Source organism: Neoarius graeffei, chromosome 15, assembly GCF_027579695.1.
Source record: "Neoarius graeffei isolate fNeoGra1 chromosome 15, fNeoGra1.pri, whole genome shotgun sequence".
In the NCBI taxonomy this organism is placed as follows: Eukaryota; Metazoa; Chordata; class Actinopteri; order Siluriformes; family Ariidae; genus Neoarius; species Neoarius graeffei.
The window spans coordinates 22,373,002-22,517,180 of NC_083583.1; the positions used below are offsets into that span (position 1 = coordinate 22,373,002).

Consider the following 144,179-nt stretch of genomic DNA (forward strand, 5'->3'; position numbering starts at 1 on the left):
GAGAATGAATGAATGAATGAATGAATGAATGGTGATTTGCTACTGTCAGTAATAATTACTGATATCAATGCAAGCCTCATTTGGCAAATTATGTGAAATAATAATAATAATAATAATAATAATAATAATAATAATAATAATAAAACTGCAAGGTGGTGTATTGGTTAGCACTGTCACCTCACAGCAAACAGGTTCCAGGTCCAAACCTGACGGTCAACACGGAGCCTTTGTGTGTGAAGTTTGTATGTTCTCCCTGTGCCTGTGTGGGTTTTCTCCTGGTGCTCCGATTTCCTCCCACAGTCCAAAAACATGTGGATTAGGTCAACTGGCTACTCTAAGGCCCTGTCCACACGGCAACAGATTCAGGTGAATCCGATAAAAATTTTTATCGTTTCGGCCTGGCGTCCACACGGCACCGGCGTTTTGGGTGCCCCAAAACGATATTTTTTGAGAACGGTTTCCAGAGTGGAAAAATCTGGCAACGGCACTGTTGCGAAGTCGTCTGGATGAGTAGAACAGATTTGTTTACGATGACATCACAACCACATGACTAGAACAAGCAGCACTCACTCATTCACGCCGGGTAGAAGAAGGGGTTTATGCGCATGCGTCCTACTTCTTCGATTGTTCTGGTGTCTCCAGTGGGACCGTCTTACAGCGCACGCAGAGGTGTGGCATGTGTATTGCATCGTTTTCAGCAAGCGTTGCGTTGCCATATGTACCTGATATTTTACTGATCCATTGCCCATATTTTTCTTACCCGCTAAAAAAAAAATCTCGTTGCCGTTGTCGTGTGGATGTAGCCTAAATTGCCCATAGATGTGAACGTGAGTGTGAATGGCTGTCTGTCTCTCTGTGTTAACCCTGTAATAGATGGCGACCTGTCCAGGGTGTACCCCATGTCTCAGTCATAGTCAGCTGGGATTGGCTCCAGCTCACTGAATATGGATAAGAATGAATGAATGAATTAATGAATTAATTAATTGTATTGGTAATAAATACAATATATTTGTTTTCTCAACTGACATGACAATCTGTGTCAAACCCTTGTAATATCAGGCAACACATGAATACCCGGCATAAAATACCTCTGTGGATTAGATAACAGAAAATGTTCTTCAGGCCAGTTTCAGCCCTGATACCATCAATTTTATCACAACATCCAGAGTAAGGGTGGAGTTTGTTAGTAACAATGTTAACTGTAATAAAAACAATGATTGCGACATGATTGATATTCTCATATCGCCCTGCCCAAAGTCATGAACTGAAAAAAGGGCCACATACTGACACAGAAACATATTTGACCTCACGCGCACACACCAGATACGCTTGCAGCTCCCCTGCTGTGAGGTTCTAAAGAGCTCTTTGTTGAGCTGCAGAGGTTCCTTTAGAGGAAATAAGATCAGGATTGCAGGCTAAAAGTGTACATGGTGTGTTGAGACCTCTCCACACACCATGCATTCCGATGCTCGTCAGCATTTAGGTGAATGGAGCATGAAGGGGCAGCTGTAGTCGAGGTGACTGGGAATGTGGTAGAATAGGAAGAAAAATAAAGGTTTGGCGACTAATGGAGTGAATGCAGGCAGACAGCCAGGAGTGCAAAAGACACAGTGAGAGAATGAGCAGAAAGATGTCAGATGACCACACACACCCTCCCTCACTTGTTTGCCACGGATGGTAACGAGCCACTCAGACAGTGGGTACTGCTCCCCCAACTCATCGCCTGCCACCAGACGAAACCCCCCATGAGAGCAATCATCTGGATGCAACAGGGGGCACAGAGGGGCACAGGGTGGCAGAGGGGGGCACAGGGCAGGAAAACAGTGTGTACATCTTTAAAAGAAAAAAAAGAAAAAAGAAAGCAAGAGAGAGAGACACACACACATCACATGGTTGTTATTCTCTGAAATCTGCTGCTCAGGTCACTTTGACAGCCCTCTCGTTCACCCTCCCTTTCTTTTTCCCTCCCTTGCTCGCTCTCACACACTGTCTCACCCTACACACAATCTCTCTCTCTTTCTCGCTCTCTTACTCTCTCTGTCTTACTCTCTCCTCCCACCTGCATTGCTATCAGCGCACTAATAAGCGTGAGGGTACAGTCAAGGCAGCAGGATCATTGCAACTCTCTGCTCCTTTCCTTCTCTTTCTTTTTCCCCCCTTTTCTTTCTCTGCTTTCATTCCTTTGTGCTCTTGTTCTTTTTTTAACCTTTCCCTCCCTCCACGTTCTTACACACTCTCACACTCTCCCTCTCTCCTCTGTGTATATGTGTATGTGTGGACCTTTGGAAAAACAGACGCCCATGTGAGTAGCAGCAGCAGAAACAGAGCGGAGTGAAGGAGAAGAAGGAGAAGAAGCAGAAAAGGAGAAGAAGCCAAGTGACTCGTCACAGCGTTCCACCATCAGCTCGGAGCAGCAGCGTCAGGAACGGGCATGTGAGAAGATGTCCGTGGGCGGCTGCGCGTGTCCGGGTAAGAACCCTCTGCTGTCGCCGTGACTACCACCCGGGAGATAGAGTGTGTTGTCAAGTGCGTCAGTGTGGCAAGAGGACGTGGCCGGAGGGCTTTGTTGCAATGACAGGGGAAGGCACAGGAGGCACAAACGTTTGGGGAAAACATGGCTGCCCCCTGTTGTACTCTGTGGAGCTCTGTGCGTGTGTGTGTGTGTGTGTGTGTGTGTGTGTGCTAGAGTTTTGTTTCAGGTCATACTCAAAAGCAGATTGAGCAAGTGAGATTGGAACAGTTTGGTGCTGTTCCCCCCCCCCAGACAGATGTTTTGCATTGGTGACTGTCGTGAAGAGCTTCATGGCCCAGGCTCGGGTTGCCTTGTTGTGGCTCTTGTTGTTGTTGATCATTTTGAAGCCTTAATTCTGAACAGGCTGTGGAATGGGAAACGAGTATTTTTAACTAGGCAGTTTTATGTCGGAAACCAGATGTGCAGAAAGTTTGTAGAGGTAAAATTGGTAAGAGGCCAAAGGTCAAGTCGATGTTGTCATGGCACTCACCTTCTCCTTTGAGATCATGGCACATGTGAGCACTTTTTCTTGACATTAGAATTGTATCACTGTATTAATTTGTAAGTCTCCCTCTTTTGTGACATGCCCATGTGCTTGTATCCCTGTGTTTGATGCTGCCTGTCAGAGATGGAGTGGCCCAGCAGAGTGTGTTTCTGTGATTAGCCATTTTGAGCTGACTTTTATGCGCCCACACACTGGCATCAGCAGGATTATTATGGGATTTCTGTCTGCACACATCAACAAATGTCTGTGATGGCTGTATCCTACAACCCTTCTTTGATTTTTTTTTTTTGTTCAGTTACTTAAAGCAAAACTCCAACAGTTTCAATCAGCATCTGTAACACATACATGATTACCACAGACGAAAAATAAAAATAAAAAATAAAAATCCCAGTGCTGAGAAATGACTTGAAATTCACTTCCAGGTGTATACCCCAAGTCTACGAGCAGTTGTTAAAATGTGAATAAAGGTTTAAAAACATGTGACTACATTCAAAATTACAACTGTTACACTCTAACAATGCATTTTAGTGGAAGAGACGTGAAATGACGTTTTACCAAAGTTGTTGTCATGTACTTTCAAACCCATGAGCAATCTGGGAATCCCAGGTTCTTAGTCTTTCCTGAATGTTTTGTGGTATCCTTCAGGCTTAGCTCTACAGTCGTTAAGTTGGTTAGTATAACCAGAAATTCTACTCTCTGACAAAGTACGAACTTCTCTGAAAGGACAAATTATACAAATGTAAAGCTTATGGAAAGTTTATTTTACAAAAACATTTGACTGAATAACTCATTAAAGGGTTCTTCAAAAGTATGTTTTGCATAAATGTTTATTAGCTGCCCCAACAACTGCCCTTAAGCCTGTATTCAAAGTGGCTCTTGAGTAAACAGAATTTCTATTCTTTTCTCAGCATGGTGAAATGTGTTGAAATTCTTTCCCGACGTAATTGCACATATGCTACAGATGCATTTGACAGAAATTAGGCTGAAAAACACTGGTCTTTATTTCACGTCAGTCGTGGACCTGTTTGTGTTCCAAAGCTGGAACTGGTCTGTGCTTGTTTTCTTGTTTGTTTGTGGTTAGAAGGTTTGCTATCTCTGCAGCTTGGCATAATGAAGGTATTAGCTTCTGCGGATTTAGCCCAAAGCAGCACGGTTTATTTAAATGAAGCGAAATATTGGTTTGTACTTTAATACAGATAAGAGATGCTGAAAGATCACTGCGTGTTCTCTCCCCGTGGGACAAAAGCTCAGACTTCATGAACAGATTTGAATAAAACATGGGCACATAAAGCTGCAGATGGTCTGTATGTGTTAGGTGAACTTCAGGATAAAACTAACCCTCTGACTGGGTGTATTGCTGTTGATAGGGTTCTCTCTCTCTCTCTCTCTCTCTCTCTCTCTCTGTCATTTCCTGTTCCTCTGCAGCGTTAATGTAACAGGCTGATATCTTTGCTCTGTTGCTCAGAGAGTCATTGGCTGGAGTGACAATCGGCCAAGCGAAGACCCATCAAACACCCCCTGACCTTCTCCTCTCATCCTTTACTCATGAGAAAGGAAGAAAGGGACAGAGAAAATCAGAGGCCAGTGTGAATGAGTGACTTTTTATCAAATGATCAAACTGACGTTTTCGGTATAGACAGGTGTAAAGAGAAGCAGAAATTGAGACGAAGGCTCAGGAGAGAGAGTAAACAGTGCCTCGATTATGACTGCGCTGCCAAACAGACATCTGTTTGATTTCCGTTATTGTAGAGTTCACCCAGGCGATGCCATCTCGGGCGCCCTGAGCAACAGGCACTCAAGCACGTCTGCGACATTTGTGCCCTGAAGCAAGCACTGATAACATTTCCTACTCTGTAAGACATCTCTCTGTTATTGCTACAGCATCAGCTTTTTCTCCCGCTGCTCGGAATTCTTCTTTTCCTCCTTTATTCTGAGATAGCTCAAAGAATGATTAAAATTTAATAAACCACAGATATCCACTGTTTAGTTCTAACCAGAAATATTTTTGTTGTTGTTGTTTTATGGCAATGTCCCAATAGGTTTACAAGATGGCCTTCTCATCATTTTTTTAGGCTGGTCATAAAGTGCAGCACGCCTGCTTGTTTCTCAAGAGCATCTGTTCACTCTCTCTGTTGCAATATCATATCAATAAAGTTTTATGAACCATTAAATAAGTTCATATGAATTATTTGTTTAGCGGCTGCGTGCATAGAACCCGATGAGTGTTTGGATCATTCAGAGCAAGATGTCTCATTGACTGTCCATCAAAAAGGAACCTTAATATGACTTATACTCATGTGGCTGTGAATTTACATTTTTACAAGCATAAATGATAACAGGCCAGTTTTATTAATGGATTTTGGAAAGGTGAGTGACTCATAGATTGTTTTCTGGACTTGGTTCTGCAAAGTGCACTCTATGTGTGTGTGTGTGTGTGTGTGTGTGTGTGTGTGTGTGTGTGTGTGTGTGTGTGTGTGTGTGTGAATTTGTGTGAATTTGTGTGAATTTGTGTAAAGGCACTGTGGCTGGTTAATGGCTTGTGGCTGCAGCCCTATTATGTGATCAGTGGTTATAATGGTGCATTTTTGGTGAGTATTGGTTTCACTGGTTGTGTATTTGGTCTGAGAATGAGCATCGTTCATGGCTTGTGGTCAGAAAGAACAGTTTGTGTTTAGTGTAGACTAAAGCGAGAGAGTGAGTGAGTTAGTATTGAGCAAGTAGGAGCTAGAGTGAAAGGAGGAGAGAGAGAGAGAGAGAGAGAGAGAGAGAGAGAGTTGGCTAGCTCAGTATAAACTCAGTTTGTTTACATTCCTCGGTGATGCTGAGCAGTGGGATACACCCCCTTCTTGTGTGGTCTAGGTTCGAGATACGTGTGTGTTTGTGAGAGCATGTACATGTATGTGCATGTGTGAGTATGTACTGTTCAATGAAGTCGTCTACTGTATGTCTCGACATGTAGATGATTCACATGTTTCTTGCTTAGACGGAATTCAGAGCCATTTAGAGACATTTTCCAAGTCAGCTGTAGTGTTTGTGTGATCACCACAGACAAGAATTACTACTGGTACATTTCCCAGTGCTGAGAAAAGAACGGAAAACCTGTTTGTTTAAACCTCATGTTTAATGGAAGACAATGGAAGTCATTGGGGCAGGCATTAGCTTTTTTTTTTTTCCAGAGCACTTTCAACTATTTCTATTATGTAATTTGGCTCAGTTTTGTGGTCTTTGGTATGCTACTTCAAAATAAAATTTTAAATTACTCTAGATTTTTTTAAATAATCACTTAATTTTTTATGTTAATGATTAGACTTTAATTGTCAGAGATCCATCATCCATCCATCATCGGAGACTTTTTGTTCATTGTTCATTTCTCAGTTCATACATTATATTCAACATTTATCTGCTGTAGACTTTCGAAATGTAGCCATGTGTGTTTTTCACAACATCTTAGTGTGTGTCTTTGTGGTGTTTTTTTTTTTTTTTTGGTCCTGAGGATCTTAGCTTGAATTGTTTCAGCCTTTGCTAGTTAACTGATAAATGTAGCCAAAACTGTTTATTTGTTGTTGTTGTTGTTTGGGTTTTTTTTTAGTTCTCAGATGCCCTACTGAACTGTTTTAGCTGTTTGTGTATGTTCTCTGGTGTGGTTATGCATTACCAATGTAGTCGACATAGGTCAAAGTAAAAATGGAAATGCCTCAGTCTCTGAGTGACTGGACATGGATACCACAAAACCTTCAGGAAAGTGGAGCTAGAAATACCTTCTACTGTATTGTTCCAGTGCTTGAAAGTTGGACTAAACAACAACTTTATTTATCATACGTACACTTAAGCACAGTGAAATTCCTCTCTGCATTTAGTCCATCTGAAGCAGTGAATACACACATGAGCAATGAGGACACACACACATACCCAGAGCAGTGGGCAGCCATGCTACAGTGCCCAGGGAGCAGTTGGGGGTTAGGTGCCTTGCTCAAGGGCACTTCAGTCCAAGGCCGCCTCTAACCACAGATCTTTGGGGGAAACCAGAGCACCCGGAGGAAACCCATGCAGACACGAGGAGAACATGCAAACTCCACACAGAAAGGCCCCCATCGGCCACTGGGCTCGAACCCAGAACCTTCTTGCTATGAGGCGACAGTGTTAACCACTGTACCACCGTGCTGCCCAAACTTTATAACACTAGTTTAGGTGAGATATTTTCTCATGTCTGCCTCAGCCAAGACTTTTATTATTAAAGTGTAATGACTGTAGCTTTTAATTCAGATTATATAGGTGCATATTTTCAATGTTTATTGGAGGAATTCAACAAGTCCAGAAATCAAAAAGACTGTAAATATACAATAAGTGAATTTTGATTAAATCGGTTTTCCATTCTTATCTCAGTACAGAAAAAAAATATGTGACAAAGTCATAGTCTGTAGTAATCAGATGTACGCTACATAAACAGATCATTGGGGTTAGGTTAAACAATTAAAACATAGGCGTGTTTCTTTAACAAATAAACATTTGCAGAATATTATCACCTTCAGCATCGACAGGTCACAAGCTCCTCCTTACCTGTCTTCTCCTTCCTTTCCCAACTTCAATTTGCCCCCTCTCTTTTTCTATCCTTTTCTTCCCTCATGTCCCCAACCCTGTCTGTGGCAACAAGAAGAAAGAGAGGTTGGTGCTCTCTCATGCATAGAGTCACATGGTATACTTGATTAGAGGAAAATCACTTAAATCGCAGCAGCGCTAAAATGGCAACCACACGCATGGTACTTGCAGTTACACAAGAGCAGACTGTAGAGGAGGACATATCTCTGAGATGGAGGGAGTGGAAAAAAAACAAGGAGCACAGTATGAGGGTGTTTGTGTCAGAGAAAAAGAGAGCAAGACTGTTGTTAAAGAGGGAGAGTGAGACAGAGAAGGAGAGGGAGGCCGAGGGAGCATTAAGAGCAAGAATGGGAGGGTGAGAGAGAGAGAGAGAGAGAGAGAGCACTCACTTAGCTGGTGTGTGACTGCGCGTTTGGCTGGTACACTGATCTGTCATTGGCCAGGCTGTCTCCAACACATCAGACCCGTCTCCCAGCAGCCACAGATCTGGAACAAAATGGCTTCCTGCACCGAGAACGCAGCAACATCAGGGCAATGTCACTTACCCATCAGCCCCCAGGCAGCACGAGTGCAGAGAGAGAGAGAGAGAGTACTGTATGAACCCATTAAAGATTATAGAGCTCTGTTACTGAATAACATGAGATTATGAGAGAATATTGTACATCAATAGAAGAGGATTGAGGATGTAGCTAGGGGGTTCTCTTGTGTTACTTCAAGATAAAGCCACATGTAAAAGTTTGCATACCCTCAAATAAAGTGATTACAAGCAATGAGACTTTCAATGTCCATTAAATTTCTGAATATATAAATGTGGACTTGTATTCCAATTCTTTTGCAGTTATTTTTCTTCCATTTCCTCTGTTTTTGGTGTTCACTGTTGGTAATGGTATCACTCACTTTGATATTTATTATCCTCTTCTCTAGCACCGTGAAGGGTTAGGGTTAGCCATTTTTTGTTTTAAGTCTTATAACAGCCGCCACTCTGATTCCCACTGACTTTTAACTTGAGTGCTCACAGAAACCTGTTTGAGAGCCTGCTTGAGCTTTTCCTGCTTTAAAGATGGAATATGCAATTCTGGAGAAAGATTACACACCTCCCTTTGGTGCTCCTTCAGAAGCTCCGCCACCAAATTCATGGATGCGCATTGCCAAGGCAACAACACTAATAACAGGGCTTGCTGACCAAAAGAGAAATATGGTGGAATTTAGTCTGCAGATTGTGAGGTTAAAGCAATCACAAGAAGAGGAATCAAAAGCCAAATATCGAATTCTGGACAAGACTGAGGGCCAGTGCTTGACACGGGCGATGGAGATGGTTTAGACGTTCCAGCCTTATATGGCGTGGAAGTGGCTGTCTTTCTCATAGCTGAAGCAAAACAAATATCTCATCTCATCTCATCTCATTATCTCTAGCCGCTTTATCCTTCTACAGGGTCGCAGGCAAGCTGGAGCCTATCCCAGCTGACTACGGGCGAGAGGCGGGGTACACCCTGGACAAGTTGCCAGGTCATCACAGGGCTGACACATAGACACAGACAACCATTCATACCTACGGTCAATTTAGAGTCACCAGTTAACCTAACCTGCATGTCTTTGGACTGTGGGGGAAACCGGAGCACCTGGAGGAAACCCACGCGGACACGGGGAGAACATGCAAACTCCACACAGAAAGGCCCTCGCCGGCCACGGGGCTCGAACCCGGACCTTCTTGCTGTGAGGCGACAGCGCTAACCACTACACCACCGTGCCGCCCCAAAACAAATATTATAATATAAAATGTCATCAAACGAATGATATGCAAGCACACAAACACCATCCACAGCATAATGGAGTAAAAATTAGCAAGAGTTTGTTGTTTAGATTGTTTTTACAAACCTACAGTGACCGAAGAGAGGAGCGTAGATTTATAGCTAAGCTAACAAGTAAGGTAACATTACCTAGGATAGCATTCAAACTATTTATCAATTCAGATAATCCCACTGTGCTAGCAAATTTGTGTTTTAGGTATTTGTGGTTATAAAATCCTTCACAAACGTTGTACGACCAAATACCATGATACAGAGCAAACAATGACACAACAAGTATTATAACTAACTTTAGCTAAGTTGTGGGTTAGCAAACTTGCTATACAGTAGTTGCTGCTGTGAAACAAACATGTACGGTAGAGAGGATAAGACATGACATTACATTACATTAATGCCATTTAGCAGACGCGCTTATCCAGAGCGACGTACATCGTACCCAGAGCAGTCCGGGGAGCAGTTGGGGGTTAGGTGCCTTGCTCAAGGACAATTCAGCCATTTCTGTTGGTCCAGGGAATCAAACCAGTGACAGTTTCCTAGAGCCAGCACACCAACTCCTGACAGCCATACTCACAATTCTCCTGCGACTACTATAAGCTAACATCATAACAACAGCGTGTGTATCTTGGCAAACTAGAATGTAAACTGAATGTGTGTAGGCAAGTAATCTAACGTCAGTTTGATTACTTGCTTGCTAGGTAACCAGTTGGGATGATCACAAACATTAGCAAACCAGACAAAACAATACTGACCTATTGGGTCTATGGAACATAGCAACAAACAGAGCAAACTCTGCATCCATCTTCATGCCTTTCAACTCTCTGAGGTCTCTCCACTGTTGGAAGGTCTCACCAATATTAACCCCTTGCCTGACTATAGCACTTCTTTTTCAATTTTTGTTCTTCTGATCTTCTCATCTCCTTAACAATGCATGTTGTGGAGTTCAGCGCATTAGCAAGCACAAGATTAACTGTCCCTCTCACTCCCACTGCCCCTTTCTCTCATCTATTGTAACTGTTTTTTAATAGAAAAGCACCAATAAATGAACATTGTACTGTATTTTGTTTTGTGGACATACAGTACTGTGCAAAAGTCTTAGACACCCTGTTTTTTCATACAAACTTTGTTACAGATTTCTACATTATCGAGTCAGTACAAAAACATTTTAGAGTTCCAAACGTTCGTTTTCCAGCACAAAATTAAACGTTACAGAAAAAAAAAGTTTGTATTTGAGCAGCATATGACATAAGAGAGCACTTTTCAGATTAAAAAAGAAAACATAATGGAGGCTACTGGGTTTTGGTGCAAAATTAAGAAGCGAGTGTGGCAGTCAAAGTGTCCAGAAAAACTGTGGCTCATTCTGCAAGATGTTCAGTAAAACCTACAGCTCATTTCCTTATAAAACTGCACTCATTGTACCTCATCTCATCTCATTATCTCTAGCCGCTTTATCCTGTTCTACAGGGTCGCAGGCAAGCTGGAGCCTATCCCAGCTGACTACGGGCGAAAGGCGGGGTACACCCTGGACAAGTCGCCAGGTCATCACAGGGCTGACACATAGACACAGACAACCATTCACACTCACATTCACACCTACGGTCAATTTAGAGTCACCAGTTAACCTAACCTGCATGTCTTTGGACTGTGGGGGAAACCGGAGCACCCGGAGGAAACCCACGCGGATACAGGGAGAACATGCAAACTCCGCACAGAAAGGCCCTCGCCGGCCACGGGGCTCAAACCCGGACCTTCTTGCTGTGAGGAGACAGCCGCCCCTCAATGTACCTGAGACTGCTTTTTTTTTAAGCAAAGGGTCGTCTCACACCAAATATTGACTTTGTTTCATTTATTATGACTTACTGCTGTTTATAGTATTTTTAATGTTGAAACATTTCATTTCAAGGGCGGCACGGTGGTGTAGTGGTTAGCGCTGTCGCCTCACAGCAAGAAGGTCCAGATTCAAGCCCTGTGGCCGACGAGGGCCTTTCTGTGCGGAGTTTGCATGTTCTCCCCGTGTCCGCGTGGGTTTCCTCCAGGTGCTTCAGTTTCCCCCACAGTCTAAAGACATGCAGGTTAGGTTAACTGGTGACTCTAAATTGACCGTAGGTGTGAATGTGAGTGTGAATGGTTGTCTGTGTCTATGTGTCAGCCCTGTGATGACCTGGCGACTTGTCCAGGGTGTACCCCGCCTTTCGCCCGTAGTCAGCTGGGATAGGCTCCAGCTTGCCTGCGACCCTGTAGAACAGGATAAAGCGGCTAGAGATAATGAGATGAGATGAGATTTACAAATTACCTTTAGTACAGTGTATGTTTCCAACCCTAGTCCTGGCGTACCCCCTGTCCTGCACATTTTACTGTTTTTCCTGGGTAGTTTTCACATTTTTAATAAGTCACTGTATTGAAGGAACTCCTTCAGCCCCACAAGGACGCTCAATGTTCTACCTACAGCCCTGAAGAGAAGTATACTTTGTTAAGTTGTACGTTGTGAAGCCATTGATAATTTCAGACCACAAGAGGGCGCCTGGTTAACAGTGTCTCTCACCGTCTGCTCCAATCTCCCATCACAATAGCAGATGTGATCACTGAGGATGAAATACGAGCAGCTTTGCTCTTCTGTATCCTTGCTAGCTCAGAGGATCCCATTCCAAACTCCATGATCAAAACATTATTGATTTGAGGCTTAGCATTACAGAAACACTCCAACCCCAGAGGAGACCTGTCAATCACTCACATAACTCTCATGCTCTTTGTGTCAGTCAGAGGATTAATGCAGCATGACTGGATTTTTTTCTGGCTTGGCTTGTTTTTGTCTGTTTTATTCATTATCATCTCATTATCTCTAGCCGCTTTATCCTGTTCTACAGGGTCACAGGCAAGCTGGAGCCTATCCCAGCTGACTATGGGCGAAAGGCGGGGTACATCCTGGACAAGTCGCCAGGTCATCACAGGGCTGACACATAGACACAGACAACCATTCACACTCACATTCACACCTACGGTCAATTTAGAGTCACCAGTTAACCTAACCTGCATGTCTTTGGACTGTGGGGGAAACCGGAGCACCCGGAGGAAACCCACGCAGACACGGGGAGAACATGCAAACTCCGCACAGAAAGGCCCTCGTCGGCCACGGGGCTCGAACCCGGACCTTCTTGCTGTGAGGCGACAGCGCTAACCACTACATCACCGTGCCGCCCTGTCTGTTTTATTGTTTTAAATAATTTTCTCATGCTTCATCCGTGCAGGAAATGGAGTGGTTCACTTAATCCGACAGTATTCAGTCAGCCAAGACATGTGTGGTGTCTTTAGTTTTGCACTGGAACTAAAATGTGAATGTAATACAGCTTAGAAGTAATAGAAGTGTTTTCCCTTCTTTCCCACACAGAGGTTATACTTAGAGCTCCCAAAGTATTTTAAAAATGTTATGACCGTTGCAAAATTTGGGGTCAAGGGAGGAAGCAGAGAAGAGCAGCGATAAACCAACAGAAACCAAAGAGGAGGAAGAACAATGTGACAGACCCGATAAATTATTTTCATCCTGATAACTGTTTGACGTTAATTTTACAAGAAGTTTGAAGGGGTTTCAGCTAATACTAGATTTTATTCAAAATACCACACAAAATGCATCTCCACTATTCCCTAAGTCCTTCCTACAGGCTTACTTCAGACCTGTGAGGAAACACTAGACTTAATTCCTTTTCCTTAAACAATATCCAGCTTTTCAGTAATCACACAGACTTCCTGACGTGATTCCTTCCACTGTGATTTATTGTACAAAACCTCACCATGTAGATAACACTGTAACATTATCAGGCAACCAAACTGGACAATCATTATCACTTTTTTCCTAAAGTAATTTGTTCCCATTCAGCACAAGACAACAAAAGCCATCCTGAAGTCTGAAGGTGGAATTTTACTGGAAGGTGGGATGTTATGAAGAGGATTACATAGTCCAACTTAAAATGCATAAAATTTTGTAAATATTATAATTCGTAAATTATTCGAAACTCTTCCTGCTATTTAACAAAATCATCTATATTGAAAGAAATCACAGGAATGAGCTCAACAAGGTTGCTTAATGCCGCTCTGTGTTTATGGAAATGAATTTGGGTGAGATAGACTTCCATTACTTGTTAGCGAAATCCTCCTTGTAGTTCAAGTACAAAACAAAAGAAGCAAACAGCAGACACTGACCACATATTGGCTTACTGACTATTATTTGAGGGGTGTTTTTTAAACTAGAAAGAACACCTAACAGTCTTCGTAGTGATCTTGCAACTGAAGTGATGAAATCATGTAGTAAAAATGCACTGTCACGGTTTTTGCTGTACTAATTTGTCAGTTTAACATATCTTCAAACGGGCACTAAGGAGAAGATGGACAGCTAGAAGAGCAGGGGCGCACTGTTGGTGGAACAGGGCAGTTCAATCTGTTATCAGGCGGGTGGCAGATGTGTGCCTCAGGACTTCCTGTTGACTAGTGAACAGAAGGTGGGTAAGAGAGTCCTCAACCCCCTCCATCACTTAATGACACCCCTTCACCCTGCAGCCTGGGCACCAGAGATATCCAGCAGAGAGAGAGAGAGAGAGAGAGAGAGAGAGAGAGAGAGAGAAAGATAAAAAAGTGAGAACAAGCCATATAGCCACCTCATACACTTGTAGTCTTGGGAGCGTGAATCTTCACTAGAGAACAGTGAAACTTTTCATCATGACTGATCAAGTGGAAACACCTGGTAAGAAAGCACCATTCTATGCCGTTCATGTTTTCTGTTCTTACTGACCTTAGACTCTGAACAAGTTTCAGTCTTAAACAGGCTTATTTATTCTTTCCTCAGAAGCTTTGAGTGACTCGCAAATGAGGCAAAATCTACACCAGTCATAGAGTTGAGCACTTGACAGTTTGCTCCGTGGCTGTCTGAGATTTGAACTTACAGCCTTCTGGTTACTAACACAGTAACACTTGAGCTTGTATACTTATTTTTAAAGCGATATACAGATATTGTTCAACCTACTCTCCATCTACTACATTTGTAGTGTATGTGTAATTACCATGAACAACAATTTCAACAGGTACCAAAAAAAAAAGTCTTCAAAATTAAAGCAGGTTTCAGAGCAGGTGTTGAATTAAGGTGCTAAACATCGTTTAAAATGCAAACTACATCATGTGAATTCAAACCTAAAAATGTTAACAATAAAGGTCTTATGATGAGACAGACATGAGTCTTATCAAAGGTTATGTTCTTATAAAGCTTGATCAAACTGGAGGAAAACAATCATTCTGGTTACACGAATGACTTTGTGTGTCCAAATACGATCTCACCAAAACCAAGGCACTTTGATGTTTACTTTTAGCAATATTCACTGTTTTTCTTTCATATTTTTGTCTCCATTTACAATTTTCAGCTTAATTTACAAATAATTTTGTGAAATTCATGAAAAAGTTGTGTAAATATATGTTTCATATTCACATTTATGTACAGAATAGGTGCCTCTCGTCAGTAGGTTTTCAGTTCCTTTCTCAGTACAAGTTAACGATTAGAAATGCTTGTCCATGGTAATTACACATACATTACAAATGGGGTAGACGGTGTTTAGACTGCAAAACACTGATTTCCCTTTAACAATATAAGGAAATGGCTCAATATCCTTTCTTTGATTATTATTATTATTCTGTGATAGCACTAAGGCTTGCACATTGACGCCAGTGTGTTAGCTTTGGATCAGCTGCCCCTCTGTTACTCTCAAGACTTTGCCACCATAACTGATCCCAAGTAAAGGCACTACTGAGTGTACTTCTACAGTGTAGCATATACAGTCCTGTGCAAAAGTCTTAGGCACCCTATTTTTTTTAAATACAAATTTTGTTATAGATTTCTATTTTATTACTTCTACATTACTGAGTCAGTACAAAAACATTTTAGAGTTCCAAACGTTTGTTTTGCAGCACAAAATTAAATGTTACAGGGGAAAAAATGTTTATATCTGAGCAGCATATTACATAAGAGACCACTTTACAGATTAAAAAAGAAAACGTAATGAAGTTGGTGCAAAATTAAGCAGCAAGTGTGACAAAATGTCCAGAAGAACTGTGACTGGTTCTGCAAGATGCTCAATAAAACCTACAGCTCATTTCCTTATAAAACTGCACTCATTGTACCTGAGACTACTTTTTTTTTAAAGCAAAGTGTTGTCCCATGACAAATATTGACTTTGTTTCATTTATTATGGCTTACTGCTGTTTATACTATTTTTTTTAATGTTGAAACATTTCATTTCATTATTTTTAAGCCATTTTTGGTCGACAACATTTCTTTACGTGTACCTAAGACTTTTGCACACTACTGTAGGTAAAGGGCTTCAGGATGTCACACTGTCCCATTGTCTAAGAGTGTACCCCACATGAAGACACACATGGTGGGATATGCTGTATGCCCATGGACGATTTAATGATGAGACTGTCAGGTTGTGTTTACATTAGTGAAAGTAATGACGGAGCAACCTGTAGTGACCTGAGTACTACAAATTGGTAGGAAAAAAACAAAACAACACATGCATTTTCCTAAACAGATTAGCACGATAAAGGTTATTTTAAAATTAATTTATTGATAATGCTCAAATCCTCTAACTGATTGAACCAATAACTAAGAATTGCCTTTAGGTATTATTCTAATGAATGTTTAATACTTATCCCAACTGCTTATTTATACAGCAAATCAGTTTATAGTTCTAAAAAAAAAAAATTCCCCGCATAAACAGTTGGAATGAGTGTAATAACATAAGTTCAGTAAATAAGGAGTAAAACACAACTGGGTGTTTTGTTACTGGAAAAAAATCAGTGATGTAGTAGTGTGACCATAAGTTGCTTATTTTTCTATAACAGCATGCCCCGAGGTATTTTATTCCTATTATGCTACAACAATTTGCCAACACTAACAGTATTTTACTTTATTAAAGAACATCATACTTTTTATCTGTTTATAGTTACATTTAATGTTACAACGTGCTAACATTGGAGACTCCTTCCAAAAATGCTAAATAAATGTCTCCTCACAGAAAACATCACCACATCAACAATAACACTTTTCTACAACTCTTTTTTTTTTTTTGGAAGGTTCAGCATGCAAGTCTGTGTGTAAGTTAATTACAATAGCCATGATGATCTATTAGAACGAGCACATTAATATAAACCTATGACTTGCCTTGTACCCGGATCTACTGTCAGAGCTAGAAAACTAGCTCTAGTTTTAGTAGAAAACTAATCAACACCCTCTGACCAATCAGAATACAGAATTCAGCAGTATGGTGGTATAAATAATTATAATTGCCTTAACATTCAGGATATACAAAATAAATTTGCACAAGTTTAAATTGTGCAAACTGGAAAGCTGTCAGTTATGGAGTTTACTTTTGGTCTGTCAGTTGTTCACTGTTGATTTGTAAGCCAGTTGTTAATACAGAGCTGTTAAAGGAGTAATAAAAGTGCTGCAAGGTTCCACTAATTAACCAGAAACAAGTGCAAGATAGCTGTCGGACAAACAGATGGTGAAACATGAGGCTCAGAGTAAGTTCTAGTGCTATAAATACTAATCACAAGCAGCCAGTCAAATTGTAAATAATACAATATAAAAGAGTCAAAGGCTAATTTGTAAGAACAACAGTAATACACAGTAATAATAAAGTTGCTAAATTGCATGGTTTGGTGTGCATTTTGGTAGGAAGGTAGTGATCTGGTTTGTTAATGTGGAAAAAAGCCAAGGATTGACATATTAAAATGTCTTTATGTTTCGGAAGACTATTATTGATGGAGATATTGCCAGTATTTTTTTTTTTTACTTCGGACCACACGGAATGTCCTGAAACCACATTATTGATTTTGTGCCATGACATGAAGTGGCCAGCTATTGACCTCAGTGGGAACTGATCATTTTAAATCCCCAGAGCCGTGTTGTCTTTATCGGTCACCTGGCAGTCAAAGGACCCCAGCTATGAAGTGGCCTAATGCAGATGAGCTGTTTGTATGCGTAATTACAGCATTGATTTGATTAGACAAATTGATGACTATAATCTGCTGTAATGGGGTTACATTAAGCCCTTGCTAGCAAAATAAATGACTTTTAGATTCACCATTATTTTTATTGGATTTTTATCAATAATCTAAAGGCCTTATTTATTTACTTATCTATCTATCTATCTATCTATCTATCTATCTATCTATCTATCTATCTATCTATCTATCTATCTATCTATCTATCTATCTATCTATCTATCTATCTATCTATTACCCCCCCTTTTTTAAATAGTGGTGTAGCTCATGCAGTGGTGTAGATGGTGCAGTGGTCTAGAGCATCCTCTTTTGCTAATTGTTATAGTTGGTATAAATATAATTGACTGGTCATCATTGACTGATTTAATGGACTTAATCTAAACTTAAGTAACTTAAAAACAGATCTAAATAGCATCAACTTGAATTGAATGGAAATTTTAATAAAAAAATAAATTGAAGTTCCAAATTGCACTTCACCGCTCCAAGGTCGCTGGTTCACATAAGATATGATAACATTTATTACTCTCCAGGTAAAGAAATTTGGCTGCGAACAGCAGCAGAAAGACAGGTGAATAAATATAGATAAGATAAGATAAGATAAGATAAGATAAGATAAGATAAGATAAGCCTTTATTGTCATTGTAAGATGTACAATGAAACTTTAGGTGCTCCTATTGATAAGAACCAGAAATACAATACAATAAATATAATATCCTACATTGTATAATATAGTCATTAATATGCATAAGATAAGATGATAAGGGCAGCACGGTGATGATGGTGATACAATGCGATACAGTATGCTGGTACAGTATGCAATACAGTATACGATACAGTATGCAATACAGCAATACAGATGATGATGATGATGATGATGATGATACGATACAGCATGGTGATAAGATGATAAGTGGTTAGCAATGTCGTCTCACAGCAAGAAAATTCCGGGTTCTAACCTCATGGCCAATGGGGGCCTTTCCGTGTGGAGTTTGCATGTTCTGCATGGGCAGGTTCTGCATGTGTCTGCATGGGTTTCCTCTGGGTGTCCCAGTTTCCCCCACAGTTCAAAGACATGCAGATTAGGTAAAATACCCAGCCACTGGCGTTGTACAAGACAGTGCATACTTAGTGCCAGTCCTAAGCCCGGATAGACTGGGTAGGGTTGCGCCAGGAAGGGCGTCTGGTGTAAAACCTATGCCAAATCAAATATGCAGAATAGATCTGTTGTGGCGACCCCTAACGAGAGCAGCCAAAAGAAGAAGATCTTAAATTAAATGATAAGTTAAATGAGCAATAAAAGACGTCACATCTTTTGATGTCTTTCAAATCTTTTGTGTCATAGACTGTGTGGAGTTTCACATGTTCGCCCCTCGTCTGTGGGTTTCCTAAGGATTCTCCCACATCCCAAAATCATGTCAGAAGGTTGACTGATCAAATCTAAATTGTCCCTATATGTGAACATGTGGGTAAGTGATGCCTTGTAATGGAGCCACGTCCAGTCCAGACTGTATTCCCACCTCATGCCCAGTGATCTTCTTCTTCTTCTTTTGGCTGCTCCTGATTAGGGGTCACCACAGCAGATCTTTCGTCTCCATTGCTCCCTGTCTTCCGCATCCTTCTCTACCACACCTGCCACTTTCATGTCCTCTCTCACCACATCCATGTATCTCCTCTTTGGCCTTCCTCGTTTACGTTTTCGTGTGCCTGGCAGCTCCATCCTCAACATTCTCCTTCCAACATGCTCTGCATCTCTTCTCAGGATGTGCCCATACCATCTCAGTCTCATCTCTCTTAGCTTAATTCCCAAGCTCTCCACATGTGCTGTCCCTCTGATGTGCTCGTTCCTTATCCTGTCCAACCTCCCATCGCAAACCTTAACATCCTCAACTCCGCCACCTCCAACTTTGCCTCCTGTCTCTTCGTTAAGGGTATGGTCTCCAGTTGGGGCGGCATGGTGGTGTAGTGGTTAGCACGGTCGCCTCACAGCAAGAAGGTTCTGGGTTCGAACCCAGCAGCCGGCGAGGGCCTTTCTGTATGGAGTTTGCATGTTCTCCCCATGTCTGCGTGGGTTTCCTCCGGGTGCTCCGGTTTCCCCCACAGTCCAAAGACATGCAGTTAGGTTGACGTGGGGCGGCCTTGGGCTGAGGTGCCCTTGAGCAAGGTACCGAACCCCTGACTGCTCCCCGGGTGCTCTGGTGTGGCTGCCCACTGCTCTGGGTGTGTGCGTGCGTGTGTTCACTGCTTCAGATGGGTTAAATGCAGAGGATGAATTTCACTGTGCTTGAAGTGTGCATGTGACAAATAAAGGTTTCTTCTTCAATCCATACATCATACCTGGTCTCACTACTGTCTTATACATCTTACCTTTCACTTTTGCTGGGACTTTCCTATCACAAATGACTCCGGAAATCCTTCTCCACCCTGCCTGCACTCTCTTTCTCACCTCACTATATCGCAGCCCCCATTTTCCTGCACAGTTGACCCCAGGTACTTGAATTCTCATGCCCAGTGATCTCATCTCATCTCATTATCTCTAGCCGCTTTATCCTTCTACAGGGTCGCAGGCAAGCTGGAGCCTATCCCAGCTGACTACGGGCGAAAGGCAGGGTACACCCTGGACAAGTCGCCAGGTCATCACAGGGCTGACACATAGACACAGACAACCATTCACACTCACATTCACACCTACGGTCAATTTAGAGTCACCAGTTAACCTAACCTGCATGTCTTTGGACTGTGGGGGAAACCGGAGCACCCGGAGGAAACCCACGCGGACACGGGGAGAACATGCAAACTCTACACAGAAAGGCCCTCGCCGGCCCCGGGGCTCGAACCCAGGACCTTCTTGCTGTGAGGCGACAGCGCTAACCACTACACCACCGTGCCGCCCATGCCCAGTGATGAATGAATAAAAATAAATGAAGTGTTAACAGCTTGAAGGGAGGGACGTTTAAAATAAGTAAGTTAGTGCAAATGTGCTTAATATTTTATAAATTGGATTATACAGTGAGTCAGTCCTTGGATGAAACAGATTCAGGAGCTTTATTATCATATGCACAAGCTCCTGGTACGATGAAATTAATCCTAGTAACACCAAATCACAAAAAAATAAGGACCTTTTTTAAATCATGTGTAGATTTTTGAGTGTTTTTGATGTCGTGTGTAGTGTAGAGTGCAAAAGAAGATATGTCATATTGATAGATTTTTAATAGAATTAACTATGAGGCAATAAACTCTGTTTTTAATGTAAATATGTATAAGTGTAGCATTATGTGTGATGAGAAGAAATGCAAAAATATATGCTGAAACAACCTTCCACTGAAGAAGAGGAAGAGGAGGTGGTGAGGGTGAGGGAGGGAGGTGGACTGTGTTTCTCTCTCCTGGGTTTGACTGTGGGAGAAAGAGAGGAGATGATAAGGAGAAGGCAGTGGGGGAGAGACAGAGAGGAGAAAGAGGTGAAAGGAGAGAGAGGAGGGCCTACAGCTTTATTGTTCATGCCTGCCCTGGAACAAAGGGCTTATAACGGGCTCCGTCCGCAACACCACAGCTAGCAGACTTACGGAAATGGCGAACAGCATTGCGTTTAAATCACTCTAGCGGCTTGTTTTCCTCAAAAGTCACATTTTCGATGCTTTCCCCCCGGTTGTTGTTAGTGTTGTAGAGTTTGTCTCGGGGACGTTTAGTTTTGCTCCACAGTAGCCACCGTACTCAGCTCCGGAACTGAGCTAACGCTGGAGCTTGTAAACATTAATCTTGTGAAAACCAATTCTTGCAGGTAAAATAATATTTTTCTTTTCTTTACACTTTTTATGCTGCATGAATTCTAAATCGTATTGCTTTATTTTAAAAAGGGACATAATGCATGCTTTGTTGTTAAACAGTTCGTTGAGATATACATAGATATCTATATTTTTTAAAAGCCGTTTTACGCTAGCCTACTAGCTAGCTAGTTTGCTAATTCAGCTCGGCTAGATTAAAAAGGAGGCTGAAATGTCTCCAAACTGTTCTTAGTTGAATGAATCATAGCACACAGGTGCAAAACAAGTAACAACACAACAATATACAAATAGTATTTACACTAAGCGCTGTCTTAAGAAGTGTTTTTGGCTTGTTAAATCATGCTAGGCTAACAAAATCTAGCTAGTGAGGAAGTTGTGTTCCAAACGGCGTTCTTCTCCGTACACCAGTGCACTGCACAGAGAGTGAAATAATGGATTCTACGCTCTATGTAGTGCACATCATGTCTAACCGGGAGGCGTTTGGGATGCAGCCTGTGTAGCCAGCTTCCTTGACTAGTGAGGCTTCAAGACCTGTCTTGTGACCAGGAGAAATTTCACACTTTTTTCAAATCTTGGTTTTATTATGAAATCCAGAATAATTCTTTATATATTTCTAAATGTTATGGACGAGCATATTAAACTTTTAATGAGTTCTCTCTCTCCTCCCCCCTCCTTTTAAAAAAAAATATATATATTAGGATTAACTTTTAAAGTATATAAATGTGGTGGCCATATTGGTAATGGTTAACACTCTGCTCCAGAAGTAGATGAACAAAACCTATGCATAGTTACTTGCTTTGCAAAACATTCAAAAGACTAATTTACTTTCAAAGTTAACATTATCATGCACTTGGGCTTGTTGATTTTTCCACATCTGTGAGCACCAGCTCATAAACATCACATTTTATTAAGCATTAAGAGAATGATTATTAAGCATTCCCAGAATGAGAGATGCTGGGTTGTTTCTCTCTTGCTAGTAATGAATCATGTTTGGCAAGATGGATGTTCTACGCTGCGGCTGCTGCAATTTGTGGGTCCCTTAGTGCATTTTTTGCTTCCTCTCTGTCTTGTCAGCACCACTCATAATGTGGCACATTTTGAGGTGAATTAGATTATCAGCACATTTTAGCCTTTAGTGTGATGTGTTTTGCCTCTCTGCTTGGAGGAAAGAGGCCCTGTGTGTGTGTGAGAGAGAGATATCAGAGTGAGGGGGGAGGTGTTGTTTTGAAGAAAGCAATTTACAGCACAGGAAGTTAGTGTTTGTTGCTTGATTTGATTTAGACAGACAGTCATTAACCACCAGCTGAGTGATCTCTGTTAATGGTATGCTCTTAAGATCTAATGGACTGTTGCTTATTTATTTATTTACTTATTTATCGCTCTTAATGGCAATGCGGTAGTCATTTCTGCCTCTTCTGGGAGGGAAAACACATCTTAATTAGCTGCTGCAATTCAGAGGAAATTCTCATTTGGAGTGTAGACTTCCTCCTTCCCTAATATGAGTTTGCATACATGTACAGAGTCAGGCTCGGCAGATGCAAAATCGTAGAATTTGAGATTTGCAGGATTACAGAATTAACTGAAGATGAAGATGGTCAACAAATTATAATCCAACCTAGGTCCGTGTCAGTACTCGATTATATAAAATACTACACTAGTACTGTTTCTGTTAACACCACCAGTTCATGAGGAGGTTGCCTGGGTAGGGAGCACTTTGGTTTTCTTATTTTGAAACTCTAAAGCAACCCCATGTAATGACCGCTCCATTAAAGCAAAAATGAAATGAGCAGTCGTAATTTAAGACGCAGTAGTCCATAAACTGGCGTGTAACAGGTGAAGCAATTGTTCTGATATAAAAATATCTGCACTTGGCCAGTCTGAACTGAGTGTTGTATGTTCTGTTTAACAATCGAGCCATACGCACTGCCTTACAGCGCGAATAGTGTACACCACTGATCTGCGGGCTAAAAGATAGCTTGTGACAGTCGTGTGGAAATCCGCTGCATTGTGTCCAGTGTGCGGAGGTGCTGCTGTACAGGACAGCTGTGTGACCAGTGTCGTCCACCCTTAATTTTTAATGCTTTTAAAGTCCCAAATTAATGTTTCATGAAAGCAGTAAACTGATGCAGGAAGTGCGTGCGTGCGTGTGTTTGTGTGTGATGAACTGATATTCTGAATGACTCACTTTTATGGTATTACTAAAATTTAATGTGGCTCTCTGACTTTTTTTTAATGTTCACGCTGAATAGCTCGCCTTAGGCTTCATTAGTTGCACACATTTTAGTAGCAAGTGTGTAAGAGAATATGAAGTTGTCACACGAAGTGGGTGTGATGATGTGGGACAATTAATGACGAGAACATGGAGAAGGATAAAAGCTCAAGCTGTGACAGGGGGGTGGACACAGCTCTGATGGAGCACCCTGAAATAACCAGGTCTTGATTCATTTCCTGGAGACCAAATGATCCCCGGTCTCCCCTTCTATACTACTACGCAGGGCCCTCAAAGAACATTTGTGTAATGGAAAGAAACAGCTAGATGGCTGTTTATCATATCCTCACCATGGTAGAATGTCAACCAGTTCGATTCAGATAAATGCACAGGCGTTGTCTGGTTGGTTGCTTTATTGACAGGTCTATTATTGACAGTTAACAATGAATGAAGAAATCTGCCCATGGTGCTAATGTGCTGCGATCAAAGTAGAAAGGCATGTGTGTGTTTGTGTGTGTGCAATTGATCCACTGTAAATCAAACTAAATTCAGTTGTTTACTTCAGTGATCTGTAAATGGGTAACTCCTTATCTCATCTCATCTCATTATCTCTAGCCGCTTTATCCTGTTCTACAGGGTCGCAGGCAAGCTGGAGCCTATCCCAGCTGACTACGGCCAAAGGCGGGGTACACCCTGGACAAGTCGCCAGGTCATCACAGGGCGGTAACTCCTTATGGATAAGCAAAATTTTAGGGCAATATTAAACTCACGTTTTATAGTTAAAGCAGAGAATCAGCACTTTCATTAAAAGCAGTTTGAGGAATGTTGCATATGAGCCCACAAAATAGCTCCAGGTTGTTGAGCTGATGTGTCGGTTATTACAGGATCCTGCACTAATTGAAAACTTGCAGTCATCGATTTGGGTACTGTTAAGTAAATTGCTGGGAATGTGACAAGACTCAAAGACTAACAATCCAGTTGTGAACTAGTTTACTGGCTGTTAAGTAGGCGGTTATTTGATAAGGAAGAGTGATATGACAGTTATGTCATAGGATACAAATAACCCTGCAAAGGAATAAAATTTAATAAATTTGAATATCAATTCAGCAGCTTGCAATCAAATTGTAATTAAAGTACTTAAAGATAAAAAAAAAAACCTAATCATGATATTCACGGTATCTCAAAAAAATCATATTGTGACGTACTTTATCACAATATTGGATATTTTGTCATATCTCCAAGCCCTAGTAGCTTAGTTAACAAATTATAGTGATGTGTTATTTGATATGAAGAGTACGTGAGGCGTTTTCAATTTGCATCGTCATTCGTATTGATCAGTTTAGACATTCTGTATTGTGTGCTGAGATATTCCGCTTTTAGTTGTTATTTGGGCTGTGACAACATGTCAAACTATTTACTAATCCACAAATGTATTTTTAAGTTCTTGGGGTATGTATGTATGTATGTATGTATGTATGTATGTATGTAAGTATGTATTTATTTTAAACTCGCCCCTGGATAATGGAATGTATTTAGTGATGTGTGTTACACCACTATGAAATATTTAGCGCCTGACATCTAGTTAGTGCTCTGAAAACCCGCTTTGGTTTTGTGTAAATATCCCAAGAATCGGTGCATGTCTAAGTGTTCCTTTCACTGAAATTACTGAGGGCAGACTCCCTTGGAAATGAGCAGACGGCTTATGCTTTAGCCAATATTGTATCTTATAACACAAGGTTGACAAAAGACAAAACTCATAAAACCCAGTGTGTGGTTTTATGACGGGCGAGAATCATTGACATTTCACGGATTTATTTGCGAGACGAGACGGCCAATCATTATTAGGCAGAGTCGTTCCCGTGACAGTGGAGGTCATGACCCTGTTGAGGCTGAATGCATTGCGCAGTAGATCCTTTTAATAGGTGGGATGGATAGGGTGAGGGGTGTGTGTGTGTGCACTCCACAACCCCCTTCTGCCCTCTGTTTATAGCTGAGAGAGAATCAGCCCTACACCAGTCCTGACCTGTGTAGTGGATTGAAATGAGGGTGGGCTGTATTGCCCTGTATAGCAGTCATGCACTTGGGTCCCAGATGATGATGATGAAGCGACCCGGCTTTCATTCACAGTCGGTAGGGTTTCTGAATTCACATCTAAATTGTCAAACTAATGATAACCTGACCTTTATAGTTAATGTTGAGTAACAGTTCACAGTGTATTTGAATGATTTCACCTGAAGCAGGAATTTTCAATTCGATTTGATTTGTATAGCGTTTTTAACAATAGACGTTGTCACAAAGCAGCTTTACAGAAATCCGGATGTAGATTTAGATCCCTGATGAGCAATCCAGAGATGGCTGTGGTGAGGAAAATCCCCTGAGACAACTCGAGGGAGGAACCTTGAAAGGAACCAGACTCGAACTCGTCGTCTTCTCTGCGATACCGGATAGTGAGATTATACGACATTAGAGTGGAGAAGAGTAAAGACAAACTGTACTGTGGGTTGAAAGGATGTTCAGTATGAGCATATTGGGAACTCCTGAGATGAGCAAACTCATCAGTGTGTACTAGAAGTGATCATGCTGTCAGAATAAACATCACTGATCAAATACCATTTGTAAATATTACTTGTATAGTAAATATTACTTATTTACATTTTCAAAGACAACTTGTATTTTAAACGTTTAAGGTCCGGTATTCTAATTTTAGTCTGTTGAAACATGTTTCATAAATGTTTTTGACCAACTGACTTATAGCTTCGGGTAGAAAAGGTGCTCTGTCAAAAGCATGTAATTTATTGTATAGTTAAATATCAAATATGTACATTTTGAAAATATACATCTCTTTTAATCTAAGATTTAAAAAAATTATTTATGTATCAAAAGTGATATTAAGCAATATCTCATCTCATCTCTAGCCGCTTTATCCTGTTCTACAGGGTCACAGGCAAGCTGGAGCCTATCCCAGCTGACTACGGGCGAAAGGCGGGGTACACCCTGGACAAGTCGCCAGGTCATCACAGGGCCAACACATAGACACAGACAGCCATTCACACTCACATTCACACCTACGGTCAATTTAGAGTCACCAGTTAACCTAACCTGCATGTCTTTGGACTGTGGGAGAAACCGGAGCACCCGGAGGAAACCCATGCGGACACGGGGAGAACATGCAAACTCCACACAGAAAGGCCCTCGCCGGCCACGGGGCTCGAACCCGGACCTTCTTGCTGTGAGGCGACAGCGCTAATCACTACACCACCGTGCCGCCCATATTAAGCAATATGTAGGTAGTAAACGATTTCCAACAGACAAATTTCCATCTGAATCCATCATGAGCCATTTTTTTCATCCCGCGTTTTGATGACTGGAAAGATTGTGCTGTCTTTTACTTCCTTTAAAGTGACATGTAGATAATATATATATTCTGTCATTACTATAAAATGATAGTAATAGCTTTATAAGCACAAATGCTTTATTATATAGTAACTACACAAACATCAGTAATGCTAATATTGCATTATAAAAGTGGATGTGCAGAACCACCCAGAGGTGTTTTTTTTTTTTTTTAATTTATTTTTCTTACCATTTTGCTATAATTATAATTTTCATGCAACTTTTAGAATTCGACAGACATTACATTCAACATATTCCAAGTCAAGAGCTATTTCTGTGGGGGTCTAATCACTTATATTTACACTCAGTAATAAACACGTATAGGAGAAACAAATATTAAACATGCCTCTTGAAGCGTATAGGTTCTTAATGTATTTTTTTTTTCTCCCATTCAATCTCTTTTAGGCTGTTCCTCCAAATCATTCAAGCTGTACTCCCCAAAGGAGCCCCCCAACGGCAGTGCTTTCCCCCCCTTCCATCCCGGCAGCATGCTGGACAGAGACGTGGGGTGAGTCCTCCTCCTGTTGGCACGGTGTAGTAGATTAAAATGAACATTAGTCAGTTTGGGTCTTTCTGTTGTCACTCTCAGGGTGTGTCTGTGTGTGTGGGGGGGGTGTTCTGTTGGATTTCAGACAGTAATTCAGAATCGGTATGTGTGCTCATGTTGTGTTTAGTTTACAGTAACACAACTTAATGGTTTATAAAACGCAAGCATCCACAATTGTCAGTTTTGTGGTGTAGGTTTTGTCGAGTCAGCCAACATTAGTTTGGCTATAGTGAGATAGTGGTGTAAGGAAGAACAAGAATTCCAAGGCTGATCCCCAGTGTCTGTGGTAAAAACGAGCCGTCACTCGACAGTCTGTGCTCTGATTGGATGGGGAAAGGGCGGGGGCGCTAAAACTGCAGGGGACTGTGTCTGGTTGCCTTCACTGCACTGTAGAGATAAGAGGAAAAAAATGTCTAGGGGAGGAAACAATCCCCTTCCTGTCTGAAACTGCACCCATGGGGAGATCACACTTAATCCTAAATCATCAACATCGCTAAATTTCAGCCCTGAGTGTTGGTGGAAAAACACACCAATATGAAAAATAACTATTTTTACAGCAACGAGAAGTTTAATTTATATAGCACCTTTCACCAACCCAAGGACCCTTTACAGAGTAATGGCACTACAAAAAAAAAGACGTAACAGAAAAGGAACACGACAAAATCATAATAACATGGGCATAAAGACAGCAGACTAGCTCAAAGCATAGAAAAAGAGTGAACAGAACGGGACCAGGAGAGGCGGGATAGCAGAGAGAGAAGAGCACAATTCCAAGACTTAAGTTGAGTTTTGACTTTGGGAAGAGATGTACTATCATGAAGGCTTTGAGGGAGAGTATTATACAGCTTGGGTGGGTCTGGAACCTATGGTCAAAGTCAAAGTCCTTCCCGCACCACTCATGGCGCGTTTGGCGCCACCGATCTCTGTTTCGTAGCCCTCAGCCTCTCGCTTATATTACATAGCTGGGATTACAGTGGAGGGCTAGTCCTCTGGTAACCACGAGAGTTTGACTCCCCACTCACATCTCTATTGCAGTGTGCCTTGCCAGATGGGATTCGGCACCATTTTTATGATGGTCTTTGGTATGACCCGACCGTGAGTAGATCTCCCGATTGAGAGGCGGACACGCTAACCACTAGGCCACTCGCCAGTCTATGGCGACCCATGGTGGATAATTTAAATTTAGGGACCGACAACAGACCAGAAGATGAAGGTCTGAGATTATGTAGGGTTGAAGTAGTTCAATTTCTAGCCTGTGATCATTGATGATTGTTAAAACATGGCTGCTGTGAAGGCTCTGTGTAATCTTGAATATTGTCATCTTTCTTTGTCTTGCTGTACAGCCCAACGCCCATGTACCCCCCCACATACCTAGAGCCTGGGATTGGGTATGTACTGGCCACTACCTGTTTTAATTTTCTCATACAGTTGATCCATTAGAGTATCTCATTGTGAGATTTGTTTTATATAAACACCAATCAATGCAAGGTTTAACTTGTGTCTATTTTTTCTTCTTTGTGCTTCCACTTTTTTTTTTTATTCCTTTATTAGGAGGCACACGCCATATGGGAACCAGACAGACTACAGGATATTTGAGCTTAACAAACGGCTACAAAACTGGACAGAGGTAAATGATGCCCAGATATACAAGAGACAGTTCCACCTGAGGAATCATGGCTGATTTTAGTTTTTGGGGTGTAGTTCCTGGAACCTTTTTAGTTCTTGCTCTTCAGTAGATAATTTTCTGCAAACCAGGAACTATTATGATGACTATTAGTTTAATATTAAACATTGCTGTTTGATCAGACAGGTGCGTCTGTGTATTAATATTCCTCTTAATCACTAAACATTCGAGTAGCAACTTCCTCAAGACTAGTTAGCATATTGGTGGCATGCCTGTTGGAATTGTGCCCTTTTTTTTTTTTGCACTGCTACAATGTTAATGTCATATTTACACAACCAAAAAACAAACATTAAAGAACAAGACGTTTTCAGCCTCTTTGTTCTTACTGTAGTTTTACTGTATGGTAAAATAACAAACGTTGTGCAATCTGCGTCACTTCTGTGTTTTATATAACGATCACAGCTCCTGCAGTGCGATAGGAACGCAGAAGTGAAACACTAGTTCTTGCTCAGAATAGTTCCTGAACCTCACTGGAAATGTACCTATAGGTGAATAGGTTATATTTTAGATGTCACAATTATTATTTGTTCATTGTGAAAATGAATTATTTTGCAGTAAAAACTAACATGTTAACTGTTAAGAATCGGAGATATATATAATTTTTTTTTAACTTCAGTTCTGCTGTAATGTATTCTGTAAAGTGTGTGTGTGTGTGTGTGTGTATATTCTGTAATGTTCCTCTGTAAAGTATTCTGAGTAGGGACAGGAGTAAAGATGTAAAATTTGATGAATGCAGGTCATTTAGAAACAGATTTTGAATTGTAAATATAGAAAAAAAATCGAAATGTATACCGTTTTACTCCTCTGTCCCAAGGGTGCCAATAATGCTGAAGGTGACTGTAGGTCTTTGCTTTTGTCTTGCTCTTTTGCTCTCTCTCTCTCTCTCGGTTGTTGACTCTAGGAGTGTGATAATCTGTGGTGGGATGCCTTCACCACAGAGTTTTTTGAGGACGACGCCATGCTGACAATCACCTTCTGTCTAGAGGACGGCCCGAAGAGATACAGTAAGGCTCAGACATGTTTGGAATTAATGGTCTGCATATTTTAAATATTTTTTTCAGTATATATTTTTTATTTTTCTAGTAGCCCTTCCTGTTACAAAAATGATAATGGTATGTTAGAAGTACAGTATATTAGTTACTGATGGAATGTGTGTTTGCACCCTACAGCAATTGGCCGGACGCTCATCCCACGCTATTTCCGCAGTATATTTGAAGGGGGTGCAACTGAGCTCTACTATGTACTAAAGCACCCTAAGGAGTCCTTCCACAATAACTTTGTGTCTCTGGACTGTGATCAGTGTACAATGGTCACTCAGAATGGCAAGCCTATGTTTACACAGGTAGGTATTACAACAGGTGTGTGTGTGTGTGTGTGTGTGTGTGTGTGTGTGTGTGTGTATGCATTTTGTAGTGTTCTAGTGTAAAGGCCCAAGTGTACTTCAGCGGACTGTGCATGCACTCAGATTTTGTGTTCGCACAGACTGTGCGTGTTGACTGCATATGTGTGAAAGTGAGTGTGCAATGATGTGCTGACACAGTCGTGGTAGTGCACGTGTTTAGCTTGTATGCCGACACATTCGCAAATTCGAGTATACTTTGGAGACCCCTATGCGCATGTCAACAATGAGTGAAGCCGCATCCGCGGAAGAATACTTGGACCTTAACAGTTAATCACTAGCCAACAGCAGCTTAGCAGCATCCGAAATCACTATCATTATTGGCAGATAGTCAGTATAATCAAATTCTAGCAATACCACAACCATCTGTTTACAATTTATTTTATTTTTTTTGAAGAATTATGATGTGTGTTTTTGTGTGTGTGAGAGTGAGTGAGTGCGTAAACCTACCATAACCCATCTGTGCCATGTAAACGGCAGGTGTGCGTAGAGGGCCGTTTGTACCTGGAGTTCATGTTTGATGACATGATGAGGATAAAGACGTGGCACTTCAGCATAAGGCAGCACAGAGAGCTCATTCCCCGCAGCATCCTGGCTATGCACGTATGTGTCAAACCTTGTGCCAATAGCAAGAAATTTAGCCAAAGGCATCCTTCTAATTGGAAAAATATCATACCATTTAATATTTAAAGACTGCTTGATTTATCACTTGTCTGGCATTCCAGGCTCAGGACCCGCAGATGGTGGACCAGCTGTCTAAGAACATCACGAGATGCGGTCTCTCCAATTCCACTCTCAACTACCTCCGAGTAAGTGCTCATATGGCCTCCATATGTACCAGATGACTTATAGTGCCAGTGGTATAGTCATAAATCAGCTCAGTGTTAAATCACATCACACCTAACCTGCCTGATATTGACAGCGATTCCAATTTAGTTCTGTTTTAACATGTACACCTCTGAGAATGGAGTAGTGTTATGAAACCATGAAATATTGCATTTGATTACATAAATGTATGCCCTTCAAACAAATCGTACTCTTCACAATTTTGTTGTCCTTGCTCAAGGCAAACATAATAATGCAGATTCTCTCTCTGCTCTGTAGCTATGTGTGATCTTGGAGCCAATGCAGGAGCTCATGTCCAGGCATAAGACATACAGCTTAAGCCCCAGGGACTGTCTCAAGACCTGCCTGTTTCAGAAGTGGCAGAGGATGGTAGCTCCTCCAGGTAGGCAAATATTCACTTTTTTTTTTTTTCGCCCAAGCTGGGTTTTGTTATTTTTCCTGTTCTCGCATATGCCTCTCATAGAAAATTTTATTAGTTTTCTGTGCAGCATGATTGCCCAGGAAACCCCTTGGACAGCAATAAATGCCTGCAATACTGTCCTGCACATGTTTGTAGTTTGTAGGGAATTCTTCAGGAAGTGTACTACTTTTGTTTAGCAGGCTAGCTTTACATTGTAAAGTTAATGAAGGTCCCAAGGGTGTGTGTATGTATGTGTATGTATATATATATATATATATATATATATATATATATATATATATATATATATTACACACACACTTATTTATTTATTTATTTTAGGGTTCTGTTACATGTCTGTGCTGTATGTACTAGTTCAACTCTTACTTTTGGCCTATGTCTCATCAGCGGAGCCAGCACGACAGGCACCAAACAAACGGCGGAAGCGTAAGATCTCAGGCGGCAGCACAATGAGTGCAGGAGGAGGCACCAACAACAACAATAACAGCAAGAAGAAGAGTCCTGCTGGCAGTTTCCCACTCTCCAGCCAAGTACCTGTAAGCAGGATTTAAACAAGCCTAGGTTTTAATTTTAATTATACTAAACCTTTAATATGTGAATTAATTTGATTATTAATGATTGCATGACGCTATACTACTGCAGACAGAACAGACATGAGCGGTAGTGATATTGCAGGGGGAAAAAACAAAGTGAAAATTGTCACTTTCTTATCCAAAGAAAGTCATAAGGCTGGACCATAATTAATCCTTCTAGCTATTTATTTCTTTATTTACTAACTAACAGTAAACGTTTATTGGTTAGATGGTAGGATTCATAAAATTATGCCATCTTCAGCTTGTCTTTGGCCAAAACCTGGCGATTTCAGAGCTTCAGTACGTAGGCACAGTTCATTGGGTCAAACATGGTGGCAAATTAGAGCCTGTCTTGTGCACTAGATGTCCACTAGAACCTCATTTGTGATTTCTTTCTGCAGGGGAAAAAATTTACTTTGATATGTGCCTGACAGAAATCGTTACTTCCAGTATTACTTGTAGGATAAATATTACTTGTAGGATACATATTACTACTTTTTTTTTTTTTATGTGAAAATATTCTAAAATAAAGCAGCAGTCATTAGTTAGGGATGTCTGCTTTTGATAGGCTTATGTTAGGCAACAAGAAGTACTGGTATTGGATTCAAGTCAGATTTTTAGCCTTTGAATATATACATATGAAATTCTGAAATTTATTTGAAAGGTAAAAATTTGTTCCAGCAGCCCGTTGTGATACTGGTTGCTTTAACCTGCTTCCAAATATCCCCCTTCCTCGTACTCATCTGAAGACCTGTGGTGATCAGGCTTTTGAGGTTGTAGTGCCTAAAATGTGGAATGCTATGCCTACACCTAAGATTTGCTGATTCTCTGGAATCTTTCAAAAGGCAACGAAAGACTTATCTGTTTAGACAGGCATTTGGGTAAGATTTTGCATTGGTCTGCATTTTATGTATTTTTCTTTGCGTGTGTATTTTAGTGGGTTTTTTTTAATGTTATTCTTTCCTTTTCTGCTATTATGAATCTTGTAAAGCACTTGGTGACTTTGTCTGGGAAAAGTGCTATACAAATAAATTTTACTTACTGAGTTAAATATTCATGTTCTCTTCTGTAGGACGTGATGGTTGTGGGTGAGCCCACTTTAATGGGAGGGGAGTTTGGCGACGAAGATGAGCGTCTGATCACGCGGCTAGAGAACACACAGTTTGATGCGGCCAACGGCATTGATGATGAAGACAGTTTCAACAATTCTCCAGCCTTGGGCTCCAACAGTCCCTGGAACAACAAGGCTCCTTCCAGCCAGGAGAGTAAGAGTGACAACCCCACCTCCCAAGCCTCTCAGTGAGACTCAGGCCAAGAGGGAGGGTACAGGAGGATAGGAGAAGAGAGAGGAGGTCACAGAGGAAGTAGGGGTTTAAAGACACACGGCCGACTCACTCATCTACATGCAGATCCACTTTCACAAAATGGCGGCCATTCATTTCTCCCCGTCTCAATGTGCTGGAGAGAAGAGTGAGGCCGTGGGTCAGAGGAGAGCCCGGACTAAGAACAAGTGAAGTGTAAATCAAATGTATTGGGTTACACGGTAACCATGAAGTTGTTGGTGTTTTACAGTGTGCGAATGCTCCTCTGAGGAAGGTGTAGATAGTTCACTTGTTTAAGTTAAGAAGGAGGTTGGTTGTTTTGTCCTCCGAGGAGAAGGCCGACATGTAAAACGCCATCAAAGTGCGCACGCACACACACAAAATGGCCAGAGGTGAAGGATGTCGTCAAGTGTGTTTGCTCTGAAGCCCAACTCATCCCTCTCTGATGCAGACGTCATTACAGATCTTTCCCTGCCATTAGTGGAAGATTCGGACTGAAACCCAGTACACCACCGCCATGCTGTAGAACAGCCCGGAATTATCATTTGTTTTAAAAAAGAAAAAAGGTGAGATTGCAAGCATTTAAATGAAACGTTTTGGAAAATTTTATCTGCATTTTATACCAGCCTCTATTTCCCTAGAATGTTATTTTCCTTTTTTTTTACCGACATTGAAAGCTACAGACCAAGGAGCTACGAGGACTTTCAAGGTCCAAATCTCAACCTTCAAATTATATTTGTTTGTATTATTTTTTAACAAAAAGAGAGTAATTTAGTGTGGGCTTTTATTTCATTTTGTGTACTTGTGCTTGTATATTTAAGGTAGTAGCAAAGTTCTGTATAACTGTATGAAAATGTATTCTTCCTTAGCATTGCCTAAAGCCATTCTGATCTAATGTGTAAAAAAAAAAAGTGAAAAGAAAAACTCATGAATCTGTCTTTGCCCTTTTCTCCTTTAATTTTATCAATTTGTGTAAGAATGATTCAATTAAAGTTCACAGTCAAGTGGAGGAACGCCTGATTGCTCTGTTCAGACTTGGTTTAAGTGCACTTGGTACTTGAAGGCTATCCAAAGCAGTAACCCCATCAGCCCAGTCAAGTTTCTGTTCAAATATGGATTTCAAAGTCTTGTTCAGTTTTATCCATTTACATTCAGATTGTAAGATTTCTGCCAGCCCTGCACTTGTAATTGAAAATAAATGGTGATCTGTCCCTCTTCTAACCCTGTAGACATCTCTCTTTGATATATCTATTTTTTTGTTTTTCTTAGTTTTTGCCCTTGATTAAATTAATGTATGTACCAATAAAATATGAATTTTCACTGTAAAAGAAAACAGCCTTGTGCGTGTTTTGACTATTATTTAAAGTAAGAGTTGGAAATGCAGTATAATTGAGTGTTCTCTGAAAAGGGAGTGGATTGTTAGGGAAATGTGTGCGCATGCATTTGTGGGTGTATGTGAGCGAGAGAGAGACGAGGGTATATCTGTTTGATCTGATCTGAACTGAACCACACAGTGCTCTGCTGCCCCTTTAGTCGGATGTTGGTTAACTGTAAGGTCTGTAAATGGATGTTACGTCTTGCAGTTACTATCTTTGTTTTTATAATTATACTTCTATTTTTCCCCCCTCCCCAGATCTCATGAATTTCAGAATAAACAAGAACATCTACACTGCCATGTGCAATACAGTGGGAAAAGAACAAAAAATGCAGTCTGATCCTTGTTCTGCTCCATATCCATTTTTCCCCATATTTGATCCCTGTTTTTTTTTTTTTAAATGGTTGATGATTGTAGGTCATAAAGGTTCCAGAGCCATCTGTTTTCAGCAAGTATACGGAGAGCCTGAGGCAAGCACCATAGACTGAGGTTTAAACCTGTGAGAAGAGGGTCATAGGTTCAGTTCTCACTAGAGAGTTCTAGCCATCATGCTTTAAAGCCCACATTCAAGGAACATACAGTGGCATTTCTTACACAGAGCCTTTGGCATTCTGGCCTAATTAAGTATCACATGCTAAATAAGGGTGTATATGTTGGGTGGTTAATACATAATGATCTGAACTCTCATACTACCCTTGCCCACAGGTTGCCTAGAGTTTTGTAAAATGATGGAGTACTTTTGATTGTCAATAATTTATTGTTACCACTGTTCATGCTTCTATATTTATCAGTGATTACTTGCTGTCTAAAAATGCCATCCCAAATAGGATTCGATTCCAGGTCAAATATTAGGATCAGTAATAGCAATGTGAGCATTCTATGTGTCAAAAAGACTTGACATATTCATACAACATTATGCCTTTTCCTTCTGATAAGTCAAAGCAATAATATATTTTCTCTTGAATCTCACTTTTTCTAATCTTCTTTATTCTAAAGGACTGAATGTAATTCTTCAGTTCTGGTCAGTGACATTTAGACACAATGAATGCTCTGGACTTTATCTCATGACATTTTGTGAATGGCTACTGTACAGGTCTGGGTAGAAAATCTCAGCTCTGATATTTAGGCACTGCCTAAAAGCGGAGCTCCTGATGAGTGTACGAGGAACATATTTGCAAGGGCACAAAATCAACCTGAACAGAATAATAATAATATAGCATATGAACAATCGAATTGTGTAGTGTCCTGTAGGTCACATCAATAAATTGCTGTATTGTCTTGTGACAGTGACACCAATGATGAGATACACATCACAGCTACGAATACATATTTATTCCTTTCTTTGACAACACACGCCACGTACCAGAAACATCACCACGACATTTATTATGGTGTGACTCTGCTGTCCACCAGGCACCCAGCAATGAACCAGCGCTTTCACTTTACATCGTTACTATAGAGTTATGATCCAATATTATCGGACCCAAGAACTAACTGATATTGATCCGCAGTAGTTTTGGATTATCTCAAACTAAGGAAAGATGCTTATAAATGCTATTAAACTATACAATAATTATGTTTATATGAGTGTGCAAAGTAAGAAATTGTTCAGGTAAAAAAAATATATATATAATGCAAAGATACATTGCTCACTATGAAAAAAACAGTAGGATAAAAACCTACTGGAAAACAAACTCCTCAACCAAATACAGCATATGAGCTCTTGAGGGTTCGAGCTGCAATCTTGATATTTCAAACTTGATGTCAAACAGTTGTCTGGTTACAACTGTCAATTATCCAACAAGCTAGAAGACTAATAAAACTGTTTTAACTAGTTTATATGAAACGGTCATGAATATTTTCCATAAAATGTGTCCGTAAATAAACCCACAATATTTTTAAAACACAAATTAAAAATAAGCGCTGGATAAAAACCCATTTATTTTATGAAAAAAAAAACAAATTTCATTGTCTGGTGGTCAAATGTTTATGAGATATGTTGCCTTGCACTTACGATCAGGTTCCCTGTGGTGATACACGTACATCGTTTGTATGTACAGACGTCATACGGTCACAAAAGCCATCAAAAATCAGGTTGATGCATTTCCATATTCTCTTGAGTATGGAACTCCGCTCTGTGCGCTTTGTGCGTGGGGAGATCCGCTATTACTGATAAGCCATGGAGGACCTCAGCTATATTAAAAATGTATGGTTGTGTGTAGTCATATAGTTAAGGCCATGTTTCCCAGGCAAAAATATTCTCATAGTTTTATATTATGGGAATTTTATGAATTCAGTTATTTCACAACACATGCCATATCTACCATCAAAGGTGGTAAAAGTACCCAAATTTCAAATTTCACAGTGTTGCCACCTCACAGCTCTAAGATCCCTGGCAGCCTTTGGCCCAGAGGGTTGCCAGTTTGATTCCCGGGACTGGCGGGAAACATGTGAGGGGAGTTGAGTGAATAAACAGCACTTACCCCTCCCTCTGTATCATGGCTGACGTGCCCTTGAGCAAGGCACCTAAACCCCAACTGCTCCCCGGGCGCTGTAGCACAGCTGCCCACTGCTCTGGGTATGTGTGTGTGCTCATTGCTCGCTTGCGTGCTTCAGATAGGTTAAATGCAGATGATGAATATCGCTGTGCTTGAGTGTACGTGTGACAAATAAAGGCTTCTTCTTCTTTGATTCTGTGTTCAGGATACTGTCTGTGTGGAATGTCTGTACATGTTCTCCCTGTGTCTCTGTGGGCCTCCTCTGATCCAGTAGGTGAATTGTTGGTTTAAATTGCCCCAGGGTGTGAATGTGTATGCATGGTGACCTGTGACGGACCGACATCCCCTCCAGGATGCGGTCCTGTCTTGCCAAGAGTGTTCCTGGGATGGACACCCAGGTCCTCTGGGACCCTGACCAGAATAAAGCAGTAACTGAAGATGATGATGACAACATTTCTCATCTCATCTCATTATCTCTAGCCGCTTTATCCTTCTACAGGGTCGCAGGCAAGCTGGAACCTATCCCAGCTGACTACGGGCGAAAGGCGGGGTACACCCTGGACAAGTCGCCAGGTCATCACAGGGCTGACACATAGACACAGACAACCATTCACACTCACATTCACAATTTAGAGTCACCAGTTAACCTAACCTGCATGTCTTTGGACTGTAGGGGAAACCGGAGCACCCGGAGGAAACCCACGCAGACAACATGCAAACTCCGCACACAAAGGCCTTCTCCAGCCACAGGGCTCGAACCTAGGACCTTCTTGCTGTGAGGCAACAGTGCTAACCACTACACCACTGTGCCGCACAATGATATTTATGTGTTTTAATGATTAGCAAAGAGCAAAAACAACGTGTAAGTTAACTGCAATATATATAATATCTCATCTCATCTCATTATCTCTAGCCGCTTTATCCTTCTTCAGGGTCACAGGCAAGCTGGAGCCTATCCCAGCTGACTACGGGCGAAAGGCGGGGTACACCCTGGACAAGTCGCCAGGTCATCACAGGGCTGACACATAGACACAGACAACCATTCACACTCACATTCACACCTACGGTCAATTTAGAGTCACCAGTTAACCTAACGTGCATGTCTTTGGACTGTGGGGGAAACCGGAGCACCCGGAGGAAACCCACGCGGACACGGGGAGAACATGCAAACTCCACACAGAAAGGCCCTCGCCGGCCCCGGGGCTCGAACCCAGGACCTTCTTGCTGTGAGGCGACAGCGCTAACCACTACACCACCGTGCCACCCTATATATAATATGTAAACAGCAATAAGCCTCCATAGCTAATTAAGTGAGGGCGGCACGGTGGTGTAGTGGTTAGCGCTGTCGCCTCACAGCAAGAAGGTCCGGGTTCGAGCCCCGTGGCCGGCGAGGGCCTTTCTGTGCGGAGTTTGCATGTTCTCCCCGTGTCCGCGTGGGTTTCCTCCGGGTGCTCTGGTTTCCCCCACAGTCCAAAGACATGCAGGTTAGGTTAACTGGTGGCTCTAAATTGACCGTAGGTGTGAATGTGAATGGTTGTCTGTGTCTATGTGTCAGCCCTGTGATGACCTGGCGACTTGTCCAGGGTGTACCCCGCCTTTCGCCCGTAGTCAGCTGGGATAGGCTCCAGCTTGCCTGCGACCCTGTAGAACAGGATAAAGCGGCTAGAGATAATGAGATGAGATGAGCTAATTAAGTGGCAAAATTTGAACAACATTCTGAGGCACATTTGGATTTCTTACTGCTCTATTCCTTTAAACAAGGGCTACATGAGTGACGTCACTTCCAGTCACATGGCCAAAAACCTTTTCGGTTGGCGCGGAAAATTCAGGCTTGTTGATGAATTGTCAGTGTTAGTCAGAAATGTGGAACTCTTTGATATGAAGTTAGTTTCTCTTTGGAAATTATCTGTGTAGATTGTTTAACAGTCCATGACCTGTGTGGAGAAGAGTCTCGAATCTGCGGAGTTAAATTGGTAAATTATTTTACCCCACACTCGGGTGAGCTCGCGCACATACAGCTCATTACCATAGGCTGCTGTCATTTGAATAATGGAGCTATATGTAGAAAAAAAAACACACATCATGGCTTTGTTAGGGCAGCTTGTGAGATGTTTTATTCCACTTTCAGGTGTAAAATATGAGTCCACAGAAGCGCACGGTGGAACCAGGAGCTTTAGAAGTGCAGTTTATTGGAGATAATGATGTTCTGGATCACATTGTGGACAAACATGAAGGTATTAGAGTGAGCAGCCAAATATACTTCAGTCTAGCTTTACTTTTTTTATTTTGTATATCGAGATAACTTTCATTTTTTGTATTTATTTTCATGTATTTACTTTTTAAGCTTTATTTAACCATGATACTGTAGGTGAGCAGTAGCAAAACAGCATACATGTGCATCAATGAGAGTGTAGTGAAGATGTAAAGAAAGTTGGTGAATTCAAGTACCTGGAGTCAACTGTGCAGGAAAATGGGGGCTGCGATAGTCAGGTCAAGTTTGTTTGTATAGCGCTTTTAACAATAGACATGGTCCCAAAGCAGCTTTACAGAATCTGAATGAGCCAATTTTATCCCTAACCTATCCCCAATGAGCAAGCCCGTGGCGACGGTGGCAAGGAAAAACTCCCCCAGACGACATGAAGAAACCTCGAGAGGAACCAGACCCAAAAGGGAACCCATCCTCATTTGGACAACAACAGACAACATGACTATGACTAACAGTTTTAACATGAAGTCAGTTTCGTTGATGTTATACCTCATTAATGGAAACTTGAGTGCAAAACTGTTCATGACAACAGCAGTCCCAAAGTTAGCAAGCCAACTGTAGTCCTCAGCCACAAAAAGCGTTACTGTAAGTGTCCAGAGTGTCTTCCAAGTCTGACTTTCAACTGTCCATATGGGGCCGTCCTCCACAGGAGCGATGTGATGAGACTCCAACCAGACATAGGGCATCAGGATGGATCAGGCAGGTCTGAGGAGCAGAAGAGGTCAGCATCTCAATCCCAGGATTGACATGTAACTCAGAGGGACAGATTTGGGGGGGGGAGAAAACACAGGTTGTTAGGTATGCCCAATGTCACTTGAATAAGTAGGAACAGTATACATTTTGCGCTGAGTACAAGCAGGGACTCCGGCAAAACTAACTATGACAGCATAACTAAAAAGAGAGAGCCAGAAGGTAACACAGGCATGAGGGAGCCCTGGGACATAAAGCAGCAGCCACTACACCGTCAACAAACTTGAGTGAGCAAGCGAGTGGGGGACTGACAGCATCCATACATCCCAGTTTACTAAAACACTCGATGTCTGAGGACCCTCCAGATCTACACCTTTACCTCATAAGCACCATTAACGAAAGGCTTGACTAAACAGATATGTTTTCAGCCTAGACTTAAATGCTGAGACTGTGTCTGATTCCCGAACACTACTTGGAAGGCTTGGATAGTGAGGTGAGAAAGAGAGTGCAGGCAGGGTGGAGCAGTTGGAGAAGGATTTCAGGAGTCATTTGTGATAGGAAAGTCCCAGCAAAAGTGAAAGGTAAGATGTATAAAACAGTAGTGAGACCAGCTGTGATGTATGGATTGGAGACCGTACCCTTAACGAAGAGACAGGAGGCAAAGTTGGATGTGGTGGAGTTGAGGATGTTAAGGTTTGTGATGGGAGGTTGGACAGGATAAGGAACGAGCACATCAGAGGGACAGCACATGTGGAGAGCTTGGGAATTAAGCTAAGAGAGATGAGACTGAGATGGAATGGGCACATCCTGAGAAGAGATGCAGAGCATGTTCGAAGGAGAATGTTGAGGATGGAGCTGTCAGGCACACGAAAACGAGGAAGGCCAAAGAGGAGATACATGGATGTGGTGAGAGAGGACATGAAAGTGGCAGGTGTGGTAGAGAAGGATGCGGAAGACAGGGAGCAGTGGAGACAAAAGATCTGCTGTGGCGACCTCTAATCGGGAGCAGCCAAAAGAAGAAGATTTAACCATGATAGTCATTGAATTGAGGATGGAGCTGCCAGGCACACAAAAACAAGGAAGGCCAAAGAGGAGATACATGGATGTGGTGAGAGAGGACATGAAAGTGGTAGAGAAGGATGCGGAAGACCGGGAGCAATGGAGATGAAAGATCCGCTGTGGCGACCCCTAATTGGGAGCAGCCAGAAGAAGTAGTAGTAGTCATTGAATTCAGCATAATGGTTATCACAAACAACATTCAGGAACAGGACATAAATAACAAATAGCACACATGCCAGCATTGTGAAGCAAGTAAAGGAGGAACCGTCATACCCTGTCTCTTACTCAATCATTCATTAATCTTGAGGAATCACTGGTCAGGGTCGAGGTGGATCAGGAACCTAACACAGGGTGCAAGACCGGAATACACCCATGATGGGGAGACCAAGCTATTTTACAGCCCCCCCAGCACAGCCAATTTAGTGGTCATGTTTTTCAGAGGTGGGAGGAAACTGGAAGACCTGGATTAAACACGTGGACACAGTGAGAACGTGCAAGTCTCGGCACAGATGGTAACCTGAGCTCCAGCTCGAACCACTGTGCCACTCCAAATCAATTATAAATAGCATAAAATAAATCACGTTTTAAATGTTATTCCATGATCATTGAGGTCTTACTGAATTAAAGCAAGCGTAAGTGATTTATTTTAGAAGCAGTTTTTATTATTTCTTTCAATTCTCTTTACATCCTGACTGCAATAAATAAGTCAAATGCTCTGACAATCTACTTCTTTCGGCTGCCCCCGTCAGGAGTCACTACAGCAGATTATCATGATTTATGTATTTGATTTGGCATAGTTTTTACACCGGATGCCCTTCCTGATGCAGCCTTCCCAGGCTTGGGACCAGTACTAAGTATGCACAGGCTTGTACAACCCCAGTGGCTGGGTATTTTTACCTAATCTGCACGTTTTTGAACAAACCAGAGGAAACCCACACAGAAACGGGGAGAATATGCAGACTCCTGAAACACAGAAAGGCCCCCGTCAGCCATGAGATTCGAACCCGGAACCTTCTTGCTGTTAGGTGACAGTGCTAACCACTGCACCATCGTGCCACTCAAAGCAAATGCTCTGACAATAGAAAAAAAATCTGTCATCTGTAGCAGTCGCTACAGTAAAAAGACATGACCTGCCTACCTTCATGTGCTCTGTCTGTGCACTGATTGTGAATAACCAGAGTCTTCCACAAGACTAGGCAGACATATTGCAGAAGCAAATGAGCTAGTTGGCAGCTGAGAGTACTAATAATCACCATTTTTGTTGTCTTATCTCGTTATCTCCAGCCGCTTTATCCTGTTTTACAGGGTCGCAGGCAAGCTGGAGCCTATCCCAGCTGACTATGGGCGAAAGGCGGGGTACACCCTGGACAAGTCGCCAGGTCATCATAGGGCTGACACATAGACAATCATTCACACTCACATTCACACCTATGGTCAATTTAGAGTCACCAGTTAACCTAACCTGCATGTCTTTGGACTGTGGGGGAAACCGGAGCACCCGGAGGAAACCCACACGGACATGGGGAGAACATGCAAACTCCACACAGAAAGGCCCTTGCCGGCCACGGGGCTCGAACCCAGACCTTGCTGTGAGGCAATGGCGCTTACCACTACACCACCGTGCCGCCCCCATTTTTGTTGTTTACTTTCATTATGATAATGTTAGGAGTTTTCTTACATGTGAATGAGACATGAGGGAGTTGGATATCACAATGACGTGCTATCCTCCCTCCCCGTTCCAATCATTTTAGAAATAAGGATGTTTTTCCTACTCTACCTACTTTCTCAATATCCTCACCTCTTTAGTAATGAACATATTTTAACACAGCAGATATACTCTGAGAACAAATTACTCCCTGTATTATGGGCTTGTACACTGTATCTGTCCACCTCAATTTTGTTATATATTGTTTGTGTCCACCTTTTACAGTCTACCTTGGTTTTATTCTGGTACCTGGTTTTGAACAGAAACTGAGATCGCTGCACTGAGCGTGACCTTTACAATCATGGTTCTGCTTTTAGGTTCAAAAGCCTCACAGAGTTCAGTCCAAACTCTTGTAAGCCTAACGAGCCCTAGAAAGCCATCAGCAGGACCTGCTGAAGAGGACGCGGATGGTGTTTTAAATGAGCAAAACTATATAGAGGCACTTGGTGCTGGCACAGAAGGTGAGATATTGAAACTATAGAGAAGTGCACTTCATATGTAGTACCAGCTTTTTGTCTAACACCGTTTTTATCGGCCTGTAGTATTTTTAGTTTCATCCAGGTGAGTGTTGCTTGTCTGTCTGTTTTGTGTGTTGTGCAGATGGAAACGAGAATGGATCAGTCACTGCAGGAGCCTCGGTGTTCACTTTTCAGACTATTAAACGTGCCAATAAAATGGCACGAGTGGGTAAGTGAGGAGAGGGAAATTCTCAGTTGGTCTCAATGTTTCTTTTTATACCAGTTTTAAACTGACAGTCCTGATTAGATAAATTGTTTATCAAGACATGAAATTTATGAGGGAAACTATGGTATAAACAAAGTTAGGTATTGTGGAATGAAGAATGTAAAGAATCTAGTTTTAGACGCGATATTACCTGTGATGAAGATGGACCCTGATGTGTGATCCCTTGTAGATGGGTGGAGCCCTATAAGCTAGAATCATGGACTAGAACCTGTTGAGTGACATAGAAAAGAAGGGGGCCAGGTACAGATCCTTGAGGTATGCCAGTCATTAGCTAATGTGAATTTGAATCCTTGAGAGAGGAAATGGCCTGAGGTGATGGTGGGTAGGAGACAGGAGGTTCAGTGAAGAGGAGCTTAGAGACATCAGTGACTGGGGGCAGAGGAGAAGATGGCTGTGGCATCGTTGCGTTTTTGGTTGCTTGATTTTTATAAAAATGATTTGATGGCTGAGTTGGTGGTGAAATTTTTGTTAATTTTTCCCTCTTTTTAGTGTTCAGTAATTTAATTTTGTTGAGATTAAATAAAAGTATTACTGAACTCTGAAAAACTGAAAGGTTTTTCAATTTTGTTTGGCAGTTTGAGTGATCTAGCAATTTTTTTTTTTTTAGCAAAACTGTTCATCATGACACGTGTATCGTATCAGGGTGGATCTTGTTGTACATTACTGAATTTAGTATATTTACCATCACTCTCCTTTTTTTCACTTCAGCATCAGAGTGGGCGCGCACTCCTGGAAAAAGTGTTACATTTAGCACTCCTAGTAGTCCAGAGGAGCCACCTAGCCCTGCCCGTGCATCCAAGAGTGAGCAGCCAACTTATTATAAGTTCTAATTTTCTTGGTCTTGATCATTTTCAAGCTCTATGACTTTCCTCTTTAATATACATATATTTATAACGATTCTCTTGTATACGTCTTGCTTCTAGAGGTGGCGAGTCAGAACAAAACTCCTCAAAAGGTAATGTCAACACTATATTTCTTTCAGCTATATTCAAAAAACACTTTTTTTTAATTTTTTGCATTATGTAGTTTGCTTAATATTTATTGATAATTGTCTCTTCAGGGGAAGAAAGTACAGTTTGTTTCCACAACCCCACACAGATTGAGAAAGAGGATATCAGGTTTGGTTAAATCACTTAAAACAGGATTATCTGAATAAGGAAAAAGCTGGACTGCCAACCAAATAATTTTAAACATTCATTTTTTTTAGCACGTCTTTTAAAATTTAATATTCTAGAATTTAAGTCTTTAGTGGATTTTTCCCTCCCCCTTGTTTTAATCCAGACTGTTTTAGGCTACGTTTACATTAGACCGTATCTGTCTCGTTTTCTTCGCGGATGCACTGTCCGTTTACATTAAACCGCCGGGAAACGGGAATCCGCCAGCGTCCACGTATTCAATCCAGATCGTGTCAGCTCCGGTGCTGTGTAAACATTGAGAATACGCGGATACGCTGTGCTGAGCTCTAGCTGGCGTCTCATTGGACAACGTCACTGTGACATCCACCTTCCTGATTCGCTGGCGTTGGTCATGTGACGCGACTGCTGAAAAACGGCGCGGACTTCCGCCTTGTATCACCTTTCATTAAAGAGTATAAAAGTATGAAAATACTGCAAATACTGATGCAAATACTGCCCATTGTGTAGTTATGATTGTCTTTAGGCTTGCCATCCTTCCACTTGCAAGTGGTAAGTGATATGCGCTGGGATCACACACACAGCGGCTCAGTCCCGAATCACTGCTTGTTCACTTCACTCGCGTGCTCTGTGAGCTGCGCAGGGCCAGAGTGCGCACCCTCCAGAGGGCACTCGCTGTTCAGGGCGGAGTGATTTGGAGCGCAGGATCCCTGCGGAGCCGAGCGTATCCGTGTATTGGTGTTGCTGTGTGCACGCAAATCGTGTATTGGTGTTGCTGTGTGCACACTAATCGTTTTAAAAACGTTAATCTGATGATCCGCTGATACGGTCTAATGTAAACATGGGCTTAGTTTGTCTGCTGCACTGATAATGATTAAACTGGAATAAAACTTCAGGTGTTCCAAAACTTTTGATTGTCATTGTAATTTTCTAACATCTTTTTTCAGCCCCTAATCTGAAGTCAGACAGTGACAGTGATTTCTCCCCCTCAAACTCTGAGGAGGATGAAGATGAGGAGGAAGAAGGAGAAAAGAGTGAAGCTCAGCTGAAAACCCCCAGCAAGACATCTATAGCAGCTGCTGCTGTTCTTTACAAGACACCTGCCAAGAGGAGCAAGAAAGCACCTGAGGTAGGATACTGTTGATGGTTTTTGCCGAATATGGAGAGCTGTTTGTGTGGTTCCTGTGTTTCTTGCACCCCAAATTGTTTATCAGAATGTTACTGTTAAACTTTCTGAGCACAAATCTGTAACCCTTTCTTATTCCAGCCCAGCCTGGTGGAGGAGTACTTTGAAGCTCACAGCAGCTCGAAGGTTCTCACATCAGACCGAACCCTCCAAAAACTCCAGACCCCAAAACTGGATCGGGTCAGTTCTGTTCAGATGTCTACCCAGCTGTTATATTTATGCTACGTGTGTGTGTGTAACTGATGGAAATTTTCACTGTGACTTGTAGGAAACTCTGCTGAGATTGCTGGATGGAAAACCCTCCTGTTATAGAGATGAGATCACACAGCTGAATAAAAAACACAAGAAGAATTTCAGCAAATGGATGCTGCAGTTACAGTTGAGTTGAAAATCCAGATGTGTGTTTAAGCATGCATTTCAAATTGTGTGTTAAGATTAGGTTTTTGTCTTGTTCCAAACAAACAAAAACCCTGGATGAAAATATATATTTTTATATACATGTCAACAGAATGGGCTTCAACATAGTGCTGTATGGCTTGGGCTCGAAGAAGCTTTTACTGGAGAAATTCCGCACTGAGATGTTGTCTGATTCCATGCACCTGGTGGTCAATGGCTTTTTCCCAAGCATCACCCTCAAATCGGTTAGTCTTAACTTTTATTTCATAACTGTCCCATTTCAGAAAGAAATATGAAGCAAGGGTGGATTTCACTGAGCTGTGTGTATCGAGCCCTCTGATTGGCTGAACCTCCGAAGCAACAGCCAATCAGAGCGCTCGTTTCATTTCTAAGCGATAACAATATGGCCGCGCCCGCATCGGAAACAAACCAACAGAATCTAGTGAAAATGTCTTGAAAAGTCCTTCAGTATGATGAAATATCGAGAGAACGATGAACCCCCTCAAAGAGGGACCACCCGTGGGGCTGGCAACTTATAAATTCATTCCGCCCTTGCTGCAAACTGACCGCGACGGGCGGTGGGGCGGGCACCCATTTCCTACACTGGATGTATATTAACAAATTAAATGAAGTTGACCAGACAAAACGGGAAATATCTTGGGTTCATACGGTCTGCAATGAAATAAGTCAAAGTAAATGTAGAAATCACTGCTTTCTCTTTTTATTTGCATTTTCCCTACCGTCCCAAGTTTTCTGATTTGGGGTTATATATTGAAATATTTGTGATTCATCACAAATTGAAGCCATTTCATATCATATCACATTATATATGACTTGTGATTGGACAGTTGATGCAAAAAAAAAAAGTCACACTGTTTTGATCTTGTTTGAAGAAAACCAATCATGTGGTTTGACATTTATTTCTGTGGTGGAGCACAGTACAGCTGTAATGATTGCGTTTCAAGGTGATTTGCATTTAGTTCTGGCACAAATTTTAACCGTCTTTTAAAAACGTAATTTTTTAAAGGAAAAGAGATCAACCTATAAAAACACCATTACACTATAGAGGCACCTGTCTGTATATGTATGTTTAACCGAATTCGAGCGCGTTTTAGAAATGTAATTGGCGTGCCAGCCTCCGGTAGCGATTCCACAGTCGTGGTGCGATCTTTCATAGTTGAGCAGTCTAGAGCGCTGTCCAGGAAAGGAGCAGATTTTGCAACATAGGTTTGAATCCTGGCATCAACGCGTTTCTGAGTGGGTTATTTTTTCTATTTATGTACTGTAGCTTCTATCTCCAATCAGACAAAGGCTGAGCTCAGACCTGCACAGGTCTCTAGTTATATTTGTTTGTTTTGTCACTTTTGAAAAGTAGGTAATGTCACGTGTTGTAGACTTCATGTTTTCCAGTGTAATAGCTGAGGCATACAGTGGTGCTTGAAAGTTTGTGAACCCTTTAGAATTTTCTATATTTCTGCATAAATATGACCTAAAACATCAGATTTTCACACAAGTCCTAAAAGTAGATAAAGAGAACCCAGTTAAACAAATGAGACAAAAATATTATACTTGATCATTTATTGAGGAAAATGATCCAATATTACATTATCTGTGAGTGGCAAAAGTATGTGAACCTTTGCTTTCAGTATCTGGTGTGACCCCCTTGTGCAGCAATAACTGCAGCTAAACGTTTCCAGCAACTGTTGATCAGTCCTGCACACCGGCTTGGAGGAATTTTAGCCCGTTCCTCCGTACAGAACAACTTCAACTCTGGGATGTTGTTAGGTTTCCTCACATGAACTGCTTGCTTCAGGTCCTTCCACAACATTTCGATTGGATTAAAGTCAGGACTTTGACTTGGCCATTCCAAAACATTAACTTTATTCTTCTTTAACCATTCTTTGGTAGAATGACTTGTGTGCTTAGGGTCGTTGTCTTGCTGCATGACCCACCTTCTTTTGAGATTCAGTTCATGGACAGATGTCCTGACATTTTCCTTTAGAATTCGCTGGTATAATTCAGAATTCATTGTTTCAGCAATGATGGCAAGCCGTCCTGGCCCAGATGCAGCAAAACAGGCCCAAACCATGATACTACCACCATCATGTTTCACAGATGGGATAAGGTTCTTATGCTGGAATGCAGTGTTTTTCCTTTCTCCAAACATAGCACTTCTCATTTAAACCAAAAAGTTTTATTTTGGACTTATCCGTCCACAAAACATTTTTCCAATAGCCTTCTGGTTTGTCCACGTGCTCTTTAGCAAACTGCAGACAAGCAGCAATGTTCTTTTTGGAGAGCAGTGGCTTTCTCCCTGCAACCCTGCCATGCACACCATTGTTGTTCTCCTGATGGTGGACTCATGAACATTAATATTAGCCAATGTGAGAGAGGGCTTCAGTTGCTTAGAAGTTACCCTGGGGTCCTTTGTGACCTCGCCGACTATTACACGTCTTGCTCTTGGAGTGATCTTTATTGAGGGTAACAATGGTCTTGAATTTCCTCCATTCGTAAACAATTTGTGTGACTGTGGATTGGTGGAGTCCAAACTCTTTAGAGATGGTTTTGTAACCTTTTCCAGCCTGATGAGCATCAACAACGCTTTTTCTGAGGTCCTCAGAAAAATCTGTTCATGCCATCATACACTTCCACAAACGTGTGTTGTGAAGATCAGACTTTGATAGATCCCTGTTCTTTAAATAAAACAGGGTGCCCACTCACACCTGATTGTCATCCCATTGATTGAAAACACCTGACTCTAATTTCACCTTCAAATTAACTGCTAATCCTAGAGGTTCATATACTTTTGCCACTCACAAATATGTAATATTGGATCATTTTCCTCAAAAAAATAAATCACCAAGTATAATATTTTCGTTTAACTGGGTTCTCTTTGTCTACTTTTAGGACTTGTGTGAAAATCTGATGATGTTTTAGGTCATATTTATGCAGAAATATAGAAAATTCTAAAGGGTTCACAAACTTTCAAGCACCACTGTATTTCTCTTCATACAATATACTTTTGTAATATATTTGAACAAATTGGTGAACTCTCAAGGCTGGGCAATGGTTTTGATCCCTCTATATACAAAAGTATAGATAAAAAGAGAATTTATAATTGATTTTTCATTATTCCTTAAGAAGAAAGAAGTCCTAGGAAATAAGAAATCCAATCCTGTACTGTTTTATCAATTTGTGTTTTTGTTGTAAACATTATTCTGCCAGAGCTGGCATAGCTGATATGTTTATCACAGATGTTTCTAAGATTTAGTTTGATCTGACTGAACATATGGATGAGTAATAATATGCCTGATGTATAATTTTTTTTCCCCCCTCACATTGTGTCATTCCACTTTGACAGATATTAAATGCCATCACCGGTGAGATGCTGGAGCACGATGGGAGTTTTCGTACCCCAGTGGACCAAATAGACTTCATTGTGAAAACCCTTAAAAAAGGTTTTCTTTAGATATTCCTTAACATGTAAAGTAAAATGCACATTGTATAGAACTTTTACATGATGACATTAATCCTCAATTACTGCTAAAGTGTCATGATACTGAGATGTATATATTTTAAATGTTCTTACAAGATCCAGACAACCACATCTACCTGATCATCCACAACATTGATGGCCCCATGCTCCGTGGTGAGAAGAACCAGCAGGCCCTGGGGCAGCTGGCCTCCATTCCCAATATGCACCTGCTTGCCTCTATAGATCACATCAACGCCCCTCTTGGTTTGTTTTCACACTTTGACATGATACAATAACTTTATCTGTGTCTCAGAATGAGGTCCATCAGGTCACATGACTGTGTTCACTACTTTGTATTCTGACTATAGAAGTCTTTTGAGATGTTTACTCTTATTGACTAGTTTACTGGTGTATTTGAGACGTTCACTCTTACCTTGGCTGTTATTGTTCAGTGTGGGACCACGCAAAGATGTGTGCGTTTAACTGGCTGTGGTATGAGACGACTACCTTCCTGCCATACACAGAAGAGACGTCATATGAGAACTCTCTCCTGGTGCAGCAGACAGGAGCGCTGGCTCTTAGCTCGCTCACACACGTCCTGCGCAGTCTCACGCCAAATGCCAGGTACAATAGGACCAGACGCACACACGTACGTTTAACACCACACAGTTATATTTAAGGCAAGCAAACATGCAGCCTTACTCGGTGTTCTCCCTTTTGAGTTACACGTCAGTGATGATCCTCAGCTTTTCTTCATGAGCATATGGTAAAGCCTAGGTCACAACCGGACATACGATTTTTTTGGCCGTGCGATTTTTGGCGTTTCCCAAATCGCTGCGTTTTTTTTTTTTTTTTGTTCATGGAGAAAGACGCACGTTGGCTGTAAGTTTGTCTTGCAACCTGAAAAAAACGTAAGCGCCCGTAGAGTTTGTTTGACATGACAAAGAACCTCTGCGGCCAGTCTACGGCTCGAAAATCAGCACGTCACACGCGCGCCCTCCGTGCGTTTCTTGCATTTTTTGCACGTAGACCGGCCGTAGGAGCACGTACAGCCGGTTGTGACCGAGGCTTAACTGCTACTGCTCAGGGCTCGACGTTAATGGTAATCCGACTGTCTGGGACAGCCAAATGCTTGGTCCAGACAAGTCAAATTTGCATCTGCCTGTCTGATGGGACGAATTGAATATTTGTTGAAAATCACCATTTTTATACTAATTATTCAAGAGTTACATCAATAAAGTTCCAACAAAACTAGTTCAATCCCCTCAGTGATCCGGCCATGTTATTGTTTACAAAATTCCGGGGAAGCCAAGTACAGCAGGTGTGTGTGTGTGTAAAAATAACCATGTTGTAATATCTAATTATAGATTATTAGACTCTGAATTCATCGAAATTGGAGAAATGGTGATCAAATACCCCAATAAAATAAATATCTGTGGTGAATCTTCATTTCATTCGGACATTCATTGTATTTTTCTTTTGTGTGGTTCACATTAACCATCACAAATGTCAAAATATTTCGGGGGAATTTTACGACAGTGCTGAACTCATGGTTTGTTTTCATTCAGAACGTGATTCTGTCCCCCTTATCATGTATATCCAACTTGTTTTCTTTCAGTTTCATTTCTTTAAATTAATTTATACTTCAAGATTTAACTTTATTTCCTCCAGAAGCTTTGAATTTGGGCGAGTCTGACTCTTAAAACTCCAGATCGGGTAATGGGTTAGAACAACACACGCACCACAATGGTGCATTGGATAACTTTTGTTTATTCTTACAGTTAAAGTTTTAACTCGTAAATACATCGGAATAAAAAGGTTATGGTCAGGACAAATGAAAAATCTTGCTGCTTCTCCGACTGGACAAGTGGATTAAAAAGTTAATGTCGAGCCCTGCCACTATGACTGTGGGCGTGGCCTGTCTTGGTAGGTTTTTAGGTTTGATAAGAAATGATGGTAGTCACATCAAGCTACTGTACTATCAATTACATGTCACTGTGATATTTAAAGGTTAAGCCTAGGTCACAACCGGACGTACGATTTTTTGGCCGTGCGATTTTTGGCGTTTCCCAAGTCGCTGCGATTTTTTTTTTGTTCATGGAGAAAGACGCGCGTTGGCCGTAAGTTTGTCTTGCAACCTGAAAAAAACGTAAGCGCCCGTAGAGTTTGTCTGACATGACAAAGAACCTCTGCGGCCAGTCTACGGCTTGAAAATCAGCACGTCACACGCGTCCTCCGTGCGTTTCTTGCGTTTTTTGCAAGCCTAGACCGGCCGTAGGAGCACGTACAGCCGGTTGTGACCGAGGCTTTAAGTAGTATAATAAACCAAAGAACTGTAAAACTTTGCTTAAAAGGGTGTTATTTACCCGTTTTGTGTGCAAAACATGGTAAGAACTACATGTTGGTAGGAAAGTTGTAAAGTTGCATGAATAGGGAACTAACAGTGTATGTAAAGAGTTTGACAAATTTACAGAAGCCAATAATTTGTATTTTTTGTTTTATACACATCATAACGTGCATAAAATTTGAGAATCTCAGTTTGGACATCAATGTATTGCCAGAGACGCCATTCTGATTACATTAGTTCATTGTTCTTTCACCAGTACCAGTTTGGGTCACTAAAAGATGATCCTGTGTGCTCTGTTTACAGAGGGATCTTCAGACTACTGGCTGAATTCCAGCTGGAGAACAAAGACAACCCTTCATATACAGGTAAAACTGTAGATTTGACATTGACGACTGAGTGAATTTTTTTTGTGCTTTAAAAAAAAAAAACTTTTTTGGAACAGTTTCTCAAATGATCTCTAACAGCAATATTTTCCCCTTTACTTTGCTTGTTAGATTTTTCACATTTCCTATATGGTTTGTGTTTAGGTTTGTCTTTTCAAGATTTTTACCAGCGTTGTCGTGAGGCATTCCTGGTGAACAGTGACATCACACTGAGGACTCAGCTGACAGAGTTCAGGGATCACAAACTGATCCGCACAAAGAAGGTGAATAAGCACACCTACACCGGTTTTGTCCTGAGCTAGAGAATATGTGCACATATTCTATTTGCAGGAAGTGGCTTGCGAGCTAAATATACAGTGCTCAGCGTAAATGAGTGCACCCCCTTTGAAAAGTAACATTTTAAACAATATCTCAGTGAACACAATTTCCAAAATGTTGAAAAGACAAAGTTTAATATAACATCTGTTTAACTTGTGTGAAAGTAAGGTTAATAATATAAACTTAGATTACACATTTTTCAGTTTTACTCAAATTAGGGTGGTGCAAAAATGAGTACACCCCACAACAAAAACTACTCCATCTAGTACTTTGTATGGCCTCCATGATTTTTAATGACAGCACCAAGTCTTCTAGGCATGGAATGAACAAGTTGGCGACATTTTGCAACATCAATCTTTTTCCATTCTTCAACAATGACCTCTTTTAGTGACTGGATGCTGGATGGAGAGTGATGCTCAACTTGTCTCTTCAGAATTCCCCAAAGAAAATAATTTCTTTACACCACAAAGGTGAAGGCTACAAGAAGATCAGCAAAGCTTTACTTATCAGTCAGAATACTGTAGCAAAAGTGGTACAAAAATTTAAGAAAGATGGAACTGCAACCATCTCACAGAGACGTCCAGGTCGTCCACGGAAGTTAACACCTCGACAGGAGCGTCTTCTGATAAGAAGGGTTGAAGAAAATCGGCATGCAAGTTCACTGCAGTTATCTAAAGAAGTAGAAAGCCAAACTGGGGTGACTCTTTCCCGTGATGCAATACGGCGTATACTGCAGAGGAATGGCATGCATGAATGCTGTCCACGAAAGAAGCCTCTCCTAAAGCCCAGGCACAAAAAAGCCCGCCTAGAGTTTGCCAGGGCCCATGCTGACAAAGATGAAGACTACTGGGACTCTATACTCTGGAGTGATGAGACCAAGATAAAAATATTTTTGGAACTGATGGCTTCAAAACTGTATGGCGTTGCAAAGGTGAGGAATGCAAAGAAAAATGCCTGGTGCCTACAGTGAAACATGGTGGTGGCAGTGTCCTTATATGGGGCTGCATGAGTGCTGCTGGTGTCGGGGAGCTGCATTTCATTGATGGCATCATGAATTCACAGACGTATTGCTCTATACTGAAAGAGAAGATGCTACCATCACTCCGTGCCCTTGGTCGTTGTGTGCTTTTCCAACATGACTAAACATGCATCTAAGGCCACTGTTGGATTTCTGAAGAAGAACAGGGTGAAAGTGATTCAGTGGCCAAGTATGTCTCCTGATCTGAACCCAATCGAACACCTATGGGGAATTCTGAAGAGACAAGTTGAGCATCACTCTCCATCCAGCATCCAGTCACTAAAAGAGGTCATTGTTGAAGAATGGAAAAAGATTGATGTTGCAAAATGTCTCCAACTTGTTCATTCCATGCCTAGAAGACTTGGTGCTGTCATTAAAAATCATGGAGGCCATACAAAGTACAACCCCAATTCCAAAAAAGTTGGGACGCTGTGTAAACTGTAGATAAAGTCAGAATGCGATAATTTGCAAAACATGGAAACCCTATTTTTCATTGAACATAGTACAAAGACAACATTTCACATGTTGAAACTGAGAAACTTCATTGTTTTTTGAAATATATATGCTCATTTTGAATTTGATGTCAGCAACACATTTCAAAAAAGTTGGGACAGGGGCATATTTACCACTGTGTTGCATCACATCTACTTTTAACAACACCCGGTAAACGTTTGGGAACTGAGGAGACCAAATGCTGTAGTTTTGAAAGAGAAATGTTGTCCCATTCTTGCCAGATGTACAATTTCAGTTGCTCAACAGTTCGGGGTCTCCTTTATCTTATTTTGCACTTCATAATACACCAAATGTTTTAAATGGGATACAGGTCTGGACTGCAGGCAGGCCAGTTTAGCACTCAGACTCTTTTCTGTGCTTACTCTAGGACCCAAATTGTTTTAGCGAAAAGTGCTAAAGACTCAAATTTTTCTTTAGCAATTTCGCTTAGCAAGAAACGCTAAAAGAACAATTTTCTTTTTAGCAAAGTAATTTTTTTTAGCAAGATGTGTTATACTTCTAAATGTTTCTTGCACTGACATAATATTGAAAAATGAATTGTTATTGTAGTTTGTTGGTGTTTCAATAGTGTTTGCAAGCTTGTTTCCTGCCTTTGTCTTTCCATGTTCTTGATTTATGTTCATAGCATGCTTATTTATTCTTGAATCCTCTTATTTTGATCATTTCATCAACTGTATATATGTAATGAAATTGTGTGTTTAATTTAACCCACTTAATCTGGTTTACGGAGTCCATATTTTTCATTATAATTATATCTAACATCTGGTGTGATGTGCTTTGCATTCTTTGGTATCTATGCACCTTTTAGCCCTTAGTCACCCTCTGTAGTATGCTGTCTGGCTGTGTAACATAACTGCATGGTGAGTGGCTTCCAACTCTATCAGGGATTTATCACATTTCATATTAACTGCTCATACAAACTTAAGCTTCATCTGCCATGGTTTGGGAGTTAGAGGCCATTTAGAGGTCCATGGTAACCCAAGGTCATGTATAAATTTGAACTGGCCAAGTTGGCCTGGCCAACATCAGTGGCTGGCCTTGCTAATATTAATTTTATTTTTTCAAAATTCTATTTTAATGTCTCAACCACTGGTATTGCCGTGTGTGTTTTCATTATTGAGGTGTGTGTGTGTGTGTGTGTGTGTGTGTGTGTGTGTGTATATATAAAATTGGGATTGTGTGTGTTCATGATTGAGATGCGTGTGTGTGTGTGTATAATTGGGATCCGTGTGTGTGTTTAGGGGGAGGGGGGTGTCTTTATGGGTAGGATGAAGGGAGCTCAGGGAGTTAAAATCAATGGTTGTTTCTTATAAATTAATCTCATAACCCAAATATAATGATGTTCACCATTAATTTCTCAAATGAAACACTTGCAGTCAAAACTTTGAACCATGTGCGTCAAAACGCTCTGAAAACAAAGTACACTTGGTCGATATATCCTGGTTCATCTGTGAGTTCTTCCAAAGCTCTGTCAGGGTTGATATTATGTAGAAAATACATCTTTAGATTAGAATGGTTATATCGCGTTTTTATCCCTAACTGAGAAAGCTAACAGAGTGTTCTGTTATCTCACTTTTTAGATAAGTTTTTGTCATACGTAAAGTCAGATAATTTATTTTAAACAAACCTCGCTATAATCTTGTTCACTAATGAGCGAGAATGGAGCACTTGCATGTGACGCCACAGCCGATCCAGATTGTGACAGACGCCATCGTGTCGGTCAAACGCCATATTCCGCCTTCTACTTCTACTTCTGGTTCTACTTCTGCTTTTACTTCTACCTTTTCTTCTGGAAAACCCTACTATATACAATTCTACTACAACGGCTGCGGCTACAAGCTCTCCCTACCTGTGCACGTTTATGTTTTTTGTGTGTATTTTTGCGTGTTGTTCGTCTGTACCGGACTTCAATATCCACTACAACCGTATGGACTTACTGGACATTGGTTTCCAGCAGAAAATGACGGTTTGTAGCTATTTCCATCGCATGCACAACATTCCGGACGAGAAAAAAAAAAAAAAAACATTCCGGGCGAGACCAGCGGGGTCTCCGTGGATTGTTATTGGAAGCAAAGCGAAGGAGGCGGCGCCGGGAGCAGAAGCAAAAGCGAGGCTACAGGCAGAGCCGGCCTGTTGACTAAGCTCAGAAAACAGCTACTCAAACCTCCACTGCCAAGCCTCTACCTCTCCAACGCCAGATCCATGTAAACAAGACGGACGATTTGGAATTACCTTATTCTATTCTATAATCGGCTGGTCAGTGCTATACTCAATACTTAAGTGACTTACCCATTCAATGAGGATTATTTTCTTGTTTACAAGATGCCACATCTGAGTCGCTGACAAATCCTGAATTTCTGTAAAGAAAACTGTCCAGAGATTTATAAGCACGCAGTGCTTCACCACTGAACAGCGAGGGAAAGTTGATGAGGTAATCATACACGTCCGGGTATTCCGCTGGCAGTTCAAAATCCGGTCGTGAAAACTCCGTCCGGTAAGCCATAAGGGTCACAAATCTGTAGATCGTTTATTTTAGACATATATCTAGTTATCTGTTCATTAGAAAAATGAGCCGTGTAGTCCGTCGGTTGAAATTGATCCATTCTGTACACGAGTGCAGCAGTATTCAGCGGTGTTTTTGACCGACAAGATGGGGGTTGTGTACTTTCCGGTCACGTGACTGCAAGATCTCTATTGCTGACATTATCAGCGCAACTCGGAAATTGATCATTTTATATGTAAGGCCCGATGCTATTGGAAGACGTAATTTGCGGTCAACCAATAAGAAGCTTCGAAATTCGGGGGTGTTGGTTATAAATCAAAACATCGAAGATGGACACGAAAGGTACTATTTATCTTGAGAAATCGCAATTGTTTGCTGGATTTTGCTTAAACTTTAAATGACTTTCGCATAAAATGCGAATACAGATGATTTTCTTTTCGCAAATTGGAATAAAACTTTGCAATTTGCAGACGTGCGAGCAGCTAGCGTGAGCCCAGCTTTTACTATGGAGCCATGCAGTTTTAATATGTGCAGAAAGCGGTTTGGCATTGTCTTGCTGAAAGAAGAAAGGCCTTCCCTGAAAAAGATTTTGTCTGGATGGCAGCATATTGCTCTGAAACATGTATATATCGTTCAGCATTAATGATGCCTTCCCAGATGTACAAGCTACCCATGTCATGTGCACTAATGCACCTTCATACCATCACAGATGCTGGATTTTGAACTGTGCACTGATAACAAGCTGGATTGTCCCTCTCCTCTTTAGCCTGGAAGATGTGGTGTCCATGATTTCGAAAAAGAATTTCTACTTTTGACTCGTCAGACCTCGGGACAATTTTCCACTTCGCCTCAGTCCATCGTAAAAGAGCTCGGGCCCAGAGAAGGCACCGGTGTTTCTGGATATTGTTTATATCTGGTTTTAACTTGCATTTGTGGACGCAGTAATGAACTGTTTTCACAGAAAATGGTTTTCTGTAGTGTTCCTGAGCCCATACAGTGATTTCCACTACAGACACACGTCTGCTTTTAATGCAGTGTCGCCTGAGGGCCTGAAGATCACAGGCATCCAATGTCAGTTTTCAGCCTTGTCTCTTGCATACAGAGATTTCTCCAGATTCTCTGAATCCTTTAATGATATTATGTACCATAGATGATGTGATCCCCAAATTCTTTGCAATTTTACATTTGAGGACCATTATTCTTAAATTGTTGCACTGTTTGCCCACGCAGTCCTTCACAGAGTGGTGAACCCCTCCCCATCTTTACTTCTGAGAGACTCTGCCTCTCCGGGATGCTCTATTTATACCTAATCATGTTACTGACCTGTTGTCAATTAACCAAATTAGGGTTTTTTTTTTTTTTAGCATTACACAACTTTTTCAGTCATCTATTGCCCCTGTCCCAGCTTTTCTGAAATATGTTGCTGACATCAAATTCAAAATGAGCACATATTTTTCAAAACCAATAAAATTTCTCAGTTTTAACATTGTTGTTGCTGTACTATTTTCAATGAAATATAGGGTTTCCATGATTTACAAATCTTCATATTCTGTTTTTATGTACAGTTTACACAGTGTCCCAACTTTCTTGGAATCGGGTTTGTATTAGATGTAGTAGTTTTTGTTGTGGGGTGTACTCATTTTTTGCACCACCCTAATTTGAGTAAAACTGAAAAATGTGTAATCTAAATTTATATTATTAACCTTACTTTCACATAAGTTAAACAGATGTTATATTAAACTTTGTCTTTTCAACATTTTGGAAATTGTGTTCATTGAGATATTGTTTAAAATGTTACTTTTCAAAAGGGGGTGTACTCATTTACGCTGAGCACTGTATATTTCCTGGTCACCACTGAAACAGTAGATGTTACTTTTTCATAATAATCAATACAGGATGCTCAAAGGGGTTTTCTTTTCTTTAAATTAACATATGAATTATCTGTTTGCAGGGACCGGATGGAATAGAGTACCTTCTGATCCCTGTGGACGCAGGAACTCTTACAGACTTCCTAGAGAAAGAGGATGTGGAGTAATCAGGGCAGAAAAAGATAACGAGTACTGTTTTGATAACTGGCCACCTCTCTTTAGATACTGTTTACTGCACCAATTTAATGTGGATATGCAGCAATAAGCTGGCACAAATCACCATAGTGCATGCTGTGTAGTTCACAGGTTCAGTAGGACAAAACCAGACGTGACTTCAATCTTCAGGCACTGTAGAAGTCCAACTGAAATGAGGCAGCTCTCAAATACTTCAAGTACTGAACTCGAAACTTAAATCATACACACTTTTTGTACACAGTTATGTATAGATCTGTAATAAATATGATGCATTGCAATTTATTTACATATAAAAATATGTTCAGTAAATATACATTTAAATTCACAGGGTTATTCCTGCAGTATAATAAGACATATACAAGTAACTTGGTAACAATCAGCTGCTAAACAGGAAATGCTGAATTAACATCAGGAATAGCAATACAGCCAGAAGCCATGGAGTTTTTTTTTTTAACACGCCTGTAAAAAGCTGAGTTTACTGATAATTTCTCTGTGAAGCTCTTTTTAAGCCTTCATGTATACACTATGGTCAAAAGTTTGAGGACACCTAGCAATCAACACCCATATGGGAGTCTCGTATCATCTCTAGCCACTTTATCCTGTTCTGCAGGGTCGCAGGCAAGCTGGAGCCTATCCCAGCTGACTACGGGCGAAAGGCGGGGTACACCCTGGACAAGTCGCCAGGTCATCACAGGGCTGACACAGACAACCATTCACACTCACGGTCAATTTAGAGTTGCCAGTTAACCTAACCTGCATGTCTTTGGACTGTGGGGGAAATCGGAGCACCTGGAGGAAACCCATGCGGACAACATGCAAACTCTGCACAGAAAGGCCCTCACCGGCCATGGGGCTCAAACCCAGACCTTCTTGCTGTGAGGTGACAGCGCTAACCACTACACCACCATGCTGCCCCCATATGGGAGTCTTCCCCAAATTCTTGCCACACAGTTGGAAACACAATTGTATAAGCTTTCTGGGTATGTCGTAGCATTAGTTTCCCTTCATTGGAATTAAACTGATGAGAACAGATACTACACTTGATCTTAGTCCAAAGGTTCATTGGATTTAAGAGGCCCAAACATGTTCCAGCATGACCGTGCCTCTGTGCACAATGCAAGTTCCATGAAGATTTGGTTTGTCAAGGATGGAGTGGAAGAACTTGTGTCCTGTGCAGAGCCCTGACCACAACCCCACTGAACACTTTTGGGATGAACAGGAACACCAACTGCACCCCAGGCCTCCTCACCCAACCCAACACCTGACCTCAGTAATGCTCTTCTGGCTGAATGAACCCATCTCCACAGCCACATTTCAAAATCTTATGGTAGCCTTCCCAGAAGAGTGGAGGTTATAATAACAGCAAAGGGAAGATTAAATCTAGAATGGGATGTGCACATGGGTGTGATGGTCAGATGTCCACATAATTTTGGTCATACTACAGCGTGGCTTTATAGACACATGCTGATGACAAATTAAAGGAGAAACAACTGACTCTCCCATGCTGTGCAGGCATTTAATTATGTAGCTGTGGTTTAGTTCCCTTTGACCCCTTCCACCTGATCACATCTATCTAATGAAACATTTCTCTCTCAATGGGAACGGTCTCTCTCAGAATGACTCCGCTCACATTCACAGGGCATGACGGTTCACTGAATGGTCTGATGGGTAGGAATACGATTTCAATTATGTGCTATGTCCGTCATGCTCACCAGATCTCAACCCAGTTGAACACCTATGGGAGACTTTATAGTGATGTGTGAGATCAACCACACTCATCCTAACACCAGTTGAGGAATTATCTTTTGGAAGAATAGTGTTCATTCTTCCTGTGCAGCACTGAGGTTGTTAATGGTTGATAATTTTTTTTCCATTGATTTGCTACCTGTCTTGTATTTGTTACCGAGCAAGGATTTTTTTTTTTAAATCAAAATGCTATTACATGTTGCTGGTTATTCTGTGTGGAGTAGTAATTAGCTCTAATTCAGTGGTGAGCAATTGGTATTTTCTCTTTATGTCTACTGTGACCTCTGAGTCTGTTCGCTGTAGCGCACTGAACAGTTTTCAGCTCCTCCATGTCCAGGTCCTTCAGCAGGAGCAGAACAGCTTCCAGAGTGTGACTCTATATACACACACACAATGTTTGAAATTACACTGAAATCATTAATGCTAATAACACATTTTGATTGTGAATCAGTTCCAATATTATACAAGGAAACTTTACACCTGCCAAGACTTTGCAAGCAGAAATTAGAAATGTTAAATATAGACTGACCTTTTTCTTCATGGAGGACCCTGTGTCTCGTGAAGATGAAAATTTCTCTCTAGGCATTGGCTTCATTCCCAACTGCGCATGGATTTTACTGAAGACAAAACAAAAAACATGACTCAAAGATTGTTCACTAGTAATATTTTAGCAGCAAATTAGCTTGGCCTTGTATAAAAAGGACTGTCATTAAACTTGGCTTAGAGGAAAATAAATAACTAAAAAAAAAAAAATTTATACATAAAATTTTGACCACAGCATTATTGTTGGTGCCAGACATGCTGGTCTGGGTATTTCTATAACTGCTGATCTCCTGGAATTTTCACACACACAAGTTTCTAGGGTTTACTAAGAATGGTGTTGGAAAAAAACAAACAAAAAAACCCCCACATCCGGTAGGCAGCAGTTCTGCAGACAGAAACACCATATTGATGAGAGAGGTCAATGAAGAATGGTCAGATTGGTTTAAGCTGATAGAAAGGCTACAGTAACTCAACCACTCTGTACCAACTTTGGTGAGCAGAAAAGCATCTCAGAGTGCACAACACACCAAACCTTGGGGTGGATGAGCTACAACAGCAGAAGGCCATGTTGTGCTCCACTTCCGTCAGCCAAGAACAAAAACATTAGGCTGCAGTGGGCACATGCTCACCAAAACCAGACAGTTAAAGACTGGAAAAACGTAACCTGGTCTGATGAATCCTGATTTGTGCTGAGGCACAGACATGGTGGAGGCAGAATTTGGCACCAACAGCATGAATCCATGGACCCAATCTGCCTTGGGTCAACAGTCTAGGCTAGTGGAGGTGGTGTAATGGTGTGGGGAGTGGTTTTTTTGACACACTTTGGGCCCATTAATACCAAATCAATCAATCTCTTGAATGCCACAGCCTGTTTGAGTATTGTTGCTGACAATGTGCATCCCTTCATGGCCACAATTTACCCATCTTCTAATGGCTACTTCCAGTGTAATAAATGCACCATGCCACCAAGCAAAGGCCATCTCAAACTGGTTTCATGAACATGACAAGGAGTTCAGTGGCCTTCCCAGTCACCGGCTCTGAATCCAAAAGAACACCTTTTGGATGTGATCGAACGGGAGATTCGCAGCATGAAAGATCTGTAGGAATTGCGTGACATGAATAATCATGTCAGCATGGACCAGAATCTCAAAGGAATATTTTCAACATGTTGTGGAATCCATGCCATGAAGAACTGAGGCTATTTCTGAGAGCAAAGGAAGGCCCTACCCAGTATTAGTATAGTGTTCCTAATATAGTGCTTGATAAGTGTTTTCCTTGTTCGGTTGTGTAAATCATAGTATCCTGCTGTCACTACATGGATTATGTTTGTAGGTTATACAGTGGTTAATGGTGGCTTGCATAAGAGCACTGGAATAACACGACCTTGCAATATTTTCAAAGGACCATGGAGCTGGTGGTGTTGTATGAGGTAAAGACTGACCTGCATTTATAGGACAGAAACCTATGATCAGGAACTTCAGAGGTTTTTTTTTTTTGGCAGGTCCCAGCACTTTTATTACAAAAGCCAATATGGTGATAAATAACGTATTGTAGCTTTGCTGGAGCAATAGTGACCAAGTCAGACATCAAAGTTCTTGTGTGTATAAACATCTAACCCCAAGGATGAAATATCCATGTAAAAACAATAAGAAAAAACAGGAATGGATGTCCCTGAACAAGCTACTACTATCTTTAGTAGCTTCCTCTTCTCGCCCTCTATTTTTCCACAATAATCTTGAGTTTTTCCTTTTATCTGCTGTATAAAGTTCCAAGTAGCCTACATAAACCCGAGTGGTTCAAAGACAGACTAAAAACACAGCATCGACTCACTTGGCCTCCTCCATACTGTAATTGAGAGGGTCGTACTCGGAGTCTGCCTCTGTGTGGCCATTGGTAGAGCTGGCTGTGGCAGGACCTGCAGGATTGATCACTTCCTCTCCTTCCAAAGCAAGTGCAAGCTCTTCTTCAGTCACAACTAAACAAAAGAGGTGCCATTAAAGGAAGTGGTGAAGGGACCAGTCATATCAAATAGAACTTCATCACTACAGGTACAGCAATTAGTTTCATTCACCATTTGAAAATCGCAAATAATCTGAGTTGGGGAGCATAAGACAACATTTAGGGTATAGATTAACTTTGAGCTTGATCACAATGTATAATGTAGCTGAACGTAGTAATGCTGTTGCCACACTAGCACCCTTTTTCCATCTACATGGTAATGAAGCTGTTAAAAAGGTTTTGCAGAATAAACACACTTGAATCTACATAATTTAAAACAATGTTGAAATGGGTGCATTTGATCAATAAAGGGATGAAGACAAAATACAAAAGTGCAGGAAAGATAAGAACATGGTATCACTCATTTGGTGCACATTTTAGAGCTTGGTATCTGCCTCACTCTTACCCACCCTGGTTGTCTAGTTTTTGCAGACCAGGCAGGTTCCTCAGCACGGTCAAACGGTACTTCACTGGGTCTGCGTCACAGCACGGGTTTTCCGCCAGCCACAGAACTTTGAGACAGGTGAGGTTTTTAAGATGGCTCAGCTCTGAGAGACTCTGGATGTTGTTTCGCCTCAGGTAAAGCTCGGTCAGGTTCTGACAAGTGGCGATGTGCTCCAGAGAGGATATATTATTTGCGCTGAGAAAGAGAAATGGTTCTTAACCATTTGAAATACTTGAAACTGGCCTTCTGTTATAAGAAATAACAGCAGAGATGATGCAGAAAATTATTCTCCATTATAGCAATCCTACCTTAATGTTAAGACTTCAACATTAGGAATTTCAGTGAATATTGAGATCTGAGGATACACATCACAAAATATCACTTCAGAAGGCAAGAAAGAATGAAAATAAAACGGGTTACGTTGAAAAATTACTTACATCTGTCAGGTTGCAGCCCCTACAACACAGAAATAAAATTTTGAGTAGCATGGAAATGTAATCAGCCTTAAGATAGGGAAAAAGTGCTCCATGTGTGTAGACCAGCTGTTTCCCCAATGCAGCTTAAATGACTTTCACTAAATAAAGCACAATTTTGGCCTTCTCTTTAGACTGGATGCTGGTGCTAAACTTCTTTGTCCTGTAAGCTAGCTAGCTAGCCTGTGTTAGCAACCCAGCTAGTGAAGTTAATACAAACTAGTTAAATCAAGCACAACATACCAGCAATTCAACATTTTTACGCTTTCAAGGTCCGACGCTTTGGCCCGTGAGAGAACAAGTTTCTGAGTTAATTTCATTATGGAAACACACTGTATTATCACAAATATTTCTATATAAATCCTAAACACACATTAGCTTGCTTGGTAGCCATCACGTCATTTAGCGTTACTGCCAAACAAACAACATTGCGCATGCGCCTGATCTACCGGCTGGAATTACTAATCAAATCCGCTAGAGGGAGACATTTAATAGTATTTTCTAACACATTGGCAAGTCTGCAATTCCTTTAATGTTTTTAACAAAGATCAATGAATTAAATTGATATCTCACGTTATTTTTTGTGTCATAGCGTAAAGTAAGGCAACTAGTACAGCACGATATTCGTCATCACTTGATGATGTATTCTTTATAAAGCTTTGACAATCTAGATTGTTTGTTGGCCATCACGTCACAGCGCTACTGCCAAACAAGCAACACTGCGCATGCGCCAGAACACCCGGCTGCAATACCAAATCAAACCGCTAGAGGGACACGGCATAATACTGTATTTCATCTCATCTCATCTCATCTCATTATCTCTAGCCGCTTTATCCTTCTACAGGGTCGCAGGCAAGCTGGAGCCTATCCCAGCTGACTACGGGCGAAAGGCGGGGTACACCCTGGACAAGTCGCCAGGTCATCACAGGGCTGACACATAGACACAGACAACCATTCACACCTACGGTCAATTTAGAGTCACCAGTTAACCTAACCTGCATGTCTTTGGACTGTGGGGGAAACCGGAGCACCCGGAGGAAACCCACGCGGACACGGGGAGAACATGCAAACTCCGCACAGAAAGGCCCTCGCCGGCCCCGGGGCTCGAACCCAGGACCTTCTTGCTGTGAGGCGACAGCGCTAACCACTACACCACCGTGCCGCCCTGCTGTATTTCAGACATTTCATAAACATACTTTGGCAATACTGTAATTCCTTTAACGGTGTACCAATAAAGCTAATTGAATTTAATTAATTTGACATGACAAACATGTTGATATTTCTAGTCATTTGAAGCAGGGGCGTCGCCAGAAATTTTGGGCCCCATGAAAGATTAGAATTTTGGGCCCCCCAACTTTGCCCACCCTCGTCACAATTGCACTATTGTCATTATTTGACTTTTGATAGCCCATGGACCTTGAGTTTGTGACTTTGTTATTACATTTAGCCAATGGTTGAAACCAATGGTTTAGAACGTGTGAACATTCCACACACGTAACTATGTCAAACACTTGACTGGTGTCCGTTATTAGTGTAACGGGTTTATTTTTTTCCACTTGCCATTGTGTGTAGTGGTGGGGAAATTCTGCGCTGGCCCTTTAAGAGCGCAGGTAGTTATGGGAACGAGGCGCTGGCCTCTTTCAGTTCGTTTTGGAAATAAAGCGCCAATGCCACTGGACGTTTGCAGCCCGTCCTCAGCAGTGTATTTGTGTCTCATTTCTTCAGAATAAAAAGACTGGTGAACAACACAACGCAACGTCTGTTACATTAGCAACACTTTAATCTAGCAAACTGTATATGGCGCTCGCTCATTAAAAACTTCAATCCTAAAGCATTTATGGGTTGTATTGCTGCTTACTTCCTTCTCCAAAGGGGGGGTTCAGTGGTTTGGTACGGCGGAGGTCCCCCTGAGGCTGAATCTCTGCATATTTAGGGCACCCCATTAGTTATGAAACTGGTTATTAACACTAGTTATTAGCACCAGCATAACGTAATATTTCATCTTGTTTATCACACAAGTCAGTTCAGTTATTAAAATGGAAAAAATGTCACTGTACAAACTGTAAAAGTGTTCTCTTGATAGGCTAATCCAACCACGTTCATACTGTTCATTTACCATTCGCTAATATTTTGAACACACGTGAGCGATAGCTACCTTTCTTTGGGAAAAACTGAGTGACCAGTTGCCTGCCTCTCCGGTCCCTCTCAGCTTTCAGCTGCCTTTCTTAACGTTTTTGACAGCCACTCTTCATATTTAGCGATCATAGACTGTACGCACTCCACTGCTGGCTGCTGCACCGCAACACAGCAGCAAGTAGCGTTGCACTGATCAGCACGCAGATTTAACGCATCGCGCTTCTACCAGAACTGGACCGTACCATTTCGCAAAAGGGGGAGGGTTAAATGACAATATGTTGAAGAACTCAAGAAATAGACAACCTTGTTTAATTAGCTCATTTTACCAGATGGAACATTGCATTGTTATTTCAAAAGTCTTATTAAAATCATTAAAAGCGTATTATCAGCCCCTTAAAGGGCCCCATGGCAGTGCTGGGCCCCTAGAATTGTTCTAACCTTTCCCCCCCTGGCGGCGCCCATGATTTGAAGTACTCTATAAATCCGAAAGACAATCTAGCTTGCTTAGTTGCAATCACGTCACTTCGTGTTACTGCCAGACAAGTGACATTGCGCGTGCGCCTGAACTGAACTGACCTGCAACTGCTAACAAAACCACTAGAGGGAGACATTTCACATTCGCTTATTTGTGTCGTAGTTTAAAAATAGGGCAACTATATAGTACAGCACAGCATTCCCAGTTACTTGTTTTTTTGTTTAAGCTGTGTATTTAAGCGAATGCAAATCAAAATGCATGACTTTTCACGTTTTTTTTAAGTAATTGCACTTTTTCACAGGAGTAGCCTAAAGGTTAAGCAGTCCCAAAAGAACCTGGAGTGTCAGTGTGTTAGTGTTGAGAAGAGGTTTAAATGCTACACCCCACTGAAAATCCGACAACCACTTCATCTAAAAGGGGGGCTGCATTTTCCTCTTCTGCTACACAATTAATGCACTATTAAGTGTCAGATCATCCATGTGAACTGTTGTCAGCACGAACACCGCCTCTGGGTTTATTTAATACACGGAATTCTGATTATTGTGCAATTTTCTGCAGTATTTATCATTAACTGTGTGCTCATGAGGACCTCGATTGACCCAGATATTGCGATTAACTTCTACGATAGAAATAATACTGATATTCAAGTTTGCATTTAGTAAACAAATTTATATGTATGTGCACTGCATAAAATAATATGCAATGCTTTAATACTTTCGACAGAATATTTCCATTATGTTAATGCATCACACCGTGCACTGAAAAGAAACCACACACACACACACACACACATCTCCAACCCTTAAACAAACGTGCATTGCAAATAAAGAGGCGGAGCAGCAGCAGGGAGAGCAGCAGCAGTGAATCTTCTGAATGCTGAAAAGATCACTGCATGACCAACAGTGGTCTTAGCGAGGCAGACTTATCTGTTTTATCAGATTAAAAGCACCGGGTGTATAAATATTGCTGTAGACTCAGGATCTTGGAGATCAAGAGGTTACCAGGGTTTGTGTGCAGAAATCTTGTGCATCATGTTGGTGGATTTTGAGAAGCTGCGGATGGCAGGAGCTGGGAAAGCCATTGCTGTTCTCACAAGTGGTGGAGATGCACAAGGTAGAAATTAATGACTCTCTCTCTCTCGTGTGTATGAACCCAGTTAATGGCTTGAACATGCTATAACCCCTTAGTAGTGGTGTAGTGATTACTGAGTTTCATGTTAATCATTAGCTTTTGTCTAGAAATATACCATGCAGATTCATTCGCCCACTTAGCCAAAGGAATTCAGCTCAGTCTTGGTGAACTTGCATGAACTTCTCATCCTTGCTGCTTTTTAAGCTTCTCTGGGTTCAGTTCACGGTGAAGCATTTTGAATGGAATATATTTGACATTCATTTACAATGACTGCTATGATGTGGTGCTTTTTAAATACTGCTGTCTAAACCTTATTAAAATGGGTTTTACCCTAAATTTCCTGCAGCGCATTAAATTATAAGATGATTGTATAAGAGACCGGAGGGAGTGTTTACGTAATTAGTGCAACATCCTGTCACGTGCAGTGGGCGTGTCTGACACATACCAGGGTGCTGTTTAATTTCTCTATCTTTAATCCCCCCTTCCGCAAAACGCATGCAAAGAAATTTCAGTGCTGATCAAACTGTATATCTATCTGCGTATCAAAACATGGTCAAGGCTATCTAAATGTACATATGTTAAATAATAACTTCCATAATGTAGTGATTTTGCAAAAAAAAAAAAAAGATTATATATAATATAAACAGCAAGAAAAGGCACAACACCACTTATTTGGCATCATCAAGTAGTCCAGGTTCATGAATATGCAAATGAGGAAAACATCACTAAACCTACTCATCATATCCACTCACTTTTCAAAGTATACTGTTTGTATTTGCATATATAGAACATAAGGAATAAAACATCATCTGACTCGCTGTTATGGGGAAATAATCAATGATGATGGTGGTGTGATGCAGCCCAACATGAAGCAGTGTCACTGTTACCACCCTGCTTTTGATTATGTTCCATTAACAAGACATGCTGAAGTGTTTTATCCCTCTTATACCATGGAAACTTTTTATTTTTATTTTTCATGAACCTGCTATAGGTCATCTAAATGTACATATGTTAAATAATAACTTGCAGTATCTGGTGATTTTTGCAAAAATATGCCTTTTCACCATTTCTAGTTGCATTTAATGTTGTGGAATGTTGACGAGACAATTTAGTTAATGTAAGATCACTTAAGCTATGAGCAGTTTTTCACCAGCTTCAGCTTTCTCTCTCTTTATGTTAATAAGATACAGTTTGTCTTATTTAGAAACTAGGAAGCTCAAGAATTCAACAGCACTGTGGTCTAAAGCTACGATCACACTACAGCTTGCGATGCTTTTGCAACTGGTTACCAATGAAAATGAGGTGTTTGGTGGCAATGCTTCCTCGAGCTTTGAGGAGTATTCCCAAACCCATCTGCAAATATTCGCCGATGAAAACATTGCCACCAAATTTCAATGTACAGTGGGGTAAAAAAGTATTTAGTCAGGCACCAATTGTGCAAGTTCTCCCACTTAAAAAGATGAGAGAGGCCTGTAATTTTCATCATAGGTACACTTCAACTATGAGAGACAGAATGGGGGGAAAGAATCCAGGAAATCACATTGTAGGATTTTTAATGAATTAATTGGTAAATTCCTCTGTAAAATGAGTATTTGGTCACCTACAAACAAGCAAGATTTCTGGCTCTCATAGACCTGTAACGTCTTCTTTAAGAGGCTCCTCTGTCCTCCACTCGTTACCTGTATTAATGGCACCTGTTTGAACTCGTTATCAGTATAAAAGACACCTGTCCACAACCTCAAACAGTCACACTCCAAACTCCACTATGGCCAAGACCAAAGAGCTGTCAAAGGACACCAGAAACAAAATTGTAGACCTGCACCAGGCTGGGAAGACTGAATCTGCAATAGGTAAGCAGCTTGGTGTGAAGAAATCAACTGTGGGAGCAATTATTAGAAAATGGAAGACATACAAGACCACTGATAATCTTCCTCGATCTGGGGCTCCATGCAAGATCTCACCCCGTGGGGTCAAAATGATCACAAGAACGGTGAGCAAAAATACCAGAACCACATGGGGGGACCTAGTGAATGATCTGCAGAGAGCTGGGACCAAAGTAACAAAGGCTACCATCAGTAAGGCAGCTGGGCCATAGAAGGTTCACGCTGCACGCTGCATGCTGCACGCTACACGCGTGTAAAGAAAAGTGGACAAACGTAGCATGACTTGCTCTGGGCCATAGAACGGCGTTCACGTTGCACGCTGCACGCTGCACACTTCACGCGTGAAGCGAGAAATGAACATGCACACTTTTTTCTAGGCGTGAAGATGGAAATTCCAGTCAGTGCATGCGGTCACCGCCGCGCCAGCCAATCAGAACGGGTCTAGGGAGATAACTCTATGCTTTCAGGGGAAAACTTCAGAAAAAATATAATTGAATGGTATAATTGAAAAATAGTTCTTCATCGGGATTGTCAAGCAGATTATAGAATGTTCGGTGAAATTCACCACGGGTTTCTCTCAGAAGGAAGTGTTCTCGGCTCCAAATTCTGTTCCTTTTTCTCTTCCTCTGTCTCAGTAAAAGCAGAATGAGGCAATCGTCGTCATCCGAAGAGTCCATATTGTTGGTTACTCGGTCAAAGTAGAACAGACGCAACACGTGAACATCCAAGCATGAAGTTTAATGGCCCAGGGTCCGGTTCTTCACGTGAACGTGTAGTGTGCAGCATGCAGCGTGCAGCGTGAACCTTCTATGGCCCAGCTGCCTAACACACTACGCTGCCAGGCACTCAAATCCTGCAGTGCCAGACGTGTCCCCCTGCTTAAGCCAGTACATGTCCAGACCCGTCTGAAGTTTGCTAGAGAGCATTTGGATGAGCCAGAAGAGGATTGGGAGAATGTCATATGGTCAGATGAAACCAAAATAGAACTTTTTGGTAAAAACTCAACTTGTCGTGTTTGGAGGAGAAAGAATGCTGAGTTGCATCCAAAGAACACCATACCTACTGTGAAGCACAGGGGTGGAAACCTCATGCTTTGGGGCTGTTTTTCTGCAAAGGGACCAGGACGACTGATCCGTGTAAAGGAAAGAATGAATGGGGCCATGTATCATGAGATTTTGAGTGAAAACCTCCTTCCATCAGCAAGGGCATTGAAGATGAACCGTGGCTGGGTCTTTCAGCATGACAATGATCCCAAACACACTGCCTGGGCAACGAAGGAGTGGCTTCGTAAGAAGCATTTCAAGGTCCTGGAGTGGCCTAGCCAGTCTCCAGATCTCACCCCACAGAAAATCTTTTTGGAGGGAGTTGAAAGTCTGTGTTGCCCAGCGACAGCCCCAAAACATCACTGCTCTAGAGGAGATCTGCATGGAGGAATGGGCCAAAATACCAGCAACAGTGTGTGAAAACCTTGTGAAGACTTGCAGAAAATGTTTGACCTCTGTCATTGCCAACAAAGGGTATATAACAAAGTATTGAGATGAACTTTTATTATTGACTAAATACTTTATTTTCCACCATAATTTGCAAATAAATTCTTTAAAAATCAGACTGTGATTTTTCTGGATTTTTTTTCTCATTTTGTCTCTCATAGTTGAGGTATACCTATGATGAAAATTACAGGCCTCTCATCTTTTTAAGTGGGAGAACTTACACAATTGGTGACTGACTGACTAAATACTTTTTTGCCCCACTGTATATATTGAAAATTTTCACGATTTTTTTGGTCACTCATGAAGCAGAGATGCACCAAAAAACAACTTGTGAAACTCTGAGAACATTTGCTGTGCATCGCATTGGCGATGTTACCAATTTTTCATCACCAAGTATTCGCAAACCCATCGCGAGCTGTAGTGTGACCAAGGCCTTAGACACTGAACCCAGATTTTCCAAAGAGCTTTTCATTGTCTTTTTTTTTTTTTTTAAATACATTGTGAAAAAACACTTCATTCACTCATTGTTGTATTGATCTTCAGCAATTGCTTTATCCTGGCCAGAATCACAGGCAAGCAGAAACGTGCACTTCTGGAGCAATGAGGAGACAGAGTTCATGCTCATTCAGCTTAAGGAGTTGAATATATTAAAATTCATGGAGGGGAGAAAAACGCGCAATGGAGAACACGGAACTGATAACTTTGTTTACACTCTTGAATAGCTCTTCTTCATGACGACAACCGGAAGTGTACCAACACGATGGGGCGTGTTGCGCCACCTGTGGCTCGGGTGCACAATGCACCTCACACAATAGCCCGATTTCATTTGTGTGCATGTAGGATTGGATTTCTCTGGCACCCTGCTGGGACCTTCAACTCGATTACTGACAGCAGCTCGATTTGGATGTGCATGTAAACGTAGTCAGTGACTCTAGAGCCTGTCCAGGGAACACTGGGTGTGTAGCCTGGAATGGATGCCAGTTCCATTCACACATAGGTGCAGTTTAACACAGACAATCCACATACTGTTTTTGGAAGGTGGGAGGAGCCTAGAGGAACATGGACATGTGGAAAACTTGTTCTTCACCATAATGATGCCCACAAAACATTGCAGATTTTCCTAATCATTTAAAAAATGTAACCATTTATAACACAAGTCATGAGAGCTTTTAATATCTACATGTGCCTTGTGTCTGATTCAGGACAGTCCTGATGACACAGGCTTCGGTTACATGCTTTAACAGCCAAAAAAGGCAACTTAAACGTGAATCTCACAATAATTCAAGGTCTTAAAATGAGCAACAGGATCTGCAGTCAGAATGTAATCAAGTGTATAAAAGAAAAAAATAGAAAGACTCACTCTTGCTTCCTGACTATTTAATAATAAACAATTGCTAGTCCAGTGCATATTTGATGGTATGCAAAGTGTGTGTGTTTTGTGTGTGCATAATGTGTAGGAATGAATGCAGCTGTTCGTGCTGTAACACGCATGGGTGTTTATGTTGGCGCCAAAGTCTACCTGATCTATGAGGTAAACGGTTTATAGAATGCAGTGAATATTTCTCATAACTCCTACAGTGGTCTTTTATATATTCACATCATGAACTGGTTTTAGTAACTGATTACAACATATTTCCTCCAAGGGTTATCAAGGACTTGTGGATGGCGGTGACAACATCAAACCGGCCAACTGGCAAAGTGTGAGCAACATCATCCAACTGGTAGGTCTGGATATTCCATCTGTCTATCTTATCTTATGGCAGATCTGTCCAGCTAGAAAAGGATTTCCTCCTTGTTTTTATTGCAGTGGAACATTAGTACATTGTGTCTCTCTATCCAAAGCTGTCTGCTGCCCTACTGAAGGTCATTGCTCACGGCACTGAGAGGATGGGATTGAGATTATAAGAGGGAATGCTGAGTGAAGGGATTAAATCTGTGAGATTAGGACGGTGATCCTCAGCATGGTTCACTTCCTGTTCTCTAACATAGAAACAGGACGTTAAGAACATGTTCTGTCACGCCACCTCGAACAATTTGTGTACATGCATGACGTTTCTAGTGGACAGAGCTGCAAATGACCGGGAAATATAAAGAAGAGTGGAAAAAAGTTGGCAATAATGGTTAGGTTAATAACCTGAGCTCTAATTGTCTTACTATGCGGAGAAGATACTTTATCAAGAAACCACTTAAATTATTATTTTTTTTAAATGCACTTTACATTAAATTTAGTTTTTGTATAGACTGACTGACTTACTGCCATCTGACAACAGTTGGTGACCACATGAAATCCTTTCGCCAACGACTTCGATCCTTCATAGCCACCAACAGCTCCTCGCCATCAAGACCAGAATCATTTTTAATGACATCCTTCAGAGTTAGTCAGGGATAACCAATCCTTCGTTTCTCCTCGGGTTCCCAGAAGACGACAGAAGTTGCAGGTCCCACATGTCGCATCACATGGCCAGTGAGGGCAAGGTGACGTTGCCTAATTAAAGTAGTTAATCTTGGTAAGTTCCCATAGAGTTGGCTGTTGGTCAAATGGTCAAGCCAGGACACATTCTTTACTACCCTGAGCATTCTTGTGTAAGTACTGTCAAGAGATTTCTCAAGTGACTTTGTGAGAGTCCATGATTCACCACTGTAGAGGAGGATGGTTTCAACTGACTAAAGATGCGAACCTTGGTCTCAGTACAGATTGGGGATGCCCACACCTTTTAAGAGTGCATTTAGAGCACCCCAAGCTTGTGCTTTCCTCACTTCAATATTGTGTGCTGTACCTGTCCAACCGCCCAAATACTTGGTCAGTGACTGACTTTTTTTTTTATTTCTGAGCCATCAAGAGTGTGAGGAGGCTCTTCACAGGAGGGATTATAATGGATACATTTTGTTTTTGAGGCATTAAGATGGAGCCCAACAGCTTGTGTTGCCATTTCTACTCTGGAGGAGGGCCTCTACATTCCGAATCAGGTTTTCCATTAAAGCGATGTCATCAGCATAATCAAGATGAGCTAGATGGTGAGCTGGGTGACAAGAGCTGCGATGGCGCCTTAGGATGATTCCATCTGAGAATGAGATGGATTGATGTAGAGCATAGTTGAGGACAATGCTGAACAAAAAAGGAGCTAGAGGGTCCTCCTGGAGAACACCAGAGTTAATTGTAAATGGTGTAGTTTTGCCCTCAGGGGTTAGCACTATCGCTCCAGTATCCATGTACATTGTCTTGACAGCATTGATGATAGTAGGAGGTATGCCATATGCTTCAAGAATCTTGAACATCCTCTCTCTGCTGATTGAGCCGAGGGCCTTCTTGAAGTCAATAAATTCAATGGCTACTTCTTTATGATCATGCAGTTATTCAAATGGCGTAAAGCAAGAATGTATGTTGAATGCTGTGGACGGAATCTGTTTTGATTGGAATGCAACAGCTTGTCAATGATTGGTCTGATCTGATCTGATTTAGCAGAAGCCGGTTGTAGATCTTGGCAGCTACCTGAGTAATGCCTCGATAGTTATCTGTGAATCATAGATTGCGGAAAGGCGATCTGTATAGAAATGATTGTTATTCATGTTACATATGGAGTAAGGCTGTTTTTCTGTGTGTTACTGAAGCTATGAAAAATGTCATTTGCTTATCATTCTGTAGCTGTATTAAAGAAATGTTTGACAAAGTAAAAATTTCTATCCAAGTGTAGCCTTTTAGCCAGTGGGGTATTGGAATATAATGTCTAGTTCTTAATTTGTCCTATGAGGTTAATATAGTTAACAAGACCGTCAATGAGGCGTAGCTCACTCCAGCCCCGTCTAGTCCAGAAGGAATGATCTAAAGTGGGCCACCTTGCACTCTCAACCAGTCCATCTCAAATATTTGCCTGAAAGAATCCAAAACGGCAAGGAATTTACCGAGAAGTGATTTTTGTTGAACTGCTCATTAAGGCTTAATTAGTCTATAACTTCATTAATGATTTGTAATTAAGCAAATCTGGTTAGAAGTTATATACACTTTCGGGAACCCTACCTTCATTCCAGAAAGAATCAAAATCGGTGAGGAATTGAGGAAGAGGAAGCGATTTGTGTGGAAACTGCTCGTTAGGGCTTAATTACTCCATATCATCATTATTAATTGTAATTATGCAAATTTGGGTAGAAGCTATATGCACCCCAGGCAGACTCCCCTTCCTGCCAAAAAGAATAAAAATCAGTGAAGAATTGAGGGAGAAGAAGCAATTCTCGTGTAATGTGAACGACACCGGACAGACGATGGATGACTGAAAATACATGATGGCATAAGCTCATTGTCTGTTGGCTGGATGAGCTAACTAGTCTATCTTCCTCCAAATTGTTTTCCTATAAATTTATAGCCAAGTCATCATTTATTAGCTCATCCGGTTGACAGGCGATGCCATCATGTGTTGTCCGTCATCCATTTGGCGTTATCCACATTTCATGAAAATTGCTTCTCTCTCAATTCTTCACCAATTTTTGATTCTTTCTGGCATGAAGGTAGGGGTACCTAGGGTACATATAACTTCTGACCAGATTTGGTTTCTCACGGGACTGGAGTGAGCTACGCCATCGTTGAAGGTCTCCTTCATCTTCAGTACCAATTTTATCCTGGATCTGGCACCTATCACAGGAACATTGCCTAAAGCAGGAATACACACTGGATGAGATGCCAGTCCATCCCAGGGCAACACACAGACACACGCATTCATGCCAAAGGGCAATCTAATCTATCCAGTACCCCTGTTGGCATGACTTTGTGAGTCTGTCTGTACACACACTATCCCAGAAAGAGTTTTTAAAAAGTTTAAAAAGAGTTTTTGTCATGTCTTTCAGGGTGGCACAATTATTGGCAGTGCCCGCTGTTCAGATTTCACTACAAGAGAGGGTCGTCTGGCAGCTGCCTTCCATCTGGTGCAGCGTGGCATCACTAATCTGTGTGTGTGTGGTGGAGATGGCAGCCTCACTGGAGCCAACATCTTCCGCAGTGAGTGGAGTGACCTGCTGGCACAGCTCGTCCAGGAAGGTAACTTTCAATACCCAGAACAAAGACAAGCAGATAATTTACACTTGTTTTTTCATTATCCATCTGTGCATCTGTGTGGGATTCTCATTCGTGCAATAGCTCAAGAACGAGTGGTTGAATGATTGTAGGATACATGTGTAATTATTATTGCACCCCAGTCCATGCTATTGGTGTCAAATTCTAATTTTTTCTTATTTTAAAAGGCTGCCTTAATTGATTTTAAAATAAGTAAAATTTGCAGGAAACAGTAACTAATCAGGAAAAAAAAAAATACACATCCCTATCATTGTATACCTTTTATATCGGTAGACTGTAACACCTTTTTAATACCTAAGAATATAATTAGTAGAGTTTCTACAAGTGAGTGCCACAGCTGATTTTGGAAACTCGTTGTAAGACAGAAACGGCACTCTCTGTCTCTCCCCGTAATTCATGGCTCCTCACAAATGTCCTTTTCTTCTATTGTGTAGTTTCCGCTCCATTTACTTGACTGAATCCACATCAATGGCTGCCTTGTCTTTTCTGTAACACAGGCTGTACTAAACTTTGTGGCCCTTTCAGATGAGGGTTTAGAGGCAGAAAATCTTTTCAGTACCGATCTGTTCTGGAGATCACAAAAGCTGGTGATCTGAACTTAAAACTCTGACAACGTTTGTCTGTTCATTAAATGGCAATATGTCAAGAACTGTCTCTGCCTCAGGTTGGCATGGTCAGTAGGCTTTCAGTGACTTGAATTGTGCGTGATGTGTAATACAGTAGTTTGTACTGTTGTCTGGAAAACTTAAATACACTGTAGCTGAACATGGGGATGCAAGTGGACGAAGGTAATCATGTTTGTTTTGTGTTTTCAGGGAGAATCGCAGACTCATTGGCTCAGCAGTACACCCATCTGAACATTGTGGGTCTTGTGGGTTCTATTGATAACGACTTCTGTGGAACAGACATGACCATTGGAGCTGATTCTGCCTTGCATCGCATCACGGAGGTCATCGATGCAATCACCACTACTGCACAGAGGTACGAAATCATAAACCTGCACACACGACAATAGTCTTGATAATAATAGAGTAAGTTAAGACCCTACACTGTTTTTGCTATAGTATAGCTATATAACCATTATATCCATTGTTAGATAAAGCTGTGTTTTAATTTTTGTAGTCATCAGAGGACATTTGTGCTGGAAGTGATGGGACGGCATTGTGGGTAAGCACAAATTCTGATTTTTTTTTTCTTCACTTGTTTGTGCCCTGCAGTAGCAGCTTGACAGTTTTGCATAGTGTCTAGGTTCAATTTGGTATAAATTAATTGCTTACATTATATAATATTTAACTCCCTCACTGCTAGTGAATGTACTTGAATTGCAGAGCATCATACATGTGATATGTCTTGCTTTGCTGCAACTGGTAGACTAGTTACTGTTTAGAGTGTTTTCACAACTTAGTCCAGTTGGTTCTGATGGATCGATGTAGGTCTGGTACTGTATTTTGATGTGCTGTGGCTGGCAGGTACCTGGCTGTTGTGTCAGCTCTGGCATCTGGTGCTGACTGGGTCTTTATCCCTGAGGCTCCTCCAGAGGAAGGGTGGGAGGACCACATGTGTGCTCGTCTGGGAGAGGTGAGGCTGGAGAACAGCAGGCTTTGTTTTTATCATTCAAATCCTAAAGAATTATACAAGGTATCAATGTTCAAAAGAACACTACTGTCTTGTCCTGTGTATATAAAATAAGTTTGCATGCATGTGTCGTTTCCCCCCCACAGAGCCGCAGTAAGGGCTCCCGTCTCAACATTGTGATCATTGCAGAAGGAGCTATTGATAGACATGGCGAGCCCATAACCTCCAACTACGTGAAGGATGTAGGTCTGAGTCTTTTCTCCTGAAAGCTGTTTTCAGTGTTTATTCTCAGTATTTTTTTTTTCCCCCTCTCAATTTTTAGTTAGTAGTGAACAGACTGGGTTATGACACTCGGGTCACAGTGCTGGGGCATGTACAGAGAGGAGGAACACCCTCCGCCTTCGACCGGGTGCTGGTGAGTGTGAAGTGTTAACAGTTTGGCAGGGGAAAAAAATGAAATATACTCAATGTTCCACTTGGATCAGATCAGCCAAGACAGGTCTGAAGTTTCCTTCCTTAGTTTTGCTCTGGAGCTACAAGACTAAACTATATTTATATGCTCTTTGTACAGCATTTTGATTAATAGATGCTGTTTTAACTGTGCATTTTAAATAAAATTTACTTACTTATGTACTGACGTAACTAACAAAGTGGAAGTTTATTTAATCCAAAATCTGTCCCATACATGCATTGCCAAATCTCCATATACTGTATCTGCTTTGACTTGCATTCTAAGGGATGGTCAGTATTTAAAGATTAAAATTTAAGAATTATATAATCTGCATAACTTTTCAGGTTCAGTTTTTGTCAGGCTTTCATTTTCTGGTTTTCATTTGCCTCATATTTATAGTTTAAAAAAAAAAACTAAGCAAATGGACACAAAACATGAGTATGTGGAAAATTTATTTTTCCCCCCAAATTAATTCATTGACGAGCCCATCTAGTGAACAGAGAATGGAGCTTAGAACCTGAAAAGAAAACACCCTTTTATTTATTAAAAAAAAAAATTAACGTTGATGACCATACATTCTTCTGTCTGTATATCTGTTTCTAAAGAGCAGTAAGTTGGGGGTTGAGGCAGTTGTGGCCCTGTTGGAGGCAACTCCAGACACTCCTGCATGTGTGATTGGACTGTCTGGTAACCAGGCCATGCGTCTCCCTCTTATGGAGTGTGTTAATATGGTGAGTGGCTAGATGTGCTAAGCTAATCGAGGCGTACTCCAAGAGACTTGCAGTTGTAATTGCAACAAAAAGTGGCGCTACAAAGTATTGACTTTTGGGGGGATGAATACCCACCCATGCACGCTCCAGATTTCTGTTTTTTCAACTTAATTATTGTTTGCGTCACAACAAAACAAAAATTTTCACCTTTAAAGTTGCAGGCATGTTGTGTAAATCAAATGGTACTTACCTCCCAAAAATCCATTTTAATTCCATCTTGTAATGCAACAAAACAGGACAAACACCAAGGGGGATGAATACTTTTGCAAGACACTGTATGGTCCATGTATTATTTCATAGTTTTGATGTCTTCAGTGTTCTACAATGTAGAAAATGGACAAAATACAGAAAAATCTATGAATGAGTAGTGGTGTACAAACTTTTTTTTTTTGACTGGTACTGTACTTCACCTGGAGTTGTAAGGTGGATGCACCATGTATCTAAGGATAATAATAAGCCAATTAAAAAGCATGCTGTTATGTAATATGAAAAAAGACATCAACATTGTGATGTTTTCAGTAAGGTGATTTAATTGTTTAACATTTTTGAGTCTCCAGAGTCAGCACTTAGTAACAGTCAGTAGGTTTTCTCCAGTAGTAAAGTCTTCAGGATGGAGGCTTTCTAGTTTCTCTGTTACATGACAAACTGCAGAAACGAAATAATTTCTCATGCATTCCACAACATTAAATGTAATCTATAAACTGATTAAAAATGTGATGTCATTCTTTAGTTAATTTAAAAAAATCCCTGTTTATTATTAGACTAAACCATGAACCCAACAAATTGAAAAACCATGTTGTTAACATGTGTAGAAAACAGGCAGCAATTTTTATACATCATGTTTCCACTCTTTGTTTAGACGAAGGAGGTGCAGAAAGCCATGGATGAGAAGCGATTTGATGAAGCCATTCAACTACGTGGAAAGTGAGTATTGTGAATAGATATGTTTGTCTATCTGTGAGTCTCTGAATATTTCCTAATGTCTCCAGAGGTGGACAAAAGTACCCAACTTCATTACTTAAGTCAAAGTACAGATCCCACTGGTCAAATGTTACTTCGATACAAGTGAAAGTTCATCTCATCTCATTATCTCTAGCCGCTTTATCCTGTTCTACAGGGTCGCAGGCAAGCTGGAGCCTATCCCAGCTGACTACGGGCGAAAGGCGGGGTACACCCTGGACAAGTCGCCAGGTCATCACAGGGCTGACACATAGACACAGACAACCATTCACACTCACATTCACACCTACGGTCAATTTAGAGTCACCAGTTAACCTAACCTGCATGTCTTTGGACTGTGGGGGAAACCGGAGCACCCGGAGGAAACCCTCGCGGACACGGGGAGAACATGCAAACTCCGCACAGAAAGGCCCTCGCCGGCCATGGGGCTCGAGCCCGGACCTTCTTGCTGTGAGGCGACAGCCACTACACCACCGTGCCGCCCCACAAGTGAAAGTTGTACAGTCAAATTTTTACTTAAGTTAAATTACTGAAGTACTTGCTTTAAAAAATACTTAAGTATTAAAAGTACATTTTCTGTCAATGCATCATTGTATCATTGCCACAACGCTTAAAACCTAATGCCGTTACCAAAGACAGAAATGTGAATTCACAAAATGAACGCATGCTGTGCCATCAAGGTGGTTTAACATTAAGCTAGCTAGTCAGTGAAACTCCACCTGACATGCTAGCAAATGCTTTTCAAACTCTAAATCATATTGGTTAGCTAACATTACAAGAAAAGAAAGATTTCTGCATTCTGTTTATTTGGCAAGATTATGCTAAAACGTATTTCTGAAAAGACTTCAGATAAGTTAACGTTATTCATGTTAGCGTAACTCTGTTTTTACATCCTAACTTATGGTGTCCAGGTTAACTAGCTATGTGTGAACGTTAGCCGTGGACAAGGCTACGGCAACTTGGCGGGCAAATCAATAGAAAGTCATTTGACTAAACAGACTGCATAGCTATTGCAACGTTATTGCTAGCTCTAAAAGCACAGACAACTTCATTGCAAGCTTTCTCTTGGAATAAAACATTTAAATATGCTTCTGCAGGTTGGACGATGAGTTTTCGTAGGCCGTGATGTGGCTTGTTTTTGGCAAACAAAGCAAACATTTAAAATGAAACGAATCTTTAATCCTTTCAGAAACATGGGTTCTAGCTATAACCATGGGTGCATGTATTCCCCAGAAGTACCGCCTTCTTCTATTCTGCCATCAACTGATCGTGTTAAAATAATGCTGCTGAGAAATCATTGAACCTGAGTTTATACAGTCTATGGACGTGACGTGACCCTAGAGATTACTGATAGGCTCTCAGTGTCACCTGCGGAAAAAAAACAACACGTTTTCGAAAAGAAAAGAAAAAAACATCCACTTTCAAAGCTGCTTCATAGTAACGAGTAACAAGGACCTTTACAGAAATGTAGTGGAGTAAAAAGTACAAGATTTGTCTTTCAAATGTAGTGAAGTTAGTCATAAGTTTCCAGAAAAAAAAAAACCTCAGGTAAAGTACAGATACTCAGAGTGTACTTAAGTAAATGTACTTCTGTACTGTCCACCTCCTGAATGTCTCATTTTCCTCATTGCAGGAGCTTTGAGAACAACTGGAACACCTATAAACTCCTAGCTCACCAGAAACCAGCTCAATCAAAGGTAACGAAAATATCCCTAGTTTGTTTACACCTTTAGTCCTTGCTTAATGACATTTCAGTCTTTTATTCCACAAGTAAAATGTTCTTGAGTAATTTAGACCAACAAATTGTAATGACCCTTATGTTTAGGCATTTTTGTTCACTAAAATGCATACATTAAAGAGAGAGAGAGACTCCACTGACTCTTTGTTAGGGACTCCTGGCGAAACAATTGCGTTTTACCCTGTTGTGTAAGATTCAGAAGAGTGAAATTGCTAGCACAAATGCAAAAGAATATGGAAGCTTGATTTATTTACTTTCTTTTATGTTTGCAGCATTTTGTACATCAGGTATTGTTATAGCACTGTTGATTTCCCAAATTGGTCAGGTGCTGAGGCAAAAAAAAAAAAATTTCTCCCCTATTCTTTTTGTGGTTATTTGTGCTCTTTTTTTTTTCCCTCTGTTCATCCAGCTCATTCTTTCTCTCTTGCTATTCAGAGTGAACATTCCATGGCGATTTTAAATGTAGGTGCCCCGGCAGCTGGAATGAATGCAGCTGTCAGATCAGCAGTCAGAGTGGGTCTTGCTCAGGGCCTCAGAGTTTACACAGTCAATGATGGTTTTGAAGGTCTGGCCAAAGATATGGTAAGCTCCAATGAGTGCAAGGGCCACATTTGGGTTTTTGTTTCCTTTCATTTACAACCTTGTTTCCAAAAAATTGGGACACTGTGTAAAATGTAAATAATGTAATGTTTTCCAAGTCATGCAAACCCTATATTTAATTGAAAATGGTATAAATACAATATCAGGGCGGCACGGTGGTGTAGTGGTTAGCGCTGTCGCCTCACAGCAAGAAGGTCTGGGTTCGAGCCCCGTGGCCGGCGAGGGCCTTTCTGTGCGGAGTTTGCATGTTCTCCCCGTGTCCGCGTGGGTTTCCTCCGGGTGCTCCGGTTTCCCCCACAGTCCAAAGACATGCAGGTTAGGTTAACTGGTGACTCTAAATTGACTATAGGTGTGAATGTGAGTGTGAATGGTTGTCTATGTCTATGTGTCAGCCCTGTGATGACCTGGCGACTTGTCCAGGGTGTACCCCGCCTTTCGCCCGTAGTCTGCTGGGATAGGCTCCAGCTTGCCTGCGACCCTGTTTGACAGGATAAAGCGGCTAGAGATAATGAGATGAGATAAATACAATATATCAGATGTTGAAGGTGAGAAATTGTATTTATTGCCAGTAACATGTTTCAAAAAAGTTGGGACAAGAGCAACAAAAGACTGGAAATGTTGTGTTCTATATAACAAAACTAATTGGCAACAGGTCAGTAACATGACTGGGTATAAAAGGAGCATCCCAGAGAGGCTGAGTCTCTCAGAGTAAAGACGGGGAGGGGTTCACTGCTTTGTGAAAGACTGCATGGGCAAACAGTGCAACACTTAAGAATAACATTCCTCAACTTTAAAATTTCAAAGAATTTGGGGATCCCATCATCTACGGTACATAGTATCATTAAAAGATTCAGAGAATCTGGAGGAATCTCTGTACACAAGGTACAAGGCTGAAAATTGACATTGAATTAAACAGACAAGATTATGTAGTGGAAATCATTGTGTGGGCTCAGGCACAGTTCTGAAAAACCATCATATGTGAAAATAGTTAATCACTGCATCCACAAATGCAAGTTAAAACCATATATAAACAATATTCAGAAACACTAGGCCCAAGCTCATTTACAAGGGACTATGGCGAAGTGGAAAGCTGTCCTGTTTTCTGATTAATTTAAATTTGGTGTCCATGATTTCTAAAAATCATGAACACTATGTCCTCCAGGCTAAAGAGGAGAAGGACCATCTGGCTTGGTCTCAGTGCACTGTTCAAAAGCCAGCATCTGTGATGGTATGGGGGGCATTAGTGCACAAGGCATGGGTAGCTTGTGCATCTGGGGAGGCTCCATTAATGCTGAATGTGATACAGGTTTCAGAGCAATATGCTGCTATCTAGGTGACCTCTTTTTCAGCGAAGGCCTTGCTTATTTCAGCAAGACCGTGCCAAACCACATTCTACATACAACCCCAATTCCAAAAAAAGTTGGGACGCTGTGTAAAGCATGAATAAAAACAGAATGAGATAATATACAAATCATGGAAACTCTATATTTCTTTGAAAATAGTACAAAAACAACATATCAAATGTTGAAACTGAGAAATTTTATTTTTTTTGAAAAAATATATATGCTCATTTTGAATTTGATATCTGCAACAACTTTCAAAAAAGTTGGGACAGGGGCAACAAAAGACTGAAAAAGTTGCATAATGGTAAAAATAATAATAATTTGGTTAATTGGCAACAGGTCAGTAAGATGATTGGGTATAAAAAGAGCATCCCAGAGAGGCGGAGTCTCTCAGAAATAAAGATGGGGTGGGGTTCACCGCTCTGTGAAAGACTGCATGGGCAAACAGCGCAACAATTTAAGAATAACGTTCCTCAATGTAAAACCACAAAGAATTTGTGGATCACGTCATCAGTGGTCCATAATATCATTAAAAGATTCAGAGAATCTGGGGGCGTCATGGCTCAGGTGGATAAGGCAATATACCATAAATCCGGGGACTCGGGTTCGATTCCGGCCCGAGGTAATTTCCCTATCCCTCCCTGTCTCTCTCTCCCGCCCATTTCCTGTCTCTACACTGTCCTATCCAATAAAGGTGCAAAAAGCCCCCCCCAAAAAAAAAAAAAAGATTCAGAGAATCTGGAGAAATCTCTATATGCAAGAGACAAGGCTGAAAACTGACACTGGATGCCTGTGATCTTCAGGCCCTCAGGAGACACTGCATTAAAAGCAGACACGTGTCTGTAGTGGAAATCACTGTAAGGGCTCAGGAACACTTCAGAAAAACCATCGTGTGTGAAAACACTTCATTACTGCATCCACAAATGCAAGTTAAAACCAGACACAAACAATATCCAGAAACACCGCCCCCTTCTCTGGGCCCAAGCTCTTTTATGATGGACTGAAAGAAAGAAAGCACAACTTTATTCATCACACACTTGTGAAATTTCCTCTCTGCATTTAACCCATCTAAAGCAGTGAACACACACATGCGCGTGCACACACACATACCCAGAGCAGTGGGCAGCCATGCTAACAGCGCCCGGGGAACAGTTGGGAGTTAGGTACCTTGCTCAAGGGCACCTCTGCCCAAGGCCGTCCCATGTTAACCTAACCTGCATGTCTTTGGATTGTGGGGGAAACCGGAGCACCCGGAGGAAACCCACGCAGACACGGGGAGAACATGCAAACTCCACACAGAAAGGCCCTCGCCGGCCAATGGGTTCGAACCCAGAACCTTCTTGCTGTGAGGCGACTGCGCTAACCACTACACCACCGTGCCACCGAGGCGAAGTGGAAAACTGTCCCGAGGTCTGACGAATCAAAAGTAGAAATTCTTTTTAGAAATCACGGACACCACGTCCTCCAGGCTAAAGAGGAGAGGGACCATCTGGTTTGTTATCAGTGCACAGTTCAAAAGCCAGCATCTGTGATGGTATGAGGGGGCATTAGTGCACATGACATGGGTAGCTTGTACATCTGGGAAGGCTTCATTAATGCTGAATGATATATACACATTTCAGAGCAATATTCTGCCATTCAGACTAAATCTTTTTCAGGGAAGGCCTTCCTTCTTTCAGCAAGATAACGACAAATCACTTTCTGCACATATTACAACTGCATGGCTCCGTAGTAAAATAGTCCAGGTGCTAAACTGGCCTGCTGCAGTCCAGACCTGTCTCCCATTTAAAACATTTGGCGCATTATGAAGTGCAAAATACAACAAAGGAGACCCCGAACTGTTGAGCAGCTGAAATTATATATCAGAAAAGAACGGGACAACATTTCTCTTTCAGATCTACAGCAATTGGTCTCCTCAGTTCCCAAATGTTTACAGGGTGTTGTTAAAAGTAGAGGTGATGCAACACAGTGGTAAACATGCCCCCTGTCCCAACTTTTCTGAAATGTGTTGCTGGCATCAAATTCAAAATGAGCATATATTTTTCAAAAAACAATAAAATTTCTCAGTTTCAACACTTGATATGTTGTCTTTGTACTATTTTCAATGAACTACAGGGTTTTCATGATTTGCAAATTATCGCATTCTGTTTTTATTTACAGTTTACACAGCGTCCCAACATTTTTGGAATTGGGGTTGTATATTAAAACTGCATGGTTCCGTAGTAAGAGTCCAGGTGCTAAACTGGCCTGCCTGCAGTCCAGACCTGTCCCACTGAAAACATTTGGTGCATTATGAAGTGCAAAATATGACAAAGGAGATCCTGAACTGTTGAGCAATTGAAATTGTAGATCAGGCAAGAATGGGACAATATTTCACTTTCATAACTACAGCAATTGGTCTGCTCAGTTCCCAAACATTTACAAAGTGTTGTTAAAAGTAGAGGTGATGGAACACAGTGGTAAACATGCCCCTGACCCAACATTTTTTTTTAAACATGTTGCTGACATAAAATTCAAAATGAGCATATATTTAAAAAAAAATTCTGTTTCAACATCTGATATGTTGTTGTCTTTCTACTATTTTCAAGGAAATATAGGGTTTCCATGATTGATTTGCAAACCATTATATATTTATACTTTACACAGCATCTCAACTTTTGGAACTGGTGTTTTGCAAGTATGTATAGATGATTTTGAGTTTTATCTTCAGGTGACTGAAGTGCATTGGCATGATGTCGCAGGCTGGACCGGCCAGGGAGGCTCACGGCTTGGGACTAAAAGGTCCGTTTCTTCTCCTTGAGTATTGCTTGTTTTCCTTTTTATAAGTCTGCAGTGATCAGGTAACATTGCTTTTGACTGCTCTTAATTTTAGAACTCTGCCAAACACTTGCATGGAAAAAATTGTGGAAAATATTGGCAAGTACAACATCCAGTCGCTTTTGGTTATCGGTGGATTTGAGGTATAAATGCTACAGAAATACGTGTGTGTGTGTGTGGTTTTTTTTTTTTCTTTTTTTTTCTTTTTTTAAACTCTATGTCTGACCCTCACAGGCATATGAGGGAGTTCTCCAGCTGGTGGAGGCACGGGGATGTTATGATGAGCTCTGCATTGTCATGTGTGTGGTTCCTGCCACTATAAGTAACAATGTGCCTGGGACAGACTTCAGTATTGGAGCAGACACTGCTGTCAATGCTGCTATGGAGGTCTGAACACTTGTGTATATGTACATATTTTGAACGGTATGAATTTATAAACTTTCGCAGTCAGCAAGGATGCCAACTGGGGTCTTCGTATAATATTTTTTTGCAGTCACAGAACTGCACACTAATGTATGTGTGGTGGTCTCAGAAAACCTATCAGATGTGGATGTGCCTGAGCTCTTTAAAAAAAGGGGGGGGGGGGGGGGGATTTGACCAAAATCAATTTTTTTTGCAAATAATGTATATAAGTAATATATCTTTTAGCCATAATGACATGGAAATGTTTTATTTAGGACTAATTTCTAATCATCCTGTTCTAATTCAGTTCAAATCTTCAATGTGGGGTGGGTGGTTTTTTATTTATTTATTTTAAAAGCTTATAGTTTTTTGCAAGACTATTTCCCAGTAAATCACTGCTAATATAGTTGTTTTTTTTACCTATTCCCTCAGAGCTGTGACAAAATCAAGCAGTCTGCTTCTGGAACCAAAAGGCGTGTCTTTGTTGTAGAGACAATGGGTGGGTTTTGTGGATATCTGGCAACCACTACAGGCATTGCTGTAGGGGCAGATGCAGCTTATATCTTTGAAGAACCTTTTAGTATCCATGACTTAAAGGTACATCCTGCCAATTTTATCTGAACCTTGCAGTGTAATATTAAGATGTGCCAGTTATTCCTGTTCCCTCGCTGTAAACTCAAGAACCATTGCCTATTAATGCTGAAAGTAATATTTTAATGCTACGTATTACTCCAGAAAGCTGTGATCAGGTTAAATTTGATTGCTTTTAATTTTGTCAGACGAATGTGGAGCATTTGACAGAAAAGATGATGAATGACATTCAGCGGGGCTTAGTGCTGAGGTAAGACTGCATGCATCCAAATAAAAAAATGCATCCTAATAGTCCACATTTAAAACATTTGTAAATTCACTCATTACTTTAAATGTGTGATATTCATTACTTGTGGTGCAGTTTTTCTCTGTTTTAAACCAGTTCATACTGGATTGTGCATATATTATATGCACAAAATAACCTGGAGAAAATTCATGTATTTTCTCAATCTCTGATAACTGTTTTAATCCAGTATAAGATGCTGTAATGTGCAGTTTACATAACCACTCAAATAAATAAATACATTTTATTTATTTATTTATTTAAAAAAGCCATTTTTTGGTCTACAGCCTTTCCTTACATATGCTTAAGACTTGCACATTACTCTGTGTGTGTAATATAATATATACGCGCAGTACAAATTATTATTTTTAATAGTTATAATTTTTTAAAATGTAGTATTATGGCCAGGTTCCCTACCTGAACTGATAATCGCATCATCAGTTTTTCTTTGGTTAATCAGACACAAGGTATGCCACCACTCTTGCCAGAGCATTTGGGGGTTTGGTGCCTTGCTCAAGAGCACTTCAGGGAATTAAACCAGCAACCTTTTGGTCCAAAGCTGTTTCTCTAACCGTGTGTGTGTGTGTGTGTGTGTAAAAAAAAAAAAAAAAAAAGTAAAAAATGTATATCTCAAACATATGGTCATTGATTACATCATGGTGCATTATAGGAGTGGATTTAACTTGGTTGTCGTCTTTTGAGTAGAAATGAGAAATGCCACAAACACTACACAACCGAATTCATCCACAAGTTGTACTCAGCTGAGGGGAAGGGTGTCTTCGACTGCAGAGTTAATGTACTGGGACATTTGCAACAAGTAAGGAAACTGGTGGGGTGTGGGTTTTTTTTTTTTTTTTGGGTGGCCTTGCAGTCCTCACTGCTTTTACTTTTTATATAAAATATAATCAACACATTTCAACCAACTGGATTCAAGAATTCAGCAGTGCTGTGATATAAATCAATTGTTATTTAGTTAAACAAGCCAACATGTATAATATTGTTTTTCCAGGGTGGGGTTCCAACACCCTTTGATAGGAACTTTGGCACCAAAATGGGTGTGAAAGCTGTGTTGTGGCTCATTCAAAAAATGAAAGAGACCTACAGAAAAGGTAAGGGAAACAAGACAATATCTTAACCTGATGGATCTAGATATTTACAAAATTCTCCTTAGTAAGTGCACAGGTCATACAGCGATTCTGTGGTGCTTGTGTGAGACATTTTGAATATGAGCAATCCAAAATATTGTAATCGAAGTTCTACTGTGTTTATTACGGAAAGAAATACACAAAGTTCCTTCGTACCATCATAAATACTAGACTTGGCTAAGCGTCATGTCTCAGTCTCACATAGCTGGAATCACTTTGCGGTAGACACCGGTAGATGATTTTGGACCTTCTGGGGGCCAACCAGAACATGTTCTGGACCCTTCTGTTGAAATATGTGAGAGCTGGGGAACTACCTTGACAACCGGGAGGGCATGGCTTCCATCCCCAGAAAGTTTGGTTGTGTTGAAAATTGCCATGGGTCAAGCGCCAGATGAATTCGTGCATCACATCCTTGAGGCATATGTGAGGCTTATGTGGGCTACTGGGGGTTACCGCAGCATTCCATCAGAACCATCGAGCTCAAAATGGTCACGAAACAACATTCTGCAGAAAGTGAAAAGTTTGCCTCGGGGGCGTGGCTTATTTTGTCTTGCTGTGGCTATGTCGTACTGCAGCTGTGAAAACTGTACACACTGCTGTCATTACTGTATGGCCATATGTCACTATCTGTTGTTGCTGTCATGCAATTGGTCTGAACTGCGGAGGCTACTGCCACCTAGCTGTTGTTATTATCAGCAACCGTAATGGCATCTGTCGTTGCCGGCAGTGTTTCCGGTGTCTATTGTCGTGGCTACCATGGCTTCATTTGCATATTTACGCCACCCAAATTTATGGGATGGATCATCTCCAAAATCTGCCAGAATGGCCACTGTAGCTCCAGCCATGGTTCTCACGGATAACTGGCTGTATGTGACCTTGGAGTAAAGGACTTGTTTAGAAATTTAATTGTGATGCTTTATTATATTCATTAGATGTCATCTGTCATTTTGGCAAAAGTTAGCTAAGCTGCATGGCTGTTTTTTAAATTGAGAATAGACATGAGTCGCTTTCAGACCAGGGGAACTTTTTCATAGTTCTTGGAACTATTGGAGGAAGTTCCCCCTTTTTTTTGTGTGTCTGCAGAAACTGAGAACGATTATAGTTCTTAGAATGCTGTTTTGAAAGACTTCTTAAATTTCTACTTCAGGGTAGATACTCTCCTGTCACAAGAGGAACCATGAGTGATGCAAGTGCATGGTGGTGCAGGTGAAAGTCTATGTTGATTTGGTCAAACACGACCTAATGCAGTGCCCAGTAACCGCCATTTTTAAAAATCTGTGTAAAACGTTAGCCATGTAAACAGCTCTTTATGTTTGCATTTAAATAATGAAGAAAAACCAACGGACAAATAGATTGACCGTGAAGTCCGGGCTTTATCAAGCCCATATGTGATGGAGTAAATGTAGTGCAATTTTGACACTTCTAAGCGAAATAATATAAAAATCTTCACTCGCATTTCCTGCTAATGTCATGCAATCAAGCTGGCTTCCATCACTTCAGTGTTTCTACTGACCATTGTTTCATGCAAACAGGAAAAAAAAGCACTTGAAGGTACATAGTTCTCAGGGGAGCTCCCTAGTTTGTAGTTCCTCTCAAGAAGTCCCTATAACTGTTTAGTCCAAAATTGCCTATATACAGTCCCACCCTTCAGTGTCATTCCCCCCATGCCACACCCATGAAACAAGTGAATACATGATGATCGCTAGTAAACCAGAATGATAAAGAAGTGCAAGAAGCAGAACTTTAAGAATTTATTGGTTGATGATCCAGCTCAATAGATTTTCAAATATTTTGGGGGGTTTTTTTGTCCTGTTTATGGAGCTAAATTATTGCTTGAATATGAGAAGTTTACTAAATAAAATTACAAAAAAATTGACCTAAAATATATTGTCCAACTTTATAGGGATTTTTTTTAATGTAAAATAACTTGAATAGATGAATTGGCATAGAACCATCACTATTTATGGTATTATAGTTGATTTTACAAAATGTAATCTTGTGCTGTAAAAAATGGTGGGCTGATTTTACTTAAAATTAGTGTAACACTTTTGCATCCATAATTTTATGTAGAAAATGCATACATTTTTGGGTCCTTTTTACACACAAAATTAAACTGACTTGACTAAAAAAATCTGAATTTCACCTCATGTCTTTACTTTAAAAAAAAAAGTTTTCTCCAGCCAGTAAAATTAAGCTGTTTTCATTTAGACTTTCTTAATATTTTAAGTTGTACATGTGTAATATCTTGGTTAAACATTACTACTATCGCTACTTCTGCCACAGTGAAAATCTATAGCACACAGATTTTCTTATATGACAAGTTCACAATCACTATATAATAACAGAACTTTCAAATAATTGTGTCCAGAAAACTAGACCAGCGGTACTGATAAGTAGCAAAAGCACACAGGTGCAAACTTGCATCAATGACAGAATTCACGATATAAACAAATAAAACCCAAGAAGTTCTAACACGGTCATATTTAAGAACATCTCTAGTAAAAGACCGAATTATTTGAAAAACTGACCCCACTTAGGTTTGCTAATTTATCAGTGCTAGCTCCACTTTGATAGCCTAGGCTGCCTCATGTTCCCTGCCAAGCCAGCCTTACAGTCAAAACACCTTTTGATGTCGATAAACAACACCCCGTAAAATATTACATGTCAATTGTTTGAAACAAGCGAACAAAAAAAAACCCTCATAACTGTAAACATGTAAAAATTAACAGTCTGATGTGCTCTTACCTATGCAATTCTTCCTTTCGGTGTCGTAGCAAACGGTCCAAATGCTTCGAAGTTGACGGAATACGGTCTAATGGTGTGGTGTCGGAAGATCTCAGAATATTTAGTTTAGTGTTCCCAAATCTCCTGAACATAGGTATTGCTAAAAAGTATAGACAATGTTTATGTAAAACACCTAATAATGAGCTGTACTTATCTGAACGTGGCTCAATTAAAATAATAAGAGCATGTTGGGTAAAATCTTCTCTCTTTTTATGACCAATTTTTACTGGGCTGGAGAAACTTTTAAAAAGAGTGTAACTTGGGGGGGGGAGAGGTTTTATAGAAATTAAAAATGGAATTATTCTTTTATACAAAAAAGGGAGATTTGTGAACACAAGGCACGTGTCTGTCTCATCTTTCTATCAGTGTTACAGAAAATCTGCATCTCATCTCATCTCATTATCTCTAGCCGCTTTATCCTTCTACAGGGTTGCAGGCAAGCTGGAGCCTATCCCAGCTGACTACGGGCGAAAGGCGGGGTACACCCTGGACAAGTCGCCAGGTCATCACAGGGCTGACACATAGACACAGACAACCATTCACACTCACATTCACACCTACGGTCAATTTAGAGTCACCAGCTAACCTAACCTGCATGTCTTTGGACTGTGGGGGAAACCGGAGCACCCGGAGGAAACCCACGCGGACACGGGGAGAACATGCAAACTCCACACAGAAAGGCCCTCGCCGGCCCCGGGGCTCGAACCCAGGACCTTCTTGCTGTGAGGCGACAGCGCTAACCACTACACCACCGTGCCGCCAAAATCTGCATCATGATAGATAAAATGAATAGATGCACCAAAAGGCATTTGAGTGTTGGGGAATGTACTGCATGCATGTTAATGTTTTCACACTGTCCTTTCCCATTCCCAGGACGTGTGTTTGCCAATGCGCCAGACACGGCATGCGTTATCGGCATGACCAGAAAAATGATGTCCTTTAGCCCAGTCACAGAGCTCAAAGACCATACAGACTTCGAGTGAGTCACCACATTTCTCCAATAATTAGTACTAATGTGTGTCACGATACTTAGTTTTGGTTTCACTGAATGCAAAAGAGCAATTTTACAGCATCATTTTGCTTTGTGTCCCTGCAGACACAGGATGCCAAAGGAACAGTGGTGGTTAAATTTGCGTGTCATGCTGAAAATGCTAGCCAAGTACCAGACTCACTTCGAGGAATATGTTACAGGGGACATAGAGCATGTGACCCGCGGGTCCCTCAGTGTAGAGACAGGATTCTGAAGAGCTCAAACCAGGCACCAGCACTAACAACCCTGACTACAATAATTACTGATTATACTAATTACAGTATATCCCAGATTCATCTCTTCAAAGTCAATAAATCCAGTGACAACCATCAAAACAGTGCTTACCTCGGTAGCTTATTTTGTTTACCTATTATGTTTTTGTGCCCTCATGACATGCTTTTCATCACGTTTTCTGTGAATGTCAGTCTAAAATACTGGATTTCTTTCCTCTACTCACAGATGGAAGTGTGGCGTGTTTGTATCTTTTGATGTCAATTTAGTGTTAAATACCGTAACAGTACATGTGTATTATGTAGTATTTATTGTGAGTCTAGTCATGGAATCATGGCCTGTAATTAAAATACTGCAAAATAATCTGAAATTACTGGAGGGGTTTTTAAACTGAATTCTAAATTATAAATGCATTAAAACTATAACATTTTTCTAATATTCGCTAGATCTGTGAAGCAACAGATCTCATTTCAAAATGAATTTATCAGCCTTTGGAAGAGAAGTCTAAATGTTTATAAGTACAGTTAGTGTAACTTGCTATTTTTTTGGAGATTGAAGTTCACTTTTTAAATTTGAATGAATGCTGTTTTAGGTTATATGTTCTAGTTATGCTTTCCAATGAGCATTTTCAACAGATAGCAAAATATGTTTTGATGATTTGGTCAATTATTGATGATTCCATATTGTATAAGTTTTGTTTGTATGTTCATTTGACAATTCAAATCCACTGTAACATGCAATCTGAGTGATCAGCTGTCCTTTCTCTGTTTATTTCATTATTCTGTAGGAATGTTAATAAATTGCATTAATTGTTGTATTTACTTTTGTCCTGGATTTAATTTCATAAACACAGAGCTGACGACAAAAAGATCAGTGGGGTATTCCAAGCACATGGTTTAGTGGCAAACCTGAGGAGGTTTTGAATAAGTGGTAACCCTCACCATTGAAAAGCCCCGTGGCTTTGTTTTGCTAGGAGAATGAAGCCGTATGGCTCTTCTATTAGGAGAGTTATCACCTTATTCGGAGTTAACTTACTCAGGTTTAGAGACAAACCTACCGTAAGTAAGTTAACCTAAATGATAGCTAGTTTTAAACTAAGTGGTTCAATAAATATATCGTATGCAGGATTTGTGGACGTGAACCTGACAAATCCTGATTTACATCAGTTTAAATTATGCCTTAATTCAATTATTTTGTTAAATATGCTCATTTAATTTATTTGGTTCATCCACATCACATCTACTTGGTAGTGTTAAAAAAAAATGTGCACTGTTTGTCATGGATTGTTAAACCCATGAATTTGTCATGGGTTGTTAAGCTTTTTACAGCCAGGGTCCCTTTAACTGTTTAAAAAAAAATCACAGATCCCCTCAGTACAGGTTTGTTTTTACAAAAAAAAAAGATTCATAATTAATGTGTACAGTAATATTTTGGCTATTTATTGGAGCCAGAGAGGTTATTTATTTATGAAATTTCCACATACAGAATATTTTAGATTCCAACTGACATTTATTTATAGGCATAACTTTATTATTGTAAGCTGTGGTTTCCACCATTGTCATAAAATTAGAAAATGACAGACTGTGGTTATGCTTCATGGACCCCTGGAGGAACCTGGACCCCATTTTGAGAACCACCGACGTGAACAAGCACACAACAGTTGTTTGTGTGTGTGGTGGTTTTTTTTTTTTTACATTTTTTTTTTTTTCCCCCCCACTGGTATCACTGGTATCAGGCACAGCAGTGTTTCTGGGTTTTTAAACATTTTGTTGTCACTGTTAGGGTGAAGACACAGTCCATCAATCAAAAGTACCTAACCAACCAATCCTGTGGTCAGAAAGTGATCCTGATCAAGAGCTTAGGGATTATTAATACAAATTGTGCAAAAAATTAGCTACATGGCCTAAGGTAGACTAACAAGATAAATATTTATAATAGAGTAAGTGAAGTGTTAAAAAAAAAATCCTGCAACACTGTCACAGCATGGTCGGGTAGTGTAGTGAATAGCGTCACTGCCTCAGCTTGACGATCCCAAGTTCAATTCTCAGCTCGGATGAGCGTGCACTGAGTTCACTTCACAGTGGTTCCATGGTGTAAACGTTAGCACTCTGAATCCAGCCATTTGAGGTCACATTTCATTGGAACCTATCAATTTGGGCAATGATGGATTAATGGTGAAGGTTCTGGGTTACTGATCAGAAGGTTGGGAGTTCAAGCTCCACCAAGCAGGGCACTGTATCTGTGCTCTGACCCCAAACTTCAAAACAAACTGGGATATGTGAAGAAAAGAATTTCACTCTGCTGTAATGTATATGTGGCAAACAAAGACTTAACCTGAAACATTCATAGTAGCAACATACACTGCTGTAGTGGGAATGGACCACTGCCAAATAATATCTGACCAGTGATGGTAGGGAAATCCTGTCGTTATTTCGTAAAGACTGACCATAGATCCATGGTCGGTCTTTACGAAATAACGACAGGATTTCCCTACCGAGATGTAGAACTGAAAGGTACAAGCGGAGCTTTTTTCCGGCTATGGCCTTTTTAAATTCTAAATTTTAAAATTAAATTAAATTATTTTGGGCGGCACGGTGGTGTAGTGGTTAGCGCTGTCGCCTCACAGCAAGAAGGTCCGGGTTCGAGCCCCGTGGCCGATGAGGGCCTTTCTGTGCGGAGTTTGCATGTTCTCCCCGTGTCCGCGTGGGTTTCCTCCAGGTGCTCCGGTTTCCTCCACAGTCCAAAGACATGCAGGTTAGGTTAACTGGTGACTCTAAATTGACCGTAGGTGTGAATGTGAGTGTGAATGGTTGTCTGTGTCTATGTGTCAGCCCTGTGATGACCTGGCGACTTGTCCAGGGTGTACCCCGCCTTTCGCCCGTAGTCAGCTGGGATAGGCTCCAGCTTGCCTGCGACCCTGTAGAAGGATAAAGCGGCTAGAGATAATGAGATGAGATGTATGTAACATAATATATATTTTTATTGTAATTTTTTACAGTAATGTAAACATGTATTTCACTATGTGCTAAAACATGTATAATAAACCCTCATTATTATTATTATGGTCCAGATGGACTACAAAGTGATAGAGTACTTGATTGGTAATGGATAAAATGATCAAACGTGTATAGGTTTAAAATGGGAATTGAGCATTTGCATAATGAATATTTACTCATTTGTTATATGTTTTAACAGTTATAATAGATATGAAAGTATATCAGAGACCACTAAAACCAAGAAGCATAAATTCACAAAAGAAAAAGCGTGCACTGTGCTAAACAAAGCTTCGCGTAATAAACCCCTTTTTTCCAACTCATTTGGATTTGACACTTCATTGGTTCAGAAAGTTTCATTATCCCATCACTGTCTAATACCATTTTTATAAAGTGGTCTGAATTTCTTCAGGATCATTCATTGTTAACTAGTCGGTCCTCCGAAATCCCAGAATTCCTCGCGGTTGTGGATGGTAAACCGCGCATGCGCACTTAGTCCTCCCTCTTTGCTTTCGTACCTCTTGAGCTAAAATGGTGAGTGACTGTCTCCTATGGAATAATCCACCTAAATCTGATCCATCGTGTTGAAAATGTTTCGCGTTCATTCATTAACCTGTTCTACAAAGTGTGCGAAAGGTTTCCAGACTAATAGTTCTTAATAAAGATAGGCTTTCTGTTGATATTTTGTATTTAAACATTTGCCGCTGGAAGAGCTCTTATGCTTGAGGTGGTCCGAGTTTAGAGCGGCGTTGGAACCACGAAATAAAGCTTCGTTTTCATAAAAAGCAAAAATGATTATAAATATTTCTTTAAGTCCGTACGACGTTTGGAATGTGTCTATAGCGGCGGTATAGCTAGCTTGCTAGTTCGCTAATGTTTGCTAAGTTAATATTAGCTGTGTAGTTAGCATACTAGTCTAGTTAGCATACTAGTCTAGTTAGCAAGGTTGTTGGGTGAAGTGACGACTTGGTCTTTTTTCCCTTGTGTTTATGAATGAACACTTAACAGAAGTATTTTAATTTAGTATGTAGCCAAGTACCATTTTAAAGGTATGTTGGCTGATCATTATGGTCACTTTGCTAACAGGAAGGGTTCGACAGCTGAGTGGTTAAATGGTAAAGAGATTTTTATTTTATACCGCAGAGCTGTTGAATTCTGTAATGAGATGGATTAATAACAAGCTCTGAAAGTAGTATTGCAAACAAACTAACTTGTCTCGAAGGTTTCCACAATGTTAAATATGGAAATGTTATTGACAAATAGTAATAACAGTTTTAAATCTTTAAGGATTCCTTTTCATAGGAATATGATATGCTTTGCACTGGTAATCACCTTGCAACACAACAGCACACTCCATTGTGTGTCTTTTATTTATTACAAACAATAACTGTGTACTGTAGTTGTTCAAACTCAGTTTCTTAAAAAAAAAAGTCAGCATCAGCTGAGTAAAATCCCCTAACTCTGTCAGCATCAAGTTTTTGATACTGACCTAGCTACATAAAACAGATAAGATTCACACTTTACCCATATTGCAGCTATCAGACTGACTTTAAGAAGAGAAGCAAGCCATTTTTTCCTGTTTTTTTTGCATCTTCTGTCTGTAGGCCAAACGCACCAAGAAGGTGGGAATTGTTGGGAAATACGGTACCCGTTATGGTGCCTCCCTTAGGAAGATGGTGAAAAAGATTGAGATCAGCCAACATGCCAAGTACACCTGCTCCTTCTGTGGCAAGGTGAGTGACCAAAGAGGACTCCTGCAGTAATGCCATGGTCAGAGCTCAGGATGTCTTGTGCAGGGCCGGAACAGGATGGAAGTTTTAAATGCACTGATCCAGGCTTCACCAATCCTGTTTTTTCCATTTTTGATGCAATGGGTTGATATGGGTGCTCTGAGTATCAACAGTCTGGGAAATGAGGCATCAGGAGTGAGTGTGGTTTGCGGGAAGCTTTTAGCATGAACCCTGACTCCAGCCGCTCGCGTGCACGGGGATTTAAAATTTCATAGCTCGGCAGCTGAAGGTCCTAGCCCCACTAAAATGTACAGGCACCTCCCTCTCCCCGAGTGGCACGCTAAATAAGACAATAATACACTCAGTATTCACTGTTGTGTTTGTGCAATGCAGTCGAGCTAGTGTTTTAGGGTTGACCGTATCTGATTGATCCAGTCAGTTGATTGAGTTCAGTTGACACGAAACTTTGCAGTACAGTATAATCTTAAGTGCCAAACAGTGTTTTGTTTTTCCATTCACAATAAGAATGACAGTCATGTGCTTTTGTAGGATGTTCATTTATATTTTAAGAGGATTTACTTTCTTCTGGTTTCTAAGTTCTAGTCCAGGAGGTTTTAGTCTGAATGCCAAATGATATGACCATGTTTAGTTCTGAGTTGTTTTAAGTCATTTTGTTACAAAGTTACTTGGAATCTTGTACTCAATTTTAACAGTATGTAAGAATAGTTATATTGTTAATTACTAAATTTCTTAGACTTGGTATTTAAAAAAAAAAAAGTGATTGTTGACATGTTTCATGAGTGTTATAATAGTACCTATGTATGAGTACCAATAAGTTTAGCCAGCTGGAACATCCTTGCTCCCCGTACTTTTTTCTAGACATGGAGCTGACCTGTGTGTACTACTGTTTTCTTGGGTATAACTTGCAGCATGTTTATCTTGAATCTTCTGACATTTCCTTGTAAGTTATTCAATTTGTAGTGTAGTTAGCAACTAATGTCTCGTGTAATTTGGCCCTTGATGATCACAAAAATGTGCCTGGAAATAGCTGAGAAGCCATCTCTGGGCATCTAAAGCCCTTCAGCTTCTGGGTCCCTAAGGTGGGTCCTGGGCCCCCGGCCACATTGTTCTGGGCCTTTGGCCTGTCGTTTGGACAGGCTGAAATTTGGACAGACAGACAACATTTCAAACTTGGCTGTCCTGTGATTAGTCTGCTTAAAATTCCTTATTTCCCCACACTGTATCAATATATACTGATGTCCTCTTATACGCAGTCTTCCAGTCCTCGTCAGAAGTTACAACTTGCAGGAGTGAAGTCATAAGTGCTTGATTTGTGTTCAAGTGGGGTGTTTTTTTGTTTTTTTTTGGGGGGGGGGGGGGCATCGATGAATAGAAACTGATTGTAGTCAACTACCCAAATTATGATGGAAAAACTGTCAACCTGGTACACATTGTTCATAACTGTTTGTTGAGATCACTCTTTCTGGCTTTTTTTTTTTTTTGCACTTTTTTTCCAAGTCAATCAATATACCTATAACTTGTAAAGTTGAAGCTTAACCTAGTTTCTGCCTAGAAGTCAGAAAACTTTGGTGGTGGTGATTATAGGCTCATTTAGGCTACATCCACACGACAACGGCGATGAGTTTTTTTTTTTTTTTTTTTTTTTTTTTTTAGCAGGTAAAAAAAAATATCGCGTCCATATGGGCAACGGATCAGTAAAATATCAGGTACATATGGCAACGCAACACTTGGTGAAAACGATGCAATACACATGCCACACCTCTACGTGCGCTGTAAGACGGTCCCATCGGAGACACCAGAACAATAGAAGTAGGACGCATGCGCATAAACCCCTTCTTCTACCCGGCGTGAATGAGTGCTGCTTGTTCTAGTCATGTGGTTGTGACGTCATCGTAAACAAATCCGTTCTACTCATCCAGACGACTTCACAACGGCGCCGTTGCCAGATTTTTCCACTCTGGAAACCGTTCAAAAAATATCGTTTTAGGGCACCCAAAACGCCGGTGCCGTGTGGACGCCAGGCCGAAACGATAAACAATTTTATCGGATTCACCTGAATCCGTTGCCGTGTGGACAGGCCTTAGTCATGCTGGTATTTTTGACTAGTCTTGAAGCCAGTATGGAGCACTTGCATGTGACGTCACAGCCGATCCAGATTGTGACAGACGCCATCTTGTCGGTCAAACGCCATATTCCGCCTTCTACTTCTGGTTCTACTTCTACCTTTTCTTCTGGAAAACCCTACTATATACAATTCTACTACAACGGCTGCGGCTACAAGCTCTCCCTACCTGTGCACGTTTTTTTATGTTTTTTGTGTGTATTTTTGCGTGTTGTTCGTCTGTACCAGACTTCAATATCCACTACAACCGTATGGACTTACTGTACATTGGTTTCCAGCAGAAAATGACGGTTTGTAGCGATTTCCATCGCATGCACAACATTCCGGACGAGAGAAAAAAAAAACATTCCGGACGAGATAGCGAGACCAGCGGGGTCTCCGTGGATTGTTATCGGAAGCAAAGCGAAGGAGGCGGTGCCGGGAGCGGAAGCAAAAGCAAGGCTGCAGGCAGAGCCGGCCTGTTGACTAAGCTCAGAAAACAGCCACTCAAATCTCCACTGCCAAGCCTCTACCTCTCCAACACCAGATCCATGTAAACAAGACGGACGAGCTGGAATTACCTTATTCTATTCTATAATCGGCTGGTCAGTGCTATACTCAATACTTAAGTGACTTACCCATCCAATGAGGATTCTTGTTTACAAGATGCCACATCTGAGTCGCTGACAAATCCTGAATTTCTGTAAAGATAACTGTCCAGAGATTTATAAGCATGCAGTGCTTCACCACTGAACAGCGAGGGAAAGTTAATGAGGTAATTATACACGTCCGGGTATTCCGCTGACAGTTCAAAATCCGGTCGTGAAAACTCTGTCCGGAAAGCCATAAGGGTCACAAATCTGTAGATCGTTTATTTTAGATATGTATCTAGTTATCTGTTCATTAGAAAAATGAGCCGTGTAGTCCGTCGGTTGAAATTGATCCATTCTGTACACGAGTGCAGCAGTATTCAGCGGTGTTTTTGACCGACAAGTTGGCGGTTGTGTACTTTCCGGTCACGTGACTGCAAGATCTCTATTAGTGGCGAAGCCAGAAGTAGGTGTAATGGTGGTATGCTTTATTCTTATCCTATGTCCCTGTGAATGTTTTTGTGTTGGTTACTATCACAGCATACAGGCATGCTATTTGGTCGCGGATCAGTGAAAATTCGCGGGTTTGAATACATTTAGAAAATTTTGTGAAATGCCAAAATGCTCAAAAATCGGGAGAGGTGTTGACTTGCGGTAAATGTGCAAACGTAATATTTGCTATTTTGCATCTGATTCTGTGTCCCATTTCGTGTTTTACGGACTGACCTTGACTCCGATTGTGTGTGTGTGTAACTAGGTTCGTGATTGGAAGAAAATGTGTCAAGCAGTAGTAATGTAGCCAATCGGTGACGTGAATATATTGTAGCTCGTTCTTGCTTTTTTACAACATGGTAACCACATTTCGAAGTTAGAAAGCGAATATTTTGAACAATGGCAAAAATTTATTGATCGAAAAGAAGAAAACTTAGCAAGGGAAGTTGATAGTGGGTGCAGAGTGAAATGGAATTGGGAATGGTGCTCAAAACCATTGAGTTGTTTATAATGATAAAGAAATGGACACCACTGTGGGGGAATATTACTGGAAAGTTGACATTGCTGGTAATTGCAGGTGCATCTTGTGTGATGCAGAGACTAACTATGCTGATCGTGGTTGTGTTGCCCTGGTCGACCATATCAAAACAAAAGGACACACACGGAAACTGTATGAAAAGCGTTCAGATCATCAACTGCCAAATAATTTTTTTCACTCGTCACCGGGAAGATGCACAAAAACAAGATTTGGTCTTTTTAAACTAAATTTGTTTTTGCCTTGGGTTTTGTTACTACCTTGGGTCCACTTTTCAGAGGATATATGTTCTGGAAGGTTTACATCAAGCTTTGCTATGCACAGCTTATGGTCTGCATGCAGTATTTACAGCTTGGTTCTTGTTGAGGCTCTTGCAGTGTGCCTTTGGAATATTTTTGTAACTTTTGTAATTGTATGCCTCTTTAGTCATCTGCTCATACAATACTACAGTCTGAATTTGAGTATATAGTGCAATACAAAGGCAAGACTCAAGTTAAACATCTTTTGTATCTACTACCAGGAGTGATCGAATAAAAATGAATGCTTTTGACTTTCCTATCATGTCTTAAATTATATTTCAGTGTAATGGATTGTAAGTAAAATATTCAAACCTGGAATATACAGCATTACTGATATGATTTTTTTTTTTTTTTTTTCTCCTCCACTTTTAGACTAAGATGAAGAGACGAGCTGTTGGCATCTGGCACTGTGGGTCCTGCATGAAAACTGTAGCTGGAGGTGCCTGGACATACAAGTAAGAATGTGCTTTGTTTATCTCGTCTAATGTGGTTTATGGCATTTTAAAAGTAATAAAGTCCTTACTTTTTTATTAAAGCATTTCTACTTCTCTTCCACAGCACAACATCTGCTGTCACAGTCAAGTCTGCCATCAAGAGACTGAAGGAGATGAAGGACCAGTAAACTGGGACTTTGTTTTTGTACAGATTAAAACCACCTTGTCTCGGACTCTGCGTTTTCAGCATGGCTCTTTAGGCCTGCAATAAACTTAAGTCTTGAGTGGGATTTTGCTTCTGATTCTTTTGTTCTGTATTAAAGCCAAAAATGAACCAGAATTATTCTGATTTAAAGACAAGTGATTTTTAATCACCAAGGTTATGTAGAATGGCGTGTGTATGTGCATGTCAAATATCTGAAACTTTTGTCAGTTAAAGTTTCGCAACAGGCAGTTAGAAATCTACGTTTATATATACTTAAGTGAAATGAGAGGATGGTGTTAATAAAAAAAATAATATAAAAGTAGAATCTAAAAGCATTGCAATATAAGGTACAATATTAATGTAAAAGTATACATTTAATGCCTGTTCTAGGAAAGGGGTTATATGAAGGGGAATCGTATACCAATGGGCTAAATGTCTTACTTTGCATCAAGTATAGTACCGTGATGGTTGCAGTGTAATAATGTCAATCTCTTAGGATAGAAATAACTTATTTTGGGAGGGCAGCATTAGCTCTACAGCTGGCACTAATGCAATTACCTATTGCAATTATTTTGTGATTGCATTCAATCACAAAATAATTTGTTCTGTGTTAGAAGTGTACAAAATCCTGTGGAGGTTTAGTTTGTGCCTATGTTTTAGGGTTTTATTCTGAACACACTTTGTATCTCCTTGAGTTTAGGTTGTTAGTATCAACTTTTGGAGGCATGGTGGTGCAGTGGGTAGCAGTGCCATCTTAGCTCCAGGGTCCCTGATTGGACCCTGAGCTCAAGTTACTTTCAGTGCGAAGTTTCACGATTTTCCTCTATTCATATGGATTTCCTCCCACTTAAAAGCATGCTTATATGTGGATTAAATTTGCTCAACTGTTACTAGGTGTGAATGTGTGTGATAGTTTGGGATAGATTTGTCATCCAGAGTGTATTTGCAGCGTGTTTGCGGGATAGGCTCTGGATCCATGATGACTCTGACCAGGGTAAAGAAATTACTGAAGATAAACTGATGAACATCTACTAAAGGTGTAAGCATTTTAAGGCTTCTTTGTAGATTTGCCCAAGGATTCATTTGATTTATTAACCATATGTTCAATCTTGCTTTAATCCAAGTTTAGAATGGTCTGTGCACACCATAGATGTTGCACCACTGGACTTCCATATGGGGCAAAATGCAAGTTCTTCACTGATGATTACTCAAGTAAATCCCCCAGCCTTTCAACGTTTGGGACACATCAGTTGCAGAGATGTTTTATTTCGGATAGCCTAAAGTACTGGACGTCCTGTAAGGAGACTTTCACTACAGCAGGGCTGCCCATTTGCTGTGATAAGGGACCACAATGGAAACAAGTTTTTACGCTTTTTTGTGTCATCCCTGCCACACCTGTTCCGTTTTTTATTGTACGTTTATGGCCAAATAAACAAACAAACAAACAATGGGAGAACCCATTCACCATGTCAACGTTTTCCTTGCTTTCCTAAAAACCCCGAAAAGACAGCAGAGCCCCAAAAAATAAAATGTCCAGGAGAATAAAAATTATTCAAGACAGATGATCTACTACTACCTCTGATCCATCTATCTATCTTATACTACTACACTTATGTTAACTATATATCTGCAAACCATTTAATTTATGCAATTTTTATCTTTAAATTTGTAGTTATATATATATTGCTGATGTAACAATGTAAATTTCCGCTTGTGGGATAATAAAAGGCTATCTTATCTTACCTCTGATTGAGCTATCTATCTCTCAGTACTACCTCTGATCTCTGATATTAGGTGATCGGAAAAGGCAGAGATGTATTTGACTCAGAAAAAAGTTAAAGCAGAATGTGGGTGTAAAAAACATTTTTAATATTAAGGCATTAATGTCTTATTTTAACTAGGGATTTATCATCAAAACATCTATAAAGTGAATCGTTCAACATCGTCTCAGATTTTGTTCGTCATTCTCATTGTTGTCGCATGCGTTTTGCGTCACTTCCGCGACGCACGCGGTTTTTTTTTTCCAGGCTTCTCCATGTTTAGAGCTGACTAGCGCGCTTTATATCATATCATATATATATTATAGTATTTAATTTATTACAGATAGCAGATTTGGTTTACAGTCATGGCGGCGGCTCCTGTAAGTGGAAGGAAGAGAATCCTGAAGGAAGAAGATATGACCAAAGTGGAGTTTGAGACCAGTGAAGAGGTTGATGTTACGCCGACTTTTGATACGATGGGCCTGCGGGAGGACCTGCTCCGCGGGATCTACGCTTACGGTACAGTCCGAGGATTGGGGCCTACTCCAGGGCTAGCTAACTTTTCGTTATTTTGGGGAAGGGACGCTGTATAAAAACTTATCTTCTACCGTCGTGTAATGGTAATAAATAGCTTATCTCACAAATCTGTATGAGAAGAATGCATCTGAAAGATGTTAACTACATTGTTTGCGGTTTGAAACCTGACGTTGCTAGTTCGGCTAGTTAGCAAGTTAAGATGGCGTGTTTATTTTCCTCAGCCGTATTCAGACAAGTGCTGGATCATTAGACATCGAGGCGGGGTTTGAGAGTATATACTAGTGCATCTCAAAAAATTAGAATACCATGAAAAAGTTCCTTTTTTTCATAATTTAATTCAAAAAGGTAAACTTTCATGTATTCTATATTCATTACATGTAAAGTGAAATATTTAAAGCCTTTTTTGTTTTAATTTTGATGATTATGGCTTAGCTTATGAAAATCAGAAATCCAGTATCTCAAATTATTAGAATATTCCCTAAGATCAATCAAAAAAAGGATTTACAATACAGAAATGTCCAACTTCTGAAAAGTATATTCATTTATACACTCAATACTGGGTTGGGGCTCCTTTACCATGAATTACTGTATCAGTGCGGTGTGGCATGGAGGTGATCAGTCTGTGGCACTGCTGAGGTGTTATTGAAGCCCAGGTTGCTTTGATAGTGGCCTTCAGCGTATCTGTATTTTTGGGTCGGGTGTTTCTCGTCTTCCTCTTGACAATACCCCATAGATTCTCTATGGGGTTCAGGTCAGGCAAGTTGGCTGGCCAATCAAACACAGTAATATCATGGTCAGCAAACCATTTGGTAGTAGTTTTGGCACTGTGGGTAGGTGCTAAGTCCTGCTGGAAAAGGAAATCAGCATCTCCAAAAAGCTCATCAGCAGATGGAAGCATGAAGTGCTCTAAAATCTCCTGGTAGATGGCTGTGTTGACTTTGGAGTTGATAAACTACAGTGGACCAACACCAGCAGATGACATGGCATCCCAAATCATCACAGACTGTGGAAACTTCACACTGGGCTTCAAACACCTTGGATTCTGTGCCTGTCCACTCTTCCTCCAGACTCTAGAACCGTGATTTTCCAAATTAAATGCAAAATGTACTTTCATCTGAAAAGAGGACTTTGGACCACTGAGCAACAGTCCATTTCTTTCTCTCCTTAGCCCAGATAAGACACTTCTGACATTGTCTCTGGTGGGGTTTACATTAGACCGTATCAGTGGATCATCAGATTAACGTTTTTAAAAACGATTAGCGTGCACACAGCAACGCCAATACACGATTCGCGTGCACACAGCAACGCCAATACACGGATACGCTAATTACATGACTAATTCGGCACGTAAGTTGAAATGTGTCAGTGCAGCTCATCGCTTCCTCCTCAGCGGCTGCGCTCCAAATCACTCCGCCCTGAACAGCGAGTGCCCTCTGGAGGGTGCGCACTCAGGCCCTGCGCAGCTCACAGAGCGCGCGAGTGTAGTGCACGAGCAGTGATTCGGGACTGAGCCTCTGTGTGCAAGTCACTTACCACTTGCAAGTGGAAGGATGGCAAGCCTAAAGACCATCATAACTACACAATGGGCAGTATTTGCATCAGTATTTGCAATATTTTCATACTTTTATACTCTTTAATGAAAGGTGATACAAGGCGGAAGTCCGCGCCGTTTTTCAGCAGTCGCGTCACATGACCAACGCCAGCGAATCAGGAAGGTGGCTGTCACAGTGACGTTGTCCAATGACGACGCCAGCTAGAGCTCAGCACAGCGTATCCGCGTATTCTCAATGTTTACACAGCACCGGATCAGACACAATCTGGATTGAATACGTGGACCCTGGCGGATTCCCGTTTCCCGGCGTTTCCAGGCGTTTTAATGTAAACGGACAGTGCATCCGTGAAGAAAACGAGACAGATACAGTCTAATGTAAACTTGGCCTCTGGCTCAGGAGTAGCTTGATATTAGGAATGTGAAAGTTGTATCCCCTTTCTTGAAGATGTCTGTTCGTGATGGGTCTTGATACACTGACACCAGCCTCAGTCCACTCCTTGTGAAGCTCTCCCAAGTTCTTGAATCAACTTTTCTTGACAATCCTCTCAAGACTGTGGCCATCCCTGTTGCTTGTGCACCTTTTCCAGCCACCCTTTTCAGCAATGACCTTTTGTGGCTTACCCTCCTTGTGGAGGGCATCAGTGATCATCTTCTGGACAACAGTCAAGTCAGCAGTCTTCCCCATGATTGTGGTTGTGTGTACTGAACTAGACCGAGAGATACTTACTTACTTACTTACTTGTTCATACTGTTTTACTCAAACTCGAAATGAAATATTCTAATATTTTGAGATGTTTTTTTTCTTTTTGTACTGTATGCCATACTGATGAAAATAGAAAAATGCTTGAAACATTTTAGTTTGTGTAATGAGTCTATAATATATAACCTTTTCACTTTCTTAAATAACTGATGGAAAATGTTGAACTTTTTCACGATATTCTAATTTTTTGAGATGCACTAGTATGTAGTTTTCATTCTGATGTAGTTATCCGAGCTAAACACCGCTACAACCCGACTGTTAAAGCAGCAGCTAAATATTATTGTGTGTTTACTGCCTGTGTGTCCGTTCGTATGTTCTTCAATGAAAACTGCAGGTGTAAAAATATAATTGTGGATTTTCTCCACTGTTTCTGGTCATTTAGCATAAACAGGTTCCAAAGGCTTAAACATTTTAGTTATTTGTGTGCTACATTTTTGGTTTCTTGTCACAACGATTAAATACATGTTCACCTGTTTTTCTGAGAGCTAATCTAAAAACATAAACTTGTGCTTTTTGTTTAGGTTTTGAGAAACCATCAGCTATCCAGCAAAGAGCCATTAAGCAGATTATAAAAGGGAGAGATGTCATTGCTCAGTGAGTTCTTCAGTTTATTTTCAACTCCAGCGCCGTTGTATTCTGATGTACCTGGTTTACTGTATTTTGCCAGTTCTGAAATGAGAAATAATTTTCTACACTTCATATGGGTATACGAGGGGACTTCAAAAAGTTCTCGGCCTCACTCGGAAAGTGTCACAGGAGAAAGCTTGTTCTTGCATTATTTTATAACACCGTCTCCTTTAACTTCAATGCACTTGGTCCACCGATGTTCAAGCTTCGCTATTCTTTTGTGGAAGGTGGTCACATCTTGATCCTCCAGATACTCCTCAATAGCATGGATGACTACTTCATCACCCTGATAATGGCGAACACGCAAGTGGGATTTCAGTTTGCTAAACAGACAAGTCAGACAGTGCCAGGTCGGGTGAGTAAGGAGCATAGGGCAGCAGTTCAGAGCCACATTTGGCTGCTTCTGCCCCTGCCACCTGTGCTGTGTGGACGGGCACATTGTCCTGGAGCAACAGCATGCCACCTCGAAGTTTTCCTTTCCTTTTTTCTTTGATTGCTTCTTTCATTTGAGTTTTTGTGGACAGTGATATAAGGCTTTATAGTATGCAGTTATGCCCCAAAACGGGAGGTGAGGCCGAGAACCTTTTGAAGTACCCTCATAAGTAATGCTTTCTACGCTTCAAATGTACATCGGCTTTAACTAGAATTCACTCTTCTTTTATTTGTAATTTCCATTTTAAACACCTTGCACCATACAGCCTAAATGTACAGCACTAGCATTTGTCAGTACTAAGATTATTAGCAAGCAATTAAAAAAAAAAATTGAAATCAAGAAACCGCAATGGCAAAAATCTGAGGAAAAGTAACCACTGAAGATATTCATAAACATCAGAAGATCCTTAGAGGCAACTGGAATAAAAGTCTGCATTTATATCCCATTGAAAAATATTTAGAGAGTTTTACTATTAATATCTTGGTGCACATTGATTTTTTTTTTTCTTCCTCCACCATTTTGTTGCTTGATTTAATTTGCATTAAATGTCTTACTGGCCTCATCATTTTGAAGTATGGGGATGCAAACTTCTGCTTCTTCTCAAGAAACTGATTTTTCCCCTTCAGGTCACAGTCTGGTACTGGTAAAACAGCCACGTTTTGTGTATCAGTGCTGCAGTGTCTGGATATTCAGGTAGCTGAACATGATGTCCTGCTTCACTGTAGTCTTCCACTTATGTGACACTCATATACACTGCTTTATCTGTTGCTCACTTTGTATTCTCCTTAATGAATAGGTTCGTGAGACCCAGGCGCTAATTTTGGCTCCAACGAGAGAGTTAGCTGGGCAAATTCAAAAGGTAAATAGTTTTAAATATATTAATTGTTAATGTTATGTATCAGAAGATGTCTCAGATTCACCGAAGGGCTTTCTCATGCAGCATTGTTTAATTTTGATCCTGTTTTAAAGGTTCTTCTTGCTCTGGGTGACTACATGAATGTCCAGTGCCATGCCTGTATCGGTGGCACGAATGTGGGTGAGGACATCAGGAAGCTTGACTACGGTCAGCATGTTGTAGCAGGAACCCCTGGCAGAGTGTTTGGTAATTGTTTATATTTATTGTACTATTAATTGGTTATGATGTAGTTTGACTCAAGGTGGTGAGTATGAACACTTTCACGTCCTCCTGCAGATATGATCCGTCGGAGAAGTCTGAGGACACGTGCCATCAAGATGCTGGTTCTGGATGAAGCTGATGAAATGCTAAACAAAGGTCAGCTTGTTTCAGACAGAAGATTCGACTGAGATTGGGGGGGGGGATTTTTATTTGTATATACATACACCTACAGTACCACTCAAAAGTTTGGGGACACCTACTTATTCAGGTTTTTCTGTATTTTAACTATTTTCTACGTTGTAGAACAAGACTGAAGACATCAGAACTATGAAATAACATGGAACATATGTGGTTAAAAAGTATGCCTCGTAGTTTAGTCTTGTCAAAAGTTAATTAGTAGAATTGCTTGCTGCCTTAACGCGTTTGATGGTCTTAAACAGTAAACAATAAACATACAGTAAATAGCCCAATTTCACAACTGTAGTAATCCATATTATATCATGAACCGTTCAGCTAAGTAAAGAGCAACGACATCCATCTTTACTTTAAGACATGAAGTGTCTTTTAGTTAATAAAAATAGAGAAAAAAAAACGTTGAATTAGATGTGTCCAAACTTTTCATTGGTGCCGTGTATAGACCTGTGGGCTGCTCCCCCTTTTCCCCCTTTCTTCTTTCCTTCAGATTTTGTCTAATCCTTGTGTGCAGGTTTTAAGGAGCAGATTTATGATGTGTACCGATACCTGCCTCCTGCAACTCAGGTGGTTCTGATCAGTGCCACGCTGCCACATGAGATCCTGGAGATGACAAACAAATTCATGACAGACCCCATCCGCATCCTGGTCAAACGGTAAGGAAGAGTATAGTACTTACCATTAGGCCTAAGCTATAGGCATGTTTCCATACAAAAGCAGAACACAGAAAAGATTGAGATTGAAGTTGTGCACAGTTGAAATTGTCACAGTTGCATTCTGTATTGTCTGTGGTACTGGTAAAATTTTGTTTTCAGAGGTTACATATAGCATAATTGCTCATAGTTGTCTTCTGTCTCTTGGCTTTAATCAGTGTCCTTATGCCATTGATTCTGAAATTGTTCATAATCCAGAGCTTTCACTGCTGAATATGAGCATCAGTAGGAAGTTTCAGAGTATCCGTAAAATGAGTTCATCTGAGTGGAGAAGCATTGTCAGTATTCCAGTACTTTAGGTTGGGAAATATGACAATAAAATTGTCAGTTTTTTTCCCTGAGATATTAAGGCTGTCATCATCTTTTTATTAAATTAACAAAATTAATTAAAAATAAGTGAATACAAATTGACTGGAAGCAGCTTATATTTGAGTGTTAATTTTTACAGATTAAAAAAAAATTCACCTTTTCAGCATCAAATACCTAATTTTATAAATAAGTAGTTTTTAAAATTGTATAGAAAAATCCATTAGTTCACGAAATACTGGCAATTTGTGAGCACACCTATATTTTCTGATGCAAACTGTATACAAAGGACTGCTGCCTTCGTATGTTTTTGTTATATTGTCCACCTCTAATTTCTATTATTTGTTTTTGTCTACTTTCTTAGTTGAGAAGAATAATGTAAATTTTGCTCTGTGCAGTGATGAGTTAACACTGGAGGGCATTAAGCAGTTCTTTGTGGCTGTGGAGAGAGAAGAGTGGAAGTTCGACACACTGTGTGACCTCTACGACACGCTGACCATCACACAAGCGGTCATCTTCTGCAACACCAAGCGAAAGGTCAGTACCGTGTTCATAAACATAATGCTGTGCTCATACTGACAGCCTTGTGCCACTCAACTCGCTCTGTTGGTAATTTGGGGGAATTATGAATAACTTGTTGCCTTTTTCCCCCGTTAATTTATTGGCAGAGCCACACAGTGATAGAATTGACACTACATATACCCAGAAGCTTGCAGAATCTATGTATAACCCTCGTTTGACCACAAATGTAATTTGGAGGGTTGCTTAAATAAAAAATTCTAAAGGGCTTGTGTATGAAATGAATCTGTCCCGTACATGACTTGGCAACTAGTGTATATCAAATAGCTTCTTGAATTTTGCTCTTCACAATATTTGTCACTTGTTTGATGGACTAAAAGTCTCTGATGTACTTAAATAGGAAGGCAGAAACACCAGCTTTGGCTTGTTTTTTGTTTAAATCGAAAACATCAGGCCCATAGCAGCACTGACTTGGGAGCTATGATAAGAAACATGTACATCATGGAACCAAAAAACACCAGTGTTTCACAGTGAGAGGAAACCATCCCTCAAGTCCATTGGCAGTTGCCATATTGCTTAACTTAATTAAAAAAGCAGCATTAAAAAGTTTTATTTATTGATTTAAAAAAAAATATATATAATATGGCCTACCATGTTTAATCCTTATTCCCACAACGATTCCATGTAGGTGGACTGGCTGACTGAAAAAATGAGGGAGGCAAACTTCACTGTGTCCTCGATGCATGGAGACATGCCACAGAAAGAGAGAGAGTCCATTATGAAGGAGTTCCGATCTGGAGCCAGGTAATGGGTCTGTTGTTCCAAAACCTAAAAGGTTGCACTGAACATGCTGAAAAAGTCAAACAAGGTGGGATATGATATTTAAGAAAGAACACTTGTCATGATACAAAAGTTTCAGTTGATGGCATGTTGAATTGGGATATCAACTTCGAGAAAAATACATATATTTCATTGCTAAAATTAATGGGTTTTGGGTGTTTAAATCGCCAAAATCCATCAGCTTCGCCCCCTGGTCCATCACCAAGACGTTGCCCCTGGACCCCACCGGGGACCTGTGGGCCCCCCCCCTGCTACTTTTCAGATTTTTTTCTCAACATGCACTCTCATCCCTGAATACATCAACCTGAACAACTGAGCTGCTGATTCCCACTGTAGTGCCTTTATGCATCTGTTCCATCATGACTGACTCTAGGACCAAACGTTTACATATTACATACAGTACTCATTTTTTTTCCCCCCCTTCTGTTTTCATCCTGTTTTTAATGAAAATTAGTATCACATCACAACTTGGTAATGTGTTTTGAAAATTTATTTACTTTTAAGGTATAATGAAAGTAAGGCGTGATTTTTTTTAACTCCCCACCAAAGGCATTATGTCTAACTGGTTTTTGGTACCTCTAAGATTACCGATGTAGTTAAGGGCAAGGGTGCGAGCGCTGTGTGTATGGGGTTTCATACCATACACGAATACAGAACAGTCCAGAAAACTGTTGAAAATGTACAAAATGGAAGTGTGAAATGATCAGACATTAGTTAGCTCTCATAAAAGAACTTTGATCATTTGTTTGAATCTCCAAAAACTTTAATCCAAGTATGTCTTTCTTCCTGACATTGTGACCTACAGCCCCAAGTTCCTTTGGTTTACTTGTTTTTGAATTTGCAGTGTAGAAAAGTCCTTTACTAAAATATAAAAGTTCTCTTGTTCGTGTGTTGTAGCCGAGTGTTGATCTCTACAGACGTGTGGGCCAGAGGGTTGGACGTGCCACAGGTCTCTCTGATTATCAACTATGACCTTCCCAACAACAGAGAGTTGTACATTCACAGGTATGAAGTCATCTTTATCAAACACTATTTGAACTCTTAATACAGGAATAAAACCCTGTAGAACAGGAGACCTTGCTGCTCTTCTGCTTCCATTACCTTGTTCTTATAGTACCACAGCACTGTAGAATTCTGGATTCTGATTGGCTTGCAGGTGTTGATTTAATCTTTAACAGTAGCTCTGACAGTCGTACCTGGTGTACAGTGGTGCTTGAAAGTTTGTGAACCCTTTAGAATTTTCTTTATTTATTCGTAAATATGACCTAAAACATCAGATTTTCACACAAGTCTTAAAAGTAGATAAAGAGAACCAGTTAAACAAATAAGACAACAACATTATATTTGGTCATTTATTTATTGAGGAAAATGATCCAATGTTACATATCCGTGAGTAGCAAAAGTATGTGAACCTTTGCTTTCAGTATCTGGTGTGACCCCCTTGTGCAGCAATAACTGCAGCTAAACATTTAAGAAGAAGAAACCTTTGTCACATGCACACTTCAAGCACAGTGAAATTCATCCTCTGCATTTAACCCATCTGAAGCAGTGGGCAGCCACACACAGCGCCCGGGGATCAGTCAGGGGTCAGGTACCTTGCTCAAGGGCACCTCAGCCCAAGGCCGCCCCACGTCAACCTAACTGCATGTCTTTGGACTGTGGGGGGGGAAACCGGAGCACCTGGAGGAAACCCACGCAGACACGGGGAGAACATGCAAACTCCACACAGAAAAGCCCCCGCTGGCATCGAACCCAGAACCTTCTTGCTGTGAGGCGACCATGCTAACCACTACACCACCGTGCTGCCCAAACAGTTTCCGGTAATTGTTGATCAGTCCTGCACACCGGCTTGGAGGAATTTTAGCCCATTCCTCCGTACAGAACAACTTCAACTCTGGGATGTTGGTGGGTTTTCTCACATGAACTGCTCGCTTCAGGTCCTTCCACAACATTTCGATTGGATTAAGGTCAGGACTTTGACTTGGCTGTTCCAAAACATTAACTTCTTATTCTTCTTTAACCATTCTTTGGTAGAACGACTTGTGTGCTTAGGGTCGTTGTCTTGCTGCATGACCCACCTTCTCTTGAGAGCTAAAGATCACGTGGACAAGCCAGAATGCTATTGGAAAAATGTTTTGTGGATGGATGAGACCAAAATAGAACTTTTTGGTTTGGTTCATGGACAGATGTCCTGACATTTTCCTTTAAAATTGGCTGGTATAATTCAGAATTCATTGTTCCATCAATGATGGCAAGTCATCTTAGCCCAGATGTAGAAAAACAGGCCCAAACCATGATACGACTACCACGTTTCACAGATGGGATAAGGTTCTTATGCTGGAATGCAGTGTTTTCCTTTCTCCAAACATAACCCTTCTCGTTTAAACCAAAAAGTTCTATTTTGGTCTCATCCGTCCACAAAACATTTTTCCAATAGCATTCTGGCTTGTCCACGTGATCTTTAGCAAACTGCAGACGAGCAGCAATGTTCTTTTTGGAGAGCAGTGGCTTTCTCCTTGCAGCCTTGCCATGCACACCATTGTTGTACAGTGTTCTCCTGATGGTGGACTCATGAACATTAGCCAATGTGAGAGCAGCCTTCAGTTGCTTAGAAGTTACCCTGGGGTCCTTTGTAACCTCGTCAACTATTACACGCCTTGCTCTTGGAGTGATCTTTGTTGGTCGACCACTCCTGGGGAGGGTAACAATTGTCTTGAATTTCCTCCATTTGTACACAATCTGTCTGACTGTGGATTGGTGGAGTCCAAACTCTTTATAGACCCTTTTCAGTCACGTGACCTTCGTAAACGCGACCACCATTTTGGACATGTAGCGGACTTCGGCTCGAATTGGTTTGAATGCGAGGAAGGCGACAAACGGAGAACATGCAAGAAAAAGGAGCGAGATGCAGAAAACACCTTCGCTATCCAGCGACGTAGGGCATTTACAGGCGAGCAGAGGGAGAAATAACAACAGTAACGACACATTAGCAACGCCGTACAGAAATAACGGTTTATGGCATAGACCCTTTCGGTTCTCGCTCATCTAGCTGCTACAATGACTGCTTAGACTGCAACAATAATACCTAACACACATTTAAGTATCCGTCGTAAAGACGTGAAACTCGTCGAGTGACGAGTGTGTTCATTGATAAGCTAACACAATCTAAAAGTAGACATACCATCACACTGCCCTGGCGCTGTGTACAGTTTACCTTCTATGGTTTATGCACTCACTATTTGCCATTACTTTCTCCAACCGTTGTTACAGATTACAGGGAACGGCCTGGATTTAAGAGACAAATACATGTTCCTCTTGTTTTGAACACTTTTTTTTGTAGGCAGTGCTTAATTTGTAAAGTGGGAGGTCCCGGAGCGCAGAGGATGAGCGGCTCCGGTGCGGAAAAAAAGAGGGGGGGAGGGGGGCGTGGCGCTGCGCTTCTGGGCATGTTTTGTAATAACACTGCAAATTAAGTTCATCTGCAGATATTTTGTGGATGTCGTTTCATGAGAGAAATCACCAACAAGACAGATATCAAAATCAGACATTAACACTAAATAAACTTGCATTTTTTTATTTAATTATTATTATTATTATTTTTTTGTTACATAGTCAAGAGAGGTGTCGGATCACCGGATCCAGTGTAAATAGCTGCCGGAGCCAACGCCCAAGGTTCCGGAGCGCGCTCCGGCTTGCTCCCCCTCAAATTAAGCGCTGTTTGTAGGACACTGCCTCTGATCTGTCCTACAGTCTACCAACAGCAAAGGAACACAACGCTAGCTAATGTCGTTAGCTAATAGCTACTACAGAAGAACAAAGAGGTTACAATGGGTTATTTTAGCCTATTTGGTTACACACTCGCTGCCACAGAATGTTAACAGCAATGTAATGCCTTTTCTGGCTAATTTTATTCGTCTTACCTCCAACAAAGTGGTCACTACACAAGCGTTGGTATGCCGCTATCCATCTTCTCCGTCGGTCAGCATCTACCGGGAACCGATAAAATGATAACCCTTGCCTTGTTTGTTGATGGTTACTACATCCAGGTGCACAACAATATAGTGGTATGATGGAAGTCTTGCTGAAAATAAACACTTTCTTTGCTGCCGTTCCTCAATGCTGGCTGTGGTAAACTACTGGTAGTACACGTCCAAAATGGTGGCTGCGTTTGTCGTGACGTCACGTGAAAAGGGTCCATAGATGGTTTTGTAACCTTTTCCAGCCTGATGAGCATCAACAACGCTTTTTCTGAGGTCCTCAGAAATCTCCTTTGTTTGTGCCATGATACATTTCCACAAATGTGTGTTATGAAGATCAGACTTTGATAGATCCCTGTTCTTTAAATAAAACAGGGTGCCCACTCACACCTGATTGTCATCCCATTGATTGAAAACACCGGACTCTAATTTCACCTTCAAATTAACTGTTAATCCTAGAGGTTCACATACTTTTGCCACTCTCAGATGTATAATATTGGATCGTTTTCCTCAATAAATAAATGACCAAGTATAATATTTTTATCTCATTTGTTTAACTGGGTTCTCTTTATCTACTTTTAGGACTTGTGTGAAAATCTGATGTTTATTTATGCAGAAATATAGAACATTCTAAAGGACTCACAAACTTTCAAGCACCACTACGTTTAAAATCACAGCTATATATCCGTGTGCTTATTCTAATGTGTTATTTCTATCGTAACAGTTTATTCAGGGAATTGTATAGTGAATGCTTCACAAAAGTAGATTAAAAGCATGGTGAAATTTCCTGTGATATTTACTTAGCATTTTTGGAAGGAGTCTTCAGGATCTGTGCTTTTTAACAGTAAAATATTTAGTTTTCTGACATGAAAAAGTTTGCAGGGCAGAAGGCTTTGCAGTTTCTCTATAACGGGACAAGCTGTGTGTGGGGTGTGTCGTCTCCCCCTTCTTAACTTTTGTGGGGGGGTGGAAATGTCCTGGTGTAAGAACAACTGTTTACAACTGCCATTAACCCAAGTGAGAACAAGAACTAACTTGCTTGACTGACACTGCACAACGTTAAAAGTAACTATAAATTGATGTTTAATTAATAAAAAATGATTATTGGCAAATTGCTGTGGTATAAGAAGAAAATTTTGATGTGCTTTTTCCGATAACATTTATAGCACTTAATGAACATGGTTACAAAGCATATTTACAGAAATCTGGACATGGATTTAAATTTTTAAACTAAATTAAAGGGTGTTCCAAGTGTTTTTGTACATAGGGGAAATTGAAAAATGAAAAATTTTGGAAGACATTTTGCTTAAGTGTTAATTTCCCTTGTGTCTGGAGACTTTTTTGAGAGAGACCCTGTATTATTAATTGAAGGTTTAATGTAGAGGAGGTGAAATATCATGGGCTTCTGTATTGCAAGAATCGATAGAGTATAATGAATGAAGTGCAAACCTGGAGTGTAACGGATGTTTCTCTCTCTCCAGAATTGGACGATCAGGTCGTTATGGCCGGAAGGGTGTGGCAATCAACTTTGTAAAGAACGACGACATCCGCATCCTCCGTGATATCGAACAGTACTATTCCACACAGATTGATGAAATGCCAATGAACGGTATGATTAATGCACTTCCTGTATACATTTAAACTGATTTCTGGTGTGTGTGTCTGGCTAGTCTAAACGCTAAGCTTTTCTTTAATACTTGCCTGTTCATTTTGTGATGTATACTGTCTCTTTTTTTCCAGTGGCTGATCTGATCTGAAGCGGTTATGGGAGTGAAATAGAGGAGCCACTGAACCCGTTTTATTTGCTTTTTTTTTTAAATGTGGTTGTTTTGTTTTATTTAGATCAAGTTACTTATTGTTGATGGATGGGCTGCTCTCAGTAGATGTTTGTGAGATTTACTGTGGGGGTTTTGTAAATAAAGAATCTTTTTGTTGGAACCTTTCACCTCTCTTCATTTTGAAAATAGCAGTCAGTAGTAGATTGTACCATAATTTTAGAGCTGTGAGTTCTTTCATTCTCTCTTTATTCACATCCATTCTGTATTCATGTGATGTGTAGGTTCAGCTCTAAGCTCTGTATGCTTCTTCTATTTTTAATTTGCTTTTTGAAAAATAACAGGATTATTTACTCACATTTTCCAGAATTTTTTTTTTTTAACCTGAACAATTTTACTCTGCACACTTACGTAAACATAATTACGCAGTAGCAATTATGAGCATCTTTGCTTAGTTGTAGATAATTAACGACTGCGGCTTGATAATTAGTTCTTATGTCTGATAACATTCAATCAATCATAACTACAGTATATGTGTATATATAGTAACGATGTGAAAGCACTGGTTCACTGCTGTCCACCAGTCAGAGTCGCATGGCATGCTGTGTCAAGGAAAGGAATAAATATGTATTCTTAACTGCGATTGATGTATCATTATTGGTATCACTGTCATTAGACAACGCAGTGATGTATTCTACATCAATAAATGATGCTATACAATTCAATGGTTCATATGCTGTAATATTCCATCCAGGTTGAGTTTGTCCATCCATTATCTGTAGCCGCTTATCCAGTGCAGGGTCACAGGCAAGCTGGAGCCTATCCCAGCTGACTATGGGCGAGAGGCGGGGTACACCCTGGACTAGGGTGGCCGGACCGTCTGTCTTTTCAATGTCTTGTCCGGCATCCGGCGCAGCATCAAGCCGGACGCACATTTGTCCTCCTTTTAGAGACGATGAGCGGAATTATATAATATCGACTTGCCAGACTGGAAGAGCAGAGTTCTAGAATAACGTTTTGTGGGGAAACTGCAGATCTGTGCTGCACACTAGTAATCTACAATAAAGAGTCTATGGCTCGATGTTTTTTGGCATGCAATACGAACTCCGCACCGCGAGGCGTTGCGCTCTATCTGATGATCTTCCTGGCGCGTGCCTAGTGCCCTGCCCTCCTGGCCCTGGCTGGGACTTGGAAACACGAGTCTGTCCGGTAGACCAGCTGCTCACACACACACGTACACAAAGACACCTACGAATTCTGAAGACACTGAAAGACTGAAGCAATGATATACTGTTTTAAAACGTTTTATAATGTTGCTGGTTATGTTGCCTATTTGTTCTTTGAGAATCTACAAATGTTGTGCTTTTTGGTACTCAGCACCTTAAGTTTAATTTCAGTGGTTTGTTACTCCACAATGTTTTTAATAAATACAAATATGGTGTTCTAGCCAATTAAGAGCTAATACATAAATTATAATAAATACTATGAATGCTGGGCGGCACGGTGGTGTAGTGGTTAGCGCTGTCGCCTCACAGCAAGAAGGTCCTGGGTTCGAGCCCCGGGGCCGGCGAGGGCCCTTCTGTGTGGAGTTTGCATGTTCTCCCCGTGTCCGCGTGGGTTTCCTCCGGGTGCTCCTGTTTCCCCCCACAGTCCAAACACATGCAGGTTAGGTTAACTGGTGACTCTAAATTGACAGTAGGTGTGAATGTGAGTGTGAATGGTTGTCTGTGTCTATGTGTCAGCCCTGTGATGACCTGGCGACTTGTCCAGGGTGTACCCCGCCTTTCGCCCGTAGTCAGCTGGGATAGGCTCCAGCTTGCCTGCGACCCTGTAGAAGGATAAAGCGGCTAGAGATAATGAGATGAGATGAGACTATGAATGCTTTAAAACGTTTTATAATGTTGCTGGTTATGTTGCCTATTTGTTCTTTGAGAATCTACAAATGTTGTGCTTTTAGTTTAATTGCAGTGGTTTGTTAACTCCACAATCTCATCTCATCTCATTATCTGTAGCCGCTTTATCCTTCTACAGGGTCGCAGGCAAGCTGGAGCCTATCCCAGCTGACTACGGGCGAAAAGCGGGGTACACCCTGGACAAGTCGCCAGGTCATCACAGGGCTGACACATAGACACTCACACTCACATTCACACCTACGGTCACTTTAGAGTCACCAGTTAACCTAACCTGCATGTCTTTGGACTGTGGGGGAAACCGGAGCACCCGGAGGAAACCCACGCGGACACGGGGAGAACATGCAAACTCCACACAGAAAGGCCCTCGCCGGCCACGGGGCTCGAACCCAGGACCTTCTTGCTGTGAGGCGACAGCGCTAACCACTACACCATCGTGCCGCCCCAATTAAGAGCTAATACATGAATTATAATAAATACTATGAATGCTTTAACCTTACTCTTTTTTTCCCAACAATCATAATCTTTAACCCTACAAAATTGTGATGTTGATTTCGCCAAACTTGAGTGACTTGCATAAAAATAATCCACTCAATCTTGCCACTGTGGTTTACATAAAAATTTGAGGGCTATGAATCAGATGGGATTTGCCATTATTCACCCTAAAATTGATTAGAATGCAGGAAATTGCATCTAATGCCGCTTTTCCACTACAAACGCGGCTGAGCCGTGCCGTGCTGAATCGAGCTGAGTCGAGCTGAGCGGGGCTGTTGGAGTTGCATTTCGACTACAACCGCGCTGAACCGTGCTGGCTGGAAGTGGGTGGACACATTGGGTGGAGTTAGCGAAAGTGGGTGGACGTCACGTGATGTCGTTAAGCAGCGCAAACAGTGACATCAGTGACAGTGGCGGAACAAGTCAGAGCCGGGCCGGGGGCGGGGCAAATGACCGGGCCCTTTATTAAAGCTTATCAAAACATCATTTTAGGCTACAAAAACGAAGTCCTTCAAACGAACATGTAACTCAGACACAAAAAACATTAGGATACTGTACATGGCTCATAATAAAACATCAATAGCCTATACTGCGCACATTATTTGAAGGGCATACGAATGAGCGCTCAGAGGTTGCAACGGTGACAGGAAGAGTCAGAAATAAAAGGAGGGCGGTGCAAACCTCACTGAATGCACTGTGTTTACCAATTTCAACACTACGGGGTGCAACTATGTTATTTTGTACATTAAGTCCTTCAAACGAACATGTAACTCAAACAAAAAAACATTAGGCGACATACTGTACATGGCTCATAATAAAACATCAATAGCCTACTGCGCGCATTATTTGAAGGGCATACGACGAGCCTTGCGCTCCGCGAACTCGTCCACGATGCTCTGTATGTCACTGTACTAGGCTACAAAAACGAAGTCCTTCAAACGAACATGTAACTCAGAAACAAAAAACATTAGGATACTGTACATGGCTCATAATAAAACATCAATAGCCTATACTGCGCACATTATTTGAAGGGCATACGAATGAGCGCTCAGAGGTTGCAACGGTGACAGGAAGAGCCATGTACAGTATCCTAGTAGTCTTTTAAGCGGTAGTCTCACGACCCGAATAGTAAACAATAAACATGGAGGACATGGAGTCGTTAGTGTTGCTGGTCTTGGTGCTGTGGCTTGTTGTCACCGACAACGCCAACAGATACTGGCAAGAGCGTATAGATGAGGCGAGGCGCATAAGGCTTCAGAAATTCTCGTAATTCGTAATTATTCTTCTTCCGGGTTTGCGGTGTTTACAGATCCCAGCGCGCTCGCGGGGCGTGTGGGCATGTGAGGACACTCCTCCTCACCAATCAGTGCACAGGGGAGTGTCTGCTCACGCCCCCAACCTCACTCGGCACGGCTTGGCTCGCTTCAGCCCCACTCCAAAACGGTGCGAGTTTTAGGGGCTAAGCAGGGCTGAAACGAGCCGAGTCGTGCTGGTTTGTGGTAGTCGAAACGCGAGCCGTGTCGGGCTGAAGTGAGCTGAAGCGAGCTGAAGTGAGCTGAAAAAGGGTAGTGGAAAAGGGCCATAAGAAATACAAAATTTTCTGGGGGAGGGCCCCAGACCAGAGTGCGAATTACCCCACCATAATTGGGGGGGTCCACTATCATATCAATCGCCCCCCCCCGGTCCCATCCCATCTCCTCTATGGAAGTCGGTGTCACTAACTCTGAACAATAATTTTTAATGTCATTAAGAAGCATGACAAACCATACAGTACTACCACAGAAGAAAAACAGCAGTACAACCTGATAACCTTCTTTGTCAGAACAACCTGGGTATCAACACTACTAATGAGTCACATACAGTATATAGACACATGCAGAACAGTCCTGCTGAATGTCTTGCTCTCTTTCACCCTGCTGTGCCTCTCCTGTCTGCTGGGAACCCATTTTCTTTATTCACATGAACAGTGTATAAAACCTAACTGCACCTACACTTGTACTGTAATTGTCTGTAGATCTTAGTGCTAATATTTACTACTTACTCTTTTAGCACCAAAAAAAAAAAAAAGCCTGATGTCTGGCCCTTTTCTTTTCCTCATGTTTGGCCTACTGTCTCTGTGAATAAAATCAAACAGGGTACGCATTTGAAACTATGAATATCTTAAAAATAATACAAAAGGAATGTAAGTAAAAACAATAGAAAACAAATTCAAATACTAGCATATGCACTAGGCTATTTTGCCTAGGCTCGCCTACTACCTGGCTCTTTTTATGTTGTCCCAGTCCCCAGAGGTTCTGATTGTAATTTTACATAGGCTTAGCTAGGCCTACATCAGAACTTCTTGTGCCTAATCTCACACACAGGATGGGCCTATGTGCCAAATTAATTTCAGAATGGCACAATTTATTCATGATAAAATGAGAATGGAAACATATGGAGTTCTTCTCCTTTGAAACGAGAATCATTTCTATACCACACTGTAATAAGCTTGATTTAAATAGAGACTTAGGCCAAGTTTACATTAGACCGTATCTGTCTCGTTTTCTTCGCGGATGCACTGTCCGTTTACATTAGAACGCCTGGAAACGCTGGGAAACGGGAATCCGCCAGGGTCCACGTATTCAATCCAGATCGTGTCTGGTCCGGTGCTGTGTAAACATTGAGAATATGCGGATACGCTGTGCTGAGCTCTAGCTGGCGTCGTCATTGGACAACGTCACTGTGACATCCACCTTCCTGATTCGCTGGCATTGGTCATGTGACGCGACTGCTGAAAAACGGCGCGGAATTCCGCCTTGTATCACCTTTCATTAAAGAGTATAAAAGTATGAAAAGACTGCAAATACTGATGCAAATACTGCCCATTGTGTAGTTATGATTGTCTTTAGGCTTGCCATCCTTCCACTTGCAAGTGGTAAGTGACGCGCATGCCCGATATGCACTGAGATCTCACACACAGCAGCTCAGTCCCAAATCACTGCTCGTGCGCTCCACTCGCGCGCTCTGTGAGCTGCGCAGGGCCGGAGTGCGCACCCTCCAGAGGGCACTCGCTGTTCAGGGCGGAGTGATTTGGAGCGCAGGATGCCTGCGGAGCCGAGCGTATCCGTGTATTGGCGTTGCTGTGTGCACGCGAATCGTGTATTGGCGTTGCTGTGTGCACACTAATCGTTTTAAAAACGTTAATCTGATGATCCGCTGATACGGTCTAATGTAAACCCCACCTTAGCTTATCTTGCTAACTAACGTTGGTAACTAACGTTAAAGGAACAGTCCACCGTATTTCCATAATGAAATATGCTCTTACCTGAATTGAGATGAGCTGCTCCGTACCTATCCGAGCTTTGCGCGACCTCCCAGTCAGTCAGACGCGCTGTCACTCCTGTTAGCAATGTAGCTAGGCTCAGTATGGCCAATGGTATTTTTTGGGGCTGTAGTTAGATGCGACCAAACTCTTCCGCGTTTTTCCTGTTTACATAGGTTTATATGACCAGTGATATGAAACAAGTTCAGTTACACAAATTGAAACGTAGCGATTTTCTATGCTATGGAAAGTCCGCACTATAATGACAGGCGTACTAACACCTTCTGCGCGCTTCGGCAGCGCATTGATACGGAGCTCAGATATCAATGCGCTGCCGAAGCGCGCAGAAGGTGTTAGTACGCCTGTAATTATAGTGCGGACTTTCCATAGCATAGAAAATCGCTACGTTTCAATTTGTGTAACTGAACTTGTTTCATATCACTGGTCATATAAACAGGAAAAACGCGGAAGAGTTTGGTCACATCTAACTACAGCCCCAAAAAATACCGTTGGCCATGCTGAGCCTAGCTACATTGCTAACAGGAGTGACAGCGCGTCTGACTGCGTCTGACTGACTGGGAGGTCGCGCAAAGCTCGGATAGGTACGGAGCAGCTCGTCTCAATTCAGGTAAGAGCATATTTCATTATGGAAATACGGTGGACTGTTCCTTTAACGTCCGTCCACTGTAGCCTTCTGGCCTCAGTGGGTAAGTAATTCAACGTATAAAGACGTGACATGAGCTAAAAGAAGAGCAAATCACTTTAATAAATGAAAGTTGTAAAATAACACATTTTCAACAGGCTAAAAGTTGGTTAGCAACTAACATTACCAATGCACATCTTCTGCTGCAAACCCATGGACTGTATCTGATGAATCAACTGAATACGGTGTGGAGTAGAAGCTGGTGCTTCAAGCGCGTTCGAGCGCTGCGGTGACTAAAAATGGTACGGTCCACAATAGGGGTGTCTGTCTGAAATCGATTTACATTAAAATGTTCCTACAATAAGAATGCCGAATGGGAGTTGGTTTGAATTATATATTCCTTTTCACAATATCAGAAAAAATATCGGACCCCCCCAAAACTTATATTTTTGTCTCTTTGGGGGGTACTGGGTCTTCATTGGGGGGTATAGTACCCCCCGTAATTTGAACTATGCCCCAGACCGTTCAAATAATGTCCTCCTTTTTGGTGTTATGGAAATGGTCACCCTACCCTGGACATGGTGCCAGGTCACCACAGGGCTGATATAGAGATAAACAACCATTCACATCTACGGTTAATTAAGAGCCACCAATTAACCTAACCTGCATGTCTTTGGACCGTGGGGGAAACCGGAGCACTCAGAGGAAATCCACACCTACACGGGGAGAACATGCAAACTCCACCCAGAAAAGCCCCTGGGCTCGAACCCAGGACCTTCTTGCTGTGAGGCGACAGTGCTACACCACCGTGCAAATATTTTATGAAAGTTTTACTGATTCAAATGAAAAACTAGCCTCCTCTGTTCCATGTGAAGGTATTTTTCAAAGGCAGGAGATTAACAAGAAAAGGAGCAGATTGAGCCCCAAGACTGTTGAACAAATAGTTTTCTTAAAAATCATTAAATTACCCATTTTCAACTGTCTCACACACATTAATTCAATCATATTAACATAAAATATATTCTGTTTTCATCATGATTAACATCACTCACGTTCTAAAGAAATCAGTCCTATATATAGAGGATATTACATGGTTGCATGAAGATATGTAGTTGATCTTCGAGTGGTGAACATATTCATGAATGAGCAAAGTGAACGAGTGAAATATTTTCAACATGAGAAGATAAACTTCATATCTTCATGCCACAGTGTAATGTTCTTTATATTATATGGACAGCCACAAAAGAAAAGTTAAAATTTTTTACATTTTGAACCGGTTTGCCATTCTGACAACACGCATCTAGTCAGCGGGAAAACACTGGGAGTGATGTCATCGGAGTGAAATAAGTCACTCAGAGCCACAATTTATTTCATATGAAAAATGCAAGTTTTTTACTAAAAGTACACAAATTTATCAAAACAATTCATCGATTTCCTCACAAGTGATATTTTGAGATTTATGTCATGGGTTATTTTTTCCTCCACATGGGAAGAACATGCAGAATTCCTCTGGATTGTACCTCGTACCGGGGACCCTGGACTCCGTAGAATTACAAGCTTTCCTATCAGTTGAAAGTTAGCATGATGGCGGTGGCATGTGTAGTGTCTAACGTATACTGTAATGTTACGGAATATAGTTTAGAATGTGTTGTCAAGTCAAGATCCTTTTCATGCCAGAATCTAGTCTTCCCAGTCAGTCTCCTGTCCCAGTACTAACCAACTCTTAAGGTGTATGGGTGCAGTGCTGATCTCCACTTTTATAGCCCTCGGCCTCTCGCCTATACAGCTAGGGTTACAGTGGGGGTCTAGTCCTCTGGGAACCATGAGATTTTGATTTCCCCACTCACATCTGTATTGCAGCATGCCTTGCCAGATGATAGTAGGTACCGCTTTTATGATGGTCTTTGGTATGACTTGACCACGAGTAGAACTCAATCTCCTAGTCGAGAGGTGGACACACTAACCACTAGGCCAACTCGCGGTCATATGGAATATATTAGAAAGAGTATTCTAGAACATAGTGGAAGATGTGTTACAGAATATAGTGCGTAGAATGTTTTACAGAATACAGTGTAGAATCTGTATTAGGGCAGTGGACATGTGCCGTCCTTGACCACCATTACAATGGAGTATCAGTAAGGCGTCTCCTTCCCTCCACTAACCTGGGGTGGTGCCTTGAGCAAACACTAGCAACTCCTTGTTCCCCCTGGTTAGGGTTACAACCGAAGACTGGACTCGGCAGACTGCACGGAGGAGACCACCATCTGGTGGTTCAACGGGCAGGAAGGTGGACCCAGCAAAGCATTTGTGGAGCGCGATCAGGGCACAGTGAAACATGTAGAACACTGTTGGCCATCCACTGCATCCTGACCTAGCTCCAGCAGTCTGGATTCTGTCTTGCCCCTGGACTCAGTTAGGTCAGGACAAGAAAGCAAGGCTGATGGCTGCGCAACTCTCCCTCACTCCAATCCAAGTCACGTGCAAGTCATGACTTCAGTTTCAAATTCAAGTCCTGTAGGTTGGACAAGTGGCGAAGCAGCAGGTGCAGAAACACTGGAAGCTGTAGTCACGAACCTGCGCAGAGGCAGCCCAGGGCATAGGGTTGCTCTGCTGGAACAAAGCAGCAGCGGAGTTCGGCAGACCCCTGGGTGTCTGAGCAGCCCTGTTTAGGATTCACTCTGCTCACCTCCATGGAGGAAGGGGCTAGAAAAGGTGCCCCAAACATAGCCTGCTTCACTTCACCCTGGCCAGCACACCACAGCTGGTGGGGATCCCACTCAGCGGTCAAAATGCAACAAAAACATAGTGAAGGTACTCAACCTTGGCACGTGGAATGTCGACATGTGGGCATACCTTCAAAGCCCGTATTGGCCTCATCATTCACCTCCGGACCCACAACCGCCACCCACCAAATTGAAGTCATGGTCATCTTTTACCCTGAAGGATGAACCTCATGCCATGGTTTTGAATCTCTGTGTCCTGGATGTAGCTCATATGAAAAATATGAGTGGTGTATTTCCCAGTAAAACACTCGTGTCTGGATAATATACTGTATCATGTGAACAGTAACAAACACATACATTGGCCTCTGCTGTAATAATAATAATAATTATTATTATTTTACCATTAGGGGCCCACTATCATCTCATTATCTCTAGCCGCTTTATCCTTCTACAGGGTCGCAGGCAAGCTGGAGCCTATCCCAACTGACTACGGGCGAAAGGCGGGGTACACCCTGGACAAGTCGCCAGGTCATCACAGGGCTGACACATAGACACAGACAACCATTCACACTCACATTCACACCTACGGTCAATTTAGAGTCATCAGTTAACCTAACCTGCATGTCTTTGGACTGTGGGGGAAACCGGAGCACCCGGAGGAAACCCACGCGGACATGAGGAGAACATGCAAACTCCACACAGAAAGGCCCTCGCCGGCCCTGGGGCTCGAACCCAGGACCTTCTTGCTGTGAGGCGACAGCGCTAACCACTACACCACCGTGCCGCCCGCCCACTATCATGCACTGTGTTAAACAAATCTTGGAGTAATAAACCTTTCTTCGATTCATTTGGATTCTTAGCTTCAATGGTTCATAATGCTTCATTGCCCCATCATTTTCATTGCTGTTATATGAAAATAATGAACAATATGTTACGTGATGCAGCCTGGTGCAAAATGGAGTTACTGTTACTACCCTGGAGTTGATCGTTTTTCTTATATAATATTCCTACAGCAATATACCAATGATTAAATTTGACTATTATGTCAACACTTGTAATGTTATGGAATGACCAAGAAATGAGTTAGGTCCTTTATCACATACTTTACACTGATTATAAACAGTGGTTTCCTCACCAGCCTTGCTTTTGTTTCTTTTGACGCTGGTAATGCAGCTTGTCATGTTACCGAGAAATCAGAAAACCCTCGGTCCTGAACATTCTCTCATGGTGTCAAACCTAAAGCAACAGCTTCACCTCAGTGTTACAAAGCTCCGACACTGGAGACTCTGTCCTCAGTGTTAAATAAACATCTCTAACAGAAATCTGCACCATGGGAATGATTCATTTTCTATATCAAAGGAAAAACAAAAAACAATCAACACCTTTTGACCAATGAGATTTGAGAATTCAGCAGGTCTGTGGTATAATGGTAAATAATATTTCCTTGGACAAAAGCGGTATAAGTTCCTGAAAAACATGTCTTTGACAGCTCTCCCTTAAGGATTCAGGTGCATCTAAGGATTATCCTGAAGGCACTTCCCTCAGATCCTATTAGCCCAGTGATCTCATCAAGGACAGAAACACTGCAATGGCTGCCGCTGACCACAGTAATGACCTCAAGAGAAAAACAAAACAAAACAAAAAAACAGCCAATGTCCCTCATTGTCCTTTATTTATTTTATTTTTTTGTATTTATATCTCAGTTGTATCTCAGGACATGTTATCATTGTAGATAAATATGCTGAAAGCCTGCGTGTGTGAAAATCTGAGAGGATTTTGGGGTTCATTGGTCCCTGAGTCAATGCAATAATTATTTTAAACAGCACCACAATGAATCGGGTAATGTTTTCTGAAGTAAACTATAGCCCTAGTGGAGAAGCCATGATTGGAGACATATGCATTTCTTTGTTGCACATGTAATCATTTAAGAAGAGATAAAAGGAACATAATAGTGCAATGTCAACCAACAAATGTAATCTAAAATTGATTAATTTGTGAAATTATACTTTTCAGATAAAAAAAAAAAAAAAAAAAAACTTCCAACCATCCATCTATCCATTATCTGTAACCGCTTTATCCTGTGCAGGGTCACAGGCAGGCTGGAGCCTATCCCAGATGATTATGGGCGAGAGGCGGGGTACACCCTGGACGAGTCGCCAGCTCATCATAGGGCTGATACATAGAGACAAACAACCATTCACACTCACATTCACACCTACAGTCAATTTAGAGCCACCAATTAGTCTAACCTGCGTGTCTTTGGACTGTGGGGGAAACTGGAGCACCCGGAGGAAACCCATGCAGACATGGGGAGAACGTGCAAACTTCACACAGAAAAGCCCCCGTCGGCCCCTGGGCTCTAACCCAGAACCTTCTTGCTGTGAGGTGACAGTGCCAACCACTACACCACCGTGCCACCAAGCCCCCCCAAAAAAAACTTGTAATATTGCAATATATTTAACATAGCCATATAGTTCTGTGTGCCTCATTTCCAGTGTTCCTGATGGGTATTAATAAATCACTAAAAAATATATATATATTTTTTTCATGTTTCACATGTTTTGATATATATTTATTTTAAAATTTATGGAAAGAGTCTCCAGTGTCAGCACTTTGTAACAGTGAGTAAGTTTGCAGTCATGGGAATGTATTCAGGATAGAGGACCTTGTGCTTTGTGGTTTCTCAGTAGCATCACAAGGTTCATTTTTAAAATATTGCTAAGTTCAAGAGAGATTAAAAAAAAAAAAATAGGAGTGGCCAAGAGGAACAAACTGCTGTAATGCAAGTGATAAGAGGGGACAATTGTTTGGAGGACGTTTCCACAGGATCTCTCATGATCCTGTCGGGGAAACCCTGAACTTGGGAGAGGTTCACAAGGAGCTTCACTTGGGAGAGCGGGCTGAGAGGCTGCAGCATCGACTTTCTACACCTCAACCCTGAAGCTGTCATAGCTATAACTCTTCAACAGAAGGTCCCAGGAAGATAAAACGGTGAGTCTGTATACTTTTCATTTTCAATTATGCCCACTCGCGGCCAGAAAAGTCAAGCAGAAGATGAGTTCGTATCAGTGGGGGTAATGAAAGAAATGATGGAACAGAACAAAGCGTTCTATGAGGATCTCTTAAAAAGACAAGAAGCGATTATTCAATCCTTTACCCAGATGTTAATGGATTCAGCAAACAAGCGCATTGATTCCCTTGTGAGAGAAGTTCAGGAAGTCATCACTACAGTACTCGCAAGCAGAAGTCGACACTCTAAAAACTTTACTGAAAGAAGCTCAAACAGATGTCAACGCACTGAAGGCCACCATAGAGTCAGTTAAGTGTATCAGGTCTCAAGACATGCCAGAGATTGCTAAGAAAATGGATTATTTAGAAAACCAGAGTTTGAAGGAACAACATCGTCATTGATGGAGTGGAAGGCGACAACAGCAAGGAAACATGGGCAGAGAAGGAAAGGTGCGAAACATCCTGTCCAAAAACCTGCAGTAAGACCATAAGACTATTGAAATTGAACGAGTACATCGTAACGGCCCCTTCATAAGGGATTCTCCTCGACCGAGGCAGATAGTTGTCAAACTGTTGGTTTTAAGGACAAGCAGCTCATCCTGAGTAAAGCCAGATCTCATCTGAAGAACACTACCATCTTCATTAACGAGGATTTCTCAGAACAAGCCAGGAAACGATGAGCTGAACTGGTACCCAAGATGAAGGTGGCAAGACGTGGTGACTACGCGGTGATTAATTATGATAAACTTGTAATCAGAAAGAAAAATGGCATCCATCTCATTATCTCTAGCCGCTTCATCCTGTTCTACAGGGTCGCAGGCAAGCTGGAGCCTATCCCAGCTGACTACGGGCGAAAGGCTGGGTACACCCTGGACAAGTCGCCAGGTCATCACAGGGCTGACACATAGACACAGACAACCATTCACACTCACATTCACACCTACGGTCAATTTAGAGTCACCAGTTAACCTAACCTGCATGTCTTTGGACTGTGGGGGAAACCGGAGCACCCGGAGGAAACCCACGCGGACACGGGGAGAACATGCAAACTCCGCACAGAAAGGCCCCCGCAGGCCACGGGGCTCGAACCCGGACCTTCTTGCTGTGAGGCGACAACGCTAACCACTACACCATCGTGCCACCCCAAAATGACATCCAGTAAAATCTATTTCTGATACTCTTACTTAGCATTTTTGTGTAATGATGTATATAATTTAACTATGGCTATGTTAAATACATCTCTACAAAGAGGAAAACAAGGAACCCAAACTACATGTTCAAACACATTTGAAGATGTTAACCTGATGTTCAATCCTTTTTCGTTAAACAATGAAAGCAAAAATGAATCAAAATACACAGATGATTGGGACCCCGACGTAAACTTTTTCAGAAATTCTACGAACAATTTATGCCAGTATTATTCTGAAAATTCATTTAAGAATTTGTACAAACAACTGTCTTATGCCATTTCAACTTTTTCAATGTTACATCTTAATATTAGGAGCCTTCCACAGAATTATGATAACTTCACTTACTACTTATCAACGCTTCAGCATGATTTTTCGGTCATTGGCCTAACTGAAACCTGGCTTAATGATTCTACATCACATTTTTACGACATACCGAACTATGTTTCATTACACTGTTGCAGATTAAAAAGAATAGGTGGAGGAGTCTCTATCTTAATACATCAGAGCCTTGAGTTCATTGAACGAAAGGACCTCGTCATTCAATCTGAGGAAGATATGATTGAATCTCTCTCTATAGAAATGCATCCATCCTCCTCTGCAATGGGAAAAGGTCTTATATTAGGTTGCATATACCGACCACCCAATACTGATATCAAGAACTTTATAAGTAATTTTACGACAACTCTAGATGCAATTAATAAAGAAGGTAAAAACTGTTATATGCTTGGTGATTTTAGTATAGATCTCTTAAAACATGAAAGTCACTCATTAACTGCAGACTTTCTGAACACTCTGTATTCGTGCACATTTTACCCTACAATAACTAAGCCGTCTAGAATAACAAATAGATTGGCTTCATTGATAGACAACATCATGACAAATTCTATGATTAATTCTCACTCATCAGGTCTTCTTGTTACAGACATATCAGATCACCTACCTGTATTTTATATCACTAAACTCAGTAGAGGAAATGGAACAACAAAATGTCAACAACGCAGTTACCGAAGTTTCAATCAAGGCAATATCGATAAATTTAAAGCTGTCTTATCAAAAGAAAGCTGGGAATCTGTGTATTATAACACTGAGCCAAATTCTTCTTACTGTAATTTTCTTCAGATTTTTAATTCTCATTTTGAAAAATGCTTCCCTCTGAAAACTATTTCAACAAAAAGGAACTTGGAGAACAATATTAAAGCTTGATTTACAAAAGGATTACGCAAGTCTTCTAATATAAAAAATAAGCTCTACAGGAAGTATTTAAAGAACCCTACACCGACAACATTACAAAAATACAAAATATATAGAAATAAATTTAATTGTTTGATTCGTATGTCTAAGAGGCAATACTATCAGGATAGGTTTGTAACAGCATCAACTAATATATGTAATACTTGGAAACTCATAAATGAACTTCTCAACAGAAAAAGGGCAGCTTCTACTCTTCCTTTAAAGTTTTTTGATGGGGAAGGTGAAGTGTCAAATCAACAAGATATAGTCAATAAATTTAATGATTTTTTTGTGAATATCGGCCCTTCTTTGGCAAAAAAAAAAGATAAGACTAACCATTCACCATTATCATACCTATCGAATGATTATTTACCCATTAGCTTTTTCAAAGCGCCCAGCACAATGGAAATTCATGAGAGAATTATCAATCTAAAAAACGCAGCACCTGGTAAGGATGAAATCAAAGCTTCATTATTAAAACAGATCGTTTCAGAAATTCTAGAACCCATTACACGTCTTCAAAACATCCCTTGAAACTGGAAAAGTGCCTTCTGAGTTAAAAGTAGCCAAGGTAACACCACTCTACAAATCTGGAGACCCCTGTGTGTTCACCAATTATCGACCCATATCAATCTTACCGGTATTTTCTAAAATTTTAGAAAAAGTAGTGTACAAAAGAATTTTGAAGCACCTAGAAATTAATAACATTCTATATTTACATCAATATGGATTTCGGAAAAAAATTATTCAACATATATGGCCCTTTTACAGCTCGTAGATAAAATTACTTCAGCCCTGGAAAATAACGAATTTACCGTCGGAATTTTTCTCGACTTATCTAAAACTTTTGACACTGTAGATCACAATATACTACTCAATAAACCAAACTCCTATGGTTTTAAAGGTTTTGCCTTCCAATGGTTAAAAGACTATCTGTCAGATAGAAAGTAATATGCTTTTAGTAATAGTTTTGTCTCATCCCATAAAACTAACATGTGGAGTCCCTCAAGGATCCATACTTGGTCCTCTTTTGTTCTTGATTTATGTGAATGACCTCGCCTTGGTATCAGACAAACTCTTTACATTACTATTTGCAGACGATACTAATCTATTCATGTCTCATAAAAATTTTTGATGCACTTATAATAATGAACTAGGCAAGCTAAATCACTGGTTCAAGGCAAATAAGTTGTCCATCAATATAGATAAAACAAATTTCATAATCTTTACAGGAAGAAATAAGAAATACAGGATAGAAACGGCTAAGATATTCATAGATGACAAACCCATTAAACAGGTAATTAATACACGTTTTCTTGGAATCATAATAGATGAAAAACTCACATGGAAGTTTCATATTGATCATATTTGCAAACAGATTTACGGTACAAGAATATTGGAATCATAAGAAAAGTTGCAAGTTGCCTTTCACATAAAATATTTATGACTTTGTATTACAGCTTGATATACCCCTATTTAATATATTGCAATATTATCTGGGCAAATACTTATACTACTTCCATCAAACCACTGTACCAATTGCAAAAGCGCTTTGTGAGAATTGCATCAAATGTCTCTTTCTTAGCAAACTCAGCGACTCTATTTTACGAACTGAAAGTCTTGACAGTATACGACAAACAAAATTCAAACAGCCATTTTCGTTCATAAAGTAATCTGTAAAAGTTCTTATTTACCAGAGCATTACAAGGATTTATTCAAATTCAATTTAGATATCCATAGTCATAGTACCAGACAGCAAAACAATTTAAGGCCAATAATGACAAAATCTAATCTAAGGCAATTCACAATAATGTTTAGAGGCCCCTTCATATGGAACAGTTTAAGTCAATCCCTAAGAAATTGTTTGTCCCTACCCACTTTCAAAAAATATATAAAAAATGACTTCATAGACAAGCCAACTACCACCTCCTGATTTGTTTGTTTTTCTTGTTTATGTTTACTTATATACGTAAAGATTTGGTATTTACTTTTTCTACTATGTACTTATGATTTATTACTTATTAGTTTAAATTGTGTATTTGGTTTTCTTTAACTTCTGTTTAATTTGATATGTTATTTGATTGTATTATCTCATAAGTTAGTTCGTTCGTTAGTTTTTCCTTATTTTCTTGTATTTCGATAATGATTTGCTTTTTTCTTTTGTTTGATCTTATTTATGTATGTATGTTATAATCACATAAATTGTTATGACCATACAGTAATTAATCATAGTATAGGGGAAAACCCTCAAAAAACCTCGGAGGTTTCTGGTCTTCCCCTGCATATTCTTTTTTTCTCTGTTTTAACAAAATGACTTGTTTCTTTTATGTGCAAATAAACAAAAATAAATAAACAAATAAGCCCTGTGATGACCTGGCGACTTGTCCAGGGTGTACCCCGCCTTTCGCCCATAGTCAGCTGGGATAGGCTCCAGCTTGCCTGCGACCCTGTAGAAGGATAAAGTGGCTAGAGATGATGAGATGAGATGAGATGAGATGAGATAAACAAATAAAATGTAACTTCAAACACATAAGCATGATGACTTGCCTGATCCATTCTCATGCCCTACTGGTTGGAGTTCTCATCACTTGGAAACTTGCTCCTGCTGATGATAGGCTATCCATATAGGCCAAAGAAATACTTAGAAAGTGTGAAGATTATTTTGAACTGCAGTTGATATGAACCATTTTGCTATGATGGCTTTCGTACTGCAGCGGTCATGAACAGTTTTGCACTCAAGTCTCCATCAGTGAACAGTTGATCACTTCAACAAAATAGACTTCATGCTAAAACTATAATGAATTCCCTGGTTACAAAACTGCACTTTTTTTGACCATATAGCACACAGTTATAGAAGCAGATTAATTCTAAAATCACATTGTCCTGTGTCACCCAGATGAGGATGAGTTCCCTTTCGAGTCTGGTTCCTCTCAAGGTTTCCTCACGTCATTTCACGGAGTTTTTCCTTGTAACCGACACCTCAGGCTGCTCAATAGGGATAAATTTATATCCAGAATTTATATGTTTCTGTAAGGATGCTTTGTGACAATGTCTACTGTTAAAAGCACTACACAAATAAAATTGAATTGAATAATGCATCATTCATTAATACATTTTAAAAATTAATTGTTGGCAAAATGCTGTGGTATCAGAGGAATAAAACATCAGGACATACTGTTACTGGGAACTCATGCAGGGTCAGTGGTATATATGTTTCACTATACTTGTACTTGGTCGTGTCATGCCAGCACCTCATGCCATCCATGTATTTTGCTCCATAGATACATAGAAGAAACCTTGAGGATATAAAAGAGATTAGAGACAGTTTTTTCTTCACTTACCTGCCTGACCGAAGATAGGTGCATTCCCTGAGCTTCACGTGCTTGTCTCTCATCTCAGTAGTATTTTTAGCCAGGATTGACAGACAGAGAGAGAGAGAGAGAGAGAGAGAGAGAGAGAGAGAGAGAGAGAGAGACACACACACACACACACAAGCTCAGTGCCAAACTGTACTCTACTGCGGGTGTGTAATTGTTTAGGCATGCTACTTATTAACCTTGGGTAACATGTGGGTTTGGACCTAACCCTCCAATCTCTCACTGTGGGAACAGCAGCAGGGGGTGGATTTTACTGGCTTTTAACTGGAGCACTGAAGCTTGAGGAGCTTTAGTCATGTCCTCTCCTGGAGCTCTGGAGGTGGTAAACATCCCCTGGAGGAACAACAACTTCAGCCTGCTGAGTAAAGATGCTCCGCTGTCTGACGAGGGAGACACGATCATTGGAGTTTACCTGCTGCTGCTTGGTAACACATTCATCACAGAGTGAAGTTTCTTCCTTCACAGTGATCCATTTAATAACCCATTTAATAATACTTTTTGTTAGTTCAAAAATCTAGAAAAAGAATGCTGTCATTATGAGGTTTCGTTATTTTCTTTTTAAAATTATTTTTATTTATTTACTTACTACAGACAATTACAACTCTGTTCACATTAGGTTCGATAAATAGAATATTTGTATTATTTTACAGTAATTCATAGTTTAATTATCAGAGTAACTTACATATTATAATTATAATTTTGCAGAGAAGATATTCCCTCTTGATGTTCAGGTCAGAAATCTAAATTCAAGTTTTTTTTTTTTAAGATGATTGCCTCTCAGGTTTGGTCCTCTATTAGAAGGTTTCAAGGTTTTATATAGAACCCTACAATAGACTTACTCGTCTGTCCATCTCTTACAAGTAAACACAAATTGTCTCATATCTGATATTTCAGTCAACTAAAGCTTTCAGGGGTTGATTACATATGAAGATGTATTAGATCAGCATCATGCATCAGAGCTCTGATTATTAGTATTGTATCAAAGAAAGGGACTAGTGCATCAGTATGCTTGACTGATTGATTGATTCATTCAATCATAGAGAAAGTTTGATTAACCATAGAGAAAGTTTTAACTTTAAGGGCATGAATAATCTCAAAAATATAACATGAATGAATTCATGGTTTTGTACAGTTTAGTCTCAGCTGCTAATTAAGATTTCAAGTGATGCATAATGGAGCAGAACAGCCTGTGTAAGATGCATTCTTCATTCAGCTCTGTCTTTTCGCGTAAATCCAGCTTAACTCATCTTAAAACTAGTGGGCTTGAAAACACTTCACTAATCAAATGTGCTGTTAATCATATTTGAGTGGTTGAAATACCCTGCAGGTGTAATTTGAAATATGTTCCCAACATCATATCATATCATATCATATCATATCGCCATGGTGCTGACATACATCATAAATATATATTCAGGAGTCTATTGTCCATTTATTTGAAATATTACTGTATATGTGTTTAATTCCACAGGTTGGCTGTCATGGTTTGGAAACAGTATAGTGATCTTTGTCCTGTTTAAGCAGAGGGCGACTCTGCAACCCACAGATTACCTCACTCTTAACCTGGCCATATCAGACGCCAGCATCTCAGTGTTTGGATACTCCCGTGGAATCCTCGAGATCTTCAATGTGTTTCAGGATAACGGATACATCACCACCTCATTGTGGACCTGCCAGGTACAGGAGTTTGTGCTGTATTATAAAGGTTGGAGAGAAGGGAAAAAGGGAGAAAAAAACATTATATAAATCCTTTAGAGGAACATATAAAGACTGTATTTTTCATACAGAGGCAATCTTTGTTTAAAGTCCATTAACACCTCTAGACTTCCACTCCCCTCCACAGGCTTGAGAGTGCAGAGTTAGCACCCATAAGGCATCCTATTATCACATCCTGATCCTGTTAAAAGCCAATGGTCCCATTTCTGCTCAGCGAAAGATATAAAATAATTACACATCTGTGCACAGACAAAACAGCTTTTCAGTGGACTGTCAATAGCTGATTTGTACCACTGTTTGTATGTTTTTACACTAGGCAAGAGACTTTTTTGAGCTTCAAATGATCCGTGTGTTAATTTTTTTTATTTTGGAGTTACTTTTTTGGACACAGTCCTAAATAAGGGCAGTTATACTTTGTGTGTTCAAGCATAGCTTTATTTTCCTATTTTTCCTTTTACAGGATCCAAAAGATTAAGATCATTGTTTCATAAGTTACTGAGTTTTCTGCAGAAACACATCATTATGCTTCAGCACACTCTGTGTTCTGCCAGCGTGTGTGTGGTAATTAAGTAGGATTGTGCTGGGTAAATACAGACTTAGACAACAGGTGTTAGACAGGACACGGTATACTTAGAAGTCAATCTGTCATTAACAGGATTCAGATTCACTTACGGATTTAATTGTACCAAACTTGTACCTGAATATCAGTTGGCCAATAGGAGCAGCTGAAATTAAGGTTCCTCAAATTTAGATGGAAATCATGATAATAAAGCACCTACATATAATATATAGAAAAGCCACATTCATACTTTATATTGCTAATAACTTGTAGACAGTTATTTTTGACAATACTGTGAAACCTAGTACAACCATCCAAATACCAAAAAAAAGTGGCAGTGAATCACAGATGCTTTGTGGCTGGTTCAAAGACTCGTCAAGATTGATGACATCATAAATTCTGTTAAATACCAAGAAATTTTAGTGTAAATCCTAGTTGCCTCTGCCAGGAGGTAAATGCTTGTATGTAAATGTTTTTTTTCCCCAACAAAATATAACTCGGCGGCACGGTGGTGTAGTGGTTAGCGCTGTTGCCTCACAGCAAGAAGGTCCTGGGTTCGAGCCCTGGGGCCGGCGAGGGCCTTTCTGTGTGGAGTTTGCATGTTCTCCCCGTGTCCGCGTGGGTTTCCTCCGGGTGCTCCGGTTTCCCCCACAGTCCAAAGACATGCAGGTTAGGTTAACTGGTGACTCTAAATTGACCGTAGGTGTGAATGGTTGTCTGTGTCTATGTGTCAGCCCTGTGATGACCTGGCGACTTGTCCAGGGTGTACCCCGCCTTTCGCCCATAGTCAGCTGGGATAGGCTCCAGCTTGCCTGCGACCCTGTAGAAGGATAAAGCGGCTAGAGATAATGAGAATGAGAAAATATAACTCAGAAATGATAATTAAAATGCTGTCATTTGAAACACTATTAAAATTGTGATTTGAATTTAAGAGGTCGGTCCACACAGGCAAAAAGTATGTGTGTCGCGCCATGGGATTTTTGTACCAGATGCTCTGTTTACAGAATGCATAGAAACAGCGTTGAAAAGCATGCAACATTTTGCACCGTTTTCACTGGCTCATCCAGTAACTATCAATGAATAAATCAACTCAGTAGTGCCCCAATGGGATACATTTACCACTTTTACCATCATCCACGACTGAGACAAGTATAGATCTTCCTTCTGCCATAAAAATCAGCGAATGACATTTTGATTTGTAGTGAAAATGTGTCAAGCACGTGAGCGCAGTTTTCGCGCAACATTCGCTTGGTGGTGTGAATAGTCCACGTGTTTTCTTGACCTTCTGAGCAGCACTTTGTGGTCTGTTGCTCAACAAATCTAGGAAATTCACCAATAATCTACAGTCGAGATTGTCTCCTGATGGATTCACAAGGTTCTGTATCATCTGTAGTCAGTGCCTGGAAAATGGATCATTTTATGTTGCACACATGCCAGATTTACTGTAATTTCCCTTAGTCCAATTTCACTTTGGTTTGTATTTCCTACATACAGAGGCTTGGTAGTGTAATGCAGCAGGTATAACTCAAAACCCATAATCTGAGCATCTGGTATGAAAATCTGGTGGATTGATACATATAAAGGAGCTTGAAATGTTCTAGATGGGGGAATGTCCAAGATCCTCAACAAAACTAGAAGTTATTATCTCCACAGGAGGTTTCTAAACTTGACGGCCTACAGATGATTTTGAAACCAGTGTTTTGCAAAAAAGGTGATCTATTAGCAATCTTTTAAAACATTTAAAAAATATTTAGAGCCCATTTATGTTTAAGCTAAAAATATCAAGAATCAAGTATCATGCATGCACATATTCATCATAGATAGATAGATGAATTTTTGCTCATTTTAATGAAGGGTGGCAATAAACCTGTATGTTGAATTATTTACCATGCCATATTTTTATCATGGTCAAAATTTTATTGTGGAATTGGTTTATGTGAGACATTTTTAGCCAAGTCTTCATATCGGTCTTGTCTTCTTTGAGAAACAGACATTTGCTTTCTGTCTTTTTCTTTTTTCCTTTTCTTTTCAAAAACACTTCTGTGTGAGACGCCACTGAAATAAATGGACAGAACTTTAGAAACTATGCTATTTAGGAGCTATGAGTCAGCCATGAGTCAGTCTAGCACATCTGGTACATGAATGATTCCTCTGTCCCAGAAATCAATTCATAAAACAAATTAAAAAACAAACAAAAAAAACCCCAACAACCCAAAAATAGCTGTTGATTTAAACAAACAGTTTGACATTTTGAGTCAGTTTTCTTTGAGCTTGGTGCCACACAAAATCTTTTACATTGGAACATCATGATGATTGCATTCAGTCTGACTCTGAATCAGTTGATGAGTGGAGCATTTTTCATTCAGATGTGAGACCCTTCATTACAAAATCAGTCACATATCTCAATTTTGAAAAACTGAGATTTAGTTTTCATGAAAGGCCATTAAAAAAAGCTTTCTAATAATGCATAGAACAAGAAAATTTATCAATATACGACTGAGATATGGGCATTTGAAGTAGTCAGATTTTACTTTTTATGAAAACTCAGAAATGGAGAAATATGCTTGTAAAGTTTACGACAAACTCCTTAGCATTGCATATTAAAAAAAAAAGATATTAAAATTAAATTTGGCACACATTTACTTTGGCTTCACATCTGTGTACACAATTTTTTCATTGTACCTTTTTAGGAACATGTTATTAACATATTTACAAAATGCAGATTTTTTAAAATAGGATTTCCCCCTCTTAGTCTACAGTTCAAAAGTTCCACAATTTTAAAGTTCTTTGAAAATGTTGTCTATAGTTCATGTATAACAACAAAAAACCTCCCCTGCTTCAACCTCTCTGCCATGGCAATATCCATATTACACTTGATCATTTATTTATTGAGGAAAATGATCCAATATTACATATCTGTGAGTGGCAAAAGTATGTGAACCTTTGCTTTTGGTATCTGGTGTGACCCCCTTGTGCAGCAATAACTGCAACTAAACGTTTCCGGTAACTGTTGATCAGTCCTGCACACCGGCTTGGAGGAATTTTAGCCCATTCCTCCGTACAGAACAGCTTCAACTCTGGGATGTTGGTGGGTTTCCTCACATGAATTGCTCGCTTCAGGTCCTTCCACAAAATTACGATTGGATTAAGGTCAGGACTTTGACTTAGCCATTCCAAAACATTAACTTTATTCTTCTTTAACCATTCTTTGGTAGAACGACTTGTGTGCTTAGGGTCGTTGTCTTGCTGCATGACCCACCTTCTCTTGAGATTCAGTTCATGGACAGATGTCCTGACATTTTCCTTTAGAATTGGCTGGTATAATTCAGAATTAATTGTTCCATCCATGATGGCAAGCCATCCTGGCCCAGATGCAGCAAAACAGGCCCAAACCATGATACTACCACCACCATGTTTCGCAGATGGGATAAGGTTCTTATGCTGGAATGCAGTGTTTTCCTTTCTCCAAACATAACGCTTCTCATTTAAACCAAAAAGTTCTATTTTGGTCTCATCTGTCCACAAAACATTTTTCCAATAGCCTTCTGGCTTGTCCACATGATCTTCAGCAAACTGCAGACGAGCAGCAATGTTCTTTTTGGAGAGCAGTGGCTTTCTCCTTGCAACCCTGCCATGCACACCATTGTTGATCAGTGTTCTCCTGATGGTGGACTCATGAACATTAGCCAATGTGAGAGTGGCCTTCAGTTGCTTAGAAGTTACCCTGGGGTCCTTTGTGACCTCGCCGACTATTACACGCCTTGCTCTTGGAGTGATCTTTGTTGGTTGACCACTCCTGGGGAGGGTAACAATTATCTTGAATTTCTTCTATTTGTACACAATCTGTCTGACTGTGGATTGGTGGAGTCCAAACTCTCTAGAAACACTTTTTTTTTTTTTTCAGAAACACTTTTATTGCCAGGTATGTGGACACACACGAGGAATTTGACTCTGGTTTCACTTAGCTCTCATAGTACAAAAACAGATAAAAAAGCGTATACACAAAACAAACAAAAAAGGTGCATTGTGCAAACTAATCCAGGTAAGTAAAGTATGAAATAGATAAATAAATATAAAGTATACAGTGTGCACAGAATGATGGTATGAGTGCGCATATATTTTACAAGTGATATTACTGATATATGAATCTGGATTTTAGCTGTTCATCACAGAAAGGATGTTCCCTTTTGGTGCAATATGGTGCATAGTGCAAAGATGAAATAGTAAATATAAATAAGTATAAATATAATATAAGTAACAGTGAGCACAGAATGACAGTATGAGTGTGCAGATATTTTGCAAGTGATATTACTGATATATGAATCCGGATTTTAGCTGTTCATCACAGAGACAGCCTGAGGGAAGAAACTATTGTTGTGTCTGGTTGTTTTTGCATACAGTGATCTATATTGCCTCCCTAAGGGGAGAAGTTTAAACAGTTTGTGACCAGGGTGTGATCGGTCTGCAGAGATGTTACCTGCCCGTTTCCTGACTCTGGACAGGTATAGGTCTTGGATGGAGGGCAGGTTGACACCAATAATTTTCTCTGCAGACCTTATTGTCCATTGCAGTCTGTTCTTCTCCTGTTTGGTGACCGATCCAAACCAAACAGTGATGGAAGAGCAAAGAACAGACTGAATGATGGCAGAGTAGAATTGTGTCAGCAGCTCCTTAGGCAGGTTGAGCTTCCTGAGCTGGCGCAGAAAGTACAACCTCTGCTGAGCCTTTTTGATGATAGTGACTGTGCTGGTCTCCCACTTCAAGTCCCGAGAGATTGTGGAACCCAGAAACCTGAAGCTTTCAACAGCAGTCACAATGTTGTTGGTGATGGTGATGGGCAGCAGAGTGGGGGGGCTCCTCCTAAAGTCCACTGTCATCTCCACAGTTTTGAGCGTGTTCAGCTGCAGATTGTTCTGACCAGACCAGCCGTTCTACCTCCCGTCTGTATGCAGACTCGTCACCATCTTGGATGAGGCCGATGACCGTTGTATCGTCCGCAAATTTCAGGAGTTTAACAGACGGGTCTCTTGAGGTGCAGTCATTGGTATAAAGGGAGAAGAGCAGTGGGGAGAGCACACACCCTTGGGGGGTGCCAGTGCTGATAGTCTGAGTGCTGGATATGATGCTCCCCAAATCTGATGATTTTTTAGGTCATATTTATGCAGAAATATAGAAAATTCTAAAGGGTTCACAAACTTTCAAGCACCACTGTAGGCTATGTGTTGTGAAGGAGCAGTGCAGCCAATCAAAGGCCAAGATATAGATATCATGCACAGCAACAAGGAGATTAAGTCCCATGATACTAATTTAGTTTACAAATATGAGTTTGTTTTATACCATTTTACTGGCTACTCCTTGAAATTATGTCAAAATTAATACTGAATCTAGTGAGTGGGAAATCTCCACTGTATTTTGATACCAGACATGAAATACGCAATCACCAGTACAATGTCTGAAGGGTATTTTTCGCTCTCTTTTTTTTTTTAATGAATTTCAACCAGGATTTAAATACCTCATCTCAATAATGGCATGTTTTAAAGGTTACAATGTATGAATTTCTGTAAAATTCATTAAAAACTTAAAAGTGTAGACATTATACTCCGATATTAAGCCAAAATTCGACTATTTTAGCCCACACAATGTATTTCCCCATGTTTCTCAAAACTGTGACTTACAATTTATGGCTGGTTTTGTAATGGAGGGTCACACATATTGTCTTTGTTGTCTCTTTCAGGTGGACGGCTTCTTTACTCTCCTCTTTGGCCTGGGTAGCATTACCACGTTAAGTGCCATCAGTGTCACCCGATACATAAAGGGATGCCACCCAGACAAAGGTAAACTAAAGGATTACCCTACATTTACACTAGCATACGACAAACCAAAAGACAACCATCATATACATAACGTGTCATGTACAACCTCTCATTAAATGTGTAAACATCACAAAGAAAAATAATGCTTTGTAAAGAAGTAGCAGAGACAGTTTGTGCCTTTCATGAATGCATGTTGCTAGACTAGTACAGTTAGTTTGCTTTGCTAATCTGCCAACAAGCTAGTCTGAAGACTAGCATCTAACATGTAAATCAAGTAACCAAATGTTCACAATGATGCTAG

At 40.8% G+C, this 144,179-nt stretch overlaps 7 protein-coding genes across 11 annotated transcripts in view; 6 read left to right on the forward strand and 1 right to left on the reverse strand.

Annotated features, from left to right (window-relative positions):
* Positions 1-2,021: 2,021 nt before the first annotated feature.
* On the forward strand, positions 2,022-34,963 carry ldb1b (LIM-domain binding 1b). Of its 3 annotated transcripts, none has more exons than XM_060941028.1 (11): positions 2,022-2,469; positions 27,245-27,347; positions 28,730-28,774; positions 28,938-29,013; positions 29,972-30,074; positions 30,240-30,412; positions 30,950-31,072; positions 31,195-31,278; positions 31,574-31,697; positions 32,124-32,272; positions 33,381-34,963. In XM_060941028.1, the coding sequence occupies exons 1-11, from the start codon at positions 2,442-2,444 to the stop codon at positions 33,609-33,611; spliced, it is 1,239 nt and encodes a 412-aa protein (XP_060797011.1). In that variant the 5' UTR covers positions 2,022-2,441; the 3' UTR covers positions 33,612-34,963. The 3 variants fall into 3 exon arrangements, with proteins under 3 accessions (XP_060797011.1, XP_060797012.1, XP_060797013.1); XM_060941029.1 differs by lacking the exon at positions 2,022-2,469 and adding an exon at positions 14,005-14,147; XM_060941030.1 differs by lacking the exon at positions 2,022-2,469 and adding an exon at positions 20,832-21,233.
* A 4,359-nt stretch (positions 34,964-39,322) lies between these two features.
* orc2 (origin recognition complex, subunit 2) lies at positions 39,323-59,584 on the forward strand. Of its 2 annotated transcripts, none has more exons than XM_060941032.1 (17): positions 39,323-39,501; positions 39,632-39,737; positions 43,541-43,684; positions 43,824-43,910; positions 44,676-44,768; positions 44,891-44,922; positions 45,028-45,085; positions 46,048-46,229; positions 46,368-46,466; positions 46,555-46,664; positions 46,795-46,927; positions 50,044-50,140; positions 50,275-50,421; positions 50,610-50,781; positions 52,808-52,869; positions 53,032-53,150; positions 59,191-59,584. In XM_060941032.1, exons 2-17 carry the CDS (start codon positions 39,641-39,643, stop codon positions 59,272-59,274), a joined length of 1,716 nt encoding a protein of 571 aa, XP_060797015.1. In that variant the 5' UTR covers positions 39,323-39,501; positions 39,632-39,640; the 3' UTR covers positions 59,275-59,584. The 2 variants fall into 2 exon arrangements, with proteins under 2 accessions (XP_060797015.1, XP_060797016.1); XM_060941033.1 differs by having other exon boundaries at positions 39,323-39,476.
* cfap410 (cilia and flagella associated protein 410) lies at positions 59,585-64,909 on the reverse strand. The gene is made up of 7 exons (XM_060941034.1): positions 64,751-64,909; positions 64,472-64,490; positions 64,343-64,389; positions 64,000-64,229; positions 63,422-63,566; positions 61,578-61,665; positions 59,585-61,424 (listed from the first exon to the last, which is right to left on the reverse strand). Exons 1-7 carry the CDS (start codon positions 64,825-64,827, stop codon positions 61,287-61,289), a joined length of 744 nt encoding a protein of 247 aa, XP_060797017.1. The 5' UTR covers positions 64,828-64,909; the 3' UTR covers positions 59,585-61,286.
* A 3,055-nt stretch (positions 64,910-67,964) lies between these two features.
* On the forward strand, positions 67,965-94,221 carry pfklb (phosphofructokinase, liver b). 2 transcript variants are annotated; one of them, XR_009656675.1, is made up of 22 exons: positions 67,965-68,231; positions 73,080-73,153; positions 73,266-73,343; positions 76,459-76,648; positions 77,500-77,665; positions 77,807-77,851; positions 78,154-78,262; positions 78,406-78,501; positions 78,582-78,674; positions 79,316-79,441; positions 80,340-80,404; positions 82,074-82,137; positions 82,614-82,760; positions 86,832-86,902; positions 86,994-87,081; positions 87,173-87,325; positions 87,773-87,937; positions 88,120-88,181; positions 88,920-89,031; positions 89,224-89,323; positions 90,507-90,565; positions 93,017-93,074. XR_009656675.1 is itself a non-coding variant. In XM_060941031.1 (22 exons), exons 1-22 carry the CDS (start codon positions 68,150-68,152, stop codon positions 93,385-93,387), a joined length of 2,340 nt encoding a protein of 779 aa, XP_060797014.1. In that variant the 5' UTR covers positions 67,965-68,149; the 3' UTR covers positions 93,388-94,221. The 2 variants fall into 2 exon arrangements, 1 of the variants encoding a protein (XP_060797014.1); XM_060941031.1 differs by lacking the exon at positions 90,507-90,565 and adding an exon at positions 93,240-94,221 and having other exon boundaries at positions 93,017-93,122.
* Positions 94,222-96,860: 2,639 nt separating this feature from the next.
* On the forward strand, positions 96,861-102,889 carry rpl37a (ribosomal protein L37a). The gene is made up of 4 exons (XM_060940463.1): positions 96,861-96,931; positions 98,002-98,130; positions 102,538-102,620; positions 102,724-102,889. The coding sequence occupies exons 1-4, from the start codon at positions 96,929-96,931 to the stop codon at positions 102,785-102,787; spliced, it is 279 nt and encodes a 92-aa protein (XP_060796446.1). The 5' UTR covers positions 96,861-96,928; the 3' UTR covers positions 102,788-102,889.
* A 1,916-nt stretch (positions 102,890-104,805) lies between these two features.
* eif4a3 (eukaryotic translation initiation factor 4A3) lies at positions 104,806-118,075 on the forward strand. Its single transcript, XM_060941038.1, has 12 exons — positions 104,806-105,083; positions 107,935-108,007; positions 109,100-109,166; positions 109,270-109,332; positions 109,443-109,575; positions 109,666-109,746; positions 110,297-110,438; positions 111,200-111,338; positions 112,009-112,124; positions 113,058-113,165; positions 117,619-117,746; positions 117,878-118,075. The coding sequence occupies exons 1-12, from the start codon at positions 104,930-104,932 to the stop codon at positions 117,892-117,894; spliced, it is 1,221 nt and encodes a 406-aa protein (XP_060797021.1). The 5' UTR covers positions 104,806-104,929; the 3' UTR covers positions 117,895-118,075.
* An 18,010-nt stretch (positions 118,076-136,085) lies between these two features.
* The window catches only part of opn6a (opsin 6, group member a), a 13,636-nt gene continuing 5,542 nt past the window's right edge, over positions 136,086-144,179 (forward strand). Inside the window, exons 1-3 of the mRNA XM_060940464.1 lie at positions 136,086-136,215; positions 137,262-137,467; positions 143,800-143,899. Coding sequence (XP_060796447.1) covers positions 136,086-136,215; positions 137,262-137,467; positions 143,800-143,899 — 436 coding nt within the window. The remainder of the gene's footprint in view (positions 136,216-137,261; positions 137,468-143,799; positions 143,900-144,179) is intronic.

Excerpts from the sequence above, each read along its gene's own strand:
- ldb1b (XM_060941028.1), top strand. The coding sequence starts at position 2,442 with ATGTCCGTGGGCGGCTGCGCGTGTCCGG. Across the intron at positions 30,075-30,239 it reads GGACGGCCCGAAGAGATACA|CAATTGGCCGGACGCTCATC; the intron begins GTAAGGCTCAGA and ends TGCACCCTACAG. Across the intron at positions 31,073-31,194 it reads GCAGCATCCTGGCTATGCAC|GCTCAGGACCCGCAGATGGT; the intron begins GTATGTGTCAAA and ends CTGGCATTCCAG.
- orc2 (XM_060941032.1), top strand. The coding sequence starts at position 39,641 with ATGAGTCCACAGAAGCGCACGGTGGAACCAGGAGCTTTAGAAGTGCAG. Across the intron at positions 44,769-44,890 it reads CCCTGCCCGTGCATCCAAGA|AGGTGGCGAGTCAGAACAAA; the intron begins GTGAGCAGCCAA and ends TCTTGCTTCTAG. Across the intron at positions 50,782-52,807 it reads AGTCTCACGCCAAATGCCAG|AGGGATCTTCAGACTACTGG; the intron begins GTACAATAGGAC and ends CTCTGTTTACAG.
- cfap410 (XM_060941034.1), bottom strand. The coding sequence starts at position 64,827 with ATGAAATTAACTCAGAAACTTGTTCTCTCACGGGCCAAAGCGTCGGAC. Across the intron at positions 63,567-63,999 it reads GCAAAAACTAGACAACCAGG|TTGTGACTGAAGAAGAGCTT; the intron begins GTGGGTAAGAGT and ends TCTTTTGTTTAG. Across the intron at positions 61,666-63,421 it reads TACAGTATGGAGGAGGCCAA|TAAAATCCATGCGCAGTTGG; the intron begins GTGAGTCGATGC and ends TTTTGTCTTCAG.
- pfklb (XM_060941031.1), top strand. The coding sequence starts at position 68,150 with ATGTTGGTGGATTTTGAGAAGCTGCGGATGGCAGGAGCTGGGAAAGCC. Across the intron at positions 88,182-88,919 it reads CAGCGGGGCTTAGTGCTGAG|AAATGAGAAATGCCACAAAC; the intron begins GTAAGACTGCAT and ends TCTTTTGAGTAG. Across the intron at positions 89,032-89,223 it reads TACTGGGACATTTGCAACAA|GGTGGGGTTCCAACACCCTT; the intron begins GTAAGGAAACTG and ends TTGTTTTTCCAG.
- rpl37a (XM_060940463.1), top strand. Across the intron at positions 98,131-102,537 it reads CCTGCTCCTTCTGTGGCAAG|ACTAAGATGAAGAGACGAGC; the intron begins GTGAGTGACCAA and ends CTCCACTTTTAG. Across the intron at positions 102,621-102,723 it reads GGAGGTGCCTGGACATACAA|CACAACATCTGCTGTCACAG; the intron begins GTAAGAATGTGC and ends TCTCTTCCACAG.
- eif4a3 (XM_060941038.1), top strand. The coding sequence starts at position 104,930 with ATGGCGGCGGCTCCTGTAAGTGGAAGGAAGAGAATCCTGAAGGAAGAA. Across the intron at positions 108,008-109,099 it reads GGGAGAGATGTCATTGCTCA|GTCACAGTCTGGTACTGGTA; the intron begins GTGAGTTCTTCA and ends TTTCCCCTTCAG. Across the intron at positions 110,439-111,199 it reads ATCCGCATCCTGGTCAAACG|TGATGAGTTAACACTGGAGG; the intron begins GTAAGGAAGAGT and ends TGCTCTGTGCAG.